The sequence below is a fragment of the Poromitra crassiceps genome (genome assembly GCF_964638095.1).
Source record: "Poromitra crassiceps genome assembly, contig: HAP1_SCAFFOLD_85, whole genome shotgun sequence".
Lineage (NCBI taxonomy): Eukaryota > Metazoa > Chordata > Actinopteri > Beryciformes > Melamphaidae > Poromitra > Poromitra crassiceps.
This window is the reverse complement of record NW_028152246.1, coordinates 966496-1110674: the sequence shown is the minus strand read 5'-3', so window position 1 is coordinate 1110674 and position 144179 is coordinate 966496. Positions and strand designations below refer to the sequence as shown.

The 144179-nt window shown below is 44.7% G+C and overlaps 1 protein-coding gene across 1 annotated transcript; it reads left to right on the top strand.

Moving 5' to 3' along the window:
• The first annotated feature begins 72101 nt into the window (after positions 1 to 72101).
• On the top strand, positions 72102 to 109983 carry LOC310800799 (arginase-1-like). The gene is made up of 8 exons (XM_083664718.1): positions 72102 to 72327; positions 74550 to 74622; positions 88933 to 89107; positions 90745 to 90907; positions 96352 to 96446; positions 99098 to 99202; positions 105853 to 105989; positions 109347 to 109983. Exons 1-8 carry the CDS (start codon positions 72193 to 72195, stop codon positions 109508 to 109510), a joined length of 1047 nt encoding a protein of 348 aa, XP_083520844.1. The 5' UTR covers positions 72102 to 72192; the 3' UTR covers positions 109511 to 109983.
• Positions 109984 to 144179: the final 34196 nt, after the last annotated feature.

The window sequence follows — 144179 nt, the reverse complement described above, 5'->3', positions numbered from 1 at the left end:
GTGGCTGTGTGAACACAAACGAACCCACGCACAAATGCAACAATTGTATCAATTAAGTACCCAAATTGAACACAAAGCAAGCAACCTAGAGGTGTGAATACACCCTTAATTCTGAAAGTCTAAGTGACAAGTTAAAAACTAAACACTCTACTGTCACCGATAATTTGTCAATTTTGTTTTATTATCTATTTCCAGAAGCCTGCAACAGGGCTTATGAAAACCTGAAGAGCCAGGCAAAGCTGCAGGAGGGAACAACCAAGGAGGCCGTTATGCGGAGAAAGCTCCTTACAAGCCGGCGTGATAGGGTGAGTATATCTTCCCGTGGAAGCCACAAATCTATATTGAATCTCAATTCAATGCATTGCCACATGGTTATCAATTAAAATGCCTAATTCCACGAATGTAGTTTTGGTAAGCCAAACCTATTTACACACTTTATTTTGGCGCTGTAGCAGGACTGGAGAGAGCCACTAATGTTAACATAATTTAACCTGGTTACATGATGGCTAGTTAACTGCACGGATCAGTTTTGCATTTCCAAATATGTCCAAACAAACTGGCAATAAGCCAGTAGCGAGCACACTCACCGGTGTTTTTAAAGTTTCGGTGCACGGCACAGGAGATACTTGGTAGGAGAAGGAGAGCCAGCACACAAAAATGTCCTTTTGTTGGGTTTATTCCAGCTTAACACCAGGTACAGCACACGGACGTTTCAGCCTAACAGCCTTCTTCAGCGTGTTGCTGTGTCAGGTGGAAATGACGTTTAAATACACTGAGACTGGAAGTCCATTCAATAAACGAAATATCAAAATTCAGTTACAGTATATAAAGAATTCCCGCACGTTCCATTATCAAAGAAAATGTCTACATACAACAATGTATGCATATATAAATAACAATAGTCTGGTCAGCCCCACTGTGTGGGAGAGCAGAACCAGGCCTTTATATATGCATTTATATATGAATTTTGATATTTCGTTTATTGAATGGACTTCCGGTCTCAGTGTATTTAAACGTAATTTCCGCCTGACACAGCAACACGCTGAAGAAGGCCGTTAGGCTTAAACGTCCGTGTGCTGTACCTGGTGTTAAGCTGGAATAAACCCAACAAAAGGACATTTTTGTGTGCTGGCTCTCCTTCTCCTACCTTGCATTTCCAAATAGCCTCAGTACCTAATGCTGCACTATGCAGTCAGTGTGTGCAGAATAGGGATGGCAGGATAAACCAACTGGAGATTGGAGAAGTTTAACACCATTAATTCAATTTAAATTTCATTGGAATTTAGTCTATACATTGTGTTTGACTCTGTGTGAAGCCAATTTAGGCGCTGATATGACAGTCCCATTACAGTCATAATATATATATTTTTTCTGTCTCTATCAAGCAAAAAGAGCGCAGTAAAATGTACAGGTATTAAAGGTCCCAATTCGTGCAGCTGTAACCTCTTAAAAACGTGTGTCTCTGGTCCATAAAACATGATTCTGGATTAATCTGTCGAAAATATAGCAAACCCGTTTGTTGTGACGGAGTTCTCACTTCCTCATCTGGTCGCTTCCCAAGAACGGCCTGTTTCTATAATATATTCAGAACTAACAGTTCCCATTGGCCGCTGAGGGAGAGCCCGCCCCAGGCTCCCAGCGGCCAATCAGATTAGCGTCTGTGGACCAGCACGCTAGGTTGCGAGTTATCGTTAACTAAACGGTACTACGCTAAAGAGGACATCTCAAAATGCCTAGACTTACCGAATGCACCTCTGCAGTTGCTGGATCACGTACAGTTGGCGTCGCTCCAGCTAGAAGTGTTAATTTTGTGGCTATAGACTAAATGGTGCAGGTAGCTTGTGTGAGAGGGACCCGAGTATGCAGGAGGAAGCTAGTGACGTCGATATTCTCTCCAGATTCCTCTCTGGGCAAACGACGCGTTTGGGGGTGTGGCTTGGAGGAGACTGCAGGGGGACGCTGGATAGGGACAAATCCAACTGTGGCAGTTCTGAACGTGTGACCACTCATTACAGGGAGGGCTGACAGCAGTATATATGCATTTACAAGTAAAAACAGCTTTTGCACGGAATGGGACCTTTAAAATGGTACTAGTGCCGACTTACCAGACTATAATTTGTGCTGGATGGAAAGAAATGCTCCTTTAGATTTGGTAGATTTGCCATTGCAAAGCCAGCATAAAAACATAATTTGACCACTGCTGCAGCTCACAGTTTTTTCTCTCTCTTTATAGCTCTTTAAGAAGAGGGTGAAAGTTGGGGAGAAGGTGCTGAGCCAAGAGGACTTGAGATACTTGAAAGGGGCTGACGGAAATGTGATGAGTGATGAGGAAAGCGATGAGGAGAAGTCACGGTACATATTTTCCTCACCAAAATGGCGCTCACCACGTCTGACCACGATCGTTACCTCCTGCCAGAAGGTCCTTGATGAGAACAGGAGGAAGGGAGTGGAGCCACGCTCCACTCATCACCGTCTCCCCTCTGGACAAGATTCTAACAGAGGACCTCCTGCTGCATCCAGGAGTCAGCCATACCTGGCAGAGGAAGAGGGTGCTCTAGCTGAAAGCTCCAGCTGAAAAATCAACACAGTCTCAAGGAAAATGGTAAAATAGCAGTGTTGGTCCACAGCTAGAAATTTTAGAATTTTGCCTCCAAAATTGTAAAATGGTAACTTGTTTTCAATGGCAGTTCATACGGGGGTGGGAGGTTTTTGAGGGGTGGGCGAGGTTAGGTTATGGTCTGGGAAGAGGTTAGGTTTAGGGCTAGGGTCTGGTTGAGGTTAGAGGGGTAACTGAGGTCGGAAGTTAGAGTGGTCGGAAGGTGGAGGTCAGAGACCTTGAAGGGATCTCCCACCTACCCAAAACAAAACTGACCAAAACAAAACGTTAGAATTTCGCCTCCCAAATTGTAAAGTGGTAGCTTTTTTGAATGGGAGTTTATACAGGGGTGGGAGGTTTTTGAGGGGTGGGAGAGTTTAGGGTTAGGGTCTGGGGAGAGGTTAGGGTTATAGTCTGGGAGAGGTTAGAGCAGTCAGAGGTTAGAGGATTCCCTTTGGGAGTCGGAAGGGGGGTCTCAAAACCGAACCCAAAAAGTTACTATTTTACAATTTGGGAGCCGAAATTGTAAAATAGCAACTTCTTTAGGCTGTGGACCAACGTTGCTATTTTACATTTTCTTTTAGACTGGGTTGGAAAACTAAGAGCTTGTTTGTTTGACTGTTGAGGATGTTTTGTTTTTGCAACTTTTTTATTTTATTTGTTATTGTTGGATATGTTTTTGTCCAGCATTCCTTGTTGTTCATGTATCGTATGTAGATATGTTAAAAATATTATTTTTCATTTGCAAGATCTCACAAACAGCACAGTTGAGAAGTGTTCTTCACACATTCTAACCTCTCTTTTTTTAATAGTTAATCTCAGTGATCCGATTTGTAAACCCTCACATAGTGTAAATTTCAGCCATCTAATATGCTCCCAGACCTCCACACATCAAGTAGCAGGAAGCACTAGCTTCTCACAGAGAAGATGAGAGGGTGACCCACCCCGGTGCGCTCTCTGTGCGGGGGTGAACGCCCCACCTGCGTTGCTCCACAAAAAGGCAGTTTTCACGGCTTTGTGGTGAGAGACGCACGGTGTCAGTGAAAACAACCCACATTAATGTGTCGATAACTAAAGAACGGAAGCACGGAGAAACAAACTGTTTTTTTTTTCATGGAAGTAGAGGCTTTGTTCTGTCTTTTGGGATATTTGGTGTTCTAATAGTCATAGAAGAAAATATTCTGTGGGTCATGGAAATCACTGAAAATGCTCACAAACCCTGGCGGTGACTTTATTTTGAACTCTGACTGTTTTTGTATGTTTCATAACTGCCACGTTGAATTGAATTTGATGTTCAAATTGCGTTAATAAAATAATTATATTTGAAGATTCATAGATTATGTATTTTTCAATGAGTAGAAGGTGTACTTGAAAAGATTTGGGGCATTTTGTTGAAAAAAATATATATCAGACACAATTTAAAGAGTATTTTTCTAATAATAATCTGTCAAGTCTTGTAACTGACAACACATACATCTGAATAGATATTAGATAACAGTTATATCTCTATACAAGATATTCTGTCCTATTGTGACTGCCAAAACAATATATTGACTCAATTTTAAAGTGCTCCCAGTCCGGAAGTTGATACTCCGAAGATGAGTTATAACCAGCGAGTATTTACAGTAATTTTGATCAGATTTGAATCATATCCTAGAATATCCAAGACATGTGGCTATTACTCTAACCATATCTAAAAGTTTTCTGCTATGGATACTACATGTATATCAAGTTTCCTGCTATGGATATGACATGTATATTGCTTACTGGATTCTAATATACACAGGGCGAGGCATTTCGGTAGTATCATGTGATATACTGTGGTGTATACATTAGGGTGTGTTTGGCTTTCAAAATATGGCATCAGTCATATCTGGAAAATATTTGGACTCCATATTCTGGTAGTGTCAAAGTGGTCAGATTCCGGATTTAAGATATGCTCCGGACATGAGTCAGAAGCTGTGAGTATCGACACTTAATTTGATCAGATTTGAATCATATCTTTGAATGTCTGAGTAAGGATATTAATAGTATCTCAACGTTTCCTGCTACGGATATGACACATACATTGCTTCCCGGAATTTAACACACACAGGACGAGGCATTTCGGTAGTATCATGTGATATGCTGTCACCAGACATGTGGTGTGTTTTGGCTTTCAAAATATGGCATCAGTCATATCTGGAAAAAATTTGGACTCCATATTCTCTTGGCGTCAAAGTGGTCAGATTCTGGATTTAAGATATGCTCCGGACATGAGTCATAAACTGTGAATATCAACAATCAATTTGATCAAATTTGAATCATATCTTTGAATTTCCGATATAAGGATATTAATAGTATCTCAAAGTTTCCTGCTACGGATATGAGACGTATTGCTTCCCAGATTTTAGCACACACAGGACGAGGCATTTCGGTAGTATCCTGCCATATGCTGTCACCAGACATGTGGTGTGTTTGGCTTTCAAAATATGGCATCAGTCATATCTAGAAAAAATGTGGACTCCATATTCTGATGGTGTCAAAATGATCCCAATCCGGACTTAAGATATGCTCCGGACATGAGTCATAAACCATGAGTATCGACAGTCAATTTGATCAGATTTGCATCATATCTTTGAATGTCCGACATAAGGATATTAATACTATCTCAAAGTTTCCTGCTACAGATATGACACGTATATTGCTTCCCGGATTTTAACACACACAGGACGAGGCATTTCGGTAGTATCATGTGATATGCTGTCACCAGACATGTGGTGTGTTTGGCTTTCAAAATATGGCATCAGTCATATCTAGAAAACATTTGGACTCCATATTCTGATGGTGTCAAAATGATCCCAATCCGGATTTAAGATATGCTCCGGACATGAGTCATGAAACGTGAGTATCGACAGTCAATTTGATCAGATTTGCATCATATCTTTGAATGTCCGACATAAGGATATTAATACTATCTCAAAGTTTCCTGCTACAGATATGACACGTATATTGCTTCCCGGATTTTAACACACACAGGACGAGGCATTTCGGTAGTATCATGTGATATGCTGTCACCAGACATGTGGTGTGTTTGGCTTTCAAAATATGGCATCAGTCATATCTAGAAAACATTTGGACTCCATATTCTGATGGTGTCAAAATGATCCCAATCCGGACTTAAGATATGCTCCGGACATGAGTCATAAACCGTGAGTATCGACAGTCAATTTGATCAGATTTGCATCATATCTTTGAATGTCCGACATAAGGATATTAATACTATCTCAAAGTTTCCTGCTACGGATATGACACGTATATTGCTTCCCGGATTTGAACACACACAGGGCGAGGCATTTCGGTAGTATCCTGCCATATGCTGTCACCAGACATGTGATGTGGTTGGCTTTCAAAATATGACAGCAGTCATATCGGGAAAATATCTAAACTCCATATTCTGATGGTATCAAGTGGTCCCATTCGGAGTTAAGATATGCTCCAGATATGAAATTGTAAAATGTTGTGGTCGGAGAGTATCCAACCCAGATTTCCTCATATATGGGTCATAATTTGACATATCCTGGCAAGACTAACTCCGGATTCTGGGGTATTTCGCGCAGTGCGTGTTACAAAAATGCAGACATCAAGCGGTCTAATTTGACGATTGAAAAGTATCAATTAACGTTACCAGTCTTTACTGTCCAACACATGGCAGTTCGGATGAATTGTTTCACAACAAGAGACTGCGTGCGGAGTGCGGACTCGTCTTTATAATGTTGGGGAGCCCTGCAAGACACAGAGAGCACAGCCCTCGTTGCGTGTGTGAAGAGAGGAAGAAGGGGTGCGACAGAAGCAAACTATTTTTTGCAGATCTCAAAAGCAGGTAAACCACTGTGGGATTAGTGAGACTATTGCTAAAAGAGAATATACTGTAGTGATGTGCACTTTGTCAGTGCGCCCTGCAGCCTGGGCTGTCGTCCGCTCAAACAGTACTTCACGTGGCGGCTGCGTGTCAATTGATGTGCCCTTAATATGCAATGCGTGCAGCTCTAAGCAGTATAGCCTATCGGAGGAATGTTTTTGTTTAGATGGCTGGAAGATTCAACTTGTTCTCTCATTTTGTTAATTTGTTTTTTTTCTGCTTGTAGATGTAAAAATAAACTTTCTAATGAAAAAAAGCAAGCATTTGTTGTGGTAATGGTTTAATGGGGCACAGAGTCAAATAGCGCATTTTAATCTTCTCGGTTAACCGACCAATTGTCGGCTAATGAGGGTCGGTTGTCGGTCAAGAAAAATTATGATTTTCGACATGCCTATTTCTGCTCTCGCGAACATCTCGTTATATTCTAACAGTTTGTTTGAAAGTCATTTTGTAATTTTGTGGTTATGGCCGAAGTGGCTGCCGCAAACCGTTTCATTTCACTTCCTGATGACACCGGCCCGCAGACAGACTAATCATCAAGACAACACTCGCCGATTCACTCGGCCTTCAAGCGAGACTACTCTGTGTTGGTCTCGTCTAATATTAGAGGTAAGATGTGAGGCATCAATATTAAATTTAGACTGTTGAATAACAATCGAAAATCTTGCTCGTAGCTGCTTTAAAGCAAATTGATGATTGCTTCTGTCCTTGTTATCGCATCACAAAGGGTGATGCTTCTGATAGACTTGAGAAATGTCAAGTTTTTTCACGTAACAAGCTTGTCCAAATGACAGTTTATCCCAGCACCCAAATAACATTTCATAGAGCCAAATCCACACCAAGACTGGGCAAAACCAGATTTCCAAAATGAGGTGTACAACGTAATGGGGGGGGGGGGGGGGGATGCGATATGGCCTTAAAATAATATCACAATTTTTCAGGGTATTTTGGCGATAACGATACGATATTTTTGATAATATGACAAAATACGTATGTTTTATTCATCAGTAGGCTATATACTAGGGGTGTCACGATACACTCAGTTCACGATACGATACGTATCACGATACTGGGTTCACGATAACGATACGATACGATACGATTTTAACAATATTTTTTAAACTTGAATAATGACAATATATGACTGGAAAAGTAGTATTTTATTTGAAATGCACAAATACAAAACATGCTGTTGTGGGAAATTGTTATTACAATAACAACTAGAAAAAACATGAGATTGGAGATAAGGCTTATCTTGAAATAGAATGAGTTACTGTACACCGTCACTTAGATTTACTTTGAACTAAAAGGTTTCTCAGCAGTATAAATTCTCATTATGCATCTTCAGTTTTTCTTCAAACTCAAACAACAAGACTTTTCTTAGTCTATTTTTTATGCATCTTCAGTTTTTCCTGTCAAGTAAACAGTTTTGCCAGAAACTCAATTGAATGGTTTCTCTCCTGTATAACTTCTCATGTGTCTCTTCAGAGACTTGTTCAACCGAACTACTTTCCACACATTGAACTTCAACAAACAAAGACGTTTCTTTGTCTATTTAAAAAAAAAAAAAAAAAAAAAATTGCGATATGAGATTTCATCTCAACGATACATATCGTGACGTTTTACTATCGCGAAATTTCGTGGGACGATATATTGTGACACCCCTAGTATATACGCAACAGTTTGCCTTCAAATATTCAGTAAAAAAATACTGCTCAGTTCTTTAGTTTGTAAACTGTAACTCAGATTCCGTAAATACCGTAATTCGCATCCTGGTTTCATCATCTGGTCTGGTGAAAATATAGTGCTAAATCTGAACTCTAGTATTACCTTTCCTCGTGGTAGATCAAGGGTATCCTCCGCGTGCTTCAGCACCCTGTCCCGCATCTTCTTTTCCAGCGCAGATTGGGGGGGACTACCCCCTAGTCCGACACCTCACGAGTCCGACACCTCACGAGTCCGAAAAATGATGCATTAGACAGGCATTTCATTAGTCCGACAGCTCGTTAACCTGACAACGAAAATCTCACTAATCCGACAGCTCGTTAGTCTGAAAATAATGCACTCTGACTGCAGCGCAAACGGCAAATTTCTCTGCTGGTTTTCTCTCCTTTCTCTCTCATGGACATAATGTAGTAAACATGCTGTGGGAGGAGATGTTTGGGGGGTGTACACACCCACACAGAGAGAGAGAGCGAGTGTGTTAAATCACAAACCGGCAAGGTCTGCGCTGTGCGTTCTCACCGCCCTGTCTCTCCACGTGCGCATCCAAGTGCAAATGGGACCAGCGCAGCCATGCAGTTTTTTTTCTCAGTGATCGATCATTTAGGGAACATAATTAGCGCTGCTGCCGCCTGTGAGAGTAACATGAGTCTCTGATAATGAACTCTGATCATTTGTTATGAGGCTGTGTGACGCGGTTACATGCTGCCACTCCGACGTGCTGCCACTCTGACGTTCTGCCACTCCGAAATATCGGCACTCAGAAAGGGGGTCTATATTCCCCGTTTTTCACTAACCTCTCCCAGCCCCCACGCCAAACCTAACCTCCCCCCATGCCTAAACCTAACCTCCCCCAGACCCTAACCCAAAACCTAACCTCTCCCACCCCCACGCCTAAACCTAAGGTCGGCATTGCGGCTTCTAAGGTGAACGACCGCCAGTCCGAATAATGGAAGTTAACGTTCGGAGTGGCAGGGCTTCGGAAAGGCAGAGGAACCCCGTGTGACGCAGTGCCAGGGAGCATTACGCACAGGTGAGGTAGCCTATGTTACAGTCATTTTTCAACAGCTAAGATTGTCATTAAGCTGTAGGAGCACAAACACATTTCTTTTAGATTGATCACAAACAACGCCTACAGTAGCTGCACTATCCGTCATGTGGTTTAAAACAGGTCGCAGCAGCAAATTATGTTATTATTCTTGACAATTTGGCAGCGCTCCGAAAGACACAATAGGCCTATAGGCTACACGTCCTTTTCCTTCCAGCCTGTTCTAACTGGAGTGCGTTTCCATATTATATCGTACAGTGTGGGGATATGAATAATAACGCACGTTGGATCATAAATTAGACATCTGTGTCATCAGGCCATTATAGGCTATAGCCTAGCAGTACAGTGCCATGCAGTAGCCTACTGGAATTAGTGAATGATCAAAAACATTAGGCTATGTTCATGAGAGGGAGAAGGGGAGGGAGAGAGAGGGAGGGAGGGGTGAGAGAGAAGAGAAAACCAGCGGAGAAATTTGCCATTTTGTAGGCTTCAGTCTAGACTGAATGAGAACAGCGACTTGCGCTGCAGTCAGAGCGCATTATTTTCGGACTAACGAGCTGTCGGTTTAGTGAGATTTTCGTTGTCGGGGTTAAACGAGCTGTCGGACTAATGAGACGTCTGTCCAATGCATCATTTTTCGGACTTGTGAGGTGTCGGACCAGTGAGGTGTCGGACTAGTGCCATGGCACCGCTGTGGGCACATCAATGTTCATGTCAATTATTGAAAGACATCCGTAAAATGGTGTGTGTCTTACATAGTACAAATGAATAAGAGCTTAAATAACAATAAAGTTTCTGATTAATAATAATTGTATTAATAATACTACAACTACTACTGCTAGTAATAATAATAATAATAATAATAATAATAATAATAAAATAATGTTTTCTCAATCTTTCCACAAGGGCTGGGGTCTCTGATTGACTCATATTCAGCATATTATTAATGTTTGCTTTTCTGACATACTGTTGCCTTATCAGTGGTTCTCAAATTTTTTCACATGAGGGACCCCTAAACTGACAAATTAGACAACGGACCCCCATTTGATAGGATTTTGTCCCACGGTCCCTCATATGATAATAAGATTGATACTTTTAGATGTTTCATTACAGAAAGTGTATAAAACCCATGACCAAAAGGTGCCGGTGCCGCGTCTATGTGCCGACAGGCCGCAGTGCCGACAGGTCGCAATGCCGATAGCCCACAAGCAGAACCAGCTGAGCGAGGCGGCGTGCAGCGTGTCGGTGGAGCTAACCTCTCCCAGCCCCCACGCCAAACCTAACCTCCCCCCATGCCATGCCTAAACCTAACCTCCCCCAGACCCTAACCCAAAACCTAACCTCTCCCACCCCCACGCCTAAACCTAAGGTCGGCATTGCGGGTGGTCGGCATAGCGGGTGGACCCCAAGGTGCCGCGTCTATGTGCCGACAGACCGCAGTGCCGACAGTCCGCAATGCCGATAGCCCACAAGCAGAACCAGCTGAGCGAGGCGGTGTGCAGCGTGTCGGGGGACCGGCTGCCTCTCCCAGCCCCCACGCCTAAACCTAACCTCTCCCACCCCCATGCCTAAACCTAACCTCCCACAGACCTTAACACTAAACCTAACCTCTCCCACTCCCCACGCCTAAACCTAACGTTGGCATTGCGGGCTGTCGGCACTGCGGGTGGTCCGCACAGCGGGTGGACGCCGACCAAAATAGTCATTGTGTTACTTATGAATGGAATTATAGCTACAATTTACCCTCAGGCTCTTCTAAATTTCGTGTTACACTACCCAGGTGAAAAAATAGTGTGCTTAAGTACATTTAATTTTAGTATACTAATTGTACTTCCAAGTCCATTAATGACTAATGCACTTTTAGTGTTATTCTCAAGTATACTTTAAAAAAGTGTACTATTTTCAAGCACACTTGTTTTGTCTTAGTACACTCATGATATGTCATTAGTGTACTATGGACAGTACCAAAATACACTTAGTATACTTATTTGTGCTATTTTGGAACGCCATAAAGTTGTACTTTAGTACAGGCAAGTACACTTATTAAAAAATATACTTTGAATGTGTTAACAAACACTTTTATATACAATTTTAATGCAATTTAAATGTACTAGACCCGTACATTTAAATTGTATTATTATCATATATAAAATAGTTTGCTAACATACTCCAAGTGCATTCTTTTTAAAGTGTACTTCTCTGTATTTAAGTACAACTTTATGGCGTTCCAAAATAGCACAAATAAGTACACTTGGGAGCGTACCTATGTTCCCCGGGTCCTATGTTCCCCGTTTTTGTGGGACCGGGGAACATAGAACCCTTTCTATGAAAAAGGGTCCTATGTTCCCCGCTTTTCCCAAATAGGGCCCTATGTTCCCCGCTATGTTCCCTGGTCCGATGTGTCTCCCGAAATGCCAAAAACAGCCTACCTCATATGATCGCGTGATTCAATCAATGCATATGGGCACAGACAACACTCTCCGCGGGGAACAACACTCTCCGCGGGGGAACATAGGACCCTATTTGGGAAAAGCGGGGAACATAGGACCCTTTTTCATAGAAAGGGTTCTATGTTACCCGGTCCCACAAAAACGGGGAACATAGGACCCGGGGAACATAGGGATGACCCCCTTGAAAATAGTACACTTTTTTAAAGTATACTTGAGAATGGGGACCGCCTTCCATTCCGAAACACCACCGTTCCGACACACCCCCACTCAGAAACCCCCCCATTCCGAAACCCCCCCACTCCGAAATTGAAATTGATTTAACCCCCCCACTCCGAAATTGATTTTCAAGTCCATATTTCTCCGAGTTTCCTGCATTCCTGCAGCTTGAAATAAACGTTTCAACTCATTGTTTTTTTTATTATATGTCACTGTCTTCATATAATTTCGCTATAGCAGTAAACACGCCTGCTGCATTCAGATAGATACAGGAATGTGAACGTTGGATACATCCTAAAATCAGCTGTGGATCACAGACATGTTTGCACTCTGTGTTGTTCAGAATCGCGCAAGCCGCTGCTCAGGGACTGGGCACAGCTGTCCCGCTTGCTTTCTCCCCCACTCCCAAAGAAATAGGCTACACCTTGACAACGCACACTCTAGTTAAGCGCGTATCGGGCCAGAGCAGTGTTTTTATTTTTTGGCACACAGACTTTCCACTCTGCTGGTCTAAATAGCCTACCACGTGTGGTCTTGCGCATTCCTGCCTCGCAGTTTTCTGCAGGTGCACAGAGATATCTCTCTACAATCACTAAACATTGTTCATTTATGTGATCTTGCCATACAGTTTGTTAAATTTGTCAAATGCGTAATCCGAGAGCACAAAGATCTGTTCCACAGCAGCATATTCAACTGATTATTTTGACGCCGACAGGATCTAATCATAAATTATGTTTTCTACACATCTAAAGGTGAGCTGTTACACACGCCCACATTCATACCGTGACAAGTGTTTGAATTTTTTTTATTGTAACTTTGAGTCAAATGCTCACAGTTGAATAAGGTTCATTGAGTCATATTAGCAAGATGAGGATTTGTGAATGCCAGTCGGGTTGAACTGATTTTGTTTTATGAAAATCTGGGGAAATTTAGCTTCCCCATTCCCGATGGTCTAGCGCCGCCTATACATATTTTCAATAAAAAACAATGAGTTGCAGTGTTTGATGCAGGAAACTCGGAGAAATATGGACTTGAAAATCAATTTCGGAGTGTGGGGGGGGGGGGGGGGGTTCGAAATGGAGGGGATGTCCCCATTCGGAATAGCTGTGCCTTTAAAAAAATGGGAAAACCCCTCCATTACGAAGAATAGAGGTCGATCTTTGGAGTGGGGGGGTTTCGAAAAGGCAGGGTGTAACCCTTGAGAATAGCACTTTAAGTGCATTAATTATGACTTCTGAACATGACAACTTCCAGTACATTTAAAATGTATTAACATAAATAAAAGAGTTTGTTTGGATATTCTAATTGTATGGACAAGTGTACTTCTTAAGTACAACTTTATGGTGTTCCAAAAAAGTGTACTTAGTGTATTTTGGTACAGTCCATAGTACACTAATGACATATCGTAAGTGTACTAAGACAAAAAAAAAGTGTACTTGAAAATAGTGCACTTTTTCTAAGTATACTTCAGAATAGCACTTTAAGTGCATTAATTACGACTTCAGAAAAACACACTTCCAGTAAATTTAAAATGCAGTAACATCACACAGAAAATGCTCTGTTAATAGATTTGGAGTACATTTTACTATGAAAACACACTTCTTGTACATTAAAAATGCATTAATATCACACAAAATAAATGCAGAAAAATGCTCATTCAATATATTTAGATTACATCTTAAAATGTTAACAGTAAGTGCAGAAAAAAATATACTTCTGTGTAATAAAGTATAACTTAATGGTGGCTTAAACTAGCACACATACGTTTTTTCCAGCACCTCTTTAACTGTACTTCAATCATGAGAGACATTTTAACAATCTTTATTGAATCAGAATAGACAGTTTGAGTATGGCGTATGACTCCATGATGTGACGCTCCTCTTGCTATGAGAGAGGGGGGCGTCAGTGCTGTATGAGATAGAAAATCCCCCCTAAGGGGATTTGTTTCCAACAGGAGTCATGACATTGGTGGTGATCTGGGGAGGTGGTGGGGTGAAGCTTTTGCTCTGGAGATGCTGGATGAATGCGGGATGCTGGCACGAGGTGAGTGATGACTGCACAAGTGTGATTTAAGCTGTGGTGATGGGGCTTTATATAGTACCAGGAGAAGGGCATTTATGATGTCATAACTGATGTCATTTGGGCAACTGACGTCACGTCATAGAGAAGGTGACGTCGGAGATGGTGACATCATTTAGTGATGTCATTTGGGCTGAGGGGTATGACAGCATGGGGTGTCTACCTATGCCTTTTGGTCTTCCATGATTGAAATTCAGTCTAAGACTACACTTCAATCATGAGAGACTTGTAAGACATTTTAACAATCTTTATTGAATCAGAGTAGACAGTTTGAGTATGGCGTATGACTCCATGATGTGACGCTCCTCTTGCTATGAGAGAGGGGGGCGTCAGTGCTGTATGAGATAGAAAATCCCCCAAAGGAATTTAAAGTTTTTAGGAACTGGGAAAGTTCCTAAACAGGGGGGGTCATGGAGCTCGCCTGGGGTATGCTTTAGTCAGGTCATGGGCTGACAGGGGGAGATTTATGCATGCTGGGAGATGAGGGGCTGACTGGGGTTTTTAGGCAATGGCAGGGATGCATGGGAGTGGACGTGGGGGTCATGGAGGTTGCCTGGGGTATGCTTTAGTCAGGTCATGGGCTGACGGGGAGAGTATGCATGCCGGGAGATGAGGGGCTGACTGGGGTTTTTAGGCAATGGCAGGGATGCATGGGAGTGGATGTGGATAGCCTGGGCATGGGCGCATTTAATGAGAAATGGGAGAGTTTTTATCACCACCAACAAAGTGCTTGCTTCCTCTTTAGTCATGGAAGGAGGGATCTTTGGGCTGATAGTATGGCATCTTGCTCTGGTTGGATGTAGGATGCATAGGCTGATGAGGACCAGCGACCCAGTTGTTGAAGGGAGGCGGAGGATACCCCCTGCATGGCTGCTGATGTGGCTGCCCCGATCCTGAACGAGTGGCTGGAATAGTTCTCTGCAGGGATGTTTGCATTTCTGGAGTGTTGTCTTGAAGTGATGGATGAACCAGGATCTCGTCATGTGATGCTGGGGAGAAATGAGAAAAAGGGGGGCCAAGGCACTATTGGGTACATTTCATATAATGCGGAGGACTGATCCAAGCCGGCAAACTGCTGCGGCCAAGTGCCAGCGAACCAGTGGCCTTGGTAGACCCCCCCAAAACCCACAGATGGGGCTGCATCTGTGAAAAGTTTTAAGTCGTCGGCAGACGAGACGATTTCGTCATAGAAAAATTAGATTCTGTTTCCAACTTTCTAACAGGTGAGGCCAGAATTTGAGATCGGATCGGTATCCCTCATTTGAGGGTAACTGAGTCAAGGAGGCTGGGGACTGAAGATGCTAAATCGAGCAGCCTAGAAATGAATGACCTCCCTTGGGGAATAATGTGCATGGCAAAATTCAGGTGGCCGAGTAGAGACGGAAGGTCTCGTTTTGAAATGTGGCTGGCTGCTGAATAGGACTGGGCTATTTCGCGGATGCGACACAATTTTTCGAGGGGGAGGGAAGCTTGCATAAGCTCGGTGTCAAGATTAATGCCCAGAAACGTGGTCTATTTTTGCATAGTGGAGGGAATAGGTTTCGGGAGGAATGAGGCTGTTTATGCTTGGAGTAGGGCCGTGATGAGGGGCTGATAGGTCTATAATCAGGCGCTTTTTGCCGTAATATTTGCGAGTGGTGACGCCTACTGGACTTGTGCAGAACACCGGGAAGGGGGGAGAATCGAGAGGGCCGATTATGAATCCTTTAGATAATTCCCTGCTAAGGAGTTGAGATACTATTTTGGGCTCTTTTTGAGCCGTTTGCAGATTTTTTAGAGACGTGGGAAACTAGGGGGGGAGAAATTACTCCTATTTTGAACCCCTGGGAGAGGCCGGTTTAAGAGATGATCGGTGAATACGCGATCAGGGTGGCAGGCTAGTTTGAGAGCCAGGGCTGGGATGTCGATGGGGGTGGATGGATGGGATTCTAGGATTTTTAACCCAATTTCTCTTTTTTGGGGGGGGGAACTGCCTTGGGGGGGTTTAGACGGGGGGCAGACGGAGCAGGGGTGCGCTTCCCTGTAGGCGCTGCAGACGTGCAGAAAAATGCAATTTAGGATAGGTGCATACTCCTTCATTTTAAATTTATTGCAAATAGCCATATTATTATGCATAAGCACCTTGCGCCCCTGGCGGTCTGATTGCGATTGGCTGGAAGGTTCCCTGCTGGAGGAGGGGGGGTGGACTGGGGGAAAACGGGGTGTGGCTGCCGGAAGCCTGGAAGGCAGCTTTAGGGCATAGGGGAGCCGTGTGGCCTATTTTGCCGCAGGAAAAGCAGGTGATCGCCTGATGACCGCCCATGACCAATACCAATAGCTCGGTATCCAACACGGACCAGTCCAGGCGGGTGTTGGATCGAGTTATGTACAGCGCTGCTTCGCAGAAAACGCTTTGTGGTACTGGTAGAATATGCCCTTCCCGTATTTTAGGTGGAGGTCCCCCACCAGTGCCATGTATTCGTCTAACTCGATGCGACGGTTGGGATGCACGGAGCATATTATGTTGCGGAGAACCCCGAACGCAACAAAGAACTCGGTTGGTGATAGCTCTCCGGCGAGACGGGGGTTGGAAGATTTTAGGACGGCCGATACGTCTTGGCCGCCCATTATTTTCTTGCTGCACTCAGCAGACGGCAGGATAATACTGACTAAGTTAACTCATTCACCGCCAAAGACGTCTTTGACGTGTTATCAGAAATAGCCCTCCCCGCCAATGACGTGTTTGACGTGTTTTTGTTTTTATTAGTACAGCGCGTAGTTCAAACACTTCCCCAGCCTGTGACATGTTATCATGTCCCTAGCCTCAAAGCCAAGCCGACAACACGCGATCAAACACATACTGCAGCTGTTGTTTTGAAATGAGCAGGAGGAAAAACAGAGAAACGCGCTTCCTTGTAGAGAGGAGAAACGCCATTGAAACGCTGCACTGCTCGCCTTGCTGCAGGGCGAACCTAGATTGAGTTGTTCGCAGTAGTCAAACCTGTGACGAACATGATCGATCCGGTTCCAGCGCCTGGTCCCAAAGCCAAGCCGGACCCGTTCCTGTGTCGCAGCCATGGATTGTATGTCGCAGCATTCGTCCCAGCCCGAACGAGAGGAGGAAAACGATGCAGCAGAGGCAGAGGAGGCTAGACGCTGATCTCAAACCAGTTTGGTGTTCCCCTCCTATGCTAATTTGCGGGGGAAGGAGGTGCGATCCAGCAGCAGCTGTGGACAGAACTCTCTCTCTGTGTGTGTGTGTGTGTCTGTGTGTCTGTCTGTCTGGGTGTCTGTCTGTCTGTCTGTCTGTGTGTCTGTCTGCACACTCACTCACACTGAGTAAACTGTATTGTTGAATGTAAAAAAAGCACTTCATGTATATATATATATATATATATATATATATATATATATATATTTTGTCATTTGTGTCATAATGAATAATATTTACATGTCTGATGTCAATACAGTTCAAAATAAAAGAATTGAGAGCGAGTTCTGCCTGAGATTGTGTATTTTACAAAAATTGCCTTTTCTCCTGTTTGTCTTCTCAGAGAGACCTTTTTGGTGAAAACAGGGTGTATATAAATGGCTATAAGTAGAGTACAGAACATGCTAAAAGCTCACTTTTTTTTCCCTGGTGAACCCAGAGACGTACATCTTCATTTTGAGGTATTGCAAATCACTTTGGTGCTAATAGATAATTTACTGTGGGTCTTGAAAGATGACCAACAATTATGAAAATCTTTGGCCTGTGCTAAATATTGGCAGTCCTAAACTGGCCTTGAATGAGTTAATATCTCTGCCTTGAAGGATCCTCTGGATTGCTAGCAGGAGAGACAGACAAGATTCGCCCAATGCAATGCGCTTTCATTAAAAGCAAAGCACGGTGGATCAGCGGTGAGCGCTGCCGCCTCACGCGGAAGGTCGCGGGTTCGAACCCCGGTCCGTCCCAGGTCCCCCTTGTGAGGAGCCTGCACGGCAATATTGGAAACTGGCATTTGCAATATATCTGATTTTGCGATATGAAGAAAAGAGAGAAAATAATAATGCAAGCATTTTTCATCAAAAGACTTATAGCTCATTAAGCCTTGCCCCTTTTACCTGCATGGGTGAATTAATAGCAGCATTTAGCTACAGCCAGAGTGAATGGCAGAAGCTAGGTTTCATTGCCGACTTGTGGTTCTAGGATTTTCAATGCACTTGCTGATGTGGTATTTGCGACCCTGTTAGTTTATGGTTGCCCTTGTTGAACAGCACAATTTATCACGTGACTCATCAGCAATGGCATTTTTGCAAGAAGTATTGAGATTCTGAATGCATTAAAATCATGAAAAGATACGGTTTAGGGCAGTGATGATGTCAGGCAGCTTACAGTATGTGACATCCTTCTGCTGTTGCTGCTCAGCTGGACACGGCGATGGGGAATTCTGGGCGATTGACAGGGCCCGGTGTTGCCTGGAGAGCGATGGATGATCCCTGGTGCGGAAATGCCCCCAACACTGGCCACACGCTGGACGGCCGGTGTGATCGAGCCGATTTGCTGGTGGATGCTAATGCGGAAGTGCTCTGGATTCTGCACGCTGGACTGACGATGGGCCGCTGGAAGCCATGGAGCCCCGGTGAAGAAAATAATGCGCTGGTGCAAGCTGGACAAAATGGGGCCGCTCGAACTTTGTCTTGAGACTGATGTTGACTTGATGATGGACAGGCTGAAGGGGGAACGCTCTGCACGGAAGTGAGGCCTACGCGGGAGCTGATGAAGGCTGTTTGCTTGAGCCTATTTACTCCCTAAGCGAGACAACTGCTCCAGTGATGATGAACAGCAGCTGAGGATGATCGCTGGGGCTTTCTTGGAGGCGGATTTCTTCGCTCCTTCGCCGCGGCTACGGCCTCCGGAGTGCTGCGCGGACTTTGATCCGGGCGAGACGTCTTGGACCTCCGCGGGGATGGATTGCTTTTTGCGGCCGCGGCCCCTGGTGTGAGGAGCGTCCTTTGTGACGCCTGAATATGAAGCCTGGGGATCTGAGGTTTGCCCTGGGATGGTCGGGACGTTGATCGCGCTCCGGAGGAAGGTGTCCACGGCGGCGTTGACCCTCTGAAGCTGCTGCTCGTTTTCGGACTCAGACATGATGATGGACTGAGTGAAGCTTTTGCTCTGGAGATGCTGGATGAATGCGGGATGCTGGCACGAGGTGAGTGATGACTGCACAAGTGTGATTTAAGCTGTGGTGATGGGGCTTTATATAGTACCAGGAGAAGGGCATTTATGATGTCATAACTGATGTCATTTATAGAGAAGGTGACGTCGGAGATGGTGACGTCATTTAGTGATGTCATTTGGGCTGAGGGGTGATGTCATTTGGGCTGAGGGGTATGACAGCATGGGGTGTCTACCTATGCCTTTTGGTCTTCCATGATTGAAATTCAGTCTAAGACTACACTAAGTATATAGTGTAAGTATATTATGTACAAACACACTTCAGGGAGATTTAAAATGTATTAATATGACGGAAAACAATAGATAAAATGTTGTTTAAATACATTTGATAATTTAAATGCATTGTAATTATGTGAAAAGTTCACAAAGTCTACCTACATTACCACAGTTCAACCCTGTTCAGGCTTTGATGCTTTCAAGGGACTGAAGCAACTCAAGCTGTCAATAACCGGCAGGCGAGATGTTTTTGTTGTCTTGTAGTCAATGGCATTCCCCATGCGGCAGTGTGCGACTAAAAGAGCAGAAGAATAGAGGTTAGGACCCACATTAAAAATGGCCACCACACAGTGACACTGGAAGTTTGCAACAACTGCGACTACTTTAGATGGTACATTTATGAGCAGAAATGATTTAACAGATGCAACACCCATTCTGATCCAAGAAAGTCACCTGGAGTCTGTTATACTCTGAACACCTAGCAGGCTGGTAGGATAATTAAAGTGGCTAAAAGCGTGTGTGTGTGTGTGTCTCACCATGCATCCAATCTCCAGAACGCTGTAGGTGAAGCAGCTGTTGCCCTCGGCTTTGGTCTGGATCTCTTTGGAGCCCTGGAGCAGTAGCATCTACTTGAGGTTGCTGGCGGCGGCGTCCATGTAAGCGACGCTGTTGCAGTGATGTTCTAGGATGCTTTGGTGGACATCAGGTGCAGTCAGCTGGAAATTGACGTCCTCAGGCTGGGGGAGGAGAGGAGAAAGAGGGTGAAGTTAGTGACTGGTACTGAGAGGAGGCGTTATAGACGGATACTAAGACGAGAGAAGGGTGGACGAGGGTGTCTTTACCTGGAAACGTGGAAAACCTGGAAAAATGTTCTTGCTGGTGTACCAGTGCTTCGTGGCGACCTCTGTCTGGGTGGGGGCCATGCAGGTCTCTCCGGGCTCCGTGTTGGAGGAGACCTTGATGGCATTCTGATTGGAGCCCTGGTCAGGGTCGATCCAGTACTGATGTGGAAGAGGAGGAGAAAAAGCTTTGATCAGTCCAATATCCTTCTCTTAATAAATTTGGCTTCTGGATTCAACACTAATTACTAGCCTGGTAATCCTGATGATGTGGACCCAAATATCCAAACAAAATCTGTATTCCTGGACAAGCAGTATTCTCCTACTCTACTGGAGAAATATGCTCACTGCTGGTTCACCTTCAGTGTTTCTGGGTAGGAAATTCAGTGGGCAAAGGACCAAAATCCCTCAAGAAATCTCAATGCCCATAAAATCCATCATCCAAGGGCAAAATCTTCCAAGATTTCGATCATATTTATATCCAACTCATTTAATTTACATTATGTTTTTATTTCTTTGTTCATATTTGAATCATTGCAATTGTGCAGTTCTACCTTATTTCCAAAATTGTTGCAGGCATGAAAGTAGACCAGAGGTTTTCTAAGTGGGAGGCGGGCCTCCCCAGGTGGGCTTCAAGCAGTTTCAGGGGAGGCTCAGTGAATGGAAGTTAAATGTACCATAAGAGTTATCAAAATAACATCACATAGAATAGCCTAAATGTGTGTGATTTGGTTAAATAAATACAGAAGTTTTGGGGAATTCCACTTTTTCCCCCACCTTCAGAGCCAGAAACTAATAAATGCATTCAGACAGACACTTTTCTATGTATTGTTGTAGTCTGTATGTCATGAAGGAAATACCTTGGATCAATTCTAGAGTGTCTATATGAGATCAACTAACCATACATACCTACCATACAGGCATCCAGGAAATGAGTGAAGGGGATGCCTTTTTATAAGCTTTGTCTGGGGTCTCCGATTATGAAAACCCCTGACAGACAATATTTGTAGAGGGAAGCACTGGAAACAGGCACATTCAACACTAGCCATGTCTACATTTAATATGCGAATTAGGTTTAACGAATCTTTTTAAAATTTGCAAAAACTAAATGCGAATAGATGCGTTTCTGTTAGGTTTCCATTATATGGGTTGAAGTGCAAATAAGCAATGCACGTACGTGACGTAGGTGAATGCGTTTTGTTTTCTCCAGATAGCCCCGAATTCTGGTTTAACACGCTTTCTCTAACTTGGCCAAGTTGTCGTTGTGGCCGCTGGTAGATGCGTTCCATAACAGTCAGAATAGGCTATGCTGTTGCCCACTGTTAATGAGTTAATTGTAGCAATATACAAGTTCATATTCTCGCCTTGTAGCATACAAATCGGGGGCTGTAACAGAGATCAAAGTGATCAGGTGAGCTGTTTGTTGTTTTTCTTCCTTGGGCATTCTAAGAGAAGTTCAGTCATCAAGCCTTATTTGCTATTGAGTGGTGAGCTGCGAGCTTCTGGGAGGTTAGAGTGGACAGACATTTCACCAAGTCATATGTCAGATCTGTCAGGCCTGACAGATCTGACAGGCCGGCCATGCCTGCTCAAAACAGCTGTTGACACGTCATCAGCGTCATGGAAGGGAAGGAAGACTGCAGATGCAGTAGAAACTGACAAGGTAAAAATCAAAACAACTATTACTCTTATGTCTGATTACAAGAAAAAGAAACGAGCATTTGCCGGCAGTCACGTGGGTTGAACTCTCGCTGCGTCAAGAGTTTGAGAAATGTGTTTTTATTTAAGATTCTGCACATTAAATCGTTTTCGCATTAGTCTAAATCCACCTCAAGCGAGTGTAAAACTTTTTTGCGAATCAGAGGATTTTTTCCCTCAGATTTGGGCATTTCCAGTACTTTTTTTGATGCGCAGATTCAAAATGCAAATAAAAAGAGTCAAATGGAAACCCAGCTACTGTTTTGGATAAGGGCGTATGACCTCTTGAGGTGAGGGAATCTGAATAGGCTAGGATAGATAATCCCCCCCAACCCCCCCATGTGGAATTCTTTGTGAGTCAAGACTCGGTGCTGGACTGGGGAGGTGGGTGGGGCAAAACGACCGCTTCAGAGGAGATGATGAACAGCCGTGATGCCAGCTGCTGCTATGATCCGCCAGAGGGAGGTGACGCTGACGTAGAACCCTCGCTATATGTACTAGGATGAACAGAAATCATAACTGATGTCATACTTAAACTTGACTGATGTCACGGGCTGATCAGGTTATGCAAATATGGTGGCCTTCTCACTGAAATTTGGTCTGAAACCTCACTTGTGCAGTTTATGTCCAGCACAGTCTTTATTAAAAAAATAATAACAGGTTTAAGAAAGCTCAGGCTAAATGAGGTTTGTCCTAAACAGGGTGATGGTGTAGTAGAGAATTAACTGAATACTTAACTGAATTCCCACAAGGCCTCTTCACGCACAACAGCTCCTCTCCAGTCCCCAACTGTTAGGATGACGTCATCATTCCTACTTTGACGTCGTCACCCCGACTATGATGTCATCGATCACTGATGATGTCATGGTTCATAAGTGTCTTTCATGCCTTTCGCTAGTGATGTCATAGCACAGGTGATGTCATGTCTCTGATGATGTCACAAACGGTATGATGTCATAGCACAGGTGGTGTCATGCTCGGATCTATAAAGGCCTGTTCCGGCAGGCTCTGGCCAGGGATTCATAACCTAAACTAATATCAGGTCAACCTCTGCAAACCGTTCCCAACTTCGAGCGTTGCAGACTTAGCTATCTAGTTCCACAACTCCCCTACTCTTGGAGAGTGTCTTGGCCATCAACTACCCGCGCATAGGTCCACATGTCTTCCGACGACGACCCTGACAGTATGAATCACTCAGAAATGGATTTAGCGGGTACATTTCCGCCAATCAAGGAGGAGGCTCCCGAGATGCCAGTTTTCCCGCCGGCCGCTTCAGCTGACCCACCACGCGGTCAGCTGAAGTGGACCCTGAGGTGCCAGTTTCCCCGCCGGCCGCTTCAGCAGACCCACCACGCGGTCAGCTGAAGTGGCCAACACAGAAGACCCTGAGGCGCCAGTTTCCCCGCCGGCCGCTTCAGCAGACCCACCACGCGGTCACCTGAAGTGGCCAACACAGAAGACCCTGAGGTGCCAGTTTCCCCGCCGGCCGCTTCAGCAGACCCACCACGCGGTCAGCTGAAGTGGCCAACACAGAAGACCCTGAGGCGCCAGTTTCCCCGCCGGCCGCTTCAGCAGACCCACCACGCGGTCAGCTGAAGTGGCCAACACAGAAGACCCTGAGGTGCCAGTTTCCCCGCCGGCCGCTTCAGCAGACCCACCACGCGGTCACCTGAAGTGGCCAACACAGAATACCCTGAGGTGCCAGTTTCCCCGCCGGCCGCTTCAGCAGACCCACCACGCGGTCAGCCGAAGTGGCCAACACAGAAGACACTGAGGTGCCAGTTTCCCCGCCGGCCGCTTCAGCAGACCCACCACGCGGTCAGCTGAAGTGGCCAACACAGAAGACCCTGAGGCGCCAGTTTCTCCGCCGGCCGCTTCAGCTGACCCACCACGCGGTCAGCTGAAGTGGCCAACACATTGACCCTTTTGATGGTCTCCAGGCGCCTGCAGATTTTCTGTTCTCCAGAGGCCATCCTTGATGGCCTCATTGGACGCCAGGTGGCATCCGTTGAGCGGAGGGTACTGTTAGGATGACGTCATCATTCCTACTTTGACGTCGTCACCCCGACTATGATGTCATCGATCACTGATGATGTCATGGTTCATAAGTGTCTTTCATGCCTTTCGCTAGTGATGTCATAGCACAGGTGATGTCATGTCTCTGATGATGTCACAAACGGTATGATGTCATAGCACAGGTGGTGTCATGCTCGGATCTATAAAGGCCTGTTCCGGCAGGCTCTGGCCAGGGATTCATAACCTAAACTAATATCAGGTCAACCTCTGCAAACCGTTCCCAACTTCGAGCGTTGCAGACTTAGCTATCTAGTTCCACAACTCCCCTACTCTTGGAGAGTGTCTTGGCCATCAACTACCCGCGCATAGGTCCACATGTCTTCCGACGACGACCCTGACACCAACGGCTGTCTTCACTGGTTTAGGCTCACAGGGCTGGTCAGGTCTTTCTCGCACTGCTACTGGCTTCCACCTCCAGCACTGTTGATTCGTCTCCCCCTGCTGAAAAAACCAGCATAGACCAGCATGAATTTCTTGCTGGTCTATGCTGGTTTATGCTGGTTAGTGCTGGTCTGATGCTGGTCTATGCTGGTTAGTGCTGGTCTGATGCTGGTGGACCAGCATTACCTTGCTGGTCCACCAGCTAACGCTTGCTGGTGAAGCTGGTAAACTACCATGGCCTTGCTGGTGAAGTTGCTGGACCAGCATGGTGAAGCTGGTGGACCAGCATGGTGAAGCTGGTGAAGCTGGTGGACCTGCATGGTGAAGCTGGTGGACCAGCATGGTCATGCTGATGAAGCTGGTGGACCAGCATGGTGAAGCGGGTGGACCAGCATGGTGAAGCTGGTGAAGCTGGTGGACCAGCATGGTCATGCTGATGAAGCTGGTGGACCAGCATGGTGAAGCTGGTGAAGTTGCTGGACCAGCATGGTGAAGCTGGGGATTGCTTGACCAGCATCGTCATGCTGGTGGAGGAGATTGTGAAGTGCTCCACAATGGAAATGACCTCCTCTGTACCCTGCTGGTCCATGGCATGGATTTAATTTTAACTTTCGTCTCCAGGCCAAGCCCAGGTCCCTTTTTGGGGTGTTTTACAAAAGTTAATTGTGTTAGTGTGTGTTAGAGAAGCAAATGAAAATGTAATTAATGTAATGAGAATATAATTAGGCCTATCAAAATCTTGGGGACAATTTTGCCCAAAATTGCCCCTTGATCATGTTTTTTTGGTGCATTCTGAGATTTATTAGAGCATATTTGGCCTTGCCCCTGGCTAATTTCCTACACTGGATCATACCATGAAAACATACAGTAAGGGGTAGACATCACCTTTTCTGTCATCATGTTTGGTTCAGGAGATTTGATGCAAAAATAATTAGGTTATAGTGGAAAGTAAAATGGCTGCCATGGCAACCATGAGGAAAACATCTAAAAGCAAAAGTTTTATTGGATGGGGGACCCTGGCACAAAATTGGGGCTCTGTGGTCTAGTTTAGGGGACCTTGATGTGAAAAAGTTTGGGAAACAATCTGGCCCATCACCCATCCCCTATGGGTTATAGGGTGGGTTATATTAGCCTGGGTAAACCCAGCCTCCACGTGACCTGCTCTCAGACCTGCTCTCAGTCACTACGAGAGCAGAGCAGGTCTGAGAGCAGGTCACGTGGAGGCTGGGTTTACCCAGGCTAGGGTTATATGCCTTCTTTTTTATATTTTGTATCGTCTTCTGGCCTCCATTGACAGCTTGCCAGATAAAATAAATGGTACAGGGCCAAGTTATAACATAAGCAACAAATAACGCAACACACAAGAAAAAAGTTTTAACCATGCCCAACAAAACACCTTACAGGGTAACAGGCTAATATAACACAATACAAGAGGCTAATGCAATTCTATATCAAGCATAGTCCTTTAAAATAACATTACACATGATGTATTATTATTATTATTATTATTATTGTTATTATTATTATTATTGTTATTGTTATTATTATTATTATTATTATTATTATTATTATTATCATTATTATTGTTGTTGTTGTTGTCATTATTATTACTATTATTACTTTCAAGCTATGTTATGTTTTCTACTGTAAAGAGGCTTTAATTAAACTCTAGGTGGCCGTGGGTCAGACTCATTTCTGAGGCCAGTTTTCCCATATAGAGGCAGGGCCGATTTTACCAACGGGCTTACCCGGGCTGAAGCCCGGGGCCCGGGACATCAAGGGGCCCCAAAAAAAAAAAAAAATTTTTTTTTTTTTTTTTTGGGACCCTTGATGTTTTTTTTTGGGCCCCCTGTCCAGGGTCTTCGCAAAAAATGTTTTTTTTACTGACGCCATTCAAAATTTTTTGCAGAGTAATAACATCCACTGAGAGAGGGTGTCCACCCGCTATGCCGACCACTCGCAATGCCGACCTTAGGTTTAGGCGTGGGGGGTGGGAGAGGTTAGGTTTTGGGTTAGGGTCTGGGGGAGGTTAGGTTTAGGCGTGGGAGAGGTTAGGTTTTGGGTTAGGGTCTGGGGGAGGGCTCCCGAATTTGTAGATGAAATAGTGCAATTCAAAGAATTCATCAAAAACAAAGACAATAAAAGTGTGCGGCACTTGCTTCAAATAATAAGGAAGAGGAACCTGTCATCAGTTTTTCCAAATGTGGATATTGCCTTCAGGATTTACTTAACTCTCCCTGTAACAAATGCCTCTGGAGAGCGCTCCTTTTCAAAACTTGGGCTTGTCAAGAACAGGATACGGTCTACAATGGGACAAGAAAGGCTCACCCACTTGACATTGATGTCATTGGAAAGTGACATTGTTAGAACATTGGACTTCACCACTCTAGTCAAACGCTTTGCCACGGCAAAAGTCAGGAAGAAGACATTTCAGGTACGAACAGACTTGAATACTGCTTGATTGATTTGTGCAATAATTGTGAGAATGTGTGTGTGTGCACTGTAATAATAACAGCAATAATAAATACTAAATAATAATAATAAAAGTGCTTGTTGTGACATCTCAGTGGCAATGTTTTCTTTCCAATCCGTTGGGCGCCGCTGAAGCCCCCCCTTCCGCTTGAGGGGGGGGCCCTGCAGAGATGAATAGCCCAGGGGCCCATGAAGTGTAAAATCGGCCCTGTATAGAGGGTATGCACGTGATGTCACAGGCAGAAGTCACTGCATGGTCACGCCCACTGAGTGACAGCAAGACTGATTTTGAATGCAGTAATCAGCCTAGATTAATGACACCTGCTGCTCCAAACAACAGAGAACCTGCTGAATGTTTTGCCCATAAGTTTTAGGTTTTGCCAGTCCCGATTGAGGGGGCATGTTCCAGTGGGAAAGTGACGTCCGTTCTGCATACCCTCCATTCAATTGGAACTATTTTATGGAACTGAGTATCACTACGCCTCTGATATGCTGCGCGAGACGAGACCATCTCCAAACTTTCGCGCGGCTGGACCTGTCTGCACCATTTGTCAATTGTCAGTACAGCACTCACTGCTCCGGTCTTCAAATAAACTCCAGAAACAACGAACCGGCGGCTTGAAGCAGATTATTTGTGGAGGTGAGTGAAGTAGGCTTAACTTGTGTGTTATTTACTACGACAGAAAGAGGTTATTCACTCAATTACTTGTAAGAAGGAGAGGGGCCGCTGAGGGGGGAACACTTTTTTACCGTGATAGAGCGCTGCTCTCACCTTCAGCTCTGTGTGTGTGTGTGTGTGTGTGTGTGTGTGTGTGTGCGTGCGCGCGCGCGCCTGTGGTGGCGTTATGGCTGGGTGATAATTCTATATTGTAACAGGCTAGTATTTTGGTTTAGTATTTAGTTTAGTATTTTGGTTCAGCTGTCAATCAAATCTTCATTACAGGATCATTTTCTCTTCCAAATGAAGGCGAAAATGGCGCCTAGTGCCTGTCATCTGGCAGAGTTTCTAGCCCATAAAGTTTATGGCATAAACTAACTACTAACTTGAGCAATTATGCAAACTAAATCAAACGGTAATGTCTAAGAATGCAAAGAAATGTAACTGGCTCGTTAAAACACGCATTCCAGGAATATTATTTACATATAACGATAATGGCGCGCGCCTCCGAGCCCGACAGCCTCCCTGGCTGTCGGGTCGTCTCTCGGAGATTCCAGGCGGGCGGGCAGCACCTATGAATCGGATTGTCCGCTCGTCCCGCACGAAGCAGCTGGCTCCCTGGTACTCTGCGGATCCCACTCGTGTAGCATGACAACAGGCTGAATCCCACTGGATTTGGGGGTGGAACACGCCAGGATTGGCCAATCCCAAAGCCAGTCCTCAGAATTGTCAAATCAAATCATCGACACGTATATGGTCCGCCTCTCAATTCGTTTTCAGTGTCTGACGCTCGCGCTGGTGCATTCCGTTCCGGTTCACTTCGACTTTAATGGTGGAGCTGATTTAATTACTGTATAAATATGAAAACAGGGGGAAAGCTCTACCTTACCTGGTATTTGTGATGTGTAAAGTAAAGCTAGAGAAACTGACCCAGACCTTTTTCGTTAGGTTTCACTTTTCAATTGTGCAAATATTACAGTCACTAAACTGTTTCCCTGTAAATGCTCTGTAGATCTTGGATGTGCATGAGAAGCCTGGTGATGCCTCCTAAAGCAGACTGGACAGAGTGCTACAACATCAACTTCTCTATACAGAACCAGCTGCAGCTGACCGTGGCCTCACCCACTGCCACATGTCTGTATGTTAACTACAAGACTTTATCCACTATCTTTCTCCTACTAATACTGTCTCCTACCACTACACCATTCCACTCCCCTCTCTATCCCTCCATTTTTCTCTCTCATTGTTCTCTCTCCCATTGTAGATGATAACGGAACGCTGAACTGCCAGCATTACTATGGCATTGGCCAGGAGGCCATGCTGGACAAGAAGGTGGGTGCTGTCATCCACGCCGTCAACCTCAGGAAGCTCCTGGGAGCCAAGTGCAGGACGATACGGGAGGAGATGAGAGCGAGGAGGTCAGTGGCATGTGTGGAAACATACACATGAGCAAAGTGCACACAGACATACAGTACAGACAGACTGGATACTTGGTGAAAGAAGAGCGGCCAACTAAGAATCTTTCCCACTTCATACAACTGCTAATTTTTTTTACCTTTATTTATCCAGGGTAACCATATTGAGATTTCCATCTCTTTTTCAAGTGGGCCCTGCTCACACTCACACACACATTAAGGGGTTAAGGGCCTTGCTCAAGGGCACCTCAGTGGTGGTAATGAGGGAGGGGCAAGTGCTGCTTTTCACACATGCTTTTCTAATTGACACTGTCTCTTTGTCTATACTGTGTGTGTGCAGGTTTTCGATGAGATATCATACATTGAGGGAGAAACAGCCAGTGGAGGACACACATTAATCTGTTAAGTAAGTTGAGAACTTTTCTTTTCTCCAAAAACCTATTCCTGTGGTCCTCTAGGCCTACTTGCCTTTTATCCTTTCTGGAAAGGATTTTATTTTATTTTATTTTTATTTTGTGTGTGTGCTTTGAGCACCACAACATGGCCGGTGTCTCCAAAACTCAGCAACTCACACCAAAACGATCTAGATGTAGTTTTAATTAAAGGTGACTGGCTTGTTAAATAAATGATTTGTGCACATAGCTGATGCCATGATCCCATGGAACCTAATGCATGTGTCACTGCATTTGGACTCTTATTTACCAAATTGTAATGTGTCTGGAATGGATGAGCTGTTTTACCAGGTTCCAAGGTGGATCAGAAAGGTGCGATTTAACGCCCCCACTTACAGTATCTGACTTATCAACTTCAAGATGAATTTTAAAATGTATTGGGAACTTGGGACCAATCGGGCTGTGAGCCAGAAAGGTCTTTGTACAGCTAGACCCTGGGCAGACAGTACAGTGAAATAATTTTTAAAGTAGCTCATGCGTCATGCGTCACTTTTGTGTAGCACTTTTTCAAATGGCAGTTGAAATATTGACCAAAGAACAGTGTTACTCTGCCACTAATTTATCTCTGTTTGCTTTTCAGTTTGATACAAAGAATGGCTCCAGAACCAAAACCTGGGTGAAGCAGATGTGGAAGCTCGAGTGGGGAAGCCTGGATGCTACATCACAGAGAAAATAATGGACATAAACAAACAAGCAAAGAATAGCACTTGAAGGGACACTCCACCGAAAAACAATGCTGATTTATTTTGCACATAATGTCACACATATCCAAAAACTGTAAACCGTTTTGCAGGCATTCATTTAGTTTGACAGTTATTGAGAGTTGATTTAAGTTGTGATTTGTGAATGACATCACTGGTCCACGACTGAACTCAAATCAACTCTCAATAACTGAAATTAATTAATTACGGTAAATGAATGCCTGCAAAACATTGTTTTTTTCCATCAAGTTTTTAGGATTGTGAGATTTTGTGCAAAATAAATCTGCATTGTTTTTCAGTGGAATTCTCTACTTCTGATTTGACTTAAGGCCTTTGCTCCTCAAGGGAGCATAGGCTATTGACAAAATGTCGGTGGTTGGCGGTTCTTCCCTGTTCTCCCCAATTGAGCCTGCTCCCAGACATTTCTGCCTGCACACCTCTTCTCCAGCTGTTCCTGGGGTGACCTTTTTTCTTGTCGGGTGATGTTGCCTGTTTGTTGTGTTATTGTTAATTAGTCAGTAGTTTTATTATTTAATTGAGTTTAATTGTAATGAGTCTTTAATTGCCTTCAGCACATTAATTGAGTTGAGTCACACTTTTACTTTTAATACTTTTGACATAAAGACAGGTACAGGCTGACTCTTCAGGTGCACTGCTGTATGTGCGGTTCTCTCTCCCACTCCCTCTCTGTGTTGCTTTTATTTAATAAATAATTATATTGTTATGTAAACCTGAAATAGTCTTCATTTAACTAGTTCAAGAAAGATTACTTTTGTGATGTTTATCTGGTCTGACTACTCTCAGCATGGGGTGCTGGTTAACAAGCATTCAACCATAGACCAGCATGTTGTGTTTTGACACCAGAATAGCTGGTGTATGCTGGTCACACCAGCACACCAGCATAGGTGTACTGGTGTATGCTTCCCATGCTGGTCACAAGACCAGCATATGTGACCAGCATCCCATGCTGGTCACACCACCAGCATACCAGCATCATCGCATGCTGGTCACACCACCAGCATCCCATGCTGGTGGTGTGACCAGCATGGGATGCTGGTCACACCACCAGCATACCAGCATCATCGCATGCTGGTCACACCACCAGCATCCCATGCTGGTCACACCACCAGCATAACTTCTTGTGTTTTCAAAACACAACAAATTTACCAGCATCCCAGCATGCGATGCTGGGATGCTGGTACACCAGCATAAAAAGCTATGCTGGTGCATGCTGGTTTTTTCAGCAGGGCTGTTCTCCAGCTTGCCATGTGAAATGGTGAGAGCGCGAGCAGGAAGGCTGCCCTGCAATACATTGGCCCACACCTAGTCAATTGTCTTCCTCCAAATCTCACTAGCTCTGTTCCTAAACAGCCAGAAGATGGCCCTGCTCTCATTACAATTGCTCACACCTGTCGTCTATTGTTGGATCCCCCTAGCAATGTGTTCCCTTTGAAACTCACTTAGATAACTATTCTTAATCAGAATGTGTTGCTTTTCTCGGACTAGTCTTGGATGCACTACACCCGATTACATCCTGGAAATTTGTCTGCCTTTTTGCCACTGAGATAATTGTGTACAGATTATTATTTTGGCATGCACTTTTTTTAGACAGCATTTGTTTAAGGACTTTCTGATCCATCCTTGTCTCAGTGATACTGTATGTCGTGTGCCGTAACTATAATGTAATCGGCCTGGCAAATGGTTGATCTGCCATCACTGCTAACGGCTACTTTGCTGACCTAGATCATGGTTTTATCTTCTTGTTGTACCAGGTTGGTATCAAGTGATTCGACAGACTATCCCTTAAGGGAGGTTGTATCTGGGATTTAGGGCCTTGGTCATCTCCCTGCAGAGAAAGTGTACTTTTTTTTTTTTTAAATTTGGAGGTGTTACACAGGGTTAGCGACACTTGGACAGAGCTGTTGCATATTGTAGTGAGAACAAAGGTGTGAAAATCAAAAAGATTGCGTTATATGGTGGACAATTCCCACATTTAGATATTGTGGCAAAAACTACCTTTTGTTTTGTTCATTGATTTTAAATGTACCTTCATGAAAAGATGGATAAGACATATCTGCTGTCTGAACATCAAATTGTTTATTTTAAACAAAATTAAAAACAGTATGAAAACACTAAGTAAAACAAACGGCCAGCAGACACTAAAATATATGAAAAATTCGAAAATGGCTGAGCTTCCCCATCTTACTTTGGAAATCCCGCCTACTGTCCCAGTCATTGCTCCGCCCCCTCTGCTGATCTGGGTGGAGCCATACTCTAGACTAGCACATGCTGCCTCCGATACATGTGCAGTCACCAAACGCTTTTCAACTGACAGCGAGGAACTTCACCGGCAGGACGTAGCCAAGGGAGGATCACGCTATTCTCCCCGGTTCCCCTCCACCCCAAACAGGTGCCCCGACCGACCAGAGGAGGCACTAGTGCAGCGACCAGGACACCTAGCCCACCAGCTTACCAACTGCAGATGCATCCAATTGTCTCTGTAGAAATCAAATATATATTATTCTTTTGTGTGTCTGAAATGTCTGACCAAGCCATGGTTGCCAACACATGCAATTTTGAGGTAGACTAAAACAACTTCCGGGAAATATACTGCCGCCAACTAACATGAAATATTGAGGTAGAAAAAAACTATGAGCAGTATAGCAAGTATAAACACTATAAACATCTCACCAACGATGGTATGTGATCTTGGTCGGTCGCAACAACCATAAATCGCTGGACTCTAAACTGCCCTTAACGCCGTCGCCGATCCCTTATAACTTAAGAACTAATTAAATAATAATACGCCCCCACATCGTTCTAATTCTGGGAATTGTCCAGATTGGCTGCGTCCACCCTGGGTGTGGACTGCTCTTTGGGTGTTGGGGTGGCAGGATTCTTCGCACTCCAGCTTTCATTATTGCATTTCCGGCGGATCACGGTCCTGATGTCCGTTACCGCAGTTCCAGGAAACTCGGCGATTACAGTGTCTGGAGGAGGATGAAAAAGAACATGAACATTGATGAAGCCCATGTGCCTCTCTCATGTTTTACAAACCCCTGAGACTGGGCGTCCCACAGATGGCTGACATTGTCTTACAGAGGCTGTGGCCTCAATTTTAAAACTAGCTTGACATCTCCCGAGTGTTCTGCATTAACAATAATATATAACAAACTTACTCTGATGGAGCTCTCCAATACCAATACTCAAAGCAGCTTTGGAAATGTCTTGCTAAGGTTGTCAGTTGTAATTGCTAGGGTTGTCAGTTGTCACTTAATTTTACTTTTGATTAAGTGACACCCTTAACAGGTTAACCCGTGTGCCATGTTTTCATATACTTAAGTTAACATTGCTTCCCACGAAGGGGGGGGGGGGTCGGCAGATTGGCAACACGTCCTCGGCTCGTCTTGACGTTTATTAATGTTGAACTTAATATTGTGAAGTAATCTGAACCAACCTGAACTATGATTATTGTTCTCTGGAACAGCCTCCCCCTCCATGTAAGAGCCGCCCAGACACTGAGGTTTTTAAATCACAACTAAAAACCCACCTGTTCTCCCTGGCCTTTCCCCCCACTTAGCCCTCAATAGGTCCCTGGCTTTACTGTTTATTGCTTTTATTGTTTTACTGTTTTTATTGTTCTATTGTCTTATTGTCTTATTGCCTCTAGTCCTTCTCCCTCATTTTAAATTGCCATTATTTCTTGTATTGTGTCATATTTTATTTAGTACTTTGCACTCATCTGTTTATTTGTACCTAATACCTGTGAAGCACTTTGGTTCCAGCTGCCGCTGTATGGAAATGTGCTATATAAATAAAGTTGACTTGACTTGACTATTGATTATGACAATCTGATTGTTGATTACCATACAAATTGATGTCTCGTAGTAGGAGCCAGCTTTGAAACAAAATCAGCAGGTCGGACTATTGAAAAATCAGAATCGTCAGAGAAAATTGCTGTCTGTGCATCTCTACTAAGTAGGCACGGCAGCTCAGGCTAACTGCTCAAGTCAGAACCTTTTTGTGCATCGACATTTCTTATAACAATAGTTCTACTTGGTCAAATTAAGCGATCCAGTTATATTGAGAATCAGGAGAGGCCATACAACTACTAGGACCAAAAAAACAACCCAAAAAAAACAGCTACTCAGGGACAGGTAGATACTGGATTACTTACTAGCCCATGCAATTACTGGATAACGGAAACCCTGGTTCGTAAATAAATAAATACAAAAATAATCCATAAATTATGCATGTAGTGAATTATCCATCAAGTACCTACCAACAAGTGCATTGGGTTTTTCAGCATCGAGCTGTACTTTTGGAGTTCCACCCTGCGGTGCCCTTCCTGTGAGGCTGGAGGTTGCCAGTACATCCTGGCCAAAGAGGAGCACTGCCAGGTCCTGAGCAAAAATGGACATCCTTGTCCTACTCAGTCTGGCAAATGCCCTCTTTGGCACCTGGAAGTGGGTTTTGCCCAGGGAGACCTGTGTCCATGATATAAAGAATAAAAAAGATGGTGATGTAGCCTACAGATCTGCATGCTAAACCTCACTCCATAAACTTGATGTCCTCTCCCACTCTACTATCCGGGTTGCCACCAACGCCCCTTTCAACACTCACCACTGCACCCTATACTCCTCTGTCAACTAGCCATCCCTGCACTCCCGTCGTAATATGCACTGGTTCACGCTCATTTACAAAACCCTCCTTGGTTTGTCCCCCCCTACCTGTGCCACCTGTTGCAAATGACATCTACCGCTTACAATACTCACTCTGCTCAACACATTCTCCCAAAGATTCCAAAAACAAACACTGTACTTGGTCAAACCTCATTCAGGGCTGCTGCTGCCAGTGACTGGAACAAACTACAGAAAACTCTCAAACTGGATACTTTCATGCGCAAGTCAGCATTCTCACCGACTCCTGCAACTGCTTCTCAACCCAGTAACATCCCCAACCCCCTCCCTGTCTGTTGGCTGATTGGTGTCTGTTCCTTTCATGTTGCCCATCCCGTATGACTTTTGTGTCGCCATATCTACTCACGCAATATGATTTTAAAGCAGCACTTCAGCATTGCCGCTTCCAACCAGCAGGTGCCACAATTATCCACTATTTATTAACAAAAACAAAACTTAATATCAAGTGTTAACACATTCACTGCCAGCCGTTTTTTTTTTTACTGTAGGTAGGTTCTGCCAGAGGGTTTTTTTGAGGATTCTGGCTCATCTTTCAAGACCCGAGGATTCTTTTCTGCTAAGATTTTGTGAACACACAATATCTCAAAAGAACTAATAGAATGTGTGCTTTCTCTGTCTAAAAGAGTTAGTTTGTAGAGTTAGTAGTTATGTAAGCATTAGCAGTTGAATACAGCATGGTTTCAGCGTCAGAAAAATTATTCTGAGATAAACGGCTTTTTGTGAAATTCGATAGAACAGTCACTTTAACCATTCATTTTTGGCATCAGTAAGACGTCAGACATCTAAACAATAGTTTTGAACAGTAATTTCCTCCATAACAGCAGGAAACCCCCCTCTGCTTCCAACTCCTCCCTCCGTGTGTGTCTTCTTGGCTGCAGCGGCCGTGTCACAAGCTCGTTGCTGCTGCTGCTGTAACCTCGCGTCACCAGGCTCATTGCTTTGCTGCTGCTGTGCCTGTCTGCGCGGCCGCTCTTTGAGGAAGTCTCGATGGACTCGCTCGTTACTTGGAGTTTTGGTTGAGAGCTTTGATGAAGCTTTTGTGATTCTGGTCATATTTATGCTGCGTGTTTCAAAGTGTGTTCCACCCGTAATCTATTATGCAAATTTGCAATCCCGCACCGCCAGCAATCAGCGCGAAAACGAAAGCGTTTTCGCCAATCCATTTTCATGAGAATGGCTTGATCACACTGCTTTTTGCTTGCCTTCCTCTAGTCAGGAGAGCACTGTCGCCACTTAGTGGGTCGGTGGAATGGGTTGTACACGTTCGGTAGCTCCAATAATTTTATAGGAGACGTGGGGGGCATTGATCCACGTAGCACCGTCAAATTTTTTTTTTTTTTTTTTTTGACGTCTCAACTCGTCATTGGCAGTGAACCGTTGGAATTTTTTTGACGAGTCAACTCGCCATTGGCAGTGAACGTGTTAACATACCATTTCAGGAGTAGAATCAGATGCCTGGACAGCACTGCTGGTGGCAGGGGTGGCAGGTTGCAGCCGATCCACTTTTTCAATGGACTCCTTCAAAGTCTTTACCAATCCAGGTAGTTCTACATTATGATAAATGGAAACACCAGTCATTTCTATTTGACAAACCCAGTGACTTAAACTACAACATTGAAACATTTATACAAAAACTAATCTATATGCACATTGTTTTAAGAACTACCACATTGGCTCAGCCATTGTTTTTCTCCCCAAATAGAGGTTGTCTTCTATTTGTGCTCTAATAATTGGAGGTGTCGTGTCAAAAAGTTTTCTTGTTGTGATTTGGAGTGACATTAAGCCCCTTTCCCAGTACAATATTGTGACATGTTTGGCATGTCTGTGTTCCTCTTCATGTCTAGTTTCATGATACCACATTGCTTCATGCTAGCTTTGGCATTTAGCCCGCTAAAACCTTCCCACGACAGTAACTGAAATGGCAAATGATCCACCATTTTTGTCAGATATTTGCGTTAGCAATTGAACCGTTAGCCCAAAAAATTTGACAATCGGAAAAAATAAGTGGCATTACAATTGGTAAAAATGAACACAAACTTAGTTTATTTGCTGACGATTTACTGCTTTATTTAAGTAACACAAACACCTCAATCCCACAGGTAATTGAAATCATTACAGAATTCTCCAAATTATCCGGTTATAAAATGAATGAAGGAAAAACAGAATTAATGATAATAGAAAAAGGTACAACTAATTTGGAAAATTTAAAACAGTTTAAAATACAAAAAAAGAACATTAAGTATTTGGGTTGCTACATAAGTGCAGATAAAACACAGCTATATAAGGATAACTTTCTTCCACTCATAAAAGGACTTAAACAAGATAAAGGTGGTCTGAATTGAAAATTAATTTAATAGGTAGAATTAACCTTCTCAAGATGATGTGGTTGCCAAAATTCTTATACATATTCCAGACTATTACAATTACACCACCGCAGTTATTTTTTAAGGAGGTGAACTCTCTTTTTTCTTCTTTTATCTGGTTAAATAAAGCTAACAGATTAAAAAAAAAGTTACTGTATTATCCTTGAGAGGAAGGTGGTTTGACCCTACCGAAGCTGGAGTTTTACCATCATGCAGCTCAAATGTTTTATTTCGATCATATAATAAATAATACAAGTGAAGAACCATGGATAAATATCAAAAATCAACAGTTAAAGCCCAGCAGTTTTCTTTTAGCTATTTTCTCTAAAAAAAAAGATTAAATCTACAAATTTTATAATTAATAGTACATTAAATGCCTGGAAAAAAAATGAAAAAAATACTAGGTAGAAATAGGAATCCCCATACATATAGAAATCTGGAAAAACCCATCAATAACCATTCAGAACACACAATTATATTGGGAAACATGGATAAATAGTGGAATTCAGAAAATATCAGATATCATAGACCAGAACTGGTTACTTTCATTTCCGGAATTAAAGAATAAATATAAACTGAACGACAAAGACATTTTTAAATACCTTCAATTAAAAAAATTGGATAATAACAAACTTTGACCTTGGAAATAGAATTTCGACTGAGATGGGGGAAATTATAAAAAAGATGAAAAGAGGCGATTATTGGGTGCGGCCTATAAAATACTTCTTAAAGCGGAGGATAATAATGAACTACTTCAAAACATATATAAAAACTGGAGCAAAGATCTTGGAATAGATGCAAAACAAAAATGGAAGGAATGTTTGCAACATACTATGTATTTACCACAAATGAAAAGTTACGCTTAATACAATACAAATTAATTACAAGAATATATTATAGTAGAGACAAAATTCATAGATTTGACACCAGATCCTCAGATAAATGTTTCAAATGCAGTATTCATAGTGACTCTCTCATACATGCCTTTTGGTACTGCGACAAAGTTAGAAAGGTCTGGGATGATATCGAAAAGTGGATGACAAAAGTGTGTAAACACAAAGTAAATTTTCGATCTGCATCTTTCAAGACGTTGATGACATAAGATATCCAGCTAGGTGGCAAATCCTTTTTGTGTCACTGGTGTATAAGAAATTAATACTGCAAAATTCAATTCAATTCAAAAATGGAAAACATTAATGAAATATTACTTAACACATTCACTGCCAGCTGTTTTTTTTTTTACTGTAGGTAGCTTCTGCCAGAGGGGTTTTTTGAGGATTCTGGCTCATCTTTCAAGACCTGAGGATTCTTTTCTGCTAAGATTTTGTGAACACAACATATCTAAAAAGAACTAATAGAATGTGTGCTTTCTCTGTCTAAAAGAGTTAGTTTGTAGAGTTAGTAGTTATGTAGGCATTAGCACTTGAATACAGCATGGTTTCAGCGTCTGAAAATTTAAGCTGAGATAAATAGCTTTTTGTGAAATTCGATAGAACAGTCACTTTAAAGGTCCCAATTCGTGCAGCTGTAACCTCTTAAAAACGTGTGTCTCTGGTCCATAAAACATGATTCTGGATTAATCTGTCGACACGTACAGTTGGCGTCGCTCCAGCTAGAAGTGTTAATTTTGTGGCTATATGGTGCAGGTAGCTTGTGTGAGAGGGACCCGCGCAGTATGCAGGAGGAAGCTAGTGACGTCGAAATTCCCCCAGATTCCCCTCTGGGCAAACGACGCGTTTGGGGGTGTGGCTTGGAGGAGACTGCTTGAGAGAGCTGTATAGGGACAAATCCAACTGTGGCAGTTCTGAGCGTGTGACCACTCATTACAGGGAGGGCTGACAGCAGTATATATGCATTTACAAGTAAAAACAGCTTTTGCACGGAATGGGACCTTTAACCATTCATTTTTGGCATCAGTAAGACGTCAGACATCTAAACAATAGTTTTGAACAGTAATTTCCTCCATAACAGCAGGAAACACCCCTCTCCTTCAAACTCCTCCCTCCGTGTGTGTTCTTCTTGGCTGCAGCGGGCGTGTCACAAGCTCGTTTCTGTTGCTGCTGCTGCTGTGCCTGTCTGCTGGCGGCCGCTGGGCAAGTCTGGATGGGCTCGCTCGTTTCTTGGAGTTTCGGTTGAGAGCTTTGATGAAGCTTTTGCGATTCTGGTCTTATTTATGCTGCGTGTTTCAAAGTGTGTTCCACCCGTAATCTATTATGCAAATTTGCAATCCCTCACCGCCAGCAATCAGCGCGAAAGCGAAAGCGTTTTCGCCAATCCATTCTACAGTATGAGAATGGTTTCATCGCGCGTTCCCCTGCAGTTTTGGCTCTGCTTTTTCTAGTCTGGGAGAGCACTGTCGCCACTTAGTGGGTCATGGAATGGGTTGTACACGTTCGGTGGCTCCAATATGTATATAAGAGATGTAAAAGGGTTAGATGCACATCCCACGGTCAAAAATTTTTTTTTTTTTTTTGACGTATTAACTCATTCACCGCCAATGACGTCTTTGACGTGTTATCAGAAATAGCCCTCCCCGCCAATGACGTGTTTGACCTGTTTTTGTTTTTATTACTGTAGGGCGTAGTTCAAACACTTCCACAGCCTCTGACATGGTATCATGTCCCTAGCATCTAAGACAACACGTGAACAAACACATACCGCAGCTGTTGTTTTGAAATTGAGCAAGAGGAAAAGCAGAAAACGGGTAACGCTTCCTTGTGCAGACAGGAGAAATGCCATTGAAACGCGCCTCGGCGCGCTGCACGAGCTGGAGTCGCCTTCCTCTGTGCCAGCCCGGAGAAAACGGGAGAAAGTAATCAAGAGATGTGTTTGATCATCGGAGGAATGAGGAAATGATCGATCAGTTTGCGAGGGCGGTGAGGACGTGTTGAATAGCCGAGGGGAAAACGGGAACGATCAGATAGCAGGGAGGATATGACAGGGAGACATGGACTTGGACTGGTGGACCAGAACAAAACAAAATAAACACACAAGGCAGAAGCGGCAGTCACAGCAGCCCGCTGTCCTTTCTCAAGAGCTATTCAGTTGGTTCATGAAATCGCTGGGCTGCGTGCCCTCCAGTGTTGCTCCTGGCCAATCCCAGCGCCACAGGGCGTGGTTATTGCTTATCCTATTTGGGGTTAGAAATCTAAAAGGGGGATCGTGTGTGTGTGTGTGTGTGTGTCTGTCTGTCTGTCTGTCTGTCGTGTGTCTGTCTGTCTGTCTGTCTGTCTGTCTGTCTGTCTGTCTGCACACTCACTCACACCGAGTAAACTGTATTGTTGAATGTAAAAAAAAAGCACTTCATGTGTGTATATATATATATATATATATATTTTTTTTTGTCATTTGTGTCCTAACGAATAATATTTACATGTCTGATGTCAATACAGTTCAAAATAAAAGAATTGAGAGTGAGTTCTGCCTGAGATTGTGCCCTTTTACAAAAATTGCCTTTTCTCCTGTTTATTTTCTCAGGGAGACCTTTGGGGGGAAAACAGGGTGTATATAAATGGCTATAAGTAGAGTACAGAACATCCTAAAAGCTCACTTTTTTTTTCCTGGTGAACCCAGAGACGTACATCTTCATTTTGAGGTATTGCAAATCACTCTGGTGCTAATAGATAATTTACTGTGGGTCTTGAAAGATGACCAACAATTATGAAAATCTTTGGCCTGTGCTAAATATTGGCAGTCCTAAACTGGCGGTGAATGAGTTAACACGTCATTGGCAGTCAACCGTAGGATTTTTTTTGACGTATTAACACGTCATTGGCAGTGAACGTGTTAAGCATAGAGAAGACAATGTCGGATGACAGCAACAAAGAGAAACAATTTCACACGATATGGAAGTTAATCTACGATGCTCTGTAGACTGAAGCCGTTTTCCCACATGCGCTTTGTACCGCTAAATGACCGGAACGTGGTCTAATGCCTTCATGTGGGAAAGTCGTTCTGCCGGTATAAGCGCGACCCCGTCTGTAAGAAAGTGTGACTAGGTCACTACAAAGTATCCTTTCAGTGCCCTCTGGAGGCCGCCAGTGGTACTGTCTCTTTAATTGATTATTGTTTATTTTACTCAGGCATATTTCGGTTGCCTATAGAGGGGCCTTATCCCACATGTGCTCTGTAGAAGTCAGTTTGCCTTTTCACCTGACAGAGTAACAGCCTGTATGCGTTCATGGAGAATGTAAGTTGAAGTTCTTCCATTTGATGGATAATTTGTATATTTGTCATGTTGTGAATTATATTTGTCCAAGTTATATCGAGTGTCACCTTAATTATTGGGTTTTTGACAGAGAATAAGATTTATTCACCTTTAGTTTGTCAATTAACCTTGCATGCTAATTAGCATATTAGCAGGTTAGCATGTTAGCTGATTTTGGCTAGCAGCTTAATTTACTTGGAATACAATGGGAAATAAGCTACACTTGTCGGATTTGGTCATTTCCTATTTTCATTAGCATGTTAGCTTAGCATTACGAGCTAAGTTAGCCTAACATCGAAGATTCGCATTTATTAGACTCTGGTGATGGGTTGGCTGTGTGTTACATGCATAGACCTGTATGCTGGCAAGTGTCTACTATATGTATGTTATTTCTGTGATGTTTCGGTAATATGCCTAGTATTTCTATAGTATTACTGTGATGCTCTGTTAATATTTCTGTGATATTTAGAGTATTTGGTCTAAGTGGTAGTTCACTTCCTTTCATTTCTTTCACCATAGTTTACGGTATCAGGTTCGTTACAAAGTACTGATATTCTATTCTGTTGTTATTTTATTTCAGCAACCATACAATGTACAATGTACATACTCTGTGCCTACCTGGAACCTGAATAAACATTGTTAAACGTATACCTGCCTACCGTGTCCTTATCGACACTCCACAGTAGATAGTCAAACTATCTGATTCAGCCATCTACCTCAACCTTGACACAGTCCTTCATACAGTCCTTCACACCGTCGTCGCGGACATTTCACCAGTTTCGAGCCAGTCAGAAGAGCGATATGCTCTTACTGTAAGTGGGAAACGGGTCCAGTCATTTTCCGCGACAGCGGTCCTTCTCTCATGGTCGAGGTGTAGCCTACGCACGTTGCTTAATGTTCCAGCGGGCATAATCTAATCATTTGCGCACATTAAAGCAAACTGGCGAAATGATCTTGTGATAATAAGAGCGGTAGCCTATGTCAGCTTCATGTGTGGGCGTGCTTTTTTCCAGAAGGCGAAGGCAAGCCCGGACACATCAAACGAAGCCAGTCTGTAAAAAGTGCTTCAACGCGACACAGGTGAACGGATAAACATCGAACCAGCAACTATTTCTCTCAGACACGGATCCCAACTTCTTCAAAGTGCATCATCTAATCATTCGCGCACATCTAAGCAAACTACTTCCACATTTTGCTTCGTGCATTTGCTTTCTCTACATACATACAAGCTCCCCCATCCCCCCGCCCCCCAACATACAGGCAATTTCGCTGCTAGATTCCCACATGCGCGAGCCGAAGTGTGAAGGGAAATGTCCGATATTGACTTACAGGTAATTTTCCGGTATGCATGTGGGAAAACGGCTTGTGTGAGGCAGCAAAAAGAAAAAAGAAAAGAAAATCAAACCAGCATTTATCAAATGATATATATTTAATTAAATCTTATTTTATGTGTGTATATATGTATGTATATGTATGTATGTATATATATATATATATATATATATATATATATATATATATATATATATATATATATTTCTTTTTTATTACCATTATTTTGTCCTGTTTTTTATTTTTTATATATATCTTTTGTTTGTTGTTGTTTTTTTTGTTTTTTTTAGGAGTGAATGTGCGTGTGCGTGTGTGTGCAGTGTGGGTGGGTGGGGAGGGGGGTGGTAAGTGGGTAAAAAAAAAAAAAAATGTTGTGGGAGGAAATTTATTATGCCTTGGATGTAGATCATTTTTGATGGTATATTCAAAAATATAAGGTAAACCATGTTTTGCTACTCATGTAACCTGTCCTGACCCTCACTCAATAAAAACAATTATAAAAAAAAAGACACATGCGCTTTGTGACAGCGGGGTCATGCCTATGTTCCCCGGGTTCTATGTTCCCCGCTCCTGCTAAAAAGGGTTCTATGTTCCCCGGGTCCTATGTTCCCCGCTCCCGAAAAAGGGTCCTATGTTCCCCGGGTCCTATGTTCCCCGCTCCCGAAAAAGGGTCCTATGTTCCCCGCTCGTATGCGTAAAGTCGGCGAGTGCAAACCACAATATCTCGAGGTTGTGAGACTTCATTGATAGACTGCATGAGGGAAAGCTCAAGTCTATAGGCTCAGATATATGCACACATTCAGCAGCAGGAGCAGCAACATGCTATCCATAATATTACATTTTTCAGAGAGAGAGAGAGAGAGAGAGAGATATCAATATTTGCAACATTCACGCAGCACAAATCGCCTCTGCCTATATAACCCACAGACATGCACAAGTTCTGTAAAGCCATTCAAATAAATTGTTTAATTTTGCTTACGAGTATCATGTTGATTTTCTACAGGGCGAGCATAGAATCGATCCTGAGGTATGGTATAGCCAGCTGGTTTGGCAACCTGACAGTCAAATTTAAATCCCAAATTGTAAGGCTTGCAAAAACGGCCGGGAAGATCATGGGCATGTCTAGCCCCCCGATCACCCTCCAAGCCATTTTTGACCAGGAAGCTGTCAGACAAGCTCGGAACATTACTTCTGACCCTTTGCATGTACTGAACCCAGAATATGTGCTCATGAGGTCCGGTAGAAGATATAGAATTCCAAAGTGTAAATACAATAGATATAAACACTCCTTTGTCCCTCTCTCAATTAAGCTACTCAACGATAACTAGCTGCTCCTTACTAAGGTAATGCACAAGGGTGTATGCAATTTCACGTTGCAACTATGCAATTATGTCCTATGTTTTTTTGTATCTGATGTATCTGTGTTAAATGTCTGTACGCAGCTCGAATCTCTGTCTCCAAGACAAATTTCTCCCAAGGGAGACAAATAAACTTGAACCTTGAACCTTGAACCTTTCCTCTGCAACAGGCTACTTCCCACAGGCTACTTCGCAAGCATAATGGGCGAAGAAAAAATAAAGCGAAATAATAAGTGTTATATCACTACGTGGCCGACATATGCTTCTCTAGCCTCTGTATAAATGTTACAAATTGCTAGGGAAAACTTTCTTATCGTGGCATTGTGCCAGGAAAACATGAGGCATAGCCTACTGCGCCATAGCGCATCGCAGAAACTTTTGCAAGCCGAACCCCATATTTTCAAGATTAGCCAGAGAGAGCCAGAGACCCGAGGCAGTGCACTGTAGTATGGAGTCACGCTGAAAAAGGTGCGCTGTCTCTGGGCAGTGGGTGTTGGGTGCTGGGGGTGAAGTGAAGGATGGTTGTGGAGGCGTCCGGCGGTGCGCTACTCGCCGACTTTACGCATACGAGCGGGGAACATAGGACCCGGGGAACATAGGACCCTTTTTCGGGAGCGGTGAACATAGGACCCGGGGAACATATGACCCTTTTTAGCAGAAGCGGGGAACATAGAACCCGGGGAACATAGGTACGCTCCCCAATCCAGTGAGATGATTGATTGATGGCCAGTCATCCAATCACGACAATGCTATAAGGAGGAGCATGACTGGATGACAATTTGTCATTGGATGACTTAACTCAGTCATGATCCTCCTTATGGCATTGTCGTGATTGTATGACTGGCTGTCCGTCACGCTCCTCTCTCCGTCTCCTCCTAATGCCGTTCCAGCTTGCACTCGCCATGCACTGACTGACGCATACCGGACAGACAGAGAAACTTGGACAATGTTACGTTATGATTTCATTATTTAAACCGACAAACACAAACAAGTCATCCAAGTCATCACCTCTCAGGTCAAGTCAAGTCTCGAGTCGTTAACTTCCAAGTCCAAGTAAGTCTCAAGTCATTTATGTTTTTGTCAAGTCAAGTCACAAGTCATCAAAACAGGGACTCGAGTCGACTCAAGTCCAAGTCACCAAGTCTCAAGTGCCCATCTCTGTTCTGGACAAACTTTCACTAATCTAATCTAACCAATCATCATAGGGTTACGCTATTTTTTTCTAGCTGATGCATTTAGAACATTCTTTTCACTTTGATCTTGCTATAGTGTAGCGTATTTACATGCTTGCAGTATTTAAACTGCAGTTAGATTGGTTTGAGAAGCATAATAATATGGAATAATAGCCTATATATGGAGACAGACAGAGGGGGATGAAAGGGAGGGGGGGAACAGAGCCCTTGGGGATGAAAGGGAGGGGGGAGCAGAGCGCTTGGCTTTCTGACCGGACTGGATCGCTCCGTGGAATTGGAGCTTAAAAGGCAAGCTTGTGACTTGTTACTGCACTTCTCCAATGAGCAGACTGTGCATAATTTTACGCTTAAAAGGCGTGGTTGTAATGCTTAAGGCTGCGTGTAGCGCCGATACCAAAATATGGAGTGGGCTGGTCCACGCCCATTCATCTGCGCTGCGCCTGGCACTAAGCGCAGTTTATAGGCTGATGCAACGATAGGGGCCATACTCTTTACCGCAGGAAGACTTTGCCTTTCTTAGCAAAGCAGAGCCACATCTCTTCTTCAGCACAGAGTTCTTGTGTGGATGGTTGAAGAATGGGATGTAACCACAAGTCTTGCATAACTTTGTACCATCCCTTCCGACCTCATAGGATTCAGTTAGCAGGTATATTGTCATGCATTTTGGACAAACCACATTTTGTATGAAATAGTCACGGAGGATGCATGTGGATTTCCTCAGGTAGAATAAAGTCTTTGGAATTCTGCTTGCAAAGGTGGCTAGGGAATCAGCACAGAGAACATATCTAACGATCACCATGAACTGTTTGATGCACAGAAGAAGTGATGTGATTGCATTGTCTGAAATCTTGAATGTTGCTTGCCCTGAAAAAAGCATCATGGCTAGAACTTTCATCAGTAAGTCCTCTGGTTTTTCTGAAGACTGTCCCTCTCCATCATGTATGTTGGCTTCACCCTGCTCCTCTGCCATGCCCTCCTCCTCTTCATCTCCCTCAGTCACATCTTCATCCTGTATAATGACCAAAAAAATACAACCTGAGTTTGAGAGGGAAAGCAGCAGTTTCTGAGCACATTGTGACATCAACAGTTGAATGGTCACTTTTACATAAACACAGATCATCCTTGTCTGCCTGCTTTTGCATATAGATAGACTCTAACTATAGCAGTGGTGCCCAATTTGGGGCCCGCGGGCCAAGTTTGGCCCGCACTCTTTTTTTTGGCCCGCCACGGATTTGGGGCTGAATTTTTTTTTTTTTTTTTTTGCAGGCCAGGCCACCGGGCAGTTGCCCGACGTGCCCGATTATGCAGTCCGCGCCTGAATGGAGATGTCGGGACTCTTCTATCTACAATTAACACGTTCACTGCCAATGGCGAGTTGACTCGTCAAAAAAAATCCAACGGTTGACTGCCAATGACGAGTTGAGACGTCAAAAAAAAAAAAAAAAATGTTTTGCCGGTGCTACGTGGATCAATGCCCCCCACGTCTCCTATAAAAATATTGGACCTACCGAACGTGTACAACCCATTCCACCGACCCACTAAGTGGCGACAGTGCTCTCCATTCTAGAGGAAGGCAAGCAAAAAGCAGTGTGAGGAAGCCATTCTCATGAAAATGGATTGGCGAAAACGCTTTCGCGCTTGGGAGCTGGCGGTGGGGTTTTGCAAATTTGCATAATAGATTACGGGTGGAACACACTTTGAAACACGTAGCATAAATAAGACCAGAATCGCAAAAGCTTCATCAAAGCTCTCAGAACCCCAAGAAACGAGCGAGCCCATCCACACTTGCCCAGCGGCCGCCAGCAGACACGAGCAGCAGCAAAGCAGTGAGCCTGGTGACGCGAGGTTACAGCAGCAACAGAAACGAGCTTGTGACACGCCCGCTGCAGCCAAGAAGAACACACACGGAGGGAGGAGTTTGAAGGAGAGGGGTGTTTCCTGCTGTTATGGAGGAAATTACTGTTCAAAACTATTGTTTAGATGTCTGACGTCTTACTGATGCCAAAAATGAATGGTTAAAGTGACTGTTCTATCGAATTTCACAAAAAGCCGTTTATCTCAGAATAAATTTTCAGACGCTGAAACCATGCTGTATTCAACTGCTAATGCTTACATAACTACTAACTCTACAAACTAACTCTTTTAGACAGAGAAAGCACACATTATATTAGTTCTTTTGAGATATTGTGTGTTCACAAAATCCTAACAGAAACGAATCCTCGGCTCTTGAAAGATGAGCCAGAATCCTCAAAAAAACCCTCTGGCAGAAGCTAACTACAGTATTGAAAAACGGCTGGCAGTGAATGTGTTAACGTTAATTTTGTGCAGCTGGTATTCTCTCTCCCCGACACGGGTGTGAAGCATTGCTATCTGAGGATTGATTGCTCCTGATTGGTTGGCTGAATCACCTGGTTGGGGGGTGAGCTCTGATATTTGATCCCTCTCCATGCACTGGCTTTACACCAGCTCAGCAAGATGGAGAGATCATCATCACGACAGTGGCACACTGACAAAAGAAAGTTTAGGAAGGAGTGGCAAGACGAGTATTTTTTTACCAAAGTAAATTCAACAGCGGTTTGTCTCATTTGCAGACAGAGAGTGGCTGTTTTGAAAGAGTACTGTGGAGGAAAAAAATCCACTGCAATGCTCCGCCGATTCATCAATAATGAAATATCCGTTTTAAATGTTCATAGGAGGTTTTCTTTATTTCCACAATCATCTCTCCGTGCACGGAGGTCTCCTCTCATCAACATTTGACGATACAAGAGCCCCGCATTATTGTTTACTTCACATCATATACTGAAACCAATGTTGCCCGCCCCCCCCACCGTGGAGGGGCAGTTCTTTCCATTCATCCATGTAGCTAATCTGATGTTCACTGGAATACATAACAAGTGTCTATTCTCACAGTTCTTCCCAAAACAAGACACAGGTTCCCACAGGAACTCACATGTTCTCTAGACACTTCCCCAAAACAAAATACTTGTTCTCACAGAACAGCAATCCTCTGCATTGCTGAAAAACACAGTTCACTAAATACAGCATGGAATTGCCATAGCTAATAACTAATCAATCAATAAGCATTTGATCAATAATTTTCCATGACAGTACAATATACGTCGCCACTACGAAACTGATTTTCAAAGTACCTTGAGGATTTTTCAAGTTGTGAATTAAGTCAAATTTCTCTCTTGATTACAAAGGTGGAAAATACAACTGTTTTTAACTGGGTGTTTACTGATTAAATGTTTAAGCTCCACACAAATGCAGATGTTTTTTTTTAAATATATATAACCAATTGCAAATTATTACAATTACCAAACAGATAAAAAGTAGATTATTATATTGAAATGTTATTTTAGATTTAGAATGTTAATTTTCTATAAAACACAATACATTTTAATGTAATTCCACAACGTTTATTTTTGGCCCTCGGCCCTCCACCCAGATTGAGTTTTGGCCCTTCATGGGAAATAATTTGGGCACCCCTGATCTATAGGGACATTTGAGGGTGGGGCAGCTTAAGGTCGTGATTATCTATGGTCTTTGAGATGGTGGGGACAAGATGGGAGACAATTATCAGACAATTGTGCTCTCTCTGTCCCAATCATCTCACAACATGCTGTGTACAATTTTTGATTGATTGATTGATTGATTGATTGATTGATTGATTGATTGATTTATTCGATGAATGACAAAAGTAAAGCACATCATACACAAAAATATAAAGGCCACTCATACATCACCATCAAGGATAAAAACACAATAAAGTCAGAGGACTTGTTTCCATTGTGGTCCTTGGTCTCGGACAGACGACTCAGACCAACATAAAAACAGACATAACAACAAAGAAACATAAAACTACTTCCACCTATAGACTATTAAAAAAACCATTTAAGATGTTAAAACAGTTTTAACAAAATCAATATAAAAGACATTTGAAACAGGACCCAATCCCGAAAATAAAGAACACATTAAAAAGGCTAAAAAACCAATCTGACTAAAATAAATAAAATAACTTTAAACAGGCTATAAATTAACAATACTCAAAAATATTTACATTTACATACCCGCACCAGTCATGAACCAGATTTTGAGAGCGATTTTAAAGCTGCTCAAGGTGTTAATCAGCTTCAGGCTGTCCGGAAGGCTGTTCCACAACAGCCCGGCTGAGTATTTGAAAGAGTTTTTGTTCATACAGCTCTTAAATTTAATGGGGACAACATTGTGGGAGCTCCCTCTGGTGGAGTAGTTATGAACGTCATTTACCTTGGTGAAATAATTTTGGAGATATTTCGGGACCATATTATGCAAGATCTTATGGACCAGGCACAGCTTGATTTGGTTCACTCTTTCCTCCACTCTGAGCCATCTGAGGCTGGAAAAATGGCCAGGCAGGAGGTGGGTTCTGGGATGGAGAGAGTGTAACAGCCGTACTAGTTTGTTTTGAGATATTTGAAGTTTATTTTTGAGGGCCTTGGTGATGCCGGTGAACCAGGAAGTACATGCATAATCAAAGTGACATTGTATCAAAGCGCCCGCCAGAATTTTTAGAGTACTTACGTCTAGGAAGGAGGAAAGTCTGGCCAGGAATCTCACTTTCTGATTTATTTTGGAGATGGTTTTTAAAGCCATACTTTCTCCCGATACTTTACTGTCCAGGATACTGCCGAGATATGTAATTTCCTCCTTGCTTTCGACGGTCACATTGTCGACTGTGATGGTGAAGCCAGGGGATTTTTTAAGTTTGGCGTTAGAGCCAAACAGAATTGACTCAGTTTTTCCTAGATGGAGAGATAATTTATTATCTACTAACCATGTACTTACTTTCTGGAGTTCACTGCTAAGGATAAGTTCTACCTCCTTTTTCTCTTTGTGGGAGACCAGGAGAGCCGAGTCGTCCGCAAAGAGAAACAGGTCGCAGTCACATGCCGACTTCATATCATTTACATAAATAAGGAAAAAGAGTGGACCCAATATGCTCCCTTGGGGCACCCCGCACCGTAGGGGGAGAGGGGAGGACAGGGTACCGTTCACGTCGGTAACCTGCTCTCTTCCCTTTAAATAAGACCCCACCCATTTGAGGGAGGTGCCATTAAATCCCAAGGACCTGAGTTTGTACAGGAGGATATCATGGTTTACAGTATCGAATGCCTTCTGAAGGTCCAGCATGACCATCCCACAGTATTTACCAGAGTCCACCTCTTGCCTTATGAAGTCGTTTAAATAGAGCAAGCAGGAGTCTGTTGAATGTGACTTCCTAAAGCCAGATTGAAATTCATACAGCAGACTATGCAATGCTAGATAACTGTCTATCTGATCAAAAATCACTTTTTCGATTACTTTAGAGATTGATGAAAGGATTGAAACAGGACGATAATTTCCTGGTTCCAGTTTGCTTCCTTTTTTGTATAACGGGGATACTTTAGCCATTTTAAATTCACGAGGAATCTGGCCTTGTGTTATGGACATATTAATTATAAACGTTATTGGTGAAGTGATGACTTCAGCTGCGTCTCTTAGAAACCTGGACGGGATGTTATCAAGACCAGTTGCTTTAGATGGGTTCAGGGCCTTAAGTCTTTTAAGCACCTCCCCTTCAGACACTTCTGTAAAAGAAAAAGCATCTGGCTGAACGTTCATCTTTTTGTAGAATGAATCAACATGGCTCTCACCAAAGACCCCTGTAAAGGTCGGCAGTTTCTTTACCAGGGTGTCTGCTATAGTGGTGAAGAACCTGTTGAAGCAGTCTGCAACTTTAATTTTATCTGATGTGACTGTACCATCTATAATCAGGGTCGTATTTATGGTTTTTGTCCTAAGTCTGTTGTTTTGCCCTAGGTGTTTCAAGGTTTTCCATAGTTGTGAAGGATTATTTTTGTTTTCTGCTATAGACTCCCTGAAGAAGTTTGCCTTTGCTTTCTTAATAAGCTGATTTGCCTCATTTCACAATTTTTTAAATATGCGGAAAGAGGCGGGATCTCTGTGTTTTCTAAAGTGACCAAAACTGACATTTCTTGCCTTTATAGCCTCAACAATGTCAGTGTTGACCCAGGGTTCTGACCTGGCTTTGATCCTGGACGTCTTCAGGGGAGCAATTCTATCAACAGCAGACAAAAACAATGTTTTAAAGTAGCACCACGCTTCCTCCACTGAAGAGCTAGAAAAGACATCTGACCAGTCCAAACTACCCAGGAAGTCTAATAGAACCTCTGTATTGTAGTTTTTCAGAGACCTGGACCTCACTGAGCTGTGACAGTTAAATACAGATCTACGGGTTTTTCGAGTGCAGAAAATCATTGAATGATCACTAAGACCGTATTCGATGACACCACTGTTTGATATTTTGGACTTGTCAGATGTCAATACCAGGTCTATGATGGTCTGAGAGGAGGTAGATACTCTTGTAAATCGGGATATCAGTTGATGCATGCTGCATAGATGGCTGAAGCTCCTTAAGGATTTATAAATAGAGGAATCCTTCTTCAGTATATTGGTGTTAAAATCTCCCATCAATATCGCCTCTGTTTTACCAAAGTAAAGTAAATGGATGCTGAATGCACAGTCGTCATATCCACCTTAAGCTGCCCCTCCCTCAAATGTCCCTATAGATGGAGTCTATCTATATGCAAAAGCCATACTGCAGGCAAGGATGATCTGTGTTTATGTAAAAGTGACCATTCAACTGTTGATGTCACAATGTGCTCAGAAACTGCTGCTTTCCCTCTCAAACTCAGGTTGTATTTTTTTGGTCATTATCATTATCCATCCATCCAGAAAGAGCCAAAGTCGACACCACTTTCTGCTTCAGCATGCATAGTTTTGTGTACCAAGGAATTTTCATCCACCATTTATTTCCCACAGACATTTAGTAAAATGCTTGTAAAAATATTTTCACTTGGTAAAACCAAACGATTCAGCTACATTTATAAACAGAAGAGACTGTACAACATTTCACTCGGAACAAAACCCGTAAAAGAGACGAAAATATATATATTATTTTTAATCTGCTTTTTTAATCTTTTGGTCCGCGTGAAATGTTCTGTGTTCTCTCCTGTTGCTAAATATAGCTGAATCGCTTGTTTTGACCAAGTAAAACTATTTTCATAAGCATTTTTACAAAATTTATATGGGAAAATAAATGGCGGATGAAAATCCCTTGGTACGCATGCTGAAGCAGGAAGTGACGTCGACTTTGGCTCTCACCAAAGCTTTGCCGCTGCTGCGAGTAAACATTTAAAATGTAAAAAGCTGACAAATTCTCAACCATCTAACGTAATATAATATGTAATGTTGCTTCTTATCTTACCGTGGACTGAATCTGGTGGATGTGTGGATGTGGCATTAACGTCAGCACAATTGGATTGTCTCTCCCAAACTCTGTTAACTCATTGAGTGCCAGCCACTTTTGGAGAACGGACGCTCCCAGTGCCAGAGTTTCAGAGCGTTTTCAGTGATTTCTCGAGGCCCACAGAATATTGTGTGATATTTAAACACCGAACACGCACAAAGAACGAGGAGACTCTCTTCTATCATCTGCAAAAAAAAGTTTATTGATCCCATTTTCCGTTCTTTAGTTATGAGCCGGAGAAGATAGCTTGATTTAACGAAAAGCATCAGATAGCCTATTCTAGCTTGTTTGCTCTCTATGCATCGAGCCTGCTGCTGCCTGGGTCTGTGTGTACTGTCAATGGTTGTATGCTGTAGTGCCCTGCGTGCCCCACCCCCCTCCTCCTCCTCCTCCGTGGTGGGAGGAGTGTCTCTGCTGCGGTTTGCTCTGAGTTTGATCTGCACTGAAAAGTCCGCTGCATCCCCCCGCTTTTTTACAGCATGTCCTCGGCTCCCAGCTGAGAATAATGTAACTTTTCAGAAAGACGCTGGTGTCACCGTGTCGGCAACTAAATCATATGGATGGGCTATCGCAGCGGACACAGATGGGGCTCAATTGTGGCAGCAGATGACTGCTGTTCACAGGCACAGCTAACGTTATGCTTCAAGCATATCGATGCGATTTCCGTTTCCTTCTCTCTTTTCTCCTGGCCTTTGTCTAATCGGGAGAGCACTGTCGCCACCTAAGGGTTCTGTAAAATAGGTTAGACACATTCAATAGCTCCCATATTGTAAGAGGCGATGTAAGAGGCTTAGATCGACATCCCCCCGTCAAAAAACGCAATTGACGAACATGTTCGTCCTTGGCACTCTACGTTACTAAACGAAATGACGAACATGTTCGTCCATGGCACTCAATGAGTTAATGAAAAAGCGTCTCTTATGATTATGATACCGACTATGGCAAAGTTCGTTGTCACAATGTCCAGAGATTTTCCTAGGTCTTTTCCTCGCTTTGGGGACTTCCATCTCAAAGCCGCTCGTAGGTTGGACGAATTTGAAGTGATTTGAAGATATGCTTTGAAGAAAGAAAACGGGACTGTTTTCATTTGCAGGATTTCCTTGTAACCTCATCACGTTATGGGACCTTCACACGGTCTCGCCAGAGCAATCCAGTTGGGTCTCGCGAGAGCTCGTCACGTGATCACGGAAGGAATAAAAGCCAGCTTGCTGCTGCCATGCTGCTAACCACACACACACACACACACACCCCGACACACACACACACACACACACACACACACACATCCCCGGGTATCACATCTACACACACACACACACACACACACACACACGCGCGCATGCACGCACACACACACACACGCACACACACACACACACACTATGGGGTCTTATCAAAGTCAATATTCAAGGACACATGCGCAGCAACGTGTGTGTGCCTGCGTGACTTAACATAGTCAATATTGTCACGCGTGCACACGTACGCGCACTATGATGTGCGCAAACTACATCACGCGTAACAACAAGCTGCGTAGCACAGCTACTTACAGCATGTACACGTGTGACCAGTGTTGGAGAAATTTCATTGCGCGTTCACACACACACCCGTTCAGTTTTTGATGTTACGCAACCGGAAGTGTATCTGCATCGCGCACAACAGTGCGCGTACATGAACGCGTCGCGTAGTTCTGTTCTGTTTCTGTATTCTATGTTCCATTTTCATCCAGGTGCCCAGTGACCAAAATATACCACATTTTAGAACATAATTCGCCCATTAATCCTCATAAACAGAATAGAAAAGTGTAATAATGGCTATATGAGTCGGTAAAACAGTTTTTGTAATTGTTTTATTTTATTTGGTGAATGAATGTTACACCATGTTAGACACAGACCCACTAGCCATAGTATAGCCTATAAATAGGTTTCAAAATGATTTCCGATATTAAGTTAATCTACCCCCTTGCAGTGCAGTCCATTCTGACAGTATGAAAGATGATGATGAATGAATAAACGCGGAGTTCGCTCCTATTTTATTCAATTTCTGTTCCATTTTCATCCAGTAGATGGTGCCAGTGACCAAAATATGTGAGCCATTTCAACGATTATTGTTCCTCAACGTATGAAAAAAAGAAGGGCGAAATATCCCAACCACCAAATAGTTTGATCCATTTAAACATATAGGCTACTGTAAATTATGGGGTAATATTTTGAGTCACAATTAATGTCTATCTACTCTGACTATACTCCCTATGCTGGAATCACTCTAAACGTTAGACATATGCCTACAAAAAATATAATTTGTTTTATAATTGCCTTGATGATCAAATGTTCCCATAGAACCCATACAATTTCTGCATAGTACAATAACCAGTCATGAGAACAGCTTTAATGCACCTTGGCATAGCTTGTACAAGTCTCTGTAACAACAGTACTGCAGTCATCTTTATAACTGTAAACTGTAATACCTTTGTATCAACAGATACATTAGGATGTTCTTGAGTCCAAGTTAAGGTTCCCGCTATGCTACAGACAACAAGGTTAGGTCTTCCACATTCAGTTGGCAGGGCAGAGATGTAATTGGGCAAATTAAATGATCTCTAAAGAAGGAGGAAAAACACACAATGTGTGGACCAAAACAGCTCAGCAGGCACAGTAGAATATCAAAAATGGAAAGGATAATTATTCAATTACAAGATTTAATAACCCCGTATCACCTTTTTGAAGATGTACTCTGTTTGTTAAACTCTTTGCAGTACACAGGTACAATTACTTCCTATTAAATCTTGTAATTTAAATTCCTAACAGCTCCTTCTTTCCATTTTTGATCTCTAAAGAAAACACCTCAGGCTGTCCCAAAGTTTGGAGATTGCACAATGCCAGACACCATGTGATCACTTAAGTCATCGTACAATGCATGGAGAGGTAACCTTAAAATAAAGGCACATGTGTTCGCCTCTGGAAAAACTCTCCTGGTTATTCACTGGGTGATGAAAAAACTCCAGCACAGGCTTTTCACTGAACCCAAGAGGAGGAATCTTCTCAGCTCCAGTAGCAAAGCGGAGAACATCCTCCAGAGTCAACTGGACCGGTTCCTCTCCACTTGCCAGGACAGCTTCTCCTTCTGCAAAGATAAAGATGTGATGATTTTAGACACAAGGCAGACATTTTAGTGCATTTAAAAAAGGTCCTACGAAGTGGCACATAATAGGTATTTAAGCATTAATAATATCATTATGTCATACGAACCATAACTTCCAGACAGCATTATTACTGTGTAATTGATTGTGAATTATGTTCATAATTCGCCATTTTTGTTTGCAGTAGCTAAAGTGTAACACATACCCTCTACGTCGACAAGCCAGTCCCTCCAATAGGCAACTGCTCGCTCCTCTGCCGGGCGACGAGAGCTGCCTTCAACTGAGTAAACCACCTTGAAGAGGTCTTTGACTTCCACTGCAGTCACCGGCGCAGGGGGGCCTCCAACAAACAACCTCTGTAAGGCAGGGCTATCTTTGAGGGCCTGTAGCACACCGAGTTGCTTCATGCCATCGCATAGCCTTGAGACATTAGATATAAAGATAATATCAGGGATTTCTGTCATTAATACATAGGCATACAACCTGAGTCCCTGCTCTAGTTGTAAAGCAACCTTAAAAAAAACATAAGGCTTGTGACAGTTACTCAGAGCAACCATGTTGTCAAATTTACACTAACCACAGGGCTTAAAATTTGGAGCGGGATTGCGAGAATCACGCATAATTTTGCCAATTCCTGCAGATTTGTAATTTATAATATGGGAGAAGTCCCGCAATTGTTTACGCACCAATGTCTATAATGTTAGCCGAACATTGACAGAAGCCATAGTAATTTAGACTCAGGTGTGCATAAACTACACGTTAAGAACTTCCTTTTTTAAATACAAAAATGTGAAATTATCGCTTATCGGACATGAGAAGCAAATATTTGTTGGTTATAGTATCGGCTGAAAAAAACCTGCATACTACATACTGAGTCTGTGCCAGTTCACAGCCACTGCTGGTTTTTGAAGGCGGGTTGAAATTGAATGAGTGACAGGTCGTAGCACCGATATGAGAGTAGTTAAAAAAATGGGCGGCGCCTCGCATGACGTCTGATCGCAAAGTCCTTACTGATTGGAGAGGCCTGAAGCCATCACTGGCATATGACTGGCCAAGTGAACGGTTCCCTCCCATAACCAGCCCTCTGAGGAAAAGTGTCCCAGAGAGAGCTCTGCAGCATGCAGTAACGTAGTGTACCAGCGTAAGAACTCTCATGAGTCTGGCGTTGAGACTAATAGATCCCCCCCCCCAAATCTATAAATCCCCCTATCTGAAGAACATAAGAGGGTAATTCCCCACCCTGTTTGCTAAGTGAATTTTAAGCCCTGAACCATGTAACTACAGTGCATGTAAATGTTTTGTATTGCTTTGTGTAACTTTTATTCTTCTAGTGAATGAACACACTGAACAACATAATTACCAAATATCTACTACAATCTTCAAAATAGAATAGAGGTGTAATTTCCTGTTCCACAGGCACAAGCGTACTACACACACTTACTGTTGCAGAGGCAAATTCAGTCTGCCATCAAAGTAGTACTCCAGTGATGAACATAATAGTTCATCTCTATCGCTCTGTGTCCGGATCATGGTGCTGCAACCGCCTAACAGGGACATGTGTTTGGCTGCCTCTTCCACAGCAGCACGGATTCCCTCCATAGTGTCTGCTTGTTGTATCTGTAATGAATCCAAAAATTAGTTGTTGCACTTGAGAGCTAATGTAACATTTCCATATTCTGTTGGCTCCTTGCAATGGAAGATAAACCTTTCAATTCCATAAATGAAGTTAGCCTTGTGATGTACTGTTTTTCCTCTGACCACAAAGTAAAACCAGTGTGAGAAACAACTTTGTCAAGAGGTATCACAGGAGAGGGACACCAAGTTGATTGCATCGTACGGTCAGAGAGCTGTATTACGTCGGTGCACTGCATAGACATAAAGCAGCTTTTCGTCAGTTCAACATACAAATGTGAATCACGCCTTTTACACATGACCTCAAGCAAGTATCGTCGATCACTTGCATTTTTTTTTTTTTTTTTTTTTTTTTTTTTACAATTATTTGGTCTATTTAACTTGCCTTTTGCAACTCGGCCTTCAGCTCGTCGTCCTCAAGCTCCGATATTTCCACAGGTGGTGTTGGTTGTCCTGTCAGCTGGCAAAGTAGTCTCTGTGAAAACACATGCGGCCCCACTCCTCCATGCACTAGACACACGGAAATGATGGATCCAATGGCTCTGTAGTTGCCCCTGGCAAGTCCTGAAGGTATAACAGACATTTGCAGTTTTGCAGGATGAAAAGTTATGCTAGAAATACAGTTTGACACTGGTTGCAGTGGTTGATAACTTGTATTTGTTTTCTGAGTTACCGTTGTTACAGTACATAATGTAATGTCCCATTTAGATTAGTTCGGAAACAGTTAACTTCTGTTAGTGCATACATTTTTAGATTGACTGTATCTGCTTCAAATTGCCACCTAGTCGCTGTATTCGAATGTGCAGAATTTGTAAACTAATTTTCTTCAATGCATGTTTTCTTCAATGTGTGTCTGTGTGTAAAGTGGAGTCATCTCATGTACATACCTGTTGTGTTGTGTTGTGACACTGAGTATCTGCCAGAGGGCACTGTGGAGCACAGTTGTGTAGTGTACAACCAGGTTGTGAGAGAAGAAGAGAAGAAGTAGATAAATGGAGAATGAAGCATACTGAAGGTTGTCTGCCTGGATACTTTTACTACTTATAACTGCAAGATACCACATTTTGGCGACGAGGATGGCCGTTTCCGTGCCTTTGCCTGCACCGTTCATGCCTTGCCCAGGCGAACCTAGTACTCCGTTTCCTATCTGGCTGAGGATGTTCGAGAATTACATGCTAGTCATCAATGCTACAGGTGATAGCTGGCCAGTGGAGAGGCAGCGTGCAGTCCTTCTCCATGCACTCGGAACAGAGGGACAAAGACTGTTTTACACATTGCCGGACACGGGCACTACTTACGCTGCTGCCGTGGATGGACTTAAAAAGCACTTTGTTCCTAAAGTGAATGTGATTGCCGAACGTCACAAGTTTCGCCAGCGAGCACAGAGACCTGACGAGACGATTAACCAGTTCCTGGCTTCCCTACGTGAACTGGTTGCTGCATGTGAGTTTGGAAACATGGAGGAGCAGATGATCCGTGACCAGTTGATAGAGCGTGTTGCCAATACACGCATACGTGACAGACTCCTGCTTGAATCGGACCTGAGTCTGGCTAAAGCTACAACAATGGCTTTGCAAATCGAGGCTGGAATGAACAATGCTAACGTCCTCTCCGACACCACTACTGCTGCTGCGTCGGTGAGGGCAATAAACAAACAGCCGAGGAGGGCTCGACAGTGGGAGAAGAGGAAACCTGCTCCAGCGACCACACCTGCTGCCGCCGCCCACACTACAGGGAATCGCCGCTCCTGTTATCGATGTGGATCGACCAACCATTTAGCTAATACGCCTTCATGCCCAGCAGCTAAGGCTACGTGCAACTCATGTGGTAAAGTGGGACACTTTTCCAAAGTTTGTCGATCTGGTCGGAAGGAGGTGCGTGAGGTGGTGATGAATGACCTGACCGTGCTTTACATGAATGATCCTAATACTGTGCATGATAAAATAACCTGTACTGTACAAGTGAATGCTGATGGTCAAAGTCAGGATGTTGAGCTAATAGTAGATACGGGGTCATCTGTTTCTATTATTCCAGAGAGCACTTACCAGACCCTTTTTCATGCATGTGACCTTGCTGAGCCTACAGTTACTCTGCTCACATATTCACGGGAGAAAATACCTGTTAAAGGGTGTATGCATGCTACTATTGCTCATGATGGCCACTCAACTACAGGCACATTTGTAGTGGTTAAATCAGGTACTGCTTTGCTGGGATTAGATTTGGTTGTAGCACTAAATATGTGTATTATGGGTAACAAAGTAATTACTAATGTCGTCCCTGATACTCCTACTGTGCAGAGGGCACATACACCTAGTACAACACAGGCTGCACCAGAGATTCAGGTGAATGAGGTTGGGTGTGCAAAGGGATTTGTGCACAAAATCCAACTCAAACCAGATGCCGTGCCAGTACAACAGAAGCTCAGGAGGCTTCCATTCTCTGTGAGGCAGGCTGTGACTGATGAGCTCGAGAAGCTACAGGAAGATGGCATCATAGAACGAATTGATGCATCTCCATGGGTCTCCCCCATAGTGGTGACTCAGAGAAAAGGGGGAAAGCCTCGCATGTGTGTTGATCTTAGGGAACTAAACAAGTCAATCATCACTGACTGTTATCCGCTGCCACACATGGACGAGCTGTTCAGTGAACTGCGAGGAGCTACAGTCTTCTCAACTATCGATCTCGCCTCTGCATATCACCAGCTGCTACTACACCCAGATAGCCGTGATCTAACTGCGTTCATTACTCACAGTGGACTTTTCCGGTTCTGCCGAGTTCCATTCGGGCTCGCTTCAGCTCCGTCAGCTTTTCAAAAGATGATGACAACCATTTTGTCAGGGATTCCAGGCGTACAGGCCTACCTTGATGATGTCATCTGCTATGGTGCAACCCAGCAGGCTCACGATAGCAACCTAAAGAGGGTGCTGCATGCCTTGAATGAGGTGGGGCTCAAACTGAACATGCAAAAATGTAGGTTCAGACAGACCTCTCTGCGGTTTCTGGGCCACAACATATCAAAAGATGGACTTCACCCTGACCCGGATCAGGTCAGCGCAGTGGCCAATGCACCTGCCCCACATGACGCATCCTCCCTGCGGTCCTTTCTGGGCCTTGCGTCATGGTACAGTAAGTTCATACCGGACTTCTCTACTGTTGTTGAGCCGCTACGTGCAGTACTCAGGGGCTCCACAGAAGAGGAATTACAATGGACTGACGAGGCTGAGTCCAGTTTCGCTGACGTTAAGAGACTGATAGCTGAGAGCCCTGCTTTGGCGCTGTACGACCCTAGGCTGCCAATTTATGTGACCACCGATGCCTCTAACTATGGACTGGGGGGGGTTCTTACACAGATTCACCCAGACAATACAGAGAGGATTGTGGCTTTTGCATCCAGGACACTTTCACCGGCTGAAAGGAAGTATTCTACTGTCGAACGTGAAGCGCTTGCATGCGTTTGGGCAGTAGAGCGGTGGAGGACCTATCTCTGGGGACATCACTTTGTGCTGCGCACTGACCACCAAGCGCTTACGACCCTGCTCACTTCCAGGGGTACAAGTCGTGCAGGGCTGCGCATCGCCAGATGGTCAGCACGACTACTATGCTTTACTTATGATGTCATCTACCGCCCTGGAAAACTGAATGTGACAGCTGACTGCATGTCCAGGCTTCCTCTGCCTGACACAGGTGATGCTGAAGAGGAACCAGACATGGTGGCTACTATCTTCTTTGTGGATTCCCCACATGCTGTAGCTATGTCAGAGTTCACTGCCGCCTGCGAGACATGTCCAGAAATGACACAGCTGCGACAACAGATACAGACAGGCTGGCCAAAACACAGGAAGAATGTGACAAACGGACTTGCACCGTACTTCAACGTGCGAGATGAACTGGCCGTTGTTGACTCACTGGTCATGAGAGGCAGTGACCGTTTGATCGTTCCTACTTCACTGCGATCCAGAGTGGTAGCCTTGGCTCATGAAGGGCACCAGGGACTGGTGCGTACTAAGCAGAGACTGCGTGAGCTTTATTGGTGGCCACAAATGGACAAATATGTGCATACTGTGATAGCTTCATGTGTGTCATGCCAATACAACGACAAGACAGCAAAGACGGCACCTGCACCGCTGACACCGGTAGAACTGCCGGATGGCCCATGGGAAAAGGTGGCCATTGACATAGTAGGTCCCTTTGAGTGTGCCACATGGGACTGCCGTTTTGCGATTACTCTCACAGACTACTACAGCAAGTGGCCAGAGGTGGCATTTGCCTCTACTGTCACTACAGAGGTAATTGTTCGCTTTTTGGATACAGTATTCAGTCGCGAGGGAAATCCTTCATTTCTCGTGTCTGATAATGGATGTCAGTTTACCTCCCATGCCTTCGCCGACTTCCTGAGGGAGAGAGAGATAAAGCACCTGCGCTCCAGTGTTTACTATCCAAGAGCAAACGGAGCTGTGGAGAGAATTAACAGGGTTCTGAAAGAGTGCATACAGACTGCCGAGAAAATGCACAGACCCTGGAAACAAGCCGTAACAGGGTTCTTACAGAGCTATAGGGCTACACCACATGCTACGACGGGGGCTACTCCATTCGAGTTGCTGAGAAACAGGAAAATGCGCACCAAGCTGAATGTGCTTCCTGCCTCACACAAAACCAAAGCACACGAGCAAGTGAAAGAGACTGTGAGACGCAACCAACTAAAGAGCAAGGAGTACACTGACAGAAAGACGGGGGCAAAAGTGCCCACGTTCCAAGTGAATGACACTGTGCGTGTCCGGAAACCACAACATGTCCATAAGGGATCGTCCAGATTCACAGAACCACTGACTATTGTCAAGAGAGTGGGATCGAGTACGTACCTGCTCAGTGATGGTCGGAAGTGGAATGCATCTAAGCTTGCACACTTTCCAAAAGAGGCTCTAACAGGCACCAATAAGGACACTGAGACTGTGTTTGATGGACTCACTGTGCCTGAGAATGTGCGTCCGCCTAATGCACAGGAACCAGGTCCCAGACGGGGCATGAGAGAGAGACACCCACCTCCGTGGTTGTCAGGTTTTGTAAGCTAAACTAAAAAACAAATACATCTATGGGTTGAGAAAATATCCTAACTGGAATACTGTTATGTGAAAAAAAATTGTTCAAATAATTTCATACTGTCTGCTGTCGGTTAAAAAAAAAAAAAAAAAAAAAAATATACTTGATGTTAAAGAGCTAAGCTAAAGAAATAAATAATAAGTCATACTAATGGGAAATGCTAGTTTGCATACAGGTTTATATATACTGGGTACGACAGCCAGTTATGGGTATTCAATTGTTCATTTCATTTACACTTTTACATTGGTTGATGCTTCAGACAAAATTCCTTATGTGTTTACATGAGAAGTAATTCCTTCAAGAAAAGGGGAAATGTTGTGTTGTGTTGTGACACTGAGTATCTGCCAGAGGGCACTGTGGAGCACAGTTGTGTAGTGTACAACCAGGTTGTGAGAGAAGAAGAGAAGAAGTAGATAAATGGAGAATGAAGCATACTGAAGGTTGTCTGCCTGGATACTTTTACTACTTATAACTGCAAGATACCACAATACCTACTGCATCCAGTGCAAGATTCTTGCTCCCGGAAGGTCCCACAAAGAAGCGTGAGTTCAGAAGTGACTTCATCAGTAGTGTGAGAAACTCCCTCGTTGGTCCACCAAGGTCCACTGCTCCTTCTCCCTTACCACAGGTGTCTACAAACACTACATCTAGCTTGAATTTGGGGTCGAATTTGGCTCTTCTAAATGCTCTAAAAGCACTTCCCAAAATGTCAGATCTCACTACATTTATGCTGTTTGCTGATGGTGGCTGTGATTCCAAATCTACATTCAATAGTAGTGTACTCAATATTGCCCGTAGGTCACGTTGGGGCCCTGGAGGAGATCTGGAAGAAGATGGTGAAACCGGGGGAGATGATGCTGGAGATGTTTGGTCAGGTGTGGGCGTTCTAGGAGCAGGCAGAGGTGGAGAAGGCGATGCTGGTAAGGTTGGAGGAGATAACTGCCGTTGAGGGGACACAGCTAATAGTGGTTGGTAGCTACTGGTGGATGCCGTTTCTGATCTTGCTGAAGACCGATGTGTTGTTTCAGTGGCTGGAGTTGGTGAGGCACAGCAATGTATGGTTGAGGTTACAGCGGTCTCTCTGGGAGAATTCTGAAATAGGACATAAAGATGGTTTGGGGGAATTGATTGACCAACATCACTGATGTTGCTGATGACTTTACACAACACTCTAAAGTACACACGTTACCATTGTGGACACAGTGTTTGTTTATAGACAGAGCTATACTGACATTTCCTCAAAACTTGATTAATGATATTGTACCCTATTAAGAAATGTCTCTCCTAATGAACCATTAATTTATAAATGACATTGACTGAAACATGAACTCAAAATATAATAGACAAAACTGTCATTGTTAACCGTCAGTGAAGTGAACTAACCTCATCTTCGATCCACTGAACAAACAGTGTTGTTGGATCTAGCAAACCACAGTCCTGTAAGGTTCCAACCTGCTCGCTGTGAAGCTGCACCAGTGGAGTTGTGGACGTTAAGAGAAACGTCTCAGTGCCGGACAAACTCCTCCCACAAAGGACATTAGACTCTATAAATGAAGAACAACAGAGTACATTACAGATGAAGCAGCGTTCAAAGTTGGCCCTCCCAGTCCCAGCTGGTGGTGTGAAATAAAAAATAAATAAAATAATTTGAAACCTCATCCTTGTCAGGCTATATCTGCATGGTTACATATCATACATACATAACAGACATCATTAAAGTGTTGTCGATGTGATATTAAAATCACATCTTGAAATGTCTCTTTATAATTGTGTACTTTTCAGAAAGAAGCTTCTTATTCTGAACTCGCTTTTAGCAGCTAGATCCATATCTGCTGTGGATTCACAGAAAATGATATTGTTTGAAAAAGTTGGCAGATTAGTCATACTAATTTTTTTGCCACTTTCTCTATCTGATGCTGTTCATTTAAAAGCAATTAGTTATTTTTGTATTGTTCCAAAATGTGATAGTTTGTTTTTACTGGGGCTCTCTGACAGTGGGAGCTCCTAATGTTTATCTGTCATCACTGTGCATGCCCAAGGACTTGTTAACAGTACACACTGAAACACAGTGTTAGCCTTTACATAGTGGTAGCTTAATAAGGTTATGAAGCTTGGCTTAGTCGTCTTCAAATTTTAATAGTAATGACTCTAGTTACTATCAATAAGTTGGCTAATTATTGCATCCAACTGTACTGTGCAATGACACTTGGCAAGCCACATGACCTTCATGGCAGATGTGTACAAACCTGCTTAGTTCAAACAGGATAAAAAACAGAATTGGTACAGTGTCATACATACATTTGAACGAATTGTAAATGTTGACATACACAAAGTTTAGAGCAGAAAATGTCATGACGTTTTCTTTTCCTTTTGCCACATGTCACAGTACAGTCATGTTGTTTACAGCACCTTTGACTTACCTGGATAGGGCTATCAAGCCTAAATGCCCTTCTACGAAGGCTGCCATCTGCATAGCGAAACTGGAATGGTGTACCGTCAGTGGATGGGGTCGCCATTTCTGCCTCAGCTATTCTCTGCCTCACAATCTATAAAGTTTGAGACAGATTTGAATTGCTATCATAACAGAAGCTGACAAAGACATTTAAGAATTTGGGGGATTTATCCCTATGATCTGAAATAGCTATCCCGTTATGAAATTTGTTCATTAATGGTATGACTAATTATATGGGTTAATATGTACATTAATTAGGATGTTAAAGCCCCAATCAGAAATTTTCACCTTAATAAAAGAGCTTTTTAGCCATTGAAGATGGTACATTGTCTTGTAACACAGAGAATGTCACCACTATTGGTCACACACCGCCCTCCAAAGGCCTCTCCTGGGACTAAGCAGTTTGGTGCCTGCGCCCCGGAGGCAAGATGCGCGCATGCGCTGTAAAGCGGAAGCGTGTTCATGAAAAAACAACGAAGTAACTGTCTGGATTTGCTACGAAAATTATGTTTCACGTAACTATGGATTATTATTTCATCACGTAGTGAGTACCCGATGTCACATGTACATAGAGCTTTCTGGTGCTGTGTTTTGTTGACTTTGAACGCCGATATCGAGACGGATACTGTTGTACCCAGAGGGCGCAGTTTCTCCAATTGCAAAACTTGGAAAAGTTGCTGAATGGGGCTTTAAGGCTATGGAAAATATCATTAAATTTTTGAACAAAAAAGCTTTATGGCTCTTTAATTATCTAAGCACTTAAAACATTACTTACATCCAGACGCCTCCTTTCTGCCTCTTCTGCAAATCTGGTGGTCCGGAGAGCCTCTTCCTGTAGACGTGTCTACAGGCACAGCAAATAAAGTTACAGCAATCAACACATTTTACACACACACACACACACACACACACACACACACACACACACACACACACACACACACTCTCTTGAAGTTTGAGTTCCAATACCCTCTCTCTGTCAATCGCCAAGCTTCTGTGGTATTCTGCGTCTTGTTCTGCAATGATGTTTTCGGCGCTCTTCTAGACTTCCCTGAAATCAGAGAATCAATAACTAAACACCCTGACAGCAGAGTAAATTAAAATTAAGGTCTGGTTGGTGATGTTAAGTGATATGACAGGATTCAACTATGCTTTCATATAAACATAGCATATAATCAAAACAGTAGCACCATGTGCTGAAATGATTTAATAACCATCCAGATGATCACCCCCCACCGCCTATGTAGCTACAAAAAAGTTCAGTTGCCACAAGTAAAGGAAGTTACAATAACAAGGTGAGAGGAAGAGAGAACTTCTCCGTAAATGTAATAGTCACCGTTTGGCTCTCACTATCCCCATCAGTCTGTCTCTCAGCGATGTCCTACAAAAACATAAGATTGGGTATTTTAATCCAATAGCAGGAAACATAATGTTGTTGGGGGTACGGTGGCGCAGTGGTAAGCGCTGTCGCCTCACAGTTGGAAGGTCCTGGGTTCGATCCTCGCCTGGGACACTGTGGGCGCTGTGGTTGTGTTCCCCCCCATATCCTCAGTGCCTACTGCCCAGGTGGGTTATTTCGTCATAAGGGCCTTTCTCTCTGTGTGGAGTTTGCATGTTCTCCCCATACCCCCCAGGGGGTTCCTCCGTATATAACCCCCCCCCCACTAAAAACATGCAGAAGATCAGATCGTCATCGTCATCCGACCAGTGACGACAACATCCGAAGTTGGTCCCCGGGCGCTGTACGAGAAAGCGACCACTGGCCCTGGCCTGCCCCTCGGAGGAAAGGACATGCCTGGATGGGTTAAATGCAGAGGACACTTTTCACCGGCCACCGTCAGCATGAGTGTGTTGTGGCCGCATGCATGTATTGTGGTGTTTGTGTGACAATAAAAATGTCCGTTACGAGAGAGAGAGAGAGATATTCAGTGAAACACAGCTGCAGCATTTGTTGTAGATGATGTCCAATGCATCACTGTATGGAGTAAAGTCTTACCAAGAGGTCAGCAGCAGGGAAACTGGCCATGTCAACATCGTGATCACTGTCTTCCGACTCCTACAAAATCCACAGACACACAGATTGTGTCATAAACTCAATGGAATAGCAGGACAGTCAATACAATTACTTAATGTACAGTATCACTGAAATGCAGATGGAATGATCTGCAGAACTTGATGTGTATCATCAAAGTTGCCCATCCATGGGTTACGGCATGACAATATTTGTTTTTGGCCCCCAGTTGCCCACCCCTGCCTTAAGTACCCCGTAAGTAGGATACATATTTGGTCCACTACAGGGAAAAACACATTGTACCCCATAAGTACCCTGTAAATACAGGCTACAACACCTTGTACCCTGTACCCTGTAAGTACATATTTGGTCGACTACAGGGAACAACACCTTGGACCCCGTAAGTACCCTGTAAGTACATATTTGGTCCACTACAGGGAAAACACCTTGTACCCCGTAAGTACAGGGTACAACACATTGTACCCCTTAAGTACCCTGTAGGTACATATTTGGTCCACTACAGGGAAAAACACGTTGTACCCCGGAAGTACCCTGTAATAATAATAATAATAATAATAGATGGGACTTATATAGCGCTTTTCCAGGGCTCAAAGACGCTTTACAATAGGCTAAACAAAACTAAACACTGAGGGGGGCGGGGGGAGACGTTGGTGAACATATAACGACAGAGATTACACTAAACACTGAGTACTATGTGGGGGGGGGGCGATAGTGGTGGGACAAGACAGTAGACAGAGACAGCACACAAGCAAGGATAGGGGGAGGGAGCAGAGGGACTAAGGGAAGGCGGTGGAAAAGAGATGGGTTTTGAGGCGGGAGTGGAAGACTGTGAGGGACTCTGATGTTCTGATGTCTTGGGGGAGGGCGTTCCAGAGTCTGGGAGCTGCCCGAGAGAAAGCTCTGTCCCCAAAGCTGCGGAGTTTGGACTTGGGGGTGGAAAGGAGGTCGGCTGAGGAGGATCTGAGGGACCGGGAGGGTTGGTAGAGGGAGAGGAGATCTGTGAGGTAAGGGGGGGCCAGTTTATGAAGGGCTTTGTAAGTGATGACCAGGATTTTATAGTTGATGCGGTAGGGGATGGGAAGCCAGTGGAGTTCTTTGAGGACAGGGGTGATGTGGTGCCAGGATTTGGTGTGGGTGAGGAGTCGAGCTGCTGCATTCTGAACCAGTTGGAGTCTGTTGATGAGGGTGGAGTTGATGCCGTGGATGAGTGAGTTGCAGTAATCCAGGCGGGAGGAGATGAAGGCGTGAATGAGAGTTTCAGCAGTGGAGTGTGAGAGGGAGGGGCGAATTTTGGCAATGTTACGGAGGTGGTAGAAGGAGGATTTGACAATTTGACGGATGTGGGGTTCAAGGGAAAGGGTGGGGTCAATGATGACACCAAGATTGCGTGCCTGGGAGGAAGGGGAAACAGTGGTGTTGTCGATGGTGAGGGTGGGGTTGTTGGTTTTGGAGAGAGTGGACTTGGAGCCGATGAGGAGAAGTTCTGTTTTATTGCTGTTGAGTTGTAAAAAGTTTTCTTGCATCCAGGATTTAATGGCAGACAGGCAGGAGTTGATGTGGGAGAGGGGTGGGTTGTGGGGGGAGGTGGTGCTGAGGTAGATCTGAGTGTCGTCGGCATAACAGTGAAAGTCCAGGTTGAAGTGACGGAGGATCTGACCGAGGGGGAGGATGTAAGTGATGAACAGAAATGGACCGAGTACAGAACCTTGGGGGACACCGTGTGAAACTATAGAGGGAGCAGAGGAGTGGTTGTGTAGGGAAATGAACTGAGAACGGTTGGAGAGGTAGGAGTGAATCCACCTGAGTGCAGTACCTTCGATACCGAGATCTTCCAATCTGGAGAGTAGGATGTTATGGTTCACGGTATCGAAGGCTGCACTCAGGTCGAGGAGGATGAGGATGGTGAGGGATCCGGAGTCGGCAGAGGTGAGGAGGTCGTTGAAGACTTTAAGGAGTGCTGTTTCAGTGCTGTGGAGGGGGCGGAAACCAGATTGGAGGGGTTCGAATAGGTCATTGGAGTGCAGGTGGTGTTGAAGTTGAGTGGCTACTATGCGTTCCAGGGTTTTTGAGAGGAAGGGGAGGTTGGAGATAGGCCGGTAGTGATTGAGGCAGGATGGGTCAAGACCAGGTTTCTTGAGGATGGGAGTGACAGCAGCAGTTTTGAAAGCAGAGGGGACAGTGCCATGGGAGAGTGAAGAGTTGAAGAGGTTTGTGAGGTAGGGGCAGATGACAGGAAGGCATGATTTAAGAAGGGGGGTGGGGAGGGGGTCAAGGGAGCAGGTAGTGGGTTTGGATGAGCTGATGAGTTTGGAGACGGTGGAGGCAGTGACAGGGGTGAACCGGGAAAGACGGCGGTGGGGGGGGAGGCTAGGAAAGGCAAGCGGGATGGAGAGGAGAGAAGCAGGGGTAGGGGCAGCTGGGGGGGACAGAGGGGACAGTGATTGGTAGATGGTAGTGATTTTGTCAGCAAAGAAGTGAAGGAAAGCAGTGCATTGTTCAGATGAGGAGGTAGGGAAGGCGTCGGTGCGGGGCTTGAGGAGGCTGTTGACGGTGGAAAAGAGGGTTTTGGGATTACGGCTGGGATCGTTGATGATGGAGGAAAAATAGACAGACTTGGCGGCAGTGAGGGCATCTTTGTAAGTTGAGAGGTGGAGTTTGTAGGCTTCGAGGTGAACAGTGAGTGGTGTTTTCATGATGAGTCTTTCCAATTGGCGGCCGGTCTGTTTGAGTGTGCAGAGTTGAGGTGTGAACCAAGGTGCAGAGGTAGTGAAGGAGACGGTTTTTGTTTTGAGAGGGGCCAGCAGGTTGAGGGAAGCAGATAGTGTGTTGTTGAGGTTGTTTGTGAGATCATCAGGTGAGGTGGGGGGAGGTTCCTGGGGGAGAGTGTTGGAGATCAGATCGGAGAGTTGGAGGGGGTCAATGGATTTTATTTTCCGGAAGGTGATTTGCCTGAGGATCTGTGGACGTGGGGTTGGGGATGGGACAGTGAACTGGATGATGCTATGGTCTGACAGAGGGAATGGGGACGGATGGATGTTGTGGACTGGTAGATTGAGGGAGCAGACGAGATCGAGGATGTGGCCTTTGACATGGGTGGGGAAAGTGACGTGCTGGGTGAGGTTGAAGTTGTCCAGTAAGGTGGTGAATTCAGAGGTGAACTTGGAGGTTGGTGAGTCGATGTGAATGTTGAAGTCGCCGAGGAGCAGTAGACGGGAGGAGAGGGATGAGGCAATTGTGAGAAGTTCAGACAGATCAGATAAAAAAGATGGGTTTGGTTTGGGGGGCCGGTAGATGAGAATAACAGTCAGTGAGAAGCAGGTTTTGAAGGCAAGTGATTCAAATGAGGAGACAGTGGGGAGGATGAGTTCTGAAGTCCGAAAGTTCTGGTTGAATATTACTGCAAGACCACCTCCACGGCGGGAGGGACGGGGTTTAGAAATGTAATTAAAGCCAGGGGGGGATGATTGGTTGAGGGAGAAGAAGTCATCAGGTTGTTGCCAGGTTTCAGTGAGGAGGAGAAAGTCAAGTGAGTTGTCCAGTACTAGTTCGTGCAGGAGGGGGGCTTTATTATTGAGTGATCGGGTGTTGAGGAGGGCAAAAGTGGTTGGATGGGAGGGTGGAGTAATGGGGGTAAACAGAAGAGGTCGGAGGTTGTCGAGGTTGACAGTGCGGGATGTTACAGTGGAGGGGGGACGGTGGGAGCTAATTGTATGGATGTAGGAGACCGGATGGATGTTGGAGATAGTGGAGGAATGAGGATGGCGGGGGTGTCTGGGGCTGCGGTGGAGATATCGGCGGCGGCGGAGGATGCCAGCAGAGCGAGTGGGGATGAGTGCATCATGGTGGAGCCTGTAGTTGTTATTAAGAAGCAGGAGTTCATGGGAAGAGTAGTGGATATGAGGGGGGAAGCTGGGCTGAGGGAAAAACAGGTAGGGAGTGGCATGGAGTAAAACAGGGGGTAGGGAGAATAGGAACATGAGAAAGTTGAATGCGGGACCCATAATGGCAGCGGAGGGGTGGGAGAGAGGGGTGGGAAAGTGGGGTGAGAGTAACGTTAGCACAGGGCAAGCGTTACGGTGCTACTCACGGTACAGGTGCGTTTGTGATGAATGAGGCCAGGGAGAGTGGTGTCCGGAGGGTCCAGTGAGTGAGGTAAGGGTAGTGGTAGTCCGAATGAGCAGAGGGAAATAGTCGGGGTGAGAAATACGAGCGGAGAAATTAGGGACAGAGCCGGGGGCAGCTCAACAGACGTTAGCTAGCCGGCTAGCCAGATGGAGCTAACAGCCGGTTAGCAGAGGAGCGTAGGTAGGGGGGGTAGGGAAACAGTTAGACAAGACGGACAGAGACGAAAACGGTATAGAGAAAGCAAAACAAAAGTCGATAAAAGAATAAAGTAACGTTACAAAAACAGGGAAAAGACAAACAGTCAGACGAAGAAGCGGCAGCCACACTCGACGCCAGCAGTACTCTCCGACAGACACAAACACAGTGACGTAGTGACGTAGGACGGGGTACAACGCAGATCTTGTTACCCTGTACTTACAGGGTTATTTGCGGGCTGTATTCTAAAGCGTTACCGACATTGGTAGAGGTAGTGACAACACTGTCCTGAAAGGGGCTACTTAATCAAGCGATCTACTCCACTTACCACTGTCTTTCTTTCCCCTCTTTATTTCTTTTCTTCTGTTTCTTTTCAGCTCCAGTCAGACAGAATAATAATAATAATAATAATTATGGAATTTATATAGCACTTTTCAAGGACTCAAAGACGCTTTACACTAAACACTAAAAGGGCGGGGGCGACAAAGATGTAACAGACAATAGACAAACACGACACAGACACACAGGGATAGGCAGGGGGAACTTAAGAGAAGGCAGAGGAGAAGAGAATGGATAGAACTCTTCATTTTCCTTCATTGACTTGCAATTTATATTTTGGTTCTTCAGTTCAGCTTCAGCAGTGCAGAGCTACTCTTTAGGCATATTTTACTTTCACTTTTGCAAGATGCCGCAGGCTGTTGCAAATGGGCGGTTCCTCCATGCTGTAAGTCCCATATAAATGACATCACAATCGGAGCACTGCTGCTGATTGGGTGGTTGGAATGTGAGTCCTGGACAAACAAGTTTCATTATCATCCAGGAACAACTGTTAGTTGGTGAAATCAGATTGTGCGTGTGGCACAGCCTTCCTCTCTTTGCGGATCATAATAACGGTGAAGATGAGGAGCCCCGCAGGGCTACAGCGCGCGCTGACTCTTTATACACGGTGTGTGGGTCATCATCTTCATCACCGCCATCATCATCATCAGTCCACCTCAGTGGGGATCATAGGAGCGCCTTTCTCTAAAGGACAGGTGAGGCATCATGTCTGCAGCCTGTCAAGCTGTGCATGGACATGGACTCATGTAGTGCAGCGGGGTAACACTGTAGAATAAGGGTCACTAAATTAATGTTATTTAGGTTAATTAATGCTTAATAAACATGACATAACACTTATTTTAGTGACCCTTATTGTATTAAGTGTTATGGCTTAGAGTAGAGCATTGAGTTATACACTTCAGGACAAGGAGAGTGAAGACGCAATATTGTTTGATAATTTGCATAGGTGCAGCACAAGAGCCTATTATCTTTGAGTTCAACTGAATACTAGGGGTGTCACAATATATCGTCCCACGAAATTTCGCGATAGTAAAACGTCACGATATGTATCGTTGAGATGAAATGTCATATCGTGGAAAAAAAAAAAAAAAAAAAAAATTTTTTTTTTTTTTTTTTCAAAAATAGACAAAGAAACGTCTTTGTTTGTTGAAGTTCAATGTGTGGAAAGTAGTTCAGTTGAACAAGTCTCTGAAGAGACACAAGTTATACAGGAGAGAAACCATTCAATTGAGTTTCTGGCAAAACTGTTTACTTGACAGGAAAAACTGAAGATGCATAAAAAATAGACTAAGAAAAGTCTTGTTGTTTGAGTTTGAAGAAAAACTGAAGATGCATAATGAGAATTTATACTGCTGAGAAACCTTTTAGTTCAAAGTAAATCTAAGTGACGGTGTAACTCATTCTATTTCAAGATAAGCCTTATCTCCAATCTCATGTTTTTTCTAGTTGTTATTGTAATAACAATTTCCCACAACAGCATGTTTTGTATTTGTGCATTTCAAATAAAATACTACGTTTCCAGTCATATATTGTCATTATTCAAGTTTAAAAAAATATTGTTAAAATCGTATCGTATCGTATCGTTATCGTGAACCCAGTATCGTGATACGTATCGTATCGTGAACTGAGTGTATCGTGACACCCCTACTGAATACCCTAAAAAGTCTCCTATTGCTCAGACGTTTTCACATCAAGGACTCAAATTAAACCACGGGCCCCCATTTGATAAAATGTTGGGTGCCCATCTGTTTAAGATGTTTTGCTTTAAGATGATTTATTACAGAAAGTGTATGAAACCCATGACCAAAATAGTCATTGTGTCATTGTGTTACTTATGGATGGAATTCTAGTGAAAATAAATTATTCACCATTTTTTGGGGGACCCCCTGGAACCCCCTCAAGGACCCCTGGCGGTCCCGTCCCCACATTGAGAACCACTATAGACGGCCATCAGTGCTGTAACTTCTGAATAGATGCACTGGTGTGTTTAACAGAGCCACATGGAGGCAGGAGTCACATAGGCTATTAGAGGAGACAGACCACAGTTCAGCCAACTCAATGTGGACACATTAATAAAGCTAAAATAAGTGTCTTCCTGGTTTTGCTAAATATGTTCTTGATGCCATGAAAGTGATGCCCATCTCCTACTTGGCATCCTTGTAATAAGAAGCTGTCAGAGCCATGTGGTTATCTGAAATGTAATCATCCTTACTCCCTGAAGTCAAGCAGTACAGGTGAAGTTAAGTGACAATACTACTGGTCCTTTTTTGTGTGTGAACTACAAGAGTGCAAGAGTAGTGTCTCATTCATAAAACAGGGTGTTTATCCTTTGCCGCTTCAAAAAGTTGACCCACTTCTCCAGGCACTACACCACTGGGAATGGTTTGCCCGTCCCATTAGCAGCTTACAAAACATGTAGGCATTTTAAAGAACATTGGAAGTAGTCTAAAACTATGCTCAGTATGATTGTGTAACTTTTAATTGTGGGTAATGGGTATAGTAATTCTATAAGGTCTAGGTATTTGTCATGCTACATTAAGCATAGCGAATTGTGTTCTAATATTTGTATTTTGTGATGTAGTTTTAAACGCAATGCCTTTATATGCAATTTAACCTGAATTGAAGATTTGCGTGTCTATGGTGTGGATAATCTGTAACTACAAGATTGGGTGGTATGGCTTGTGATTGGGTGTATTGCTTGTATGCATTATCTGTATAGGCTGTGTTGTTGTGTGTATTATGTCATCAATGTGTGTGAATGTGTTGAATGTATGCTTTTTCTATATTTCTATACTATATTAAATAAATATTAAATGTTGTTTTATGGTATGGACTCTTGGAAGAATTGTCCAATAGGGCTAAACGAGATCCAAATAAACAATCAATCAGACTGTGTGTTTGATATCTCTCTCTGTAGCCCCGCGGCGGGGTGGAGCGGGGACCCGACCTAATCCGAGCTGCAGGGCTGGTGGAGCGGCTGCAGGCGCAAGGTGACACCCCCCTTTGTCTCTCTGTGTGTGTGTGTGTGTGTGTGTTTGTGTGTGTGTGTGTGGGGGGGGGGGGGGGTGCATGCGTGCATGCGTGCGTGCATGTGTGTATGTGTGTGTCTGCAGGGATATGTGCTGCAGATACACGTGTGTTGAATGTGATGTTACAGGATATGTTTCTCACCAGGTAGAAACCAGACCGATGCTTCTCATTTGAAATATATTGGAAAATGTCTGGTACAGGATATACAGACTCTCCATACAACAACAACACACACACACACACACACACACACACACACACACACACACACACACACACACACACACTATATATATATATAAATTTAGTTATTGAACTAAATTTGAACTGATGATGACAAGCTTTTTTTGTTTGCAACACTTTCTATGAAGTTTATATAATATACATTCTGATCGTACACCTTATAATGCCATCACAATGCATTCTAAGTATAGGTATAATCATGCATACTGTTATAACATTATAAACACATTAACTGTTTATGCATTATTATAACTATACTTAGAGTGCATTATGATGGTATCATTCTGCGCTTACATTCTGTGTTGCTGTGAGCTGGGATAGAAGAGAGGATCACCGAGCAGGATGTGTGTGCGTGTGCATGCGTGTGTATACCTCATGAGAGATCTGAGTCATGCACATTCTCTCTCTCTCATTAATGGAGCACAGCAGACATGAGGCAATAGAGGAACTTGGGCCACTCCCCCTACACATCCTGCTTTTCATTTAAAGCCATAAAGGATTGGAACAAACTCCCCACTGACCTGAAAGTCTGTACACATTTTAACACTTTCTCACGTGAAATGGATTATAAATAACCAACAATGCCTACATTAGTTTGCTTTATTACTGATTCATTTTTCAGAGCTGCATAATGTGATATTATACACTGTGCAGTGCATACTAATTGTGGTTATGTGTGTATGATTTGTGGTGATATGTATAGTGAAGATGTGTTGATATCTGTTGTGTACCATGCAATTTATTATTTACTGTATTGTTGTTTTGTTTGTGCTGGCAACCCTGCCCTGGGACTGCAGATGGAAAATAGTAATTTGCTATAATGTGGTGCAAAGCATATTTTCTCTATGAGATCAATGTTATCTTTTGCACATGGTCCCTGACAAATAAACATAATAAACTAAACTAAACTAAACATAGCTCTGTGTGTGTGTGTGTGTGTGTGTGTGTGTGTGTGTGTGTGTGTGTGTGTGTGTGTGCGTGTGTGACCTACATGCCTGTGAAACCATGCCCTCTCTCATGCCATGCCGGTACTAGGAAAAGCATTATAGAGCAGTGGTTCTCCACGTGGGGTCCAGGAACCACCAGGGTTCATTGATGGGATTCTTGCAGGTATTCTGGACAAAATACAAACATATTCTCTGATTTGGGTCTGGGGGAGAAAATCTCAAACAGGAGTCTGTGGCTCAAATGTGGACTAAATTAGGGTCCTTGACATGAAAAAGGTTTAGAATGACTGTTAACAGAGCAGTGGTGTGGTTCTCAAAGTGGGGTCCGGGGACCCGCTGGGGTCTTTGAGGGGGTCCCAAGGGGTCCTCAGCCAAAAGGTGGATAATTGATTTTCACTTTAATTTGATTTGATTTATTATTGATTTTAAAAGACAACACAATCAAAGGGATAAAACATGCGAAAGTGCAAACACCAGCATGGTCCCTGGTCTTATAATGACCCATCCATAAGTAACACAATGACAGAATGTATGTGTGATAATGTAACCAGACAGAGACCCAAATGCAGAGACTGAGAGACTGAAGATGGTTTCAAAGGATTTACTTGGAATGATGGAGAGTAGTACAAGTCCAATCCAACAAGGCAAATCCAAAAAGAGAAGACAGACATAAACTAGAACGACCGCACAGCGGATTTATGCCTCCGCCATTAGTTCATTCTTAAGTCCAAATCGCCATTTGAGGCAAATTGGAAGAAATTCTGTCAAGGCGCTCCTGAGATGTTGCGTTAAAAGAGCTTGGAAATTGTGTGTGTGAGGTCACAGTGACCTTGAACTATGACCTTTAACCATCAAAATCGAATCAGTTCATCCTTGAGTCCAAGTTAATGTTTGAGGAAAATTTGATTCCGTCAAGGAATTCCTGAGATATTGCGTTAACAAGGTTGAAAATGGCGTTCGAGAGGTCACAGTGACCTTGGCCTTTGACCTCTGACCACCAAAATCGAATCAGTTCATCCTTGAGTCCAAGTCGATGTTTGAGGCAAATTTGATGAAATACCATCAAGGCATTCCTGAGATATCACGTTAACAAGCTTGGAAATGGCGTTCGAGAGGTCACAGTGACCTTGACCTTTGACCACCAAAATCTAATCAGTTCATCCTTGAGTCTAGGTCGATGTTTGAGGCAAATCTGATGAAATTCCATCAAGGCGTTCCTCAGATATCACGCTAACGAACATTGGACATACGGACGGACGTACGTACTGTACGGACGGACGGACAACCCGGATGCATAATGCCTCCGGCCTGGCTATCACCGGCAGACGCATAAAAATGCATGCATCTGGCAAGAGTTAGACCAAGCTGATAAAAGCAGTCAGAAAAGGGCAGCTAGCAACAAGCTAAGCACATCAGACAATCCAGCAAGACACATGAGCTCACAGTCACATACTATCTCAAGATTCAAGATTCAAGATTTTTTATTGTCACTCCGTAGTACAAGTATCACGTGTGAAATTCTTGTGCTGTGGACTCCGTTTACAACATAGTACAAAATATAACAGGGCATATGAGTGCAAAAACAACAAGAGACACAACAAGCAATAAGGCAGTAGAGTGATAAGACAAGTCAGAGACAGTGGCATATTCACTGCACATAGGTGCACATGGCATGTGTATACTTTAGACGTACTTAAACATTTTAAATTCGACATTGTGTTTGCACATGGCATGTGTATACTTTAGACGTACTTAAACATTTTAAATTCGACATTCTGTTTGCACAGGTGCAAATAGCATATACTGTACCTAATTAAACATTAGACATATGTAATGGTAGCAGCTACAGTACGGTACAGTACAGCTACTACACTATTTGTGGTGATTGCCTAGATCAAACCACAGCACAAACACACACATGTCACATGACAGACAGGGAGGAAACAAAATATCAATTAGAAGTACATGACAGATCTAACCCCATGACAGGATGACTGTTTTGGTCACTGGTTCCTTACACTTTCTGTAATAAAACATCTAAAGGCTAAAATCTTATCAAATGGGGGGGTCCATGTTCTAATTTGTGTCAGTTTTGTCCTTGACAAAAGGTTTGACAATCGCTATACACTACAGTATAGAGAGGACTTAGCTGCACACGTGTGCCTGTTTGACATTGGTCGGGTCACTTATTGGGAGGTCGTGAAGCGTGCAAAGCACACTAGAAATGAGCGTGTAATATTTCTAGTTAACATTCTGTAGGCTACATATTTGATGATGAGTGAATGGGAAATTGCATGCACATGAAAACACCACAAAATTACTAAGTAGAGGAGAGGAGACGAAAAGTAGAAGTGTAATACAAGAGAGAAGTGTAGCGAACAATTAGGCTAGAAAAAGTATTTCATACAACTATTAATCATTAGCTTACATATTGGGTTTGAATATGTCTGAGTAATTTATTAATTATGTGTCCAGAATAGCTGGTTCGGATACCGTGGTTAGCTGCCCAGTAGGTTTAAGGCTGTTTTATGGTTAGAGTGTCGACAGGTGTCTTACGAAAAGTGTCAGACGAGACTATAGCATATCGGGAGGGATCGAGACATCTGCACAAGCTGTCACTCTCTCTCACACACACACACACACACACACACACACACACACACACACACACACACACACACACACACACACACACACACACACACACACACACACACACACACAGACACACACACACTAAGAAAAGTCTGAAGAGAAAGAGTAAAGATGGCTGTGGGTGTGGCCTCATGTCTGTTTCCTGTTATTGACTGCAGTAGTGGTGATTGTGGTCTGGATGCTGTCTGCAACTTGCTGTGTATAGTGTTCCTGGGGAGTGCCGTGCATGTCAGTGTGGGAACTGCTGTGGTCTGTAGGAGGAAGCTCTAGCAATGCTTCCCACTATGTGCAAAAGTTATGCATCCAGCCTGTGAAATTTTGTATCAGCAGACTGTCAATAAGAATTATTTCAACAGACTATCTGCTAGGTACTTTTAATTAACACATTTTCAACAAACGATGCAATTTACAAGTTGATTGTCAAGTATACCTGCTCAAATTAAGGCAACTTACAAACTATGGTTAATGGACTGTCTACATTCAGTTAAGGTTACGTTTATTCTAACCTGACACATGGTTTTGTTTTCACAAGTGTGATCTCATCTCATGATCTCGCACGAATAAAGCTGCCTTGCAAGGTTCAGTTTATTATGCACATAAAATAAATTGTTTGGGGCAGGGGTTGATTCCCAAACTTTTTCAGCTTTCGATCCAAAAGATAATTTTAATGTTTCCTGGGGACCCAAACTCATGAATATACATGAGTTGCCATGACATCGATCTTAATTAGTAAACTATCAATAAATCCAAAGAACACACACACCTGGATTGAAATAATTATATGGAATGCATTTAATCAATTAAAAATTCACATCCACAGCAACATGTACTTCAATCATGAGAGGCCAGTTGGTAGGATTAGACAAACTTTATTTAGCAATCGGCATGCATGGCAAATACTTTGGCACTTGACTCCATTGGCCAGTGGCGCTGCTCTTGAGGCAAGAGGAGGGCACCTGCATAGGCTAGGAGATCCCCCCCCCCCCCCCCATGGGGGATCAGGAGTCAAGACTCGTTGGTGGCGGACTGGGGAGGTGGGTGGGGCAAAACAACGCTTCGGAGGACGGCTTCGAGGGAGATGGACTGCCGTGAAGCTACTGCTGCTATGATCGGCCAGAGAGAGAGAGGTGACGTAGAACCCTTGCTATATATATAAGGATTAACTGACGTCATATTTGAAGTCATAGCAGACGTCATACTAGGACTTTGACTGACCACGTTATGCTAGGGCTTGACTGTCGTCAGGGGATGATCGGATTATGCATGAGTGGCCTTCAGCTTGAAATATGGTCTGGAGACCTCACTTCAATCATGAGAGGCCAGTTGGTAGGATTAGACAAACTTTATTTAGCAATCGGCATGCATGGCAAATACTTTGGCGCTTGACTCCATTGGCCAGTGGCGCTGCTCTTGAGGCAAGAGGAGGGCACCTGCATAGCCTAGGAGATCCCCCAAAAGGAAGATCTGATTACCGGAGGTTAATTGAGATCTGCAGGCGCCAGTAGTTGATTGTACTTTTCTGGCCTTCGACCTTTTAGCGACTTACAGCTATTTGCGGCTGGCGCTCCCAACTCGGTCGGGCCTTCGATCTTGATACATTAATGTTTACTTGGTACGTGCTTTTCCTGCCTTCGACCTTTTTTGCGACTTACAGCTATTTGCGGCTGGCGCTCCCAACTCGGTCGGGCACCTCGCGATAGCGCTTCCCAGCTTGGCCTACCTGGCCGCCTTGGCGCTTCGCGATTGTACTTTTCCGGCCTTCGACCTTTTTAGCGACTTACAGCTATTTGCGGCTGGCGCTCCCAACTCGGTCGGGCCTTCGATCTTGGTACATTAATGTTTAGCTTGGCGCTTCCCGGCTTGGCCTACTTGGCTGCCTTGGCGCGACTACCCTGACTTTCTCCGGCTCTCTCTTTCTCTATCCGCCCTTCTTTTTAGCCTATTTAAATTTTTATTTTTACATGTTTCACCCTCTCCTTCCTACTGCCCACCTCTCTCCCATTGTGCGCATGCAAGCACACACACACACACACACACACACACACACACACACACACACACGGGGTCAGCTCGCCATTCCGAAGTGTCGGCATTCCGATCATTGACTTCTATGCTTTCGGAGAGGCGGCCCTTTTTATCTCCAAAAAATGTTTCGCCGAGAGGTTAGGTTCTGGGGGAGGTTAGGCTTAGGCGTGGGGGGTGGGAGAGGTTAGGTTTAGGGTTAGGGTCTGGGGGAGGGTTCTTTCGCAATGGCGAGGCAGATCTCAATTTTGTCGGAATGCCGGTATTTCGGAGTGCCGACATTTCGGAATGCCGAGGTGTCCCCCACACACACACACACACACACAAGCTACAGTAGCTAATCAAGTTGATATTATAGTAAACTGACATATTAACATTACCTGTCACAATCTGTTGCTGTTTTACTGCCAGTTACTTCCACTAAGAGTTAGAGAAGTGTCAAGAACCACCTGGGTTCATTGCTTTTGGTGCACCTTTAAAAGCCCTCTGTGTCGGCATGTAGGCTCTAGGCTGTTTTACTAGCCCTGCATGTCGACTGGTATAGGCTGCAGCCATAGGTGATTCTAGACCTTTCAAACAGGGGTTGCATAACCCCAAAGTCAAATGTTACTCCGATTGGGGGCTTTCCGGATAAAGAAATTTGGTAAATTTTAAAATAAAATGCATTAATCTGGGGCACTCTGAGAGCAAAATGAAGAGGCTAGTATATATGAAGAACTACACACATCACATTAATATCCTCTTAAGTATGCTGTGGCTTTACAATGATGAAAAAATAATTGTCTCCTTAGCCTATTCTATCTGCATGATAGTGTTTCTCAACCACTGATACGGCCCAGAAGTCACATGTTCACGTGCCTTCTCCGGACCGAGGCATGGGTCCCTGACGTTGGGCTCAGACCCGGCTGCTGCGGTAGTCAGAGCCGGGGGTGTGACAGGCGCAGCCTGCGTGGTTGTCACTCACCGGTCGTCCACCGCCGCGCTTCCCCCCTCATCTTCGTCGTCCGAACTGAGAACAATGTTGCTGCTGCCGCCGGCTGCTGCTGAGGTGATGGTGTTATTGTTGCAGTCATGTTTCTCTGTATCAGTCCTAGTTTTCTTAGAGTAAAAGTTAAAAGTACAAGTAAAAGTTGGGTTGACCCTTTTAGCCATGTTAAATATCTTCTGTCTATATATGTGTCTATATATGTATACGGCAGTGACAGGAACCCGGGGGTTGAGACTCAGGGTGGGGGTAGCGTCTTTGGGTGAAGCTCGGTTCTTGAGCGCAGCTCGGCTTCACGGATGGAGTCCCAGCTCCATCAGCCACCGTGGTTCCTGTGAGCAGAAGATAGAGATGCAGGATTATGCAGCCCTAACTAGCATGTCTTTAGCTGTTTGTGGGAGGAAACCGGAGTGCCCGGAGAAAACCCACGCAGGCACGGGGAGAACATGCAAAGTCCGCGTGTGCTGCCCGTAATTAGCATGTCTGTTGATGTTGTGGGAGAAAACTGGAGTACCATGGGGAAAACCCATGCAGGCACAGGGAGAACATGCAGACTCCACGTGTGCTGCCCTTAACGGAGGAAGAAACTTAGGGTTGGGGGGGGAGAGTCGTGACGACTCAGACAAATGGGGGAAAGATGGAATGGTTGTGTTTATATATGCTACAGGTGATTAAGTTGATAGAACACAGCATCAGTGAGGTGATTGGATAGAGTGCAGGTGAATAAAGTAGTGAGGCGTAGGTGATTACATGGTGTGCTCTTGTGTTCCTGAACTTCAGTTATCACACTAACTCCATTTCACTAACACAGACCACACCATAGTTTGAACGAAAATATGATTTATTGTAAGTGAGTGTTGTGTGACAGTGACAGGAACCCGTGGGTTGAAACTCAGGGTGGGGGTAGTGTGTTTGGCTGATGGAGTCCTGGCTCCATCAGCCCAAGAGTGCTTCAACATAAAAGTGAATGGGCTCTTCGGATGTCGTTGAGGTTGTCGCGGATGTAGCTGTGATAGGCTTGGGAAGACGAGCGGCCTAGGATTTGGACGGTGCAGTCCGGGAGACCTTGAGTGGAAGCGGTCGTCACCGCGCCAATGCGGAATGAATGGCCGGAGTACAAATCTGGAGAAATTCTTGATCTGAGGATGACTTGGCAGAGGTGATGGTGGAACCAGAAGCGTGTAGTCACTTTGCCCGATTCTGTGGTGAAGAGAGGATCTTGGGGAGAGGAGTGTTGTGCTAGTCTCCTGTTGACGTAGTTTAGAATGGGCTCGTAGGGGCTCAGAAATGATTTTAGACGGAAAAGGAAAATGGGATGAGACAGTCCGGATTGGTCGGTTTTGCTTAGTTTGAGGTTGAATTGGAAGGTGTCTGGGGTGTGGATGGAGATGTCAGAGAGACTGGTGTGCCATGAGGGGTCATAGGTGGAAGAATTGGTTGTGAATTCTGAGCATGATAAGAAGCCGAAGAAACCCAGGAGGAACATGGATTCCAGGGTGGAGTTGATGATGGGGGTTGAATACCCTGGTTTGGACGCACCGGGTGAGGAGGTCGGTTGTCAGGGGAAGGCGTTTCGGTGGAAGCCGAGGTTCATCCTTGTGAAGGCCTTTAACTAGTTACATGGGGGTGAGAAATAGAGGGGGCCAGAGCGCCGGTGAGCAGTTTAACAAAAAATTTGATACCGCAGAGGTAGACTTGGATGGTGGATGATCTAATCCTGAGGACTGAGTGAACGTAGATGATGTAGCTGGTTACAGAGATTATGTCGACCGAAGGGAATGGAAGGTGGTGCGTGATGTGGAAGGCTTTGAAAGAGCACCATCCGGAGTAGTAAGCTGATAGGGTTTTTGGGGCCAGGCTGTTTAAGATGTGATGTTTGGTGGCGACAAGGTGGAGGACCTGAAGTTTCAGTGGAAGATGGTTGCTGAAAACGGTGGGACCGGAGTTGGATGCTGGTCAGAGTCTGGTGCCAAGGTTCTGAATTTCTGGAAGGAGAAACGAGAGAGGGAGTCAGCTATTGAATTCTGGTACCCGGGAATGTGGGCGGCTCGGAAGACGAACTGGTGTTTTGCTGAGACCAAGGTGAGCCTGCGGATGAGTTTCATGATGTGGAGTGATTGTGAGCGACCTTTGTTGATGATATCAACAGTGGTCCGGTTGTCTGTGTGGAGGAGGATTACTTTGGTGGACCACTCGTGCCCCCAAACATGGGCACTCCTACATGGACAAGCTACCAACGGAGGCGGTCGCATTTTCTACTCGTCTCCCTACTCCTACTCCCTTCCCCTCTCCCCCTCATCCCTCTGCTTCTGCTACCTGGAGCCAATAACACCCAGAGCAAACTTGCATTCGTCTACTCGAAATGACAAATATGGATTTATTGGATTTACTAAGCTGGTCTCTCAACGCAAATCAACTAAACTTTGCGGGGTCCGGGGAACCCCCACTCTCTGCCCAGACGGATCTTTCGCCGCGGGATACGGGAAGACAACAGCGATTGACCCTAGGCTGTGGCGTCATGAAAATTGAGATGGGCGGTCAGTGAATTTGAACTGTGAAAAATGGATTATATCTGGATATATCATGGAAATTCCACCGATCTGCAATAAGAGAAATGAACTAAGTTGAGAATCAGAGACTTGACGCCTGCTGTTGACTTTCTGGTCTGTGTGACCTGAAAGGAATTCCAGGCAACCAAAACATCTCTAATCTGGACTCTCGTACTGCCAAGGACGCAGCTCTCCTGATATTTCGTCTGCAACTGAGCTCTTGTCTCCAACCCCCCCCCCTAAACCCCCCCCCCCCCCCCCCCCGCCTCCAGCAACTTCCCCCCGCTTTGCAACCCCCCCCCCCCCCTTCCCTCCCACGACGAACCAAACCGGCGCCGTAATGGCAGCCTCCCTGGTGTCGTGGTGTGGGTTGTCTTTGCTGGTAACCCTGTACATTTACAACAAATGTATCTGTATTGTATAATATTGAAGTGTGCCTCTATTACTTTTCTAATTAGTAATAATGTGAATTCTGAGTTATTTCATTTATATGCTTTGTCCAATCCAAATTGCTGTCGCTGTTCAATGGCGACCCGGTTTTGCTCTCCGACTCTGAGAGCGAACCAAGCAGAATTTCGCTCGTGATACTTGTACCATGAAGTGACAATAAAGTTAATCTCAATCTCTCAATCAAAGGATAGCTGCAACGATGATCGGGTAAAGCTCGAAGAGTGCAGAAGATGGATTGAGAAGGGAAATCTCCGGCGGCCAAGTAGAGGCAAACCACCATGGTACCCGCCAAAGCCGATGGAGGGGGCAGCATCAGTGAACAGTTGGATGTCTTCTGGGTGGGTGATGGAGTCCTCATAGAATAAGTGGATTCCATTCCAGGAGGAAAGAAAGTCATGCCACAGAGTCAGCTCAGTCCTGCAGCTGTCGTCCAGGGTGATGTGACAGTGCAGGGACGGAACGGCGGCGGACAGGGACAACAAGTGGGAAATGAAGGAGCAGCCCTGGGGGATCATGTGGATGGCGTAATTCAGGTGCCCAAGCAGTGAAAGTAGCTGGCGCTTGGTGCACCAGCGGGCGAGGAGATGGTTTGAGATCTAGAATGAAATGCGGTGGAGCTTCTCGGTCGGGAGGGAGGCCTGGAAGGTGACGGAATCCAAGGTGATGCAGAGAAACTCGAGGGACATGCAGGGCCCCTCTGTCTTCTCCGGGGACATTGGAACCCCGAGCTGCAGAAAGGCAGACTTGAGGGTGGAGAGGTCATGTGATGGGGGTGCCGACGGTGGTGTTACCGTGAGGAAGTCATCCAGGAGGTAGACGATAAACGGAAGTTTATATTTGTTCATATTTGTTCAGGATCCAGCAAAGTGCGTAATAGAGTGTACTCACTCGTGCGAGGACAGAGAGAGCTTATTGACAGTTCGCCTGTGGTGCCAACGAACCTCCGGCTTATGAAGGTAAATAGCCTATGTCCATTGTCCAACAAGTTTTCTCAAATGTGCAATGTGATACAAGTTTCTCAGTGAGTTATAGTTGATTGCCTCACTGAATTATCTGCTAATACCCAATTTTAGCAGCATAATTTGATGTCTTGGCGTGGCAAGGCTGTGCGTAATGACATATCCAAAACAAATTCCAGTTTCCACTGTGCAAATACCTCTCTGCGCTGGGAGCGCAACGGTAATCTCCATGCAGCGCACCCAGCACAGAGAGGTATTTGCGCGTAAGAGGTCCTTTTCAAAGCTCTTAGCGCAAAGTAATTGTGCGCTTCTGACGATAGCATAATGCCATCTATCACCACATTTTAGTGCTGAAATGCCTGCTTTGGCTTGTGGCAGCCAATGCCCAGTACAATTATCACAGGCATGCGCTTGTGTCCGCCCCTAATTTGCATTGTGCACAGCGTTAAACGAGCGCAAACGCTAAATTAGCGCTTTTGGGAAGATAGAGCCCAACATCTTCTGCAAGGTGTCTCCAGACTCTGCCAGGATTATATCATCCGCATAAAGTAAACATTCCTAAAACGACATTGTCAAATTGTAGCCCTAAACCAAAAATGTTGATCTCCAGGGCTAGATCATCTATCTATATATACATTTGGCAATGTGGACTCTGTTTCAATCTGGACTCTGTTTCAATGTAGCCTGATATTCAGACTGCATCGTCAACTCGTCAACTCATTTCCTCTTCTAGTCTGAGATTGCATCACTAGAGACCAAGGTGCCTACGGCAACCGGCCGGCAGGGCACTAGGGCAGCCGCAGCAGTCTTGCTCTGCCTGCTGGAACAGAATCTCTCTGGGCTCCCTGGCTAACACTGATTTGGGAGTGAGCGAGGATGTAGGACTGAAAATATGTATCTCATTCCAGCGGCGGTTGTACGGCGGTTGTAAAGCACTAATGTTAGTGCTCGCTAATGCTAACGTTAGCCGAGCACAGCTGCCTTTCATAGACAATATGAACAACCGATGCCATTTAGCTGGAATCCTAACGAAGGCACACATTTTCAGAACTTGTAACAATGGTCCAACTTACTTGCTGACTTCTCCAAGTCCTAATTATCTTTTGTCTGTATAGCCTTTGCTAGGAGACATGTTCCATACAACCCCTCTGGCCCACCTACTAGTCACAAGCTCAAGCTAACATAGCTAGCAAATACTAGCCAGCTTCTCGACCGTAGCTAGCAACAATTTTTTGGCAACAGTTGTCCACAGTCCCCAAGAATGTCTTATCGTACGCTGCAGTACCTTGGTAATCGTTAAAACCAAACATACAAAGTCGGACGACTTTGGCTGCTTAACATTAGTAGTAGTAGTGTTAGTAGTAGTGTTTCTGTTGTGCATGACAACAGCATTAGCCAATCAGCGCCCGTGATTGGATTTTCAACCGGAAAAATATTGTTTGCACATGGCGATGCCAGAACAAGAAGAGCAAAATCCACAACCGTGGAGTGGATGTGGCTTTGAAGGTCTGTAGCCAGGCTAGTTTCAATGTGGACGCTGTTTAAATGTTTGTGCCGGCCACAGCTATGCCACTTTATGTGCGATTGGGCTAAAACTTTGAGGGGGTGTAAAGAGCACGCGTGCAGGTGACCTGAAGGGGCCAGATTATTTTTATTACGTGATTGCCCTAATTACCTATGTCATCGGTGATGTCATCAATGATGTCATATCATCGCTGATGATTTCTACAGTGATGCCATACATAGGCATTGTGACATCACTGATGTCATCAGTGACACACCCACAGAGAGACTGAGGGAGAGGAGGGGGAGAGAGAGAGGGAGAGACTGAGGGAGAGAGATGAGAGGAAGAGAGAGGAGAGGGAGACCAGTGGCTATTCTAGAGTCTGTTGGGGCCCTAGGCAAAGATTCCCTGGGGGCCCCTCCAACCAGCATTCATCGCCATTATTTTATAAATAGCCTGACACCAACAAAAAAGACATTACATAATAATTAGAATTCCTCAAGTTCCTAGGACATTATTTCATTAGCCTATTCATGACTTTCATACATGGTACAAAATTAACCTTTTTGTCCACCGGCCAAATTAATTAATCGTTTTTTAGATGCATCGCGATGAGTCACGTGACGATTAAAATCGATTCACAATGTTCGATTATCGATTTGCAATTTTTTTTTTTTTTTTTTTTTTTTTTTTTTGCAATTTCTTTTTTGCTTTATTTGCAAAAAATACGGTATTTCGCCCGGAAAGCAGTTCCTTAACTGTAAAACGAGACCAAAACCGAAGTACTGGAAACTGGAATCACTGAAGAAAGCATGCAGGGTGGCTGTAACATGTGATGCGTGGACTTCAGTCGCAACTGAAGATAATGGAGGTACATTTGTTTGTTTACTTTAATTAATGGATACTGACAAATATACCTTGCTTAAAAAAAATCCTGTTTGGTGAAAAAGATGCATCGAAAATCGTGATTAATCGTAATAATCGTAATAATCGTTTAATAATCGAATCGTAGCACCCTTAATCGTAATCGAAGCGAATCGTGAGGTGCCTAAGGTGGCACACCCCTAATTCAAATGTTACCAGCCACTCAATAGATTATATTGTTTGTTGGTTTTTGGCTGGTGGTGAGTGAAGCAAATATATCAGCCAATTGCATATTTACAGTATACATTATTTGACCAAGCGAAAAAATGAGCTGCTTAGAGTTTAAAGATAAATAAACTTAATAAGAAGTAATTTGTACCTGCGTACTTCACAGTTAACAAACAGTGTACATCTTCACATAGTTGATACGGGCAACAACACAAAACGCAACGCGTTTCAACCGTTGGTTTTCGTCAGGCTGTATGGAAACCAACGGTTGCAAGCTTGACGGGAATGATTCACATACATTTTTTTTTAAATATTATATTTTCAATTTTAACAATATATGAACAAAACAAGCTCAGAGACAGGATAGGAAAAGAAAGAGAAATATCAACATTCATTATAATGGGGTGCTCCCATCCATATAGGGTGCTTATGTACTTGTAAGAGATGTCGTGCATGGGGTCCCATGCAAGGCGCCCAACAGGACCCAGCCGGGCAACCAGCCGGGCAAGCCCAACCTCGTCGAGGTAGGATAGAAATGGGTCCCAAATAGTTAGAAACTTTTTAAGTGAGTTGGTTCTCAGGGATCTGAGCCTCTCCATCCTTATAACAGAGATCATGTCCGTCAACCACAGTTGGAATGAAGGTGAAGAGGGGGACTTCCATTCTTTCAGAATTAATTTTTTGGCAACAGTTGTCCCCAGTGCCAGATAAGATATTTCAGGGATAAGAGTCTTTGAACCACTGACATAATCACACACATTTCAGGATTGCACCGGTGTATTCAGTGATTTACGAGCTGTGTGTGTGTGTGTGTGTGTGTGTGTGTGTGTGTGTGTGTGTGTGTGTGTATGTATGTGTGGACAGGCTGTGCAGTGAAGGATTATGGGAACTTGGAGTTTGAGGAGCCGGTGGCTGACGAGCCAGTGGGCAGGGCTAAGCGGGTGCGAGCGGTGGGCGGAGCCAACCAGAGACTGGCCGAGGCGGTGAGCGCCGTGAAGAGAGATGGACACACTGCTGTGATGCTGGGAGGCGACCACAGGTGGGTATGTGTGCGTCAAGTCAAGTCAAGTTTACTCATATAGCCCTAATTCACAAGCATGTCTCAGAGGGCTTCACAGAGAATATGTCTAGCTAATTCTAGCTGACACAACAGTAGCAAATTACAGAATAAAGCTAACACTTTGAACAATTGATAGAGAAATATAGAAAATATAGAAATATAGGAGAGAGCAGAGGAGAGAGCAGGAGAAGGGAGGAGAGCAGGGGGAATGTGAGAGAGTGATGGGGTGGGGAGGGAATGGGAAATGTGTGTGTGTGTGTGTGTGTGTGTGTGTGTGTGTGTGTGTGTGTGTGTGTGTGTGTGTGTGTGTGTGTTGTGTGCTCCCAGACGCCGGCTTCGCACGCGGCACGGGTTCAGAGTAGGAGCCCGCTCAGATGGCGACAGACAACACTTTTCAGCAAAACCTGAGCCCAAAAAATAGTGGATGGTTTGTCCATATTATTTTATGTCAGTAGACTTGACTTGCTGTTCTACTGTGTCAATGTTAGAGGTGAGACTTGAGCCTTTAAGACTTGAGATTGACTTGGGCCTCAAGCAAAGTTGAATTGGTCATCTGTAAGTCAAGAGTGTGTTGTCTTGAGGTGTCTCTCTCAGTCTGTCTGGCTCTTTGGCTTTCTCCCTCCCACTCCATCTGTCTCTCTCTGCCTCTCTCCCTATTGCTCTCTGTCTCTCTCTCCCTCTTGCTCTCTCTCCATCTCTCTCTCTCTCTCCCTGTCTCTCTGTCTCTCTCTCCCTTTTGCTCTCTCTCCGTCTCTCTCTCTCACGCTGGGGACACACCAATACGCAGAACTTGCGCGCATGCGCCGTGCAGCGCACCTCCGCGCAGAAGGCGCTCTCTGTGTCCACACAGAGAGCGCAGCACACTTGCACGCTCTGCTCGTCCGCTATATATTTTGCCCCAGATCTACTGTCTTCGTTATCATGGGTAGTAAATAACGACATAAATATATAAAGTAATATGTTTGGGATAACTGTTAATGTGGCTACCTTCGGCGTTATAAAATGCAATTGCATCATATTTAAGTCTGTTCTCTTGTTTTCCCAGTGCGTGCTGTTGTAGAGAGAAGGCGAGTCCTAGCTCTCTACTTGTTGCTTCGCAGGCAACGAGCCCCTAGAAGCAACTCCCCCTCTCCAACTGCTCTTTCTCTCTTTTCACACTTCCAAAGGGGCAATCAACAACGTAAATAAACATTATTTTACTTTGAAATTGGTTTTATTTGACGAATGTCCGATTTCCGAGTTCCTGCCTGCCCTGATCTGATCTGTTCAGCTTGACAGAGTCGCTCACGGGCGCAGAGGTCCGTGCACAAAAATAGAAATCTAGGCTATCTTGCGCGCCCTGAGCGTCCGCGGAGCTGCGCGCAAGACAGACGCTTGCGGTGTGTTTTCACAGTCACTCTCCATCTTGCTCTCTCTCTCCCTCTGTCTCTCCCTCTGTTTCTCTCTCCCTCTGTCTCTCTCTCTCTGTCTCTCTCCCTCTGTCTCTCTCTCTCTCTGTCTATCTCACTCTCAATCTTGCTCTCCATCTTGCTCTCTCCCTCTGTCTCTCCCTCTGTTTCTCTCTCCCTCTGTCTCTCTCTCCCTCTGTCTCTCTCTCTCTGTCTCTCTCTCTCCAGCCTGGCGATTGGCTCGGTGCTGGGTCACGCGGCGGCGCTGCAGCAGCAGCTGGCCGTGGTCTGGGTGGACGCTCACGCTGACATCAACACGGCATTTACCTCGTCCACAGGAAACCTGCATGGACAGCCCATGTCCTACCTGCTCCACGAGCTGCACGCCAAGGTCATGCTAGCCTCATATAACACTGATGGCCCGTGTCCTACCTGCTCCACGAGCTGCACGCTAGCCTCATAGCACACTGACAGCCCGTGTCCTACCTGCTCCATGAGCTGCACGCTAGCCTCATATCACACTGACAGCCCGTGTCCTACCTGCTCCATGAGCTGCACGCTAGCCTCATATCACACTGACAGCCCGTGTCCTACCTGCTCCACGAGCTGCACGCCAAGGTCATGCTAGCCTCATATCACACTCAAAGCCCCTGTCCCACCTGCTCCACGAGCTGCACGCTAGCCTCATATCACACTGACAGCCCGTGTCCTACCTGCTCCACGAGCTGCACGCTAGCCTCATATCACACTGACAGCCCATGTCCTACCTGCTCCATGAGCTGCATGCCAAGGTCATGCTAGCCTCATATCATACTGACAGCCCGTGTCCTACCTGCTCCACATTACATTACATTATGTCATTTGGCAGACACTTTTATCCAAAGTGACTTACAATAACACATTTTTGTCAGCAATAGAGCAATCAACTATGCAACACAGTCTATGACAACTACAACTTCTGAAGGAATAGTGGTAAAAGTTTAGCTTTTTTTTCTTTTTTTCTTTTTTTTTTAAGAGAGAGAGAAAAAAGTTAGTTCAAGAGGGGCCCAGATGGAGCCTGAAAAGGTGTGTCTTTAGTCTTTTCCGAAAGATCGGCAGTGATTCGGCCGAAGGTGGAAGCTCGTTCCACCATTGAGGTGCCAGGGACGAGAAGAGTCGCGAACGGGATGAGCGACTTGTGAGCCCCAGTAGTGGAGGAGGGGCGAAGCGTCCTGCGCTGGTGGAGGAGCAGAGGGAACGGTGAGATATTTGGAGCCTGACCATAGATTGTAGGTACAGAGGGGCTGTCTGGTGTACTGCCCTGTAGGCCAGAACCAGTGTTTTGAATTTAATGCGTGCTGAGATGGGAAGCCAGTGAAGGTCCCGGAAGAGGGGAGTGACATGAGAGAATTTGGGTTGGTTGAATACCAGACGGGCTGCAGTGTTCTGAATGAGCTGAAGCGGTTGGATGGCTGCAGCAGGTAGCCCAGCCAGAAGAAGATTGCAGTAGTCCAGGCGAGAGATGACAAATGCATGGACCAGGAGTTGTGTTGCTTCCCTTGGGAGAAACGGATTTTGCGGATGTTGTACAGGGAAAACCTACAGGAGCAGGCAGTTGCTGCGATGTAGGCTGAGTTGGACAGCTGATTGTCAAGGATCACTCCAAGGTCCTTAGCTGTCTGAGAGGGAAACACAGTAGTGTTGTCAATGGAGATGGAAAGGTCGGTGAGGGGACAGTCTTTCCCGGGGAGGAAGAGTAGCTCTGTCTTACCAAGATTGAGCTTGAGGTGGTGGGCAGACATCCAAGCACCAATGTCTTTGAAGCATGCAGCGATACGTGCCTCGATTTGGGTGTCTGAGGGGGGGGGAGAGAGGTAGAGCTGAGTGTCGTCAGCATAGCAGTGATAAGAGAAGCCATGCGATGAGATCACATGGCCAAGAGATCTGATATAGAGAAGGAATAGCAAGGGGCCCAGGACTGAGCCCTGGGGCACACCTGTGCTAAGAGTACAGGATCTGGATAGGGATCCTCGCCATGGTACCTCGAACCTGGTATGAGCGGTTAGAGAGATAGGAGGCAAACCAGGAGAGTGCAGATCCTGAGATGCCTAGATCAGAGAGAGTAGAGAGAATAATCTGGTGATTCACTGTATCAAAAGCTGCAGACAAGTCAAGGAGGACAAGGACAGAGGAGAGGGATGAAGCCTTAGCAGTGTGTAAGGCCTCGGTGACTGAAAGGAGAGCTGTCTCAGTAGAGTGAGAAGCCTTGAAGCCTGATTGTAGAGGATCCAGTAGGTCATTCTGGGAGAGATAGAGAGAAAGTTGTTCAGAAGCAGCCCGTTCAAGGGTTTTGGAAATTAATGAGAGAAGAGAGACAGGACGGTAGTTCTGGATGGCAGTAGGGTCAAGGGAGGGTTTCTTAAGGAGTGGCTTGACTCTAGCAGTCTTTAGAGGAGCTGGCACAAGACCAGAGGACAGAGAGGAGTTGATAAGGGTAGTGAGGAAGGGAGATATATCAGTGGAGATGGATTATAGAAGAGAGGAAGGGATAGAATCAAGGGGGCAGGAGGTGGCACGGTTAGACCTGACAAGCTCAAGGACCTCTTTGGGGGAGAGGGGAGAGAAGGAGATGAGCCCAGTAGCAGGGGTCAGAGAGTTGGAGTCGGGAGTATTGCAGCTATTGACTGAAGGGGGGAAGGAAGAGCTGATGTCAGCTACCTTCTTAGCAAAGAAGGTTACAAAATCATCAGCAGAGAGGGAGGATGGTGGGGGAGGTGAGGGAGGGTTGAGGAGAGAGGAAAAGGTGGAAAATAGTTTGCTGGGGTTGGAGGCAGAGGACTGGATTTCAGAAATGAAGAAGGAGGTTTTTGCTGTTGAGACAGCAGATGTAAAGTTAGAGTGGATAAGGTGGTAAGCAGAGAGATCCCTGGGGTTCTGTGTTTTTCTCCATTTCCTCTCAGCTGCCCGAAGCTCTGTTAGATGAGTTCGCAGAGATTCAGACAACCAAGGAGCAGGGGGAGAGGATCGAGGAAGTTTCGAGGTGAGAGGGCAGAGAGAGTCAAGAGCAGAGGAGAGAGAGGATAAAAGAGTAGTGGAAGCCTCCTGAGTGGATAGGAGAGAGAACTGCTCAGCTGAAGGGAGCAGGGACAGGACAGCCGAGGAGAGGGCTGTCGGTGAGAGAGTTTTTAGGCTGCGTCGGGTGGTGATAGTATGAGTGGGAGCTGGGAGGGAGATTATATAGTGGTGGAGGTTATAAAGTGATGATCAGATACAGGGAGAGGAGTGACAGTGAGGTTGGAAGTGCAACAGGATCGGGTGAAGACCAGGTCAAGCAGGTTCCCTGCCTTATGAGTGGGTGGAGATAGAGAGAGGGAGAGATCGAAGGATGAGAAGAAGTTAAGGAAGAGGGGGGATTGCAGGGCTACTGCCTGGATGTTGAAGTCACCCAGAAGAATGAGTGGAGTGCCATCCTCAGGAAAGATGGAGAGGAGGGTATCCATCTCATCAAGGAAGTTGCCAAGCGGACCAAGCGGGCGGTAGATCACCACAATGTTGAGTTTGACAGGTAGGGAAACAGCAACTGCATGGGACTCAAAAGAGGATATAGAGAGATGAGAGAGAGGAGTAACCGTGTAGGTCCATTTTGGTGAAATGAGGAGACCAGTGCCACCCCCACGCCCAGAGGCTCTGGGGGTTTGGGAGAAAGAGTAAGCCACAGAGAGTGCAACTGGAGTAGCAGTATTCTCAGATATGATCTAGGTCTCTGTGAGAGTTAGAAAGTGGAGGGATTGAGATAGAGCATGAGCTGAGATGGTCTCAGTTTTCTTAACAGCTGACTGACAGTTCCAGAGTCCTGCAGTAATAGTAAAGGGACTTGTGCACTTTGAGGAGGAAAAATTACATGGGTTACTACATCTGAAGCTGCCATATCTACGCCGTCTATGGGCTGATGTTATAACGTGGATGGGGGAAAGACACATAGGTAGAAGAGTAGGTAGTTAGTAAAAGAGAAGTAACACAAAGCCCTATTCTCTGGCCTACCCTTGATGGACTCCCGCAGATAGACTCCCTTTGTCTTTGTGCCCAGAGGCTGCCGCTTACAGCTGCCGCTGTAGGCTGACTATGCTAAGAAATACAGGATCAACAGAGGTGCTCCACGAGCTGCACGCCAAGGTCACGCTAGCCTCATATCACACTCAAAGCCCGTGCCCCACATGCTCCACGAGCTGCACACCAAGGTTACGCTAGCCTCATATCACACTGACCTGTCCTACCTGCTCCATGAGCTGCATGCCGAGGTCATGCTAGCCTCATATCACACTGACAGCCCGTGTCCTGCTAGCCTCATATCACACTGGGTGTCCTACCTGCTCCACGAGCTACACGCTAGCCTCATATCACACTGACAGCCCGTGTCCCACCTGCTCAACGAGCTGCATGCCAAGGTAACGCTACCCTCATATCACACAGAGCCCGGATTATACAGGGGTTCCCACACTTTTCAGACCAAGTACCACTATGTACTAGCCTGGTAAACCAGCTGGTCACGTGCACTCACATTTCATTTAGTTCTGCGGGACCGTCTGGCCTCAAGCCCTGGGAGGGCTTTAAGCAGAAACGGCAAAGTGGAAGAGCCAATTGCACTGTGATTGACAGTGCAAGTTGACCAATCAGGAACACCAGCACTGCACTAACAAAACAATAATGGCCGCCTCCTTGCCTGTCCCCATAAAGTGCAGTTATTGCAGAAATAGACTCAATAATAATCAAACAAGTATCGCCGCAACCGCAGAGTTTCTCGGCGGAAAATATGTTTTTGCCGTTCTCCTGAGTGGATTTGGGTTTGACTGGATCCAACGCTGATTGGCTGAAGGAGTTGTCTGTCAAGGCAAGTACACCCGCCCAACCTCTGCCCACTGCAAAACACAGGGTGAAGGCTTCAGGCCAGACGGGAACGAAGAACGAAATGAAATGTGAGTTCACGTGACCGGCTGGTTTACCAGGCTAACTATGTACCAAACCAAATTTCCCAGGGAGCACTTCCACTGTGGATACCAACTATTTTCCCCCATTAAATACAATTTTCTGATTTAACATGCAATGGCATCAGAAAGGCTAAATAACAACATAAGGCTACTGGTTCAAAAGACACACACACACACACACACACACACACACAGGCTGTGAAAAACAAGACCCCAACATTTAGCCGAAATTTGCAGCATTATTTAGCTACCTTCCTGACAAGATAGCATGACATAGTTGATACCGCCTTAGGTCTTCTAGTTTCATATGATACCAGTACAGTATCTTCAGTCAGTCAGAAACTTCACTCTGGCTTTAGAACTGAGCCTGCTAGCCTCTGAACATAGATTTTCAAAATCATGATATTTCCCGAATATCGCAATATTTCCGAAAATCGGTCTCAATACTCTTGAGGGTTACTGTGTACATCTATGTGTAAAAACTGATACATGTATCTATTTAAAAAAAAAAATTGGGAACCACTGTTCTAATCTAATAATATTTGGACAGAGAGCGATCTGTCACCAGATTTCACTATGTTTAGAACTTTCTGTTTAGAAATGAACAAACTTCCATCAGAGAACAAAGCATTCAAAGTGTGGTAAATCAAATGTGTCTGCATTAAGATATTTGCTCTGGATTTAATAGAGATTAGATAACACAACAAAGATTACATTTATATAATTATATAAATAATGTTAGGATGCTTTTAGATAACAGAACAAAGATTATATGTATATATATTTTTTTTATCAAAGACTATAATGTTAGGATGGTTTTGGGAAAGCGGACCTTATGTCACTGACTATCTGTGAATATCTGTGCCTTCAGATTCCTGCCTTGCCAAACTTCTCCTGGGTCAAGCCTTGCCTAGCAGCCAAAGATATCGTCTACATCGGCTTGAGAGACGTGGATCCAGGGGAACAGTACGTTTCTGCATTTGTTTCAACTGAAAGTTGTATTTGTTGTTGTTGTTGATGGTAGAGAACAGATGCCTGTACCACAAAACAAGATTAGTGGCTTAGCGAGGTAACTTCAGGTTTAACCAGGTTTGCCGTACCACAACGCTAGTTAACTTCTTAGCGATATAGATCACCATAGCAACTTATGCTCTACGGCTAACCTGCTTTGTAGCAGGTTAAGTTCAGAGGATAAGATCAAAACGCATGAAAGACCCACCTTCTTACCAATCAGCTCTCTGGAAACAGCGAGTCCCCATTCATATGCTCCCCATATGAAAAATACATTGCATTCAAAGAAAAAAGGAAAAAGGAAAAAAAACATGGCTCCTGTTGAATTAATCGAGGACTGAAGCCTTGCAGTTGTTGCCGGCCACATTTAAATTAAGCCCTACTTACCACTTTGGAATATGTTTTTATATATTCATTTTTGTGCTCCCAAGTAGGCTAGATATGTTTGACCCCGCCGATCGATTGCAGCTGAACGGTGAGTGGAGAAATATCACTAAACCGGCGTAAAAAGGTTACATAAATGTCTTCAAAGCGCACGGTGCCGTGTGCGCAATGGAGATGAGGCTGACGTTGGGTTGGACATGGTCATACATGCTAGAATAGCCTACTTAGTACATATTAGTACATATTAAATTGCTTAGATGTAGTAGGCCCTACTACATCTAAGCAATTTAATATGGGATCGCCTGCACACAGATGATTCATATCTAGGCTACTCCTGCATTTTGCAGCTGCAACTGTGTTGCTTTTTGCTGCCAATAATATGTGACCACAAAATAGTATATATTTTTTTATAAATTAAATCCATGCCCGCACGTACCGTGTCGATTCAGTTCAGCAGCCTTTTTATGCCTCCGCCGGCGATAGCCAGGCCGGAGGCATTATGGATCCGGGTTGTCCGTACGTACGTCCGTCCGATGTTCGTTAATGCGATATCTGAGGAACGCCTTGACGGAATTTCATCAAATTTGCCTCAAACATCGGCTTAGACTCAAGGATGAAGTGATTAGATTTTGGTGATCAAAAGTCAAAGGCCAAGGTCACTGTGACCTCTCGAACGCCATTTTCAAGCTTGTTAACGCAATATCTCAGGAATGCCTTGATGGAACTTCATTAAATTTGCCTCAACATTAACTTGGCCTCAAGGATGAACTGATTACATTTTGGTGGTCAAAGTTCAAGGTCACTGTGACCTCACGAACGCCATTCCCAAGTTCCTTAACGCGATATCTCAAGAATGGCTTGATGGAATTTCTTCTGATTTGGCTCAAACATCGACTTGGACGCAAGGATGAACTGATTCCATTTTGGTTATCAAAGGTCAAAGTTCAAGGTCACTGTGACCTCACACACCCAATTTCCAAGCTCTGTAATGCAACATCTCATGAGCGCCTTGACGGAATTTCTTCCAATTTGCCTCAAATGGCGATTTGAGACACATCATGAGATCATTATTATTTATTGAGCCTATAAATGGTCTAAATACACCTACGGACTTTGGAAATTTAGACTGAAATAGATTGCACATTACTTCCACTCGCAAAAAAGACATGCAGGTTTTATTGAGTTTATTGAGAGGGTGAATTGAGCTAGATAGCCTATTTGGAGGCAGAAACCGCTCTTCAAAGAAATTACTGATGTGAATAAAAGTAGTAACTTTAGACAGTCATTCGGGAACAGACTAATAATATCCAACGCGGATTTTGATTCTGACATACATAGTAAAGCTTCACGATTTGCGCTTTGAATGAATGAGGAAATAGGGGTGTCTGGTGCTTTTAAGGCATTTTCATGTGCACACGCTCTCAACTTGATTATAAAAACCTGGATCCACTTAACGAGTTGAGAACTACATTCGTGGTATGACTTAACTAGAATCATGCTGGATGGCAATGATCTGGTTAAGCCAAACCAGATCAAGGGACAGATCCTGGATCTGCATGCTTACCCTACATCTGTGGTATAGCCTACAGGAGAGACAGTAGAGAGGTTTCTGATTCCAACAGTGCAGATGCAGGCTCTTCAGCAATAAGTAAGATTTGTATTGCCCCATAGCACAAAATGCCCTCAAACTGTGGGTGGTTGATATATTTGTTGATGACCACCTAAATTGATATCATCAGTAATGTCACTCAAGCCAGCCTTTCTGAGAATGCGCAGTTGAGCTTGCTCATAGTCATTTGATATTGTTTGACATGTATGGAGATGTAATTATGTTCTTTTCTTCATGCTATTGCTCCTGTATGTATGATATAGTGTCTTGTAAGCCCATGTGGGCTGGGCACCTTTTGGTGCATAACACCAAAAAATAAACGACTTACTTACTAAAACTTTTTTTTGCATTCCTTTAAACCAAGACTATGACAAGTAAATAATAATAAATATTCTGTCCAATGATGATATTTGAAATCATTTATTTCGTAGCTTTGATGAATATGATGAAATGCAAAAACACTTTGGCGTAGTATGTTATGCGATATTTGGATTTATGTTTTTGATTTACTGATTAATCTTATGCAGCAAGATTTTTCTCAAATGGATATGTGACATCTTCTGAACGGCAGCTCTTGGTTGATTGGAACTGTCTGGTGTGTGTTCTTCTCCAGTTACATCCTGAAGCTCCTGGGCATCAAGGCATTCTCCATGACGGAGGTGGATGGACTCGGCATAGCCAGAGTGATGGAGGAGACCTGTGACTATCTCTGTGACAAGTAGGCCCACGTGTTGGTCTGGTTCCTCATTACATTCTGTGTGGTCTGGACCTGAACGTCACTGTCAGACGTTCTAACAGCTTGTGAGCTGCTGCAGATCAGTCATGTCCAAAAATATTGCTACTTTCCCCCAATTACTCCACAAAAATGTTCTTGTCTCGACTTGTTTCAGTGAGCGAAGTAGCTAATTGCACCGCTAATCAAGCTAGCAAGCAAAACACGTTTCACTTCCTAAAGTTACTTCACAAATAAAAGCATCCCGTTACATTACATTACATTACATTATGTCATTTGGCAGACGCTTTTATCCAAAGCAACTTACAATAACACATGTTGTCAGCAATAGAGCGATCAACTATGCAACACAGTCTATGACAACTACAACATCTGAAGGAATAGTGGTAAAGTTAAGTTAGTCATTTTTTTTTTATTTTTTTTTTAAGAGAGAGAAAGAAGTTAGTTCAAGAAGGGCCCAGATGGAGCATGAAAAGGTGTGTCTTTAGTCTTTTCCGAAAGATCGGCAGTGATTCAGCCGTCCTGACTGAAGGTGGAAGCTCATTCCACCATTGAGGTGCCAGGGACGAGAAGAGTCGCGATCGGGATGAGCGACTTTTTAGCCCCCGTAGCGAAGGAGGGGCGAGGCGTCCTGCACTAGTGGAGGAGCGAAGGGAGCGGTGAGAGGTTTGGAACCTGACCATAGATTGCAGGTACAGAGGAGCTGGCTGGTGTACTGCCCTGTAGGCCAGTACCAGTGTCTTGAATTTAATGCGTGCCGGGATGGGAAGCCAGTGAAGGTCCCGGAAGAGGGGAGTGACATGAGATAATTTGGGTTGGTTGAATACCAGACGGGCTGCAGCCTTCTGAATGAGCTGAAGTGGTCGGATGTCGGCGGTAGGTAGGCCGGCCAGGAGCACATTGCAGTAGTCCAGTCGGGAGATGATAAGTGACTGGACCAGGAGTTGAGTCGCTTCCCTTGTGAGAAAGGGATGGATTTTGCGGATGTTGTAGAGGGAGAACCTACAGGAGCGTGCTGTCGCAGCTATGTTGGCCGAGCAAGACAGCTGGTTGTCAAGGATCACCCCAAGGTTCTTAGCCGTTTGGGAGGGAAGCACAGTGGTATTGTCAATGGAGATGGAGAGATCTGCGAGAGGGCAGTCTTTCCCTGGGAGGAAGAGTAGCTCTGTTTTACCAAGATTGAGCTAGAGGTGGGCAGACATCCAGTCACCAATGTCTTTGAGGCATGCAGAGATGCGAGCCTCGATTTGGGTGTCGGAGGGGGGGAAGGAAAGGAAAAGCTGGGTGTCATCAGCATAGCAGTGATAAGAAAAGCCATGAGATGAGAGATCACATGGGCAAGAGATCTGATATAGAGAAGGAAAAGTAAGGGGCCCAGGACTGAGCCCTGGGGGACACCGGTGGTAAGAGGGCAGGATCTGGAGATGGGTCCTCTCCATAAGACCTGGTATGAGTGGTTAGAGAGATAGGAAGCAAACCAGGAGTGTGCAGAACCTGAGATGCCGAGGTCAGACAGAGTGGAAAGAAAGATTTGGTGGATGACTGTATCGAAAGCAGCGGACAGGTCAAGGAGGACAAGGACAGAGGAGAGGGATGAGGCCTTAGCAGTGTGAAGGGCCTCTGTGACTGCAAGAAGAGCTGTCTCAGTAGAGTGAAAGGCCTTGAAACCGGACTGCAGATGGTCCAGGAGGTCATTCTGGGAGAGATAGAGAGAAAGTTGGTCGGACGCTGCTCGTTCGAGGGTTTTGGAAAGGAATGAGAGAAGAGAGACAGGTCTGTAGTTCTGAATAGCAGTAGGGTCAATGAAGGGTTTCTTAAGCAGAGGCTTGACGCTTGCAGTCTTTAGAGCAGGCGGAACAAGACCAGAGGACAGAGAGGAGTTTATGAAGGTAGTGAGGAAGGGAGATATGTCAGGTGAGATGGTTTGGAGGAGAGAGGAAGGGATAGGATCGAGGGGGCAGTAAGTGGCTCGGTTAGAGCTGATGAGTTTAAGTACTACATCGGGAGGGGAGAGAAGGAAGTACATCCGGGGACGGGGGCAGAGAAGGAGGATTGGAGTCGGGAGTGTTAGTGAGTGTAACTGGAGGATGGAAGGAGGAGCTGATGTCATCCACCTTTTTGGTAAAGAAGGTTACAAAATCATCAGCAGAGAGGGAGGAGGGAGGGGGAGGGGAGGGAGGGTTGAGGAGGGTGGAGAAGGTAGAAAACAGTTTACTGGAGTTGGATGCAGAGGACTGGATTTCAGAGATGAAGAAGGATGTTTTTGCTTTGGAGACAGCAGAGGTGAAGTTGGAGTGGATAAGGTGCAGCAAAAGAGATCTTCAGGGTGATGTGATTTTCTTCATTTTCTCTCAGCTGCCCGAAGCTCTGTTTGATGAGTTTGCAGAGATTCGGTCAGCCAAGGAGCAGGGGGAGAGGATCGGGCAGGCTTAGTGGTGAGTGGGCAGAGAGAATCAAGAGCGGAGGAGAGAGAGGATAGAAGAGTGGTGGACGCAAACTACTCGGCTGAGGGAAGCAAGGAGAGGACTGTAGAAGAGAGGGAGTTAGGTAGAGAAAGTTTTTAGGTTGCGTCGGGTGGTGGTAGAGTGAGGGGGGAGGAGGGCAGGGAGATGGGAAGAGAGAAGGTGATAAAGTGGTGGTTGGATACAGGAAGAGGAGTCGCAGTGAGGTTAGAGGTGGAGCAGGATCTGGTGAAGACCAGGTCAAGCACATTCCCAGCTTTGTGAGTTGGAGGAGATTGAGAGAGGTAGAGGTCGAAGGATGAGAAGAAGTTAAGGAAGTGCAGAGATTGTAAGGTTACTGGCTGGATGTTGAAATCACCCAGAAGAATGAGTGGAGTACAATCCTCAGGAAAGACGGAGAGAAGGGTGTCCGTTAGTTTGTCAGCAGAAAACTTTTGGACATGGAAATGGACTTAAAAGTTCCAGGCAACTTGACACTGTCAACCGCCTTGAGATAGCTCTTGTTATAATTTGGCGCTATATTAATTATGAATTGGTTCATTGATCAAGGACGCAGACACCATAGCGCAGGAACAGGGCTTCGGAGGGCACTGCGTGAATGAGTAATCTTAAAGAAAAAAAATCTAAATGATCTGATTCCAGCATCTTAAATGTGAATATATATATATATATATATATATATATATATATATATATATATATATATATATATATATATATATATATTTTAGAACAATATACGAACAAAACAAACAGGCTCATACACAGAAAAAGAAAGTACATAAGATAGGAAAAAAAAAACATACATCATGAACATTCAACATTAGTGCTGCTAACAGCCGTACAAAGTGTTTATGTGCTCGTAGGAGATAATGGACAAGGGATCCCACGCAAGGGGTCCATAAGATACCAGCTGGGCAAGCCATCCATCACCCCCAACCTTAGTCAACTCCTCTATGATAGTAAACTGAATATCTTTGGGTTGTGCACAAAACAAGAGATTTGAGGACATCATCTTGGGGCTTTGGGAAACACAGAAAGACATTTTTCACCATTTTCTGACATTTTATAGACCAAACAACTAATCAATTAATTGAGAAAATAATCGACAGGACAGTTTTTCCTTCAAACGTTTGCTTTTTGGGATCTTTTTTGTCTCGCTGTAAGACTTGTGACCTCGAGACCTCGGGTCCAACATCATTCTTTAAAACACCTTGATAACCTCCTGATGTCATGATGCCAGGCATGTGTTCAAGGCTGATGCTGTCCTTGTTACAACTGCCCAGCCCCGAGCCAGTTATATGGTTGGGAACTCTCCAAGGTGCTGAAGCCATGTCCACTGCGGTGCATAACCCATGCTGGGTTATGAGAACTGTCCGACGTGCTGAAGGCAGCCCCGTCCACTGCTGGGCAGAATCTGCGCCAGCTTTCCCCCGGGGACCTGAAGGATCTCCAGGCAGGTTGCTGGTTTGCTGCCAGCGAGAGTCAGCGGACTATAGGAGATGGGTAGCTATCAGTCTGCAAATAGTCTCACTGGCCAGCATCCTCTCCCTTCCGTCCGAGGAGTCTGGCACCACAGGTCTCCATAGTGGGATTGCGATGGGCAGCGCTTAGCGGCAGTGCCCTTGGAAAATAGTTTCAAACAATCCAACTTGCCGTTTTCAGCGTGTAGCAATGAGCTAGCGTGTAGGTTTCTGCCATTAGCTTGCTAGCTAGTTAGCGTCACTGCGGCGGCAGGGCACTATTTACAGTGACACACGGAGGAGGGAGCGGAAGCAGCTCTGATTGACATGGTCGGAGCCAATGACAGAGCTTGTAATAGGCCGGGAGCGGACATCCGGCTGCCACCGAAACAGTCGCTCAAATGGGAGGGCAGAGTAGAGCAGGGGAGGGTTTATCCCAGTAATGGAGACCTGCAGCGCCAGACTCCTCGGACGGAAGGGAGAGCTCTGACCATGTCAATCAGAGCGGCTTCCGCTCCCTCCTCCCTGTGTGTGGCTGTAAATAGTACCCTGCCGCATCAGTGAAAACAACAACGCTAACTAGCTAGCAAGCTAATGGCAGAAACCTACACGCTAGCTCGTTGCTACACGCTGAAAATGGCAAGTTGGATTGTTGGAAACTATTTTCCAAGGGCACTGCCGCCAAGCGCCACCCATCGCAATCCCACAATGGAGACCTGCGCCGCCAGACTCATCTAACGGTAGGGAGGGGAGGCTGGCCAGCGAGACTATCCACAGACTGTCAGTGCTGAGTCTTGATTCAACACCACACATCCTCACTGGTCCACAGACTGTAAGTGCTGAGTTTTGATTCAACACCACACGTCCTCACTGTCTCCAGTCAACACCACGCATCCTCACTGACTCCTATCTCCAGTCAACACCACATCCTCACTGTCTCCTGTCTCCAGTCAAGACCACGTGTCCTCACTGTCTGCTATCTCCAGTCAACACCATCCATCCTCACTGTCTCCTAACTCCAGTCAACACCACACATCCTCACACCAATCTGTTTTAATCATTCTTTTCTGCCCTCATGGTCAGATAGAATTTGCCATGCCTGGAGTGAAAAGGGGCTGGTCTCCATCAGTGACCTGTATATTGATGGCCAATTTGCATCCTTTGATCTTCTGAAGAGAGCATTTGAGTTGCCCCAAAGGCATCTTTATAGATATATACAAGCTAGACATTATGTCCGATCCAAGATTCTCAATTTTGAAGTTCTCCCAGATCAACATGTTTTTTTTAAGGTTTTGTTAAGCCCTCCAAACTCCAGGCATCTTATTTCTAAGTTTGTGTGTTTGTTCGACGATTGCATTAAGGCCCCCACTGAGAGGATCAGAGAGGTATGGCAGGAGGAACTTGATGTGGATCTGTCTGAAATCATATGGGACAGGAGTCTGTCTGTGGTCCAGCTCTACTCAGTTAATAACAGACATAAACTTATCCAATTTAAAGTTGCTCACCGTCTTCATTACTCCAAGCATAGGTTACACAAGATATATCCTTCGGTCTCACCACTATGTGATAGGTGTCGGAGGGCACCCTGTCCCATGCTTTTTGGTTTTGCCCTTCACTATCAGGATTCTGGGCCAAAATATTTGACTGGTACTCCAAGGCCTACAAAATAACCCTCCAACTGGAGGCGGAACTCACCATCTTCGGCTGCTCGGAGTCCTCTTTGCTCCTCCCAACGGCCGTGCCTCAATCTCTGACACAGGGAATGACAGTTGCCAAGAAACTAATTTTGAAGGAATGGAAGTCCTCCTCTCCACCTTCTTTTCAGCTGTGGCTGACAGACATGATCTCAGTTATACGTATGGAGAGACTCAAATTCCAGAGGACAAATTCTTTAGGGAGATTTTCTGTTGTTTGGGACCCGTTCCTGACCTATTTCGATCGGGCTAGGGGCGGTAATTGAGTTTCTTTTGGATCCTTTGCACAGTTTTTTTTTTTTTTATCGTTTTGTAAGCACTTTTTTTTTATGACTGGTAGCACCATTTTGTGGCATTGTAATGTTGAATGTATGTATATATGTTTTTTCTTTTCTTTTTTCCTGTTCTTGTTTTATTTTCTTTATGTTCTGAAAATGTAAAATAAAAATAAAAAATAAAAAAAAGAACACAACACATCCTCACTGTCTCCTGTCTCCAGTCAACACCACGCATCCTCACTGACTCCTGTCTCCAGTCAACACCATGCATCCTCACTGTCTCCTGTCAACACCACGCATCCTCCCTGTCTCCAGTCAACACCATGTGTCCTCACTGTCTCCTGTCTCCAGTCAACACCACATATCCTCAATGTCTCCTGTCTCCAGTCAACACCATGCGTCCTCACTGTCTCCTGTCTCCAGTCAACACCACCCATCCTCACTGACTCCTGTCTCCAGTTAACACCACGCGTCCTCACTGTCTCCAATTTGAATTAACCAATTTGAATTAACAAATGACAAGATCATCTCTGTAATTGCATATTTTCATATCAGCATGCAGGGCCGCCATGCTGAAGTATCTGCCTCCTGTTGAGTCCAAACTGGGCCTATGGAGAAATGTTTGATCAAAATACCATAGATTGGGGAGAGAAATCTATCAAGCACCTTGAATTGCCTTTGTGTATGAAAGGTGCTATATAAATAAAATTTGACTTGACTTGTTTACCTCCATAACAGAGTGAAGAAGCCGCTCCACCTGAGCTATGACATCGATGCCATCGACCCGTCGGTGACGCCGGCCACCGGGACGCCAGTGGTGGGCGGGCTGAGCTACAGGGAGGGAATCTACATCACAGAGGCCCTCTGCCAGACAGGTGGGACCACAGCAGCAAGATACTTAATTAAAAGTGACATTTCTGGGGGGTGTCTGCTGGGTACTGTAGAGGTAAAAGCACTCGCCTACCACCGCAGAGACCCGGGTTCAATTCCCGGCAGCGGTACTTCCGGCTTGGTCAGATGTTCCTACAGACACAATTGGCCGTGTCTGCGGGTGGGAAGTTGGTGGGGTATGAGTCCTGATCGCAGCACTAGTGCCTCCTCTGGTCGATCGGGGCACCTGTTCGCGGGGAGGTGAACTGAGGGGAATAGCATGATCCTCCCATGCGCTGCGTTCTGCCAGTCAGGTGGAAAGAAGCGGCTGGCGACTGCACATGTATTGGAGGAAGCATCTGCTACTCTACAACTGTCCCCAGATCGCCAGAGGGGGTGGAGCAATGACCAGGACACCAGGGAAAAGTGGCCAAGTACAATTGGGGAGAAAATGTGAGAAACACTGATTTAAAAAGTACAGTATATATATATATATATATATATATATATATATATATATATATAGTTACAAGATCGGCACAGTCGTTTGCTCAAATTCTTGCTCATAGTCTAGGACTGGCATTATGATGTATAACATGTGAACAGAAACAATTAATCAGGCTGTTGGATTGAGATGCAGACTCACTCATTATCTTTAGCTGACGTGGTCTCCAGGAGTGATCCCAGCCCTGGAACAGCTCTGACGGTTGGATACGTGAGGGATCCGGGGTACTCCTCACGTGCTCCGATAGTCCTATGAGACAAAACATAAAGAGGGTGAACAGTGCACAACGAAAATATAAACTAGCATAGACTATCAACAAGCTGCCTTGCGGGCCGTCCATGTGTTCTTACAGTGTTGTTTTGTGAAGGCTGTATAAATGTGTAACCTGACACTGTCATATGGTTTGTTTTCACATAACCATATGGGAACGAGTCACGCGATAAACCTTGGTACTTGGCCACCTCACAGCCTACCACCTCATCCTCTCCAATTTCACTGCTGCAGTCTCTCATGCTAAAACCTCCTTCTTCACCTCGCTAATCCAGTCTTCTGCCTCCAACCCCAGCAAACTGTTCTCCATTTTCTCTTCCCTCCTCGACCCCCCCTCCCCCCCTCCTCCCTCCTCCCTTTCTGCTGACGACTTTTCAAACTTCTTCACCAAAAAGATCCAAGACATCAGTTCATCCTTCCCACCCCCAGTCTTTCCTATCATCAATCCAATCTCTCCACCCCCTATTTCCAGTCTCTCTTCCTTCTCTCCCCTCTCCTCCGAAGAAGTTCTGAAACTCATATCATCAAAGCGTGCCACCTCCTGCCCTCTTGACCCTATCCCTTCCTCCCTGCTTCAATCCATCTCCCCCGACATCTCCCCCTTTCTCACTTCCCTCATTAATTCCTCTCTATCCTCTGGTGTTTTTCCGGCACTGAAGACTGCACGGGTGAAACCCCTACTGAAAAAACCATCCCTCGACCCCACTGTCATTCAGAACTACCGTCCCGTCTCTCTCTTGTCATTAATTTCCAAAACACTCGAACGTGCAGTATCCAATCAACTTTCCATTCATCTCTCCCATAACAACCTATCCGATGCTTTTCAATCTGGCTTCAAACCCGCCCACTCCACTGAAACTGCTCTCCTCTCTGTCACTCGGGCTCTTCATTCCGCCAAAGCTGCATCCCTCTCCTCAGTTCTCATACTTCTCGACTTATCTGCTGCATTCAATACCGTCAATCACCAAATCCTCCTCGCTACTCTCTCCGACCTGGGTATCACTGGCTCTGCACTCTCTTGGTTCTCTTCCTATCTCTCCCACCGCTCCTATCAGGTCTCCTAGAGAGGATCCCTTTTGACCCCCTGCACTCTTTCCACGGGTGTCCCTCAGGGTTCTGTCCTTGGTCCTTTTCTCTTCCTTCTCTACATGACTTCATTCCGCCACATCATCACATCCCATGGTTTTTCATACCACTCATATGCCGATGACACCCAGCTGTTCCTTTCCTTCCCCCCCCTCTGACACTCAAGTTGAATCACGGATCTCGGCTTGCCTCATAGACATTGGCACCTGGATGTCCAACCACCACCTCAAACTCAACATCAGCAAAAACTGAGCTCCTCCTCTTCCCCAAAGCCTGTCCTGTAACCAACCTCTCCATCTCCCTCAACAACACTACTGTCCTTCCCTCACAAACAGCCAGAAACCTTGGAGTCACTCTTGAGAACCAACTGTCCTTCACTACCCACATCACAGCAATAGCCCGGTCCTGCAGATTCGCCCTTTTCAATATTCGCAAAATCCCTCCGTTCCTTTCCAGACAAGCAGCGCAACTTCTCACCCAATCACTCATCCTATCGCGTCTGGACTATGTTCTACTGGCCGGTCTGCCTGTTTCTGACATTCAACCACTCCAACTTATTCAAAATGCTGCAGCCCGCCTTGTTTTCAACCTACCAAAATTCTCCCACATCACCCCCCTCTTTCATGAACTTCACTGGCTTCCCATCATTGCAAGGATCAAATTCAAAACACTAGTTCTGGCCTACACAGTTCACCACACAGCCCCACCATACATCAGTTTCTAGATCCCTCACCGCTCACTCCGACCCTCCACAAGCTCAGGATGCCTTGCCCCTCCCCCCCTACGTGGTTTTAACAGCTCCCGATCACGACTTTTTCCCCATCTTGCACCAAAATGGTGGAACGAGCTCCCCTCTACAATAAGAACGGCCGAATCACTACCCATTTTCAAAAAACAGTTAAAAACCCATCTTTTCAGACTTCATGTTGCCCCCCTGTAAACCCTCTCTAGCTCCTATGCACTTTGACTCTTATGCACTTTTATCTCTTCTCTCTTCTACCTTGCTATCCTCCTATTCTTCTTATCCGCACCTCTATTGTCTGTAAATGTGTTTTAATTTAATTGCTGTTTATACATTTGTTCGTTTAAAACTTGTATTTATTTTTTCTTTTTATTGCTGTACTGTGTTATAACCCGGTTGTATGTCGCTTTGGATAAAGGTGTCTGCCAAATATCAATAAAGTAAAGTAAAGTAAAAGTAAACCGTTTCAAAGGGCAGGCACTTTCAACAAATACCTGACAGGTGATTGGATGAACCATCTGTCACGTATCACGCCTATCACGGGCTCGCTCTCGCTGGCGTCACACCTAAATCCCGCCCGTAGGTGTCTCATCGGACGCTGATTGGTGCAAACCACTGGTGGTTCAGATTTAAACCAATAGATTGGAGCGTGGCAAGATGATCGTGATCTCATGATATCACACGAAGGTTGCGGTTATTCAATCAATCAATCAGATAAAGGGATGTGTGAATTAATTCCTTGTGCTCTCCTCGACACAGGCCTCCTGTCGGCGGTGGACCTGGTGGAGGTGAACCCTCTGCTGGGCCCGACGGAGCGGGAGGTGCGGTCCACGGTGAGCACAGCCGTGGATCTGCTGCTGGGCTGCTTCGGCCGCCGGCGAGAGGGGAACCATGCGCCGGACTATCGCCTGCCCGAGCAGTGACCCACACAGGGAGGCAGGGAGACAGAAGTTGGGTTTCCATAAAATGTATCGCAAATTTGAACCGAATTTTCTGAAAATCGGCAAAACAAAATGATATAGTCTGCATGTTTCCATCCACTATTATTTAGGAGTTGGTGCACAGCAATTGTGCTGTCTGCCAGTGCCTGCTGATTAAAACCTGATGCGTGCTGTTGTCTTGCTGGCAGCAACCAAGCTGTATGAAAATTAATGATTAATTATTCAAACTGTTTTGATTATCCACAATGCTACACCATGAAATGGATTACCAGGTGCCACTCTTCGATTCGGGATAGGTACATAATGTGTAATCCATGTAGCAGTTACTGTAAGTGAATAAAATGTCTAAAATGTCGAATACAAGTCTTCAGCTTACTGTGATATTGTTAGATATTGAGTGTAGTGAGTCCAGTGTCCTTGCCTGCTTTTTTGTATGTGTGAAAATAAAATCACAAATATTTTCATGGTTGTCCGTGTATAGTTTCATGTTATGATCCAAACCCCTAGACTGGGTCATCCTAGCCTACCTATTCATAACAAGCCTTTTACGTTCGGGGTGTAACTTTTGGCAGTATTAGCAAGACAACATGAAAGTGCATGGTTTTTGGTTAAACAAGAGGTAACCGAGAGACAGAGATGGGAAAAGTGCTGACATTCTGTACTTGAGTAGAAGTACAGTTATTTGTGTAAAAAACTACTCTGGTAAAAGTAGAAGCACTGATTCAATTATTTTATTCAAGTAAAAGTAAAAAAGTACAGGCTCTGAAATGTACCCAACGAGTAAAAGTAAAAGTAAAAGTATTTTTACCGTATCTTTCTGAATGACTGAACCTCACATCATAGAATATAATTTGAGGATAAATGACCCCCTACAAATGTTTTACACATCTTAAAACTCTACTTTAAATAGTGCTATGTTTTTTCCACACAAAAACCCCCCCATTAAAATCACATCTAGTCCTCCCTCATTAATATTTCCATGATATATGAATGTGCAAATAGTTAGACAACTTTAACTGCTGGATACAAGGGGCTCTATCGTTGCATCGGCCTATGAACTGCGCCCAACGCCAGACGCAGCCCAGAGTAGTGGGCGTGGACCAGCGCACTCGATATTTTGGTATCGGCGCTACACGCAGCCTTAGCATTACAACCACGCCTTTTAAGCGTAAAATTATGCACAGTCTGCTCATTGGACAAGTGCAGTAAACCAGTCCCCAGCTTGCCTTTTAAGCTCCAATTCCACGGAGCGATCCAGTCCGGTCAAAGCCAAGCGCTCTGCTCCCCCCCTCCCTTTCATCCCCAAGCGCTCTGCTCCCCCCCTCCCTTTCATCCCCCTCTGTCTGTCTCTAAATATATAGGCTATTATTCCATATTATTATGCTTCTCAAACCAATCTAACTGCAGTTTAAATACTGCAAGCATGTAAATACGCTACACTATAGCAAGATCAAAGTGAAAAGAATGTTCTAAACGCATCGGCTAGAAGAAAAATAGTGTAGCCTATCCCTATGATGAGATTAGATTGGTGAAAGTTTGTCCAGAATGATATAGTTTTCTCTCCCCTGCTGCACAGGTAGGATGATGCATATAAATATAGCCTACATTATGTATAGTCATTGCAGAAATGTTTTTTTTTTTGTAAAACTAAATGTGAAGTAGGGCCAATTTATTGGAGCAGACATCACAGTATAGCACATGACAGTAGAACCGCGTTACACTGTCACTTATCTAAATCACGTTAATATGTTTCACATATGGCTGTGTTTGGATTTTGCGATTTTATTTTGTCCAATATTGAAATGTGCTGCAATTGCATGTTGTGGACCATTACACATTATTTCGATCTATTTCGATGTACCTTTCTATCTATTTAGGCTAATTTGGATGCAATTTATTATCAAAATGTATTAGCCCAATGCATGCTGGGAGATTTCACGTGTGGCTGTTGCAGGGCAGCCAGGCAGTGAATGTTTGGCCAGAATGATCTCGTTTTCTCACGCCTTCACTGCACAGGTAGGATGATGCAACAGTCTCTGAATGTCACAGGCTCAAAACTGTCATGTTAGAAAAAACTGTCATGTTGTTATACTATGTACGGTATAACAAATTATTTTTTCTGAGAGAGAGAGAGAACTGGCAAACTTTTTTTCAAGCAGTCGTATTGTGCCTGTCAGACTGATGAGCAAGAGAGAGGGAGTGACACAGAGAGAACGGGGACAGAGGAGAGGCAGAGGACCGCTCCGCACAACCGGCGCACTGAATAGGCCTGGTTCTCAAAAGCGCAAAGCGCTAAATTAACGCCAGGAGGGAAGATATCATTAGGCCGGTATTTAAGGCCGAAACGCCCATTCTCGCCCATTCTGGGACTGTGCCACTATATATAATGCTTTGTTTTGACAAACATACATACCTGATTCACGTTGACTGATATATCTATCTGCATTCATGGTCAGGAAAGAGCACTTTTTACAGGCTGAAAAAAAGGCAGGGGCTCCAGCCCCCTTTGATGTATATGTGTGCACGTGCCTGGCAGGGACATGCAGAAAATATTAGAGGGGCAGAGGCTCAAATTCTTGCTGTCTGCACCGCCGAAATTTCAACATGAAACTGAAATGGGGAAGGGGGGGGGGTGGGCGGCTCTCTGTATAATGCTTTGTTTTGACAAACATACATACCTGATTCACGCTGACTGATATATCTGTCAGTGTGCGCCTGTGCTGCTGTCGTTCAGTCTGCATGTGGCTGAGTGCGCACTGCTGGAGTGGGCGGGGATGGGCCGTCTCGCTCTCAACAGTCAATGGGCAAGCCACGTGCGGTTTTTGGGCTGCTGCCTTCAGGGGCGGCTTAGAAAAACACTGGTCCATGCAGAGGCCTATTAGAAATGGTACATTCAAGGCCAAGAGAGCTCGGAAAAGGCATTTCTCTTTGAATGCTGCCTTCAGTGACTGCATGGAAAGGGCAATTTCCATACAAAGCACCATTAGAAATGCTTCATTCATGGTCAGGAAAGGGCACTTTTTACAGACTGAAAAAAAGGCAGGGGCTCAAGCCCCCTTTGATGTCTATGTGTGCACGTGCCTGGGGGCATGCACATGCGGTTATTTAAAAAACAACGATTGGAAAAGCCGGATTATTGGCAACTCTGGCAGCAGCGAGATGAAAATCCTCCTCTCCTGGGAGAAGAGGTGGGAGGAGTGAAGAGGAGCAGGGCGCTTTTCCTGTTCAACTTTCCTCAGCTTTCAGCGCCAAGAGCGGCGCGCTGTACTAAAAAAAAGAAAACACCACCAGCTTTTAAACGCGATGAAATGCTTCTTGAAAGAGATGCGCGCTAAGCGCGTACTTATAGAGAATGAATTGCAAAAAGATGCTGTGAGCGCATACCAGTGTTTTTCAGCTCTGCCTATTACGACTTACTTTGCCAATTCCTCGCCTGCCTTTTGCTATCTTATCTTTTCTCTGCATGCGATACCCACATCGCTACTCAATAACTCTTCTCTCTCAATCCGCGGACATCTGAAACAACCGTTCTATCGCTAAACGTTAGCCTAGCCGCCTGCTAGGCTAACGTAAACAAGAGCTGCTAGCCACAAGCTAGCAGCTAACGCTAAACTGTTTACAATGCCCTCGCTCTCCCCCCTGGATAATCACCATGCTACAGGACTATTCAATACGACGACGCTTAGTGGATCCGTGGAATCACGCTCATTTCCTTCGGATGATGAGGTTTTCTTCAAGCTGCCTGATGCTACTTCAACACCAGCTCCCTCAGTATCTCGAGTCCTGTCCATCGCGCAACTAACTACAACATCCGAGCGACTGGTCCGTCAACCTAGGCTACCAGCCTCTGCTCCCAAGGCCTCGGGTCCCCGGGCATCGCAACGGCGTGAGCTGCTTCTGGCCGCAGCACTATGACACGCTCCTGACATGGCTAACGCCAGCCATCCCCCTCCCGAATCGGGTAAGATCGATCCAACTCTTACTATCCACTCTCTCTTAGATATGATTAAACTATTAGAAAATCGTGTTTCCCAACTAGAGAACGATAAACGCCAGTCACTTAATGATAGTCTTGTTACACTTAACCAGACTGGCTTCCCTGATAATTTACAATGTACCCCAGTAGCTGATGTGCATTGTGAATTAAGCGAGGATGCTAGCTGCGGTCCAGCTGGTGCCCTCGTTAATGCTACCCCGCAGCACGAGCAGAACAACCCGGCCAATGTTTCGTTGGCCCCACAGTCTGTGGATGATGGGTTTACAGTTGTCTCACGCTGCCATGGCATTAAACGTGCACAGCCCGCCGCTGTGCAGCCCGTTTCCCAACAAACCACTTCGGTTGAGATTCGGAATAGATTCACGCCGCTTGCTAACTCTCCTGTTCAGCATGCTGCATCGTCCGCTCCGCCCGACAATATTAAACCCTCTATTCTATTGATTGGAGACTCTATAACCCGCAATATCAAGCTTAACACACCAGCCGAGATAGTTTGTCTGCCCGGGCCAGAGTACCCGACATTGAAGCTACTCTTATGGCTCAATTCCACCACATTTAACAGCCCTGCACAGCTCGTCCCCACTCGGCTCTAATCGTTTCGGCTCGATGGACGTTTTGCTTCCACCGCGGATCATCTGCCCCCACCCACCCCCGCCCCCGCATCTCTGTCCTTCGCTTATAGCCGAAGTAGACATAACGTTACAATTAAATCCATCCACAGAACTTTTAAACTGTTTATGAAATACTGGTGCCTCCAAATGACCTACAGTGGACATGGGCGAATGTGACAATCGGCCAGGAAAATGGATATCACTTTGTAGTTAGTCAAACTCAGGCATGCGCTGCGCTGCGCGCGGACGGAAGAGGCGCAACAGAGTGAAGCCTGCCCTGTACCCCGCGGCCTCTCAGGCAAGACCGCGGCTTCACCAAACACCCGCTGCGGCCTAGCGGAGCGCTGCAGCTCAACTAACTACAGGAGCTTGCTGAGCAGCGGACTTTTTTCACTCTGAAAACAATTGAAACCACCGCCACGACTTTATTTCACAAAGGCGAAGGCAGCAACACAAAGACTGATGGAAATAACATAACAGAAGAGAATGTAAGCCCACTAAACTGGTATGCAGCGCATTGACAGTCAGTAGATAGAGTAAACACGATTCTGCCTGGCCAATCAGTCGTCTACAATGTTTTCACGTCACCGTATGAACCCGGGTTGACAGAATAGAACCCCGACGAGGCAGGTACGAAAAGTAGCACGACTCGACTCCAATACAACCCGGGCTGGGACAGTTTAAACCGGTGGGATGAGACAATTTATCGAGTCGAGCGGAGCGGGATCGCGCTACTACCTGCGGTGGAAATGAGCCATTAGGGTGCTAACAAACAGCCATAGACAGACAATTACCCAGGCTACCCATGATAACATCATACTACATGTTGGCACCAACAATGCTAGGTTTAAACAATTGGAGATCACAAAGCACAGCATAACTAGGACCTGTGCTTTTGCTAGCAAGATGAGTCGGCATCCATTAATTGTCTCTGGTCCCCTCCCTGTCACACTTAACTCTGACATTTTTAGCAGGCTGTTCTGGCTCAATAACTGGCTGGCCAAACACTGTGCTGATAAGGGCTACCTATTCTTAGATAACTGGCCCTCCTTTAGAGGCATGACTGGCATGCTTAAGGTGGATGGCATCCACCCTACCCCATTGGGCGCCAGCACTCTATCAAAAAACCTGGATAGTTGCCTACGGCAAACCCAGACTACTATCCTTGATTGACAGTTTCACCCACAACATGCAGGGCCACAGGCTGCTAGACAGCCTGTTAGTTCTACTTGTGCGGTTATGGAGTCTGCTAGTTCAATTAACATAGTCTATCCAATACAGACTGTGCTCCGTCCGCGCCGCACTATTACTAGTAACCGACCCATAAACGCTCTGCAAAATCCTAACCCAAACCGTATTGTTATTAATCCGATTGTTACCACCGCCGCTCCGTCTCCGTATTATACCACGATCTCTCAAATTAACACAGTTTCTCTTCGTCGCTCCGTCCCCTCACGCCGCTCTCGTCCACCCCTCAAAACGTTAAACACCAACCTCATTGAGATTAAATCTACTCTTGGTGTCGAATGCTCTAAATTAACTAACACTGATGATAAACCTATTCGATTTGGATTCATTAATATCAGATCAATCACCAATAAAGCCCTCCTGGTCAATGACTTAATCATTGAACATAATATTGACGTTATGGGATTATGCGAAACCTGGCTAAAACTGGACGTTGTTCTTCCACTCATTGAAGCCTCCCCCCCTAACTTTGACAATTCGCATGTTGCCAGAATGTCAAGAAATGGTGGGGGCGTTGGCCTAATTTATAACTCAAATCTAGGTCTTTTGCTGGATCAAAAGTATAAGCTCTTATCTTGTGAGATACTTACTATGAGACACTCTAATATAGCTGGCCTCGGAGCCTTCTTCCTAGTTATGCTTTACCGCCCACCTGGGCCCTATTCATCTTTTCTTGATGAATTTTCCAATTTTCTCTCTGACCTCGTAACCTGCACGGATAATATCCTTATCATTGGCGATTTCAATATTCATGTTAACTGTAAAGCTGACCCACTCTGCAAAGCCTTTCTATCTTTAGTCGACACCCTTGGCTTTGCTCAGCTGGTTCATGAACAAACGCATTCTAACGGCAACACGCTTGATCTCGTCCTCGCTCGTGGGGTTAACGTCTCAGATCTGTCAGTCATGATATACCCTCCAGCACTGTCAGATCATTATCTCATTCAATTTAAAATAGACCTGCCCCTCCGGCAATCAAACCTCGCCGATACCTATACCGCCCGGCGTATCGATAGTTCTACTCCCACTGAACTCGCTGATTTGTTATCGGGCCGCTTTCCTCTCTCCCAGAGCGGATCAACTCCATTAATTAATTCACAAATCAATTTAACTCAATCCTACTCGCCTCGCTTGATTCTATCGCACCTCTACGTACTAAAATCCGTCGCCCTAAAAAACCCTCACCTTGGTATACTGACGATACACGCGCACAAAAACTAATATGCAGAAAACTAGAATGTAAATGGCGATCATCCAAGCTTGAAGTCTATCGACTAGCTTGGAGTGATAGCCTATTAAAATACAAATGTATGCTCTCCGCTGCTAGAGCCTCCTACCTATCAGATCTTATTAACACTAATAAAAATAATCCTAAATTTCTATTTGACACGGTCGCAAATCTTACTCGCAAACCCTCCCCCAATACAAACTCTCCATTTACAGCTAATGATTTCCTTGACTTCTTTAACCACAAAATTATCTGTATTAGAGATGAAATTAGCAACTCTCTATTACTCACAAAGGGTGCTAACCCCTCTCCTAGCCCTGTCCTTAGAACCTTAGACGAGAGTATTATACTCTCGAATTTTGAGACTATTTCTCTAAATGCACTTTCAAAAATTGTACTTTCATCTAAATCCACAAGCTGTTTATTCGACCCTCTCCCTGCAAAGTTGATTAAGGAACTCCTTCCAATATTAGGCCCCCCCTTACTTAACATTATCAATAGCTCCCTCTCCTCTGGCATTGTCCCTGCCTCCTTCAAATCTGCTGTAATCAAACCTCTACTCAAAAAGCCAAATCTTGATTCTGAGGTTCTTAACAACTTCAGACCAATCTCAAATCTCCCCTTCCTCTCTAAAGTTCTTGAAAAAGTAGTCTCGACCCAATTAACTGACTACCTCTCGCATAATAAACTTCTCGATCCCTTTCAATCTGGTTTTAGATCACTCCATAGTACTGAAACTGCTCTTACAAAAGTAACCAATGACCTTCTCCTCGCATCCGACTCTAATTTCTCCTCTCTTCTCATATTATTAGATTTAAGTGCAGCCTTCGATACAATCGATCATAAGATCCTCCTAGACCGCTTATCTAACTACGTAGGTATCCGGGGCACTGCCCTATCCTGGCTAAAGTCATATTTGTCTGATAGGACACATTGTGTCTCATATAAAAATATTATGTCCACATTCTCCTCAGTGAAGTTTGGTGTACCGCAGGGATCAGTCCTGGGTCCCTTACTCTTTGGTGTTTACTTACTGCCTCTTGGCGAATTTTTCCGTAGAAATGGCATTAACTTCCACTGTTATGCCGATGATACCCAAATTTATATACCAATTAGACCAGACGATCGCTCTAAACTCGCTAATGTTGAATGCTGCTTAATCGCTGTTACAGATTGGATGTCAAATAATTTCTTGCGACTAAACGCCAACAAAACTGAACTACTAGTTGTTGGCCCAAAAACCCAACTTCCATTTCTCACTGATCTTAGTCTGAACATTGAGAACTGCGTAATTACTCCAAACTCAAAGGTGAAAAACCTAGGTGTTACCTTTGATCCTACTCTGTCATTCGATGCTCACATTAAGGATATCACTAAAATAGCTTTCTTTCATCTTCGCAATATCTCAAAGATCCGTCCCTTGCTAAATGCAACGGATGCCGAAACCTTAATACACGCCTTTGTTTCATCTAGACTCGACTACTGTAATGTCTTATTCTCTGGCCTTCCACTTTGTAGCACAAATAAATTACAACTCGTGCAAAACGCCGCTGCTAGAATTCTAACTAGAACAAAGAAGTTTGATCATATAACTCCGGTCTTAATCTCCCTCCACTGGCTCCCAATTCAGGCCAGATCAGACTTTAAGGTGGTTCTGTTAACCTATAAATCTTTGCATGGGCTCGCACCCCCGTACTTATCTGAGCTAATCATTCCTTATGTTCCCACGCATACTCTCCGCTCACAGGACGGTAATTATCTTACCGTCCCTAAAATTAAGAAAAAATCAGCAGGTAGCAGAGCATTTTCTTACCGTGCTCCACATCTCTGGAACCAGCTTCCTCTGTCAGTTAGGGAAGCTGGCTCCATTGAAATCTTCAAAACTAGACTCAAAACCCATTTATTCTCCCAATCATTTGGTTGTGCTTGATGGTTGTGTTTGATGATGTCATTCTCTAGAAATATTTATTAGCTCTTGAGTACATACAATCCTGAATTGCTGAGCGGGCTGTCTCAAGCCAGCAATATCAGTATAAACTTAGACTTGACCTAATTTAATAATATGGCATCAGTCGACCCAGTAGCCTAGATAGAAAATCTAATAGCTGGTGAATAAACTTAGTCCTGAACTGCTGAGCGGGCTATCACAAGCCAGCAGTATCAGTATAAATTTAGACTTGACCTAATTTAATAATATGGCATCAGCCGACCCAGTAGCTCAGATATAAAATCAAATAGCTGGTGAATAAACTTAGTCCTGAACTGCTGAGCGGGCTATCACAAGCCAGCAGTATCAGTCTAAACTTAGACCTAGACTACCTAGACCTGAATTAGCAGTATAGTATTAGTCATCCTAAATAATCCTAATAAATTTTGATTTGACCTAATTTTATTGTTGTCTATAGAGTTAGTTCCACCTCTGCGCAGATTCCTCTCTTCTCTCTCTCCCCCTCAGGTGTCCTTCATTGGCCTGACGTACACCCCCGCCGCTGCAGCCCTAGGTCCGGCCGTCATCGCCCTAGCCACCTGTCGTCACTCTAGGCCATCTACCCACTACTCCTTCTCCTGTCTGACACCCTGACACCCCGGGCTCATCATCACCACCGACCCCTATCCTCATCATCCTGGTCACCTGCCTGCCTAAGGGAAGGGGGGGGATGCCTCATCATCACCTCCAACTCCTATCCTCCCCTCCTCTTAATCATCACCTCCGACTCCTATCCTCCCCTCCCCTCCTCTTAATCAATGTCACCAACGCGGACTCATGGATTCCTCAGATCATCCTCATGGAACTCCCAATCTCGTTACCCTTTTTTTTTTTTTTTTCCACCTAGCTAATTAGCTAGTATTCTCTAAACCTACGAACACTTAAAGACTACATTTTCTATTTCTTTTTGGACTCTACTTTTTACATTTTCAACTCTCTTCCCTGATCTTAGGATAATTTAAAAACTACATTTTTATATCCCTTTTGTTGGACTCCTTTTTACATTTTCAATTTTCTGTTCTTTTGTAAATTTTATTTCCATAATAAACCATTTACAGAGTTTCATTATCGGAAAACTCTGTACATGGTTTAGCCCGGCATCTCTCGGCCTGTCTCGGAGGGGAGTCCCAGGATGGGGTCCATTGCTGGGCCCCTACAGCACAACGACCTCACAAGGTTCCTCCTCAGCCAAGTCACTGAGGCAATCCATGTGGCGATCCATGTGTGGATTGCCACCATATGGTGGAAAGGTTTTCTTGCGTTCACTGGGGTGAGGGGGCGCCGCTGTGTCCCAGCCTGGCCTTCTCTCCCACGCCTTATGTGGGCGGGGGCCGGGGCGGGGGGCATCGGTGCTCTTCATCACTGGTCGAGGGCTGCCGGTTGGTTTAGAATAGCTTAGGTAGGCGATAGATTAGCTACAGCCTAAGGCTGACCTGTTATACTATAACAGTTATAGTGTTCAGGCAAAAATCAGACTAGAGCAGAGTAGGATAGGCCAGATTAGGCTGTAGATTAGCTAGATCCCCTATGTCCCAGTTAGCTCTGGTTAATGTTTAGAGTAGTCAGTTGTCTGATCTTCTCCCCCCCCCTCTCTTTCTCTTTCCCCCTTCCCCCGCTCCTTCTCTTCTTCCCCCTTCCTGTTCTCCCCTCTCCCACATTTCCCACTCCCCCCCACCTCCTCTCTTTCCATGCTCTTTCCTCCCCCACATCCCACCCCCCCTCCCTTCTCCTGCTCTCTCCTCCTTCGCCCCTCCTCTGCTCCTTCTCCTTCTCCTCTTCTCCCCTATTTTCCCGAATCCCTGCCACTTCCTGCTCTCCCTTCTCTCACATTCCCCCTGCTCTCCCTCCCCTGCACCCTCCCACCTCTCCTTCTCTGTTCTCTCCTCCTCCACATTTCCCATTTTCTCACCACCCTCGCCCTAATCCGGGCCCATATCCTACTCCCTCCCCTCCCCCAACCCTAGACCCTACCTCTACCCTGGCTCTCCCTCCCCTGCACCCTCCCACCTCTCCTTCTCTGTTCTCTCCTCCTCCACATTTCCCATTTTCTCCCCACCTCCTCCCTCTCACATTCCCCCTGCTCTCCCTCCCCTGCACCCTCCCACCTCTCCTTCTCTGTTCTCTCCTCCTCCACATTTCACATTTTCTCCCCACCCTCGCCCTAATCCGGGCCTGTATCCTACTCCCTCCCCTCCCCTCCCCCAACCCTAGACCCTACCTCTACCCTGGCTCTCCCTCCCCTGCACCCTCCCACCTCTCCTTCTCTGTTCTCTCCTCCTCCACATTTCCCATTTTCTCCCCACCTCCTCCCTCTCCTCCCCCACATCCCCCCGCTCTCCCTCCCTCCTCCACTCTCCTGCTTTCTCCTCTTCCCGGTGTTTCTTCCTCTTCCCCCCTTCCCCCACTACTCTAAAGCATAGTACACATTCTACTCCAAAGCATGGCACCCACTCTATCCCCTCCAATATTTCGCCACTATTTAAAGCATGGCACCCATGCTCTTAGTATTTCGCCACTATTTAAAGCATGGCACCCATTCTTCCCTAAAGCAAGGCACCCATAAGCTCTATATGTGAACATGTGTTTATTTGGCAAAAGGACTCACTACTAAAGGCTTGCAGCCAATTAAATTAGGCATAGTTTGGTTGCTAAGAAATTGACATATGTCCGTTTGCAAGATGTGTGTCTATATATTTCTCTATCATATAATTGCTCGATATGTTATTATTACTATTGTAATTTGTTAATGTTGTGTCAGTTAGACACAGTTAGACACAGTCAGTTAGACAGTTAGCCCTCCCTTCCCTGTTCTCTCCATATAGTCTCCCATACTCCTCTATACTCTCATACTCTTCCTTACGCTCTCTCCTCCCCCACATTTCCCATTCTCTCCCCACCTCCTCCCTCCCCCTGCTCTCCCTAATGTCTGCGTGTGTCAAATGTCAAATGCGTGTGTCAAATGTACACAAGTAAAAGTACAGATACTTGTGTTAAAATGTAACGAGTAAAAGTAAAAAGTCGTCGAAGTAAGGGACCGTTCGTTATTTAGAAGCGGGGTCACTGGAGGGATTTCGAGTCCTCTGAAATAAAAAGCTGTAACCCTCCTGTGACCAAAATATATTTTTCTTTGGCCCTCCCCAAGTGATTGGAAACATGTGATTGACCCTCCCCCAACACATGTTATAGTCCATGGGCCAAGGCTGAAATTTTGACATATCGGTACCACCTGAGGTGACCGCACAATTTTGTTATTTTTGTCTTCCTACATGTCTCTAGTTTATATTTTGGTATGATAACCCTTCGGATTTGGTAGCTTAAGGATAGTTATCACTCTGTAAACAAACCTACCCCCAAAAAATGACAAAACCCTGATTTCATCATATCTCCTGAACCACACATGATAACGCAGAAAATGTGATGTCTACCCCTATGTTTTCATGGTCAGGGATTACAATAACACCCTATACAACATCATAAACTGTTCACATGAATAGTTGATGGTGAATTCAGTGGTGTTTTGGTGAATTCAGTGGTGTTTTGAGAAGGATACAATGCAATTAGTCCATGGGCCAATGGTGAAATCGGTACCACCTAAGGGGACCGCGCAATTTTTGTATTTTTGTCTTCCTACATGTCTCTAGTTTATATTTTGGTATGATAACCCTGCCAATGTGGTAGCTTATTGATAGTTATCACTCTGTAAAAAACCTCCCATATACGTAAATGACAAAACCCTGATTTCTGTGTATTAGTCCAGATGATATGTGAAAATCATGTTCACTTTTTCATAAAAGCATGAAACTTGGTACGCATATAGTTTGGGGCCCCGTAAATCTTCAGAAATTAAGCCATCACAAAAATGTCTCGTGGTGGCCATTTTAATTCCGCCATAAGTGAATTATGTAGTTTGCATCATATCTCCTGAACCACACATGATAACACAGAAAAGGTGATGTCTATCCCTATGTTTTCATGGTCAAGGATTACAATGATACCATATAGAACATCATAAACTGTTAAAGTAACTAATCAATGGTGAATTTAATGACATGAGTAGGAAATCACAGTTTCTGATAACTGATGCTATAACCTCAATTCCATGACCACTCTCTGGCTAAGATTTTTTGATGAGTAATTTAACTTCTATGGGCCTTTTGTTAAAATAGCCCCCAGGCCCCTCCCAAACACCCTATACAACATCATAAACTGTTCACATGAATAGTTGATGGTGAATTCAGTGGTGTTTTGGTGAATTCAGTGGTGTTTTGAGAAGGATACAATGCAATTAGTCCATGGGCCAATGGTGAAATCGGTACCACCTAAGGGGACCGCGCAATTTTTGTATTTTTGTCTTCCTACATGTCTCTAGTTTATATTTTGGTATGATAACCCTGCCAATGTGGTAGCTTATTGATAGTTATCACTCTGTAAAAAACCTCCCATATACGTAAATGACAAAACCCTGATTTCTGTGTATTAGTCCAGATGATATGTGAAAATCATGTTCACTTTTTCATAAAAGCATGAAACTTGGTACGCATATAGTTTGGGGCCCCGTAAATCTTCAGAAATTAAGCCATCACAAAAATGTCTCGTGGTGGCCATTTTAATTCCGCCATAAGTGAATTATGTAGTTTGCATCATATCTCCTGAACCACACATGATAACACAGAAAAGGTGATGTCTATCCCTATGTTTTCATGGTCAAGGATTACAATGATACCATATAGAACATCATAAACTGTTAAAGTAACTAATCAATGGTGAATTTAATGACATGAGTAGGAAATCACAGTTTCTGATAACTGATGCTATAACCTCAATTCCATGACCACTCTCTGGCTAAGATTTTTTGATGAGTAATTTAACTTCTATGGGCCTTTTGTTAAAATAGCCCCCAGGCCCCTCCCAAACATCCTGCGACTTTCTGCCAGACGGCCAAATCCAAGATGGCCACTGGTACACTCTTGAAAAATTTACTTTTGAACCAAAGCACCTAGAATAATGTATGAAGACACTTTTCGGTGTAAATCAACCACAAAGAATCTGATTCTGACATCAGTTTAACATTCTGACATAATTTTGACCCAGAATTCCAAGATGGCTGCCATCCAGTAGCGTGAAAACTTAACTTTTGAATGGCAACATATAGGTATGTGGTGTTTGGGGTTTATCATTTTTAGAGTAAGGACGGAGATTAACAATGGTGAATTATAGCTATTTTAATTGCAAATCCATGCCTACCAAACATGGTTTAGTAATGACAATTATTGTGTTTTGAGGGTAATTTCATAATTATGTTAGTCTCGCTGGCCAGCCTCCCCTCCCTGCTGGGAGAGGAGTCTGGCGCCACGGAAACAGGCAACTGGGATAAGCCCTCCCCTGCTCTACAGCTGCTCCCCATTGGAGCGACTGTTTCAGTGGCTGCCGGATGTCTGCTCCCGGCTTATTACAAACTCTGTCATTGGCTCCGACCACGTCAATCAGAGCAGCTTCCGCTCCCTCCTCCCTGTGTGTCGCTGTAAATAGTGCCCTGCCGCCTCACTGAAAACAACAACGCTAACTAGCTAGCAAGCTAACGGCAGAAACCTACACGCTATCTCGTTGCTACATGCTGAAAAGGGCAAGTTGGATTGTTGGAAACTATTTTCCAAGGGCACTGCCGCTAAGCGCCGCCCATCGCAATCCCACTATGGAGACCTGCGTGGGAGGGGAGGCTGGCCAGTGAGACTATGGGATAGGTGAAGGTGAATAGCCTATGTCCATTGCCCAACAAGTTTTCTCAATTAATTTCCCTCTTTGCGATGTGATAAAAGTTTCTCAGTGAGTTATAGTTGATTGCCTCACTGAATTATCTCCTAATATCCAATTTTAGCAGCAGAATTTGATGTCCTGGCATGGCACGTCCGTGTGTAATGACATATCCATGAGGAATTTTACTCTGCACTGTGCTGCGCTGCACAGCATAGAGATTATGGTGCGCTCAAGCGCAGCGGAGTATTTAGCGCGTAAGAGGTGCTTTTTTTAGCGAGTAAGAGGTGCTGCCCCGTATTCTGCGCAGAAACGCCTGATTGTGGCACGCCTATGTCCAGTAAAATTATAACAGGCATGCGCTTGTGCACGCCCCCAATTTGCATTGCGCGCGGCGTACAGCTTTTGCGAAGATGGGGCCCCCGGGACTTGCAAGAATCTGGTCAACTTCTCCTCTCCAGCAGCATGGGCTGATTTTAAGTCTGCAATGAGTTCATCAGAGGCAGGCAGACTGTAGGGTACGGAGGGTTGGGGAGGCCAGGTCAAACGGGAAGGAGTTGAACTCATGCATGCAGGCATGGATCAAAATGGATGCGAAAAGGTGCAAACACACCCGACGCTGAAGTGACGAAGCATCTGGAAGCGCAGCCAGTTTCATTTTGGCGCACTTGTTAGCACATTAGACGGTTCAGTCAGACCAGCCGTGATGCGGCCGGCTCGCCCCATGCAGAGATTGTTTCGGCGTCTGATCTATTTTTGGGTGAGACCCGCGAGTGATTGTGTGAAGCCAGATAGGAAGTCAGTACAAGTTGTCACCGGCGCGGAGCAAAGCAGTGCGTCTGGTGTGAATGGCCAGGGTCCTGCTTGAGCTGAATTTACACACAGCGGCACTTTGCATCTGCAGCATCACAATCATCTCCCACCCTCCTCCCTGCATGCATGCTCTGACTGACTGGTGGCGACCATTTATGGATTTCGTTTCCACTCCCTCCGTGTCAAATCTGTCTATCTCAAATGCCTGTGCCACTGTGAAACAACAACATCAACAATGCTAGCTCGTTGCTACATGCTGAAAACGGTTGGATCTGGATTGTGCAATAAAGCAGGCCTGCTTGATACTTTTGGTGGATAGTTGTAAAGGTGAACGGAGCCTTTTTCCCCTATACCAGGGTGGAGGTATTAGCAGCCAGACTCTGCCATTGTAGGGAGGGAGTCTGGCAAGCGAGACTACCCGGGGAGGAACTCAAGGTAGGAGCTGCTGAGATGGAGTGGAGTGCTCCAAGGCAGTGATTGACCTGGTTGTGGTCAACTTGTAAACCTCCACGAGTTGCTGGAACATTGTGTTTTTGATGAATGTGTGGCCTTATTCAACTCCAACATCACATACAGAAAGACGCAGAAGAGCACGTGCATCTAGAAGCTCTATCTCCAATCTGTAGGGGAACCCTACATGACTCTCGTTGACATGGGCATGATCTAGAGGATGGCAACTCCATCAGCAATTGGATCGGCAGACACAAGATGGCACCCCATACAAGTGGTCGGACTATGTCCACAAGGTGTCATCCATTATCCTTGCCCGCCATGGTGATGTTGACATATCATCTGTGTGATCGACCGGTATGACACAGCATACTTGGCTAAAGATGATGAGCGGAATCTGATGATTCAGAATCTATAGCTACAGCTAATAAAAAGAGCTTATTTTAGTTATCTTGTCATACATTCATTAAACATTTTAATGCAAGAAATCCTGGGGGTAGGTGGTACTTGGTACAGCAGTACCAAGGTAAAATGGGTGTTGACATTAACATCTTTTCAGTGAACATAATTCTGAAATGACTCCCAAAACATCCACCATTGTTAATCTCCTTCCTTGTGGTAGTTAGTTACATTTCCACAATTTCCACAATACTGGATGGCAGCCATCTTGGAATTCTGGGTCAAAACTATGCCATAATGTCAAACTGATCTCAGAATCGGATTCCTCATGGTTGACTTACACCGAAAAGTGTCTTCATACATTATTCTATGTGCTCTGGGTCAAAAGTCAATGTTTTAACATGGCGCCATCTTGGATTTGGCCATCTGGCAAGGAAAATCCCAGGATCTTTAGGAGGGACCTGCATGGGCGCTATTTTAACAAAAGATCTATATAAGTCAAATCACTCATCAAAACATCTTAGCCAGAGAATGGTCATGGCTTTGAAGTTATAGCATCGGTTATCAGATACTGTCATTTCCTTCTCACAACGTCATCAAATTCACCATTGATTAGTCACTTTAACAGTTTATGATGTTCTATATGGTATCATTGTAATCCTTGACCATGAAAACGTTGGGATAGACATCTCCTTTTCAGTGTTAGCATGTGTGGTTCAGGAGATATGATGCAATCTACATAATTTGCTTATGGCAGAATTAAAATGGCCGCCACAAGGCATTTTTGCGATGGCTCAATTTCTGAAACTGTACAGGGCCCCAAACTATAAGCGTACCAAGTTTCATGCTTTTACGAAAAAGGGAACATCATTTTCACATATCATCTGGACTAATACACAGAAATCAGGGTTTTGTCATTTATATGGGGGTAGGTTTGTTTACAGAGTGATAACTATCCTTAAGCTACCAAATTGGCAGGGTTATCATACCAAAATATAAACTAGAAACATGTAGGAAGACAAAAATAACAAAATCGTGCGGTCACCTCAGGTGGTACCGATTTTTGCCTTGGCCCATGGACTATTATAGCCTACTATTTTTGCTGGAAAAACAGTGTCAATAGCAATGTTCATTGTCAATAAAATCATAGGCAGCACAAGGCGGGCATCACGCATGAGGCAAAGCACACAAACACCTCGACTTGCATTATGAGATGAAATATAGGATCAATGCATTATTAAGCTCTCGTGCATTTTTTTGATTAAACGAGCTCCCGTTGCCAGCTGCGCTATGCGTAATAGGTTGAGGACCAGCATTGTATGATTAAAACATCTTCATTCTTCACATCCTGTGTTCTGGTGATGGTGAAACTGCATGGATTTTTGGGGGGATTTTTTGCGTGATTGCCGTCATCAGAAGACAGCAGACCAATTTAACGTAGGCTACCTATGTATAGCTATGTATAGCCTATGGCAAATGAGAGGCATGGTCTCATTCGAGCCAGCTTCTTCTGTGATAAGATTGTTCATTAGTCTATTTATTATTAGCCTATCTTATTATTTTCAGGTGGTCATATCATCTCCATTATAGCCTATAGACAGAAGTTGTAAGGGTTTCGTTGTTTTCTTTAACCAAATTACCGCAGCCAAATGACAAATTAGGCCTACCGCTTGTTAATATTAGCCCTACTTTTGCGTTTTGGTCGCAGTCTTTGATTGCCAGGTGCTATAGCATTCTTGGCACATACAAAAATGTCAGTTGGGAGCTTGTGGATACAGAGCAAGTGGAATGAAAGCAATCGGTTCTATTTTGGGGATTTCAGAGCGACGAACAGGTCTGTTATAAGGTGCAGGTTCACTGCATGTTGTGACGGATTGTGTCTCCCTTCCTCTACACATGCACACATGCACACACACACACACACACACACACGCTGAGCCTGTCACCATATTATGCATAGCCTAACAACACCTGTCGGATAGGTCATTTGGCAACAGTAAGTCATGGCAACTGATGATTTCAACCACATTGAAGCCGTGGGTCGATCCTGTGCGCAATTATGCAGCTGAGCCTCAAGTTCAGCTCATTTGTTTCAGTGGCTTTCATACAGCCCCCGAATCGCACGCTACAAGCTGAGAAAATTAACTTGTATATTGCTGCTGAGGACAGAGAGAGATGGAGAGAGCTTGTCGACAGATCATCTGTGTTGCCAATGACCCTCCGGGTTATGGGAGGTGAAGGTGAATAGCCTATTGCAAGTAGGCTACAATGTCTACTTTTCTCAATTCATTTGCCATTAACCCCTCTTTGCGATGTGATAAAAGTTTCTCAGTGAATTATAGTTGATTGCCTTACTGAATTATCTGCTAATACCCCATTTTAGCAGCAGAATTTGATGTCCTGGTGTGGCACGTCCGTGCGTAATGACATATCCAAAATGAATTCCTCTGCACTGCGCTGGATAGGCCAAGCACAAAGATCGACAGATAGGACCGCCAAAGAGAAACAATGCACAGGGATATACCAAACAATTTGGACAGGAGGGGTGTAAATGAAGCAACTCAGTAGTTGTTGAAGTCCGGAAAGCAAACATAAAAAAAAAAAAGTTTATATATTTTTATCGAATAAAAATTGTATACCCCTCCCTCAGACTAAATTTAAAACAGGATGACCCTCCCCTATTTTCCTCCAGTGGACCCTTCCCTAAATAACGAACGGTCCCTAAAGTACAGATATTCGAAAAATCTACTTAAGTACAGTAACAAAGTATTTGTACTTCGTTTCTTCCCATCTCTGTCAAGAGACAACGCCAGATTCGCTTCATCGATTTCCACTGCATTAGTCACATTTATCTTTTATCGATACGCAAACCTTTCCACCTCCCGCATGCGTGAAAACTTTTTTTACTGGTGTTTCCACTCAGGTTTTTCATGCACAAATTGAAAATGTGCGTAAAAACAGGTGAATGGAAATCTTCAGAGGAATGGAGGTATAGGCGTTTGAATTTTGAGGACTTCAATACCCTTGCAGGCATGGAAGGCCTTCAATATTACATTACATTACGGGGTTCCTTTGCCTTTCCGACATGCTGCCACTCCGAACGTTAACTTCCATCATTCGGACTGGCGGTCGTTCACCTTAGAAGCCGCAATGCCGACCTTAGGTTTAGGCGTGGGGGTGGGAGAGGTTAGGTTTTGGGTTAGGGTCTGGGGGAGGTTAGGTTTAGGCATAGGGGGAGGTTAGGTTTGGCGTGGGGGTTGGGAGAGGTTAGTGAAAAACGGGGAATATAGACCCCCTTTCGGAGTGCCGATATTTCGGAGTGGCAGAACGTCGGAGTGGCAGCACGTCGGAGTGGCAGCATGTAACCTTACATTACATTACGTCATTTAGCAGACGCTTTTGTCCAAAGCGATTTACAATATCACAATTTGTCAACAGTACAGAAAACCACTATGCAACACAATCAATGACAGCTAAGATATTTTGATAGACTAGCACCATGTAGGAAGTAGTTTGAGAAGGAATAAGTAACATGTAGCATTAGTATTTTATTTTTATTTTTATTTTTTTAATAGATGTTAGTTCAGGAAGGGCCCAGGTGTAGCCTGAAAAGGTGAGCTTTTAGTCTCCGCCGAAAGATTGGCAGTGATCCAGCCATTCTGACTGAAGGGGGGAGCTCATTCCACCATTGAGGGGCCAGGGACGAGAAGAGTCGCGATCGGGACGAGCGACTTTTGAGCCCACGTAGTGGTGGAGGAGCGAGGTGATCTGGACGGGTGGAGGAGCGGAGGGGGCGATGAGAAGTTTGGAACTTGACCATGGACTGCAGATAGGAAGGGGCTGACATGTGGACTGCCCTGTAGGCCAGTACCAGTGTCTTGAATTTGATGCGAGCCGAGATGGGAAGCCAGTGAAGGTCACGGAAGAGGCGAGTGACATGAGAGAATTTTGATTGGTTGAACACCAAACGGGCTGCAGCGTTCTGGATGAGCTGAAGCGGTCGGATGGCTGCAGCAGGAAGCCCAGCCAGAAGAACATTGCAGTAGTCCAAGCGAGAGATGACAGGTGCCTGGACCAGGAGTTGTGTTGCTTCCCTTGTGACGGATTTTGCAGATGTTGTACAGGGAGAACCTACAGGAGCAGGCAGTTGCTGCGATGTAGGCTGAGTTGGACAGCTGATTGTCAAGGATCACTCCAAGGTTCTTAGCTGTTTGAGAGGGAAACACAGTAGTGTTGCCGATGGAGATGGAAAGGTCGGTGAGGGGACAGTCTTTCCTGGGGAGGAAGAGTAGCTCTGTCTTACCAATATCCAGAAATCCTGCAATACCCAGAAACCCTGCAAGGCTTTGCTGGCATCGAAGGACTTCAATACCCAGAAATACTGCAAGGCATAGGCTCGTTTGAGATGAGCAAGTTCTGCGCAGATTTGACCAGCGGCTTGCTTGGCCCGTTGCATGATGGTTAGAAAAGTTGTCCGACTTGCTCCGCCTGCCCGACTGCGTGAGCCACGGGACTCTCTGGGTTATGGGATAGGTGAAGGTGATGAATAGCCTATTGCAAGTAGGCTACAATGTCCAACAAGTTTTCTCAATTCATTTGGACCTTTTTGAAATGTATATTATGTGCAATAACTTTGTTGAACAATTTATCATCATAAAAATTTGTGGGCTCTGTCTGTCTTTCTGTCTGTCTACCATTTTGGTCCCACATTGTGAGATTTGTGATGATTTTGGTCGTAATGATGTCACTGACGATGTCACACAATGTCTGACATCATCAGTGATGTCACTCGAGCACTCGATGATGTGATCAGTGATGGTCACTCGAGCAATTGTGATGTCATCAGTCGAGTTATGTCATCAGTGATGGGAAGTTGACAATTGTGCGCTGCACATGCCAATAGAGCAGGGGAGGGCGAGGCCGCGCAGCGGGTGAGCGAGGCCTAGGTTTTTTATTCTTTATTTTACAATTTTCAGGACAAAAACAGGCTCAGACAAAACAGAACAAAACAAAACAAAAACAAAAATATACATAATATGTATATTTTGACAAACACACGCGGAACGCTGTAAAAAAGCTGGATGTCGCGCACCCTTCACTGTGCACAGCAAACTCAGCAGAGAGCCACCAGAGAAACTCCCATACGGAGGAGGAGTGTGCAGTTGAGGGGTGGGAGGGGGGGGGGGGGGGGGGGCACGCAGAGCAGCACACAACACCCAGACAGACCTAGACAGCAGGACAGGATTAGCAAACGCAAGCCAGAATATCCGATGCCCACCACCAGCAAATCAAGACCAGCAAGAAGCTGCAACCAGCAGCGCACGCAGGGGCCAGCGCTGCTGGTTGCAGCTAAAAATATTATTCTGCCAAACAAAATTCCCTGGCCTTCACTGTTTTATTGAAGGAAATTATTTTTGAGGTGTGACTACATCAGAAAATTAGCTTCAGAGTCAGTGATGTGTTTGAAATGATTAATTTCACAAAAGGGCCATTATCTCAGCTTCTAGAAAAAAACTGCTCTTTTTGGTTAAATCAAGCTATCTTCTCCGGCTGATAACTAAAGAACGGAAAATTATATCAATAAACCTGTTTTTGCTGATGATAGAAAAGAGTCTCATCGTTCTTTTTGCGTGTTCAGTGTTTACATAGTAATATCACACAATATTCTGTGGGCCTCGAGAAATCACTGAAAAAAGCTCTGAAACTCTGGCACTGGGAGCGTCCGTTCTCCAAAAGTGGCTGGCACTCAATGAGTTAATAATCCGACAATAGGAAAAACCCGGGTTTACATGATTCAGTCAATTAGTCGGATTTCTCTCCAGAAGGCGGCGATAATTCAACTTTTTACATGCAACTTGTACATGCGCAGATGTATAAACCCACAAGAAACCTGATAGGCTGTATACATGCACTGAAAAGACAGGTTATTGGCCAAAAACCTAGGTATGTTTATCGGTTTATTCATAACCTGATAACGGCCATAAACAGATAAAGCTTATCGGTTTATGCTGTTTACATGACCATTTTAATAATCAGGTAACTCCAGAAATCTGCTAATAAACTGTTTATTGTCTGCATGTAAACGCACTCAGTGTCTGCATATTGTATCGGATCTGTGCCACATGTGAGCAAAACTGAAGTTGGTCACTTGTACCAGACAGTGTAAATGTGACCTTTGTTAAGACAAAGGGGAGTCTGATCTCAAGCTCCGGTGGGTTGCTGCTGCCATCGAGCCCCTTACCTCTTGGAGACTCTGTAATGGGTCGCGTGGTCAGTTTGCCTGTCTGAGGGTCATGCACCGTGGCATGTCTGCCCGCCAATCATGACCCTTACAGAGAGAGGGAGGGAGAGAGTGTTGTGGAATGAAGAACACTCTCTCATGGCTGGTCAGAGTTTGATTCCAAATTTATTATGAACACAAATCATATTTATACTGCCTCTTGTGTCACTGGTTCGACTTCTTCAATAGCCATGTGTCCTGCTGCTCACGTAAACTGAACCGCTACCTGGCTGCTGCTGGCTAAAAAGCACCAGTTGAATGTGGAAAAGTGTAAAAATGTAAACACTTCTTCAAGAGTATCTAAACTTTAAATCCAAATCTGTGTAAATATTTGGTTTTGGGGGTTAGTTCCTCCTTAAAATGAATGATCAGTGATTTTATAAGCTTCTGCCCTCTACTAATCACTAATTAAGGCCCTCTTAGAATCTGCCCAAAGTTTTCACTTCGGGAGTTGTGTTTCTGTCAAATCTGCAACCACCTCCTACTACACTTCTACTTTTCTTCTCCTTTACTTTGTAATTTTGTGGCGTTTTCATGTGCCAACGTGGAATTTCTGTGCAATATTGTTTTTTTTCCTGCATGGGAAATTGGACTTCTTGTAAAACCTGAGTTGAGGTGATGGTGAGGTGAATTCTGGTGATATTGTGCTTTGTCTCTGATGTACATCATGCCTGTGCCTACTTGTTGCAAGAATCTCCTGTTTTTGTGGTAGCACGGAATGGGGGGGTGGGCGGTGTAGCTGTCTGTGCCTGGGGCCCTTGTCTAATAATCCACCTACCCATCTCCTATTTCTCGCTCTCGCTTGCATGTGTCTGTGTTGGGTTCCTCCTTCTCTCTCTCTCTCTCTCTCTCTCATTTACATGCATGCACGCACGCACGCACGCACACACACACACACACACACACACACACACACACACACACACACACACACAGACAGACAGACAGACAGACAGTGGTTGTGGTAGGGAGTGTACTTGGCCCAGGCGATGTGTACCCAGGGCTTGGCGGATGCAGATCCGAGAAGTCACATGATTCAGTCACGTGAGTTGACTGTCATGTGGCAGTGGAGTATAAAAAGCAGGAACATACAGTACAAGTGAGTGAGATCAATATACATGTCAAGTAAATGAAACCTGATAGGCTGTATACATGCACTGAAAAGACAGGTTATTGGCCAAAAACCTAGGTATGTTTATCGGTTTATTCATAACCTGATAACGGCCATAAACAGATAAAGCTTATCGGTTTATGCTGTTTACATGACCATTTTAATAATCAGGTAACTCCAGAAATCTGCTAATAAACTGTTTATTGTCTGCATGTAAACGCACTCAGTGTCTGCATATTGTATCGGATCTGTGCCACATGTGAGCAAAACTGAAGTTGGTCACTTGTACCAGACAGTGTAAATGTGACTCCTATTTCTCGCTCTCGCTTGCATGTGTCTGTGTTGGGTTCCTCCTTCTCTCTCTCTCTCTCTCTCTCTCATTTACATGCATGCACGCACGCACGCACGCACACACACACACACACACACACACACACACACACACACACACACACACACACACACACACACACACACAGACAGACAGACAGACAGACAGTGGTTGTGGTAGGGAGTGTACTTGGCCCAGGCGATGTGTACCCAGGGCTTGGCGGATGCAGATCCGAGAAGTCACATGATTCAGTCACGTGAGTTGACTGTCATGTGGCAGTGGAGTATAAAAAGCAGGAACATACAGTACAAGTGAGTGAGATCAATATACATGTCAAGTAAATGCAACACTAATGGTACCAAATCAACTGGAGAGAGGAAAAGAAGAAATCTGTCTCCACAAAACACACAGGGCTCTATCTTTCCACTGGCCTTAGGCGCTAAACCCAAAAAAACACGCTTTGTGCCTGCCTCGGGAAGATAGCATCATGTTTTTAGGCCCCGAAATGCGCTTTATGGCGAAGAGGCGTGGCGCAGTGCCAGAATAGGTCAGAATGGGCGTTTCGGCCTTAAATACAGGCCTAACGCTATCTTCCACCCTGGCGTTAATTTAGCGCTTAGCGCTTTTCAAAACCAGGCCTTATTCAGTGCGCCGTTATATTACTGTGCGTAATTACGTGCAGCTCTCCTCTGCCATCTCACTCTCTCTGCCCCTCTCTCTCTCTCTCTCACTCCCTCTCTCTCGCGCATCAGACAGGCACAATGACCGATGAAAAAAAAGTTGTTATACCGTAGTTTTGAGCCCCTGTCATTCAGAGGCTGTTGCATCATCTTACCTGTGCAGCGGGGGAGAAGAAAAGGTAGAGAGAGAAAATTATATCATTCTGCCCAAACTTTCACCAATCTAATCTCATCATGACATCTAGGGATAGGCTATATTTTTCTAGCCGATGCGTTTAGAACATTCTTCTCACTTTGATCTTGCTATAGTGTAGCATATTTACATGCTTGCTGTATTTAAACTGCAGTGAGATTGGTTTGAGAAGCATAATAATATGGAATAATATATATGGAGACAGACGGGGATGAAAGAGGGAGGGGGGAGCTCAGAGCGCTTTGGTCAGCTTTTCTGACCGGATTGGATCACTCCGTGGAATGGAACATGAAAGGGACATTGTGATTTGTTTAATGCACTTCTCCAATGAGCACTTTGAGAATAATTATACGCTTAAAAGGCATGGTTATAATGCTTAAGGCCACGTGTAGCACCGTTACGAAAATATGACTGCGCCGGTCCACGCCCACTAATATGGGCTGCGCCTGGCGCTAAGCGCTAATCTAAGGCCAGTGGCCTCTGCTGCAGGGATGTGTGCACAAACAAACAATCTAACTGCTCAGTCATGTAGTAATCTAAGCAACAAGCAAGACACATAATCAATCACAGGGACGCTCATATTTGCACAGTAATGCTATTTTTTAGTAATGACTTACAACAATGAATAAATGTCCTTGCAAAGAAAATTAAAACAAAAAAACATATACATGGAATGATAGGAGGAAGACACTACTGTGTCACCCCAAAAACCCCGCCGGGCTTGTAGGCCGTCATAAAGTATGGGAGGAAACTAGAGAGGCGCCTCTATGTGTCCTATACATGGTGCTGTATAAACAGCCAGCAACCACAGGTACAGACTGAATTGACAGGAGAAAGAGAGAGACCACAACAGACAACTCAGATAATAATGCAATATTTAGGGCCCTATAGGCAATATCCCCTTTTAGCGCTTGCGCACCTGTTTGCGCATGCCTTAACGCAGGCAAGATAACAGTCCACCTTGCACATTTGTCCAGGTGGTATGCCGAGTTTTGCACCCCCGCCCAGCAGCAAAAAAAAGCATCCCCACCTCATGGGAGCATAATTGTAATGATTTATACAGAAACATAACTGTTTAAAAATTATATCATTGTTTGGGTGACCTCCCTGTTTTTAAGTTAATACAGCCCCAAAATCTCGTGAGGATGTCATACTCGCTCGCATAATTTATCACAACAACGGGCACAAGCGCAGATTAGAGGCGTGCAAAATCATTTAACCACCAGAATTATTCACAGGTGTGGCCTGGCAATGCGTGGGCGTTACATTAATCAGATTCCCATCTCGCAGTCCATGTAATAGAATTTGCGTGAGGCATGCTGTAATTCTCCCCATGCGTAATTTGGATAAGTGTAGGCCTATTGACTGTATATATAATCCCTATCTCATAACGACACCATCACATCATACCTGTAAAAAAACATCTGAGTTTTGATGCAATTCGGGTTATTTTGTTGACTGGAGTCTGACAATAGAAACGTGTTTGCAGCAGGTAAACGGCAGAGACAAAAGAAAAGATTGGAGGCTTTACAGTGGACTCAATTAAAACTCGACTCATGCCGAGGCTTGTGGCAGATCGGCTGTGATGCCAATGACCCTCCGGGTTATAGCAGATGAAGGTGAATAGCCTATTGCAAGTAGGCTACAATGTACACGTTTTCTCAATTCATTTACCATAACCCCTCCTTGCGATGTGATAAAAGTTTCTGTGAATTATAGTTGATTGCCTCGCCGAATAATCTGCTGTTTATCCAATTTCAGTTGTTTGTACATGCGATGCATTATAATGCTGTATATATTTGCTGTATATATTTGTGTAGTGTGGGTTCTCTGCTTGCAGCTTGTTTTTGGTAAGCTCAATACCCTGATTGAATCATTGATGTGCTGCCCCAGCCATGACAGACTCCTCCCTGTGGCTTTAAACCTACTTAAGCTCGTTACAAGCAGCTGATACCAGGGCTGATGATGGTCTGAGGACTGAAACGTTCTCTCTTTTTTTGTTGTATCACTTCACTTTTGTTTTGCACATTATGGTGAATTAAAAGCCAAGTTTTTTTGCCTTTGAAAAGTGTGCGAGCCCTTTTCTCTCAATGTTTGGACTATATAATTTTAGCAGCAGAATTTGATGTCCTGGCGTGGAACATGCGTAGCGTAATGACGTTTCTGCGCTGCGCAGTGCGGAGATTATGGTGCGCGATAAAGCGCAGCAGTCTTTTTGCGCCTAAGAGATGGTTTTCAAAGCTCTTAGCACAAAGTAATTGCACGCTGCTGACGATAGGATAATGCCATCTATCCCCACATTTTAGCGCTGAAACGTCTGCTTTGACATGTGGCACGCACGCCTATGCCCAGTACAATTATAACAGGCATGCGCTTGTGCCCGCCCCCAATTTGCATTGCACATGGCGTTAAACGAGCGCAAACGTTAAATTACCGCTTTTGGGAAGATAGGGCCCTTAGTGAGGTAGCGCTTAAAGAGCGTGGTGCAGGTAAAGAAAATATATATATTTACAGTTAGGACTCAGGATTCTTATGAAAATACCCCCAAAAAACTAAAACTAAGTTAAAACATGCCCTCAGGGCAGAAATATGGAGAAAAAGGTGGCATTATAATTATGTTAAAATGCCATCTGTGCAGATAACACCTGTGATGACACTGAGGTGGTACTGTACTTACTGTAATAATAATAATATACAGTCAATGTGTACAGCAGAAACACAAAACACCAAATGTACAATAATTATCGTATTTGTACAATAATTATCGTATTTGTACGATAATTGACCTCCAACAATGATCAATTCGTCCTTCTGGTACGATAATTCAACACTGCCCAGAATGCATGCACTGAGGCAGCAGAGAAAACGCCTCTCTACCATTATCTATGCTCTACCAAGGCAACTATTTAGTTTCAGTTTGTTTGGGCTCTATCTATGGTTAATATGGCACCTTATGAAGTTTTAATAGTTTCAGTAGTCAAACGTAACTAGTATTAAAACTAGTTGACGCCCAATTTTTATTTGGAAATATAATTTTGGTACCGACCATCTCTCAACCTGGGTGACCGCAGAGACCTGAAATTCGGCCCAATTTCAGATATTGGTTTATTTAATTGCACAACTGTGATGTCACTCCAGCAACTGTGAAGTTATCTTAGTCACAATTTGTGAGGGAAGTGATGTCAGTCGGGCAGTTGGGCGAATCCATCTTGTGCAAGTGATGTCAATGGCGAGTGATGTCACTCAACTGGAAGTGATGTTACGCAAGTGCCCGACTGTGATGTCATCAGGCAGTTATGATGTCCTGTTGTAGCAGGGCAAATCAGTGATGTCATTAGTGACATCAGTATTGACCAAAATCATCTTATGCTATCACTGATGATGTCATAGGCACTGATGATGTCATAGGCATTGTGGAGCAATTGTGGTTTTTGGTTAGACTCCGGCACGCATCACTGACAATGTCATATACATTGTGACATCATTGTGATGTCATCAGTGAGTGATGTCATCAGTGATGCAAAATTGTGCAATTGTGTGCAGTGCATGCCAAAGAGCAAAGATGATGTCATAATGCCATCAGTGATGTCACTCAATCATTTGTGGTTTTTGGTTACACGTGGGCAATTGTGACATCACTGATGATATCATAGACATTGTGACATCACTGGCGAGTGATGTTACACAATTTGCCCGACTGTGATGTCATCAGGCAGTTCTGATGTCATCAGTTTCTTCCTTCTTAACACCTTGAGTGCCATGGACGAGATATCTCGTCTTACATAATCCGACCGTTGAGTGCCAAAGACGAGATATCTCGTCTTACATAAACATTTTTTTTTTTGACGGTGGGACATCAATCAACCCCTTTTACGTCTTCTATATCAATATTGGAGGAAGAGAATGTGTATAATCTATTTTACCGACCACTAAGTGGCGACAGTTCTCTCCAGACAGAGAGAAATTGCCACAGCCACGGGTCCGCTGCAGAAAGCCAGTCTAATTTTCAAGGAAATAGCTGGGCGAAAACTCTTTCGATTTCACACACACACACACACACACACACACGCGCGCGCGCGCACACACACACACACTCGAGTACCTTTGCGCATAAATAAGACCAGAATCGCAAAAGCTTCTTCAAAGCTCTCAGCCGACACCTCAAGAAACGAACGAGCCAGTTTTACAGTCCAGACTGCCGAGAGCGGCCGCGGAGCCTCCTCCCTCCGCAGCACAGACGGAGGGAGGAGTTTGGAGACACACAAACACTCTCTCTCTCTCTCTCTCTCTCTCTCTCTCTCTAGTCCCGAGAGAGAGAGAGAGGAGAGAGAGAGAGAGAGAGAGAGAGGAGAGAGAGAGAGAGAGAGAGAGAGAGAGCACACAGAGTGGGAGACAGACACGCTGTGGGGGCAAAGAACGGACAGAGATCTCTTCCTCTCAGAGCCGCGGAGCAACGCGCGAACACACACACACACACACACACACACACACACACACACACACACACACACACACACACACACACAATACAGTATACAGACTTGCCCAAGGGCACCCATAATCACAGGCACGTGAGGTGGTTCTAAAAATCCATTTATCTCTAAACTCTCTGAAAATCTCTGAAACCATGCTGTACTCAACGGCTAATATCTACATAACTACTAACTCTGCAAACTAACTCTTTTAGACAGAGAAAGCACACATTCTATTAGTTCTTTTTAGATGATTGGTGTTCACGAAGTCTTAACAGAAAAGAATCCTCGGCTCTTGTAAAATGAGCCAGAATCCTCAAAAAAAAACCTGGCACAACTTACCTACAGGATTGAAAAAACGGCTGGCACTCAATGTGTTAAGCATTTTGTTCAAGGCTTGAACCCCTGGTATTGATGTCATAGGCACTGATGATAGGAAGAATAGAAACCACACTCTGGCTCCGATGCAATGAGTTTAATAAAACTTTAATAAACTTTTTTTTTTATTAACTCATTGAATGCCATGGACGTCCTTCGACGTCCAATTAAATAGTGACGTAGAGTGCCACGGACGTCCTTCGACGTCCAATGCGTTTTTTGACGGTGGGACGTCGATCAAAGCCTTCCGCAGCTCCTGTACAACTATAGTAGCTATTGGAGGTCTATAACCTATTTTACAGAACCCTTAGGTGGCGACAGTGCTCTCCAGATTACAGAAATGTCAGGAATACACAGCATGAAATAGCCTTTATGAAAGAGAACCCGCTCATGCTGCAGTCCAGAGCCATGTATTGTTCTGGCTGGCAGCCAGTGGCTGCAACTGACGGTGCGTGCGAACACAGTCAATCCGCGCACACAACTGAGTCCTTCTGCCTCTGTCTGTCTGTCAGCATAGTTTCTCCACATGATTAGCCGCTAGAAAAGCAGCAGCGCGACACTGAAAAGCCAAACCTTTCACTGCAGTCCGCGTGTGGCTTCTCCATGTTGCGCTGCCTGGGAGGCGGCGCTTCCCAGGCTTCCTAGACGCTTGGTGCGAGGCTGTGTGTTACTAGTGTGGGGAGGAGTTTTCAGCTGAGGGGGGGGAGGGGGGGTGGGGCACGCAGGGCAGGACACAACTACACCACATCACTACATCAGAAAATATTACCGTATCTAGAGTCAGTGAATGTGCTTGAAATGCTGCATTTCACAAAAGGCTGAATATCTCAGCTTATAATTTGAAATGCCTGAAAACGCTGAAAACAACCTATCTTCTCCGGCTCATAACTAAAGAACGGAAAATGGTATCAATAAACTTTTTTTTGCTGATGATACAATAGAGTCTCCTTGTTCTTTTTGCGTGTTCGGTGTTTACATAGTAATATCACACAATATTCTGTGGGCCTCGAGAAATCACTGAAAACGCTCTGAAAACTCTGGCACTGGGAGCGTCCGTTCTCCAAAAGTGGCTGGCACTCAATGAGTTAAACTCATTGCTTGACAAAGGCCACCAGGCCGAAACGTTGTCTTTTTATTAAACACATTGCATCGGAGCCAGAGTGTGCGGTTTCTATTCTTCCTATGGATTCTTGTCCGTCACCGGCACCTCGCTGAGATTTCACGGTGTGCATTCTCTCCATTTTTGACATAGGCACTGATGATGTCATAGGCTTTGTGACATCATCAGTAATGTCGCTCGAGCAATAGAGCTTAACAGTCATGTAGAACAAAAAATACCCCCCCGTCAATATCATAATTTTTCCACCATCAGTATCATCGGGGCAATATCTGGCCCAATGACAGATATTAGTGGTTACTAGATGCCCTATCTATAGCGACGATGTTTATGTAGGAGAACAGTTCTCCAGCGCTCCCCCCTCCACCCTTACTTGGAACAGAACTAGATGAACTAGAATGTTTTTCATTCTGATACTTTCTAAGCAGTGCAGCCGCTTCCATGCATGATTTTGCTCATATGCACCTGGTGACGTCATTGTGATTGCGTCATCAGTGAGTGATGTCATCAGTGATTGAGTGTTGATGTCATAGGCATTGTGACAACATCAGGCTTGAACCCCTGGTATTGCCGCTTGTAATTAGTGGCCGGGCCAGCGAAGCGGCAGGGCCACTTCTTGTATTTGCCATTATTCTTCATCCTCCCGGGAAGTTCGACTTCCCATGGATGAAAACTAACCAAACTTTGCACAAAGGTGCAGTCCCATGCCAAACGTCTTTGACACAAATTTGGGGCCAATAGTCCTAACGGTGGCACTACAGCGACCGTCTAAAGTTTAAAACTTAAAAAAATCATAAAAAATCAGGCATACGTGCTACGGCTTTGCAACTTTCACCGAAATGTGCGCCTAAATGAGGGGAAGCTTTTGTACAATGCAACCTATGGCCAATTATGAAGTCTAAAGACCGCAAAACTGCAAAAACGAATTAAACCCTACTCCTCCCACATTTTTTCTTCAAACGACACCAAACTTCAGTATCTGCATCGTTAGACTGTTCTACACAAAAGTATCGAACCAGATTTTCGATCGGTCAAAATTTTTGCATCAAAGTGCATCAAAACGTTGAATTCTGGCCCCGTGTATAGCCTAATTACCTTAATTACCTTTGGCAATTAGGTTGTATTTGTGATGTCATCAGTCAGTCAAGCAATTGTGATGCCATCACTGATGTCACTCGAGCAATTGTGATGTCATAATATTTTTTTCCCCCATTGACTTGCATGGGGTTTCGAAAAATCTTGCAGTAAATTAGCTGTAATTCAGAAACCATAGCAGGTACAGCTACGAAACTTGGTGGAGGTGCACAGAGGGGCCTTTTATTCTACACGAAAGAATTACACAAATTGAGCAGATGGTGGAGCTATAACAGCCCTCTTTACATTCTGGTCCATAACTTCTGAACCGTATGGTCTATCATCAAACTTCTTTTTTCCCTGGATTCCTTGGGTCCTTCCGCATTTACTCATCTAGGCCACGCCCATTTCCGTCTGACTAGATTTTCCGCCATTTTGAATTTGGTCCAAAACAGTTTTTTTTGCAATTCCCCCTTGAAATTTTGTCCAGTCTTCACCAAACCAAAGCACACATCATGTGATGAGTGTCCTGCACAACACTGTTTCGTGGTATTTGAAAAAAGCACACCGTTGCGATATAATCGACTTCCAAACTTCTGTGGGTGGGGCCAATTTCACAAGAATCACCATAACTCTAGAACACAACGTGCGATCCTAACCAACCTTGGTCCAGGTGTGGAAGGATGTACTCTGAGCCTATAGGATAAATATTGTGTCATTTCACCTTTAGGGGGCGCTATAGCAGCATTCAGTACCTGTACCTTCTAAATTGTTTTATTTTGAAGGGCGGCAGGAAGTGCTGATTCATTGTCATTATGGCCAACCTTCCTTCTTGTATTGACACTTGACACTTCTGAGCTGATTTCAAGGCTCAAGGCTCAAAGCCTTGAGACTTGCCCGGCCACGACCCATTGCTGCGCAGCAGCTATAATTGCTGTTTATTCTTCTTCCGTAAAACAGTATGCACGTCAGAAACCATAATGCCCATAGCAGCCAAACTTTGCACATAGGTTGAAAATGTCACCCACTACTCAGAAACAAAAAATTACACCAATCTACCACATTCTGGCAATATAACAGCGATAATTTACGTTGTTAGGCCTTCACAGGCCATTTTAGTGCATTGTAACACCATCACCATCAAGTCAATGGCCTCTATCTTCCCAAAAGCGCTAATTTTGCATTTGCGCTCGTTTAACGCTGTGCGCAATGCAAATTGGGGGCGGACACAAGCGCATGCCTGTGATAATTGTACTGGGCATTGGCTGCCCGATGCCAAGGCAAGGCAGGCCTTTCAGCGCTAAAATGTGAGATAGATGGCGTTACCCTATCGTCAGCAGCACGCAATTACTTCGCGATAAGAGCTTTGAAAAGGACCTCTTACGGCCGGGACACACATCTTGCGTCTGCTGTGCGTCTGCGTGGCGTTACCTATTGATTTTCATTTCGGCGCCCATGTTAACAGGTTACAGCAGCGACACCACCGGCATCAGACGCGCATCTCAGGCGCGTGTCTTGCGAGGCGTGAGATGCGCGTCATCTAGAGAATAGAAGCGACGCCTATTTTTTCTGCTTACCGCGCGCGTGTCTCTAGCGTGTCTCTACACAAATAGACACAAATAGACATTAAAATTATATTTTACAGGGGCAGCCACAGCCAATCAAGGCTCGTTTTGATTTGAGACGGGAGGATGAGCTGAGCTCACAGCTGCAGTTCTCCTGCCCTCTGAAAACCACATAGGCTACAACGTGGCTTCGTTCCTCCCCTCCCCACCACACACACACAGACACACACACACACACACACACACACACACATATCAATACTGCCTCGATTCTCAAGTGAGCCCAAGCGATCTTCAGTTAAAATCATCATTGTATTGTTTATAGCAAATTTAATAAAAGGTAAACTCTATAGGAAGAGAGTTGGCAGATAGACAGCAAGGGGTCATCCCTATGTTCCCCGGGTCCTATGTTCCCCGGGTCCTATGTTCCCCGTTTTTGTGGGACCGGGGAACATAGAACCCTTTCTATGTTCCCTGGGAGAGGTTAGGTTTTGGGTTAGGGTCTGGGGGAGGTTAGGTTTAGGCGTGGGGGGTGGGAGAGGTTAGGTTTTGGGTTAGGGTCTGGGGGAGGTTAGGTTTAGGGTTAGTGAAAAACGGGAATATAGAACCCGGGGAACATAGAACCCGGGGAACATAGACATGATCCCGACAGCAAGGCAGCAGCCACGCTGCCTATGTGGATGCCACGGGCGTGCCAGCCGCAGCCATCACGCCACGCACACGCACTAGGTAGGTAGACGCAAGATGTGTGTCCCGGCCGTTACGCGCAAATACCTCTCTGCGCTGGGCGCTCTGCACGGAGATTACGGCTGCGCTCCCAGCGCAGAGAGGTATTTGCGGAGTGGAAAGTGGAATTCCTTTTTGATCCTTTTCGATATGTCATTAAGCACAGCCTTGCCACGCCAAGACATCAAATTATGCTGCTAAAATTGGATATTAGCAGATAATTCAGTGAGGCAATCAACT

Bases quoted from the DNA above. Each gene is read 5' to 3' on its own strand.
- LOC310800799 (XM_083664718.1), top strand. From the start codon at position 72,193: ATGAGGAGCCCCGCAGGGCTACAGCGCGCGCTGACTCTTTATACACGG. The intron at 74,623-88,932 runs GTGACACCCCCC...ATGTGTGGACAG, and splicing joins GGAGCGGCTGCAGGCGCAAG to GCTGTGCAGTGAAGGATTAT. The intron at 96,447-99,097 runs GTACGTTTCTGC...GTTCTTCTCCAG, and splicing joins GACGTGGATCCAGGGGAACA to TTACATCCTGAAGCTCCTGG.